Source organism: Nilaparvata lugens, chromosome 3 (genome assembly GCF_014356525.2).
Source record: "Nilaparvata lugens isolate BPH chromosome 3, ASM1435652v1, whole genome shotgun sequence".
Classification (NCBI taxonomy): Eukaryota; Metazoa; Arthropoda; class Insecta; order Hemiptera; family Delphacidae; genus Nilaparvata; species Nilaparvata lugens.
This window is the reverse complement of record NC_052506.1, coordinates 35457403-35601581: the sequence shown is the minus strand read 5'-3', so window position 1 is coordinate 35601581 and position 144179 is coordinate 35457403. Positions and strand designations below refer to the sequence as shown.

General features: G+C 35.1%; 4 protein-coding genes across 6 annotated transcripts; 1 reads left to right on the top strand and 3 right to left on the bottom strand.

The window, feature by feature from the left end:
- Nucleotides 1–49568: 49568 nt before the first annotated feature.
- On the bottom strand, nucleotides 49569–90619 carry LOC111054780 (run domain Beclin-1-interacting and cysteine-rich domain-containing protein). Of its 3 annotated transcripts, XM_039423638.1 has the most exons (14): nucleotides 90473–90619; nucleotides 85047–85229; nucleotides 77982–78139; nucleotides 76451–76634; nucleotides 74721–75878; nucleotides 73740–73905; nucleotides 73085–73225; nucleotides 72063–72259; nucleotides 70684–70826; nucleotides 69544–69726; nucleotides 64326–64508; nucleotides 61735–61888; nucleotides 57256–57487; nucleotides 49569–50963 (listed from the first exon to the last, which is right to left on the bottom strand). In XM_039423638.1, the coding sequence occupies exons 2-13, from the start codon at nucleotides 85209–85211 to the stop codon at nucleotides 57275–57277; spliced, it is 3045 nt and encodes a 1014-aa protein (XP_039279572.1). In that variant the 5' UTR covers nucleotides 85212–85229; nucleotides 90473–90619; the 3' UTR covers nucleotides 49569–50963; nucleotides 57256–57274. The 3 variants fall into 3 exon arrangements, with proteins under 3 accessions (XP_039279572.1, XP_039279571.1, XP_039279573.1); XM_039423637.1 differs by lacking the exon at nucleotides 49569–50963 and having other exon boundaries at nucleotides 54576–57487; XM_039423639.1 differs by lacking the exons at nucleotides 49569–50963; nucleotides 76451–76634 and having other exon boundaries at nucleotides 54576–57487; nucleotides 90473–90609.
- Nucleotides 90620–96277: 5658 nt separating this feature from the next.
- Nucleotides 96278–129847, top strand: LOC120350411. Its single transcript, XM_039423634.1, has 2 exons — nucleotides 96278–96391; nucleotides 128257–129847. Exon 2 carries the CDS (start codon nucleotides 128504–128506, stop codon nucleotides 129467–129469), a length of 966 nt encoding a protein of 321 aa, XP_039279568.1. The 5' UTR covers nucleotides 96278–96391; nucleotides 128257–128503; the 3' UTR covers nucleotides 129470–129847.
- LOC111054777 (zinc finger protein 771-like) lies at nucleotides 113811–117590 on the bottom strand. The gene is made up of 2 exons (XM_039423635.1): nucleotides 117434–117590; nucleotides 113811–115675 (listed from the first exon to the last, which is right to left on the bottom strand). The coding sequence occupies exon 2, from the start codon at nucleotides 114639–114641 to the stop codon at nucleotides 114027–114029; it is 615 nt and encodes a 204-aa protein (XP_039279569.1). The 5' UTR covers nucleotides 114642–115675; nucleotides 117434–117590; the 3' UTR covers nucleotides 113811–114026.
- On the bottom strand, nucleotides 126506–127818 carry LOC120350216 (P-selectin glycoprotein ligand 1-like). Its single transcript, XM_039422777.1, has 3 exons — nucleotides 127632–127818; nucleotides 127195–127423; nucleotides 126506–127143 (listed from the first exon to the last, which is right to left on the bottom strand). The coding sequence occupies exons 1-3, from the start codon at nucleotides 127731–127733 to the stop codon at nucleotides 126506–126508; spliced, it is 969 nt and encodes a 322-aa protein (XP_039278711.1). The 5' UTR covers nucleotides 127734–127818.
- Nucleotides 129848–144179: the final 14332 nt, after the last annotated feature.

The following is a 144179-nucleotide window of genomic DNA, read 5'->3' as shown; positions in this document are numbered from 1 at the left end:
CAAATCATGTAAAAGTATTCAAGATATTTCAAGCACAAAACAGGCATCAAGGTCTATTTTATTATATTCCGAGGTTTATTTATTATATTCCTAATAAATCACATTTCAAATTCTTTGAATAGTCCAAATCAGTTAGCCTAATAGAAATGTAATCTTCCTCACCCAGACTTTTTTGTAAACAAAACAAGGCTTGTTTACAAAACAAGTAGGCTACCTACCAAAATATTTAGGCCATTTTAGTAATTTAGCATATTCTTTTATTAACAGTACTGCTACTGGTATACAAAGGATAGAACTAGAATAAAAATCTCTAATAATCAGACATTAAATGTATAAAAATAAATTTTTACTAACTTGTGTTAGTAAACTTACCTAGGCTACCAGGCCTAGGTAAGAACTAACCTGGGCCTTATTACAATCAATTTATTTGAACAAAACCTGCAAAAATTAAATATGAGTGGTTGCAAAGTTTCAAACTATCATAAATGAATAACAAGTGAGCAATTAAAATTAGTCTCAAGTATTATTAAACGTATTGCTAAATGTATTTGTTTTGTAGTTACATGTGATACGAAATGTTGACACTTGACAGTTCTATTTGATCTCTACAATTTAAAGCTGAACAAAACTTTGTCATTGCTGGTAATCTAACCAGCTATGTTTCCATCGTTTCTATGTAACCAGAATTTATGGAAATTTCAAATAATTCAATATTTATCATTGATTAATTCACCATCCACAAACAAATCACCACTTATAGGCTTTTAATAATCTTCCAGGTTGACCCCTCAATGGCCGATTTCCACATGTTCAATTCCAAGTAAGACACTAGCGCTGCATGTGAGTCTATGCATCTTTAAGGTCTTTGGACAGCACTATCCAGTAGCTCTGGTCAGTGCTGTCCTCTTTTGGCGTAAGTTGTAAGCTTATTTCCAAGATGGCTGCAAGTGAAGATGACTGGCTACATGCACATGTATTTGTATGTAGAGAACTATCCAGTAGCTCTGGTCAGTGCTGTCCTCTTTTGGCGTAAGTTGTAAGCTTATTTCCAAGATGGCTGCAAGTGAAGATGACTGGCTACATGCACCTTCAACTTCAAAATCGTCTAATGATTCTAACAGGTGAGATAAAGTTTTTATTTCTGATTGAATTATGAATTTAAATACCTATTTTTTGCTCCATGTAAATAGAATTGATTTATGTTCAGAATATTGAGTGTGGTTAGTCATCAAAAATCAAGTGTCACCTATAGGTTACACTGGGAACTGTTGTGCACTTCGTATGATTCATGTCAATGTTTGCAACCAACAGTTCTATTATTGCTAGTATGAAGTAATGTACTGGTAATAACATATTATTTGAATGAAAGATGATCATATCTCCTCATTGTTAATTTATTCTATTGTATATCATTTATTATAATGAATATCTGGGTTTATTTTTAGGTCATTTCCAATTGAAATGTTGGCTACAAATTGTTATATTTTTCTTATAAGTATTGTTTTCATTTTCATTTTGCAGATATGAACTCCATGAAATTATAGAGCTGTTGGGAGAAGATGCATTGTTTCAAGACGTTGTTCTCATTCCACATGATGATGGGGAAATAATAGAAGAAGATAGCGGTGATGAAGCAGAAGCTGATATGAATCGCCTACCTCCTCGAGTGTTGCATTCAGTTGTTGAAGTGAATATAGATAAGCCTAATGCAGATGATGATGAACTAGATGCAATTGAAGAAGTTGAAAATGTAGAACTCTTTTCAACTAAGAAAGGGAAAGGTTTGATAAGAAAATCACAAAATTAGGTAAGAAAATCACAAAGTGTAGTGCACAGAAACAGCAACTTGAAGAAGAGACGTTTTTGGAAGAAGAAACCCCTATCAACAATATTCACTTCACAACTCTAAGAGAGAGGTTGAAATGAAGATGAAAGACATTTACACAGCCACCAATGGAGCCATTTGAGATTCCAGTGAAGGATGGTCCAGTTCTTAGAAGTCCTGTTGAGTATTTCAAAAATTATTTCACAAATGAACTTTAAGGTCTTTGTGGAGGAGGACGACGAAGTGGCAATGAAGGCGCTGGAATTGTGTGAACTCTCCATTCAACATCTCAAGAAACAGGAAGATGTCAAAGTAAGAAGGTCAATGTCCAAGAAATAATTGAACTTCTCTTTGAAATGTGCCAGTCTCTGCCGGAATTGCTGTTTCGCTCGTCCAGGTATTTGACTTCTTCACGATACAACCTAATAATGCAGAGAGACCGAATTGCAACTTGTGCACTAGTGGTATTTAAAGACGAAATACGTCGCTGATCAATTGTTAAGTTTCTAGAACATTACCAGACTTGCCAGCCTTTTTTCCACACCCTAGATTTAGACCAATATCAAAGCATGTATATGTCCATTGAGGAGAGTGTAAAAGTGTTAATGCAACTATTGTTCTTTCAGTTTAATTATGTGGTAGCAGATGTAATAGTGTTTTTAAGATCCCTATACAGTGTACTTGAACGCCAGTCAGGTAAGTGGAACAGTTTATTTATCTGGGGCGAATCTAATGCAGGCAAGAACTTCTTCGTAGACAGTGTGAGTGCATTTCTATTAAATGTCGGAATGATAAACAATCCTTGTAAAATGGAACGCTTCCCGTTCATGGATTGTGTAGACCGTAGAGTCGTAGTATGGAACAAGGCCCGTATGGATCCATCCTACTATGACGATATAAAGCAAATACTTGCTGGTGATTGTTTGAAGGTTAATGTTAAACATCAAGCACCAGTAGATGTTACGCGTGTACCAGTAATAGTAATGTCGAACAGTGAGATTCTTGCCAGCACAGATGAGTTCAACAATAGACTGTTCCGCTACCACCGCTGGAAACGGTGTGACCTGTTGAAAGACTATACAAACAAAAGGCCAAGCCCATTGGCCGCTGGACTAATAGTATATTGGGCTGAACATTCATTTATTGAAAAGAAAGTGGAAGGCCCCCACATAGATGAGTGGCTTAAAATTGTAAATGATTTTGTGTTTGAGAATGTGTCGAATTTGTCATAGGTTAGTCAAATAAAAACAACATGGTAATGGGTTAACACGCCTTATTTATTTGAAATGTCCTTGCAATGTACTCTACAAACCTTTGATTGTAACTTCTATTGTCTGTGACAGTGTTAGTCCAGCGATGCGCGGTTGTTGTCTGATAACATTTTCACATACACTGGAGATATATTGTCTTGTATCAGAGCGTTCAGGAAATCACTGTCACTGTTAGGCACTGTAGTGGCCTCACTACATAGCGGTGACCTCCTGCACACTGTCCTGCTTCTGAGTTGTGGACCACGAATTTAGCGGCATGACTCCAACGTGCAGAGAGGGCGGCATCAGTCCTCCAGCTGGTTCAGCGAAACCTCTGGTGACAGACCCGGCCTGTTCAATGTAGCTGTAGTAAGTTGGCGAGATGAATTTCTGGGTGAGTGTTTTAGTTTCACTTATTGATAAGATTGCATCCTCGCCGCAGGTGAGTTTCATGTCAAACGTGCCAGGCACTTTACATCCTAGATTTATTCTGCTCTCGACCGACCGGTAAGGTGTAATAGGTGGTGAAGGATTGAGCACGGAAACCTGCGGGCGATACTCCCAAATAACAGGTGGATTATTCATACTGTTTTCCAAGTGATACAGTGAAACACTCTTCATAAGTTCAGGACATGTAGGTCCGTGCAGATTATTGTCGTAATTTTGACAATAGTAGCCCTTGAAAGGATGCTTGTTGCTGAAAGCGCACGATATATCTGTAAATGCTAGTACACTCCCCTCTTGTTGCACTGGCGTACCATACCACGCTTTGTATCGTCCATGTCGTAGTGTATAGCACTGCCCACAATCATTGGTTTATCAGTTTGAATACAATACTGCATGTTGAGACCGTTGTAGCGATTGTTCAGGCCGTGCGCTGACATACCCATAATCATGAGATTACTGTTAACAGTGTTTATGCCGGCCGAATTGGTCACAAACGGCGTATGATATCCAAGCGGTGTAACAATTGTTGAACACCGTTTTACAGTACAGTCAGGTGTCAAGCGTGAGAACTCATTGCTAGTCATATACCACGGTAGACACTCAACAGGCACGTGTGCAAATGGTGTAGTAATAATGTTCTGAAACTTATTGTAGCCTTTAATTTCACCTTTAATAGTATTGAATTGAAACCCGCATGACAATAGAATACGTGAATGAGTAAATATTAATTTACCCTTGTTGAAGTGTGAAATGGGCGCCATCACTGTGCCTAAATCCCCGAATGCGCCAGCACCGCTTCCAGGTGTACTGCTCGATTTCTGATCCTCATTGTTCGAAGTTAGAAGAGCAGCCTTCTTAGATTGGCTACCACCCGCAGGCTCATCTGCTGGACGTTTGCCGTCCATTTTTGGATATTTAATTCCGGCGAAAGTTTCAAATAGATACTTAGCACTGAGTCCACTAGCACCAATAATAGAATGATAATTAAAAGGAAACACACTATCTTTAAGAAACGCGACAATTGCTCGTCTATCGGCTGCACGTATATCAGCATCCGATGTTGCTTTCTCGTAGTCCTTGTCGCGTTCAAGGGCGATTCGATCATCTGAATCTACTGGTTCACCGTTGTCAATTGGATTACCCAGACCTAAATACTTGTGACCCGGAAAATTCATGTGTGACTAGCTTGCCTCGAGGCGTGCAGCCACCTTAAATACCACAATTGACGTCACACTCAGCAACTAACTGCTCTGCTTACTTGCCCGATGCCGAAGGCATCAGCCGCATACCTACCAGGCAAAAGTGCGCTCGCAGGATGGCTGCGTAGCTGCCTGGGCAACGGGATCGCAGCGGAGTTACGTAGCTGACGTATAAACAAACATAATCTAAAAATATAAAAATAATAAAAATCGGACCATAAATGGCAAAGATATGATAGATTAAAGTTTACGCGCCGCATACACTCAACAAGCTCTCATGCCGAGCCATGCGGCTCGCCTGCCTTTAGCTACGGAAAAGACTTTTCCGTCAGCTACGTAACTCCGCTGCGATCCCGTTGCCCAGGCAGCTACGCAGCCGTCCCGCGAGCGCACTTTCGCCTGGTAGGTATGCGGCTGATGCCTTCGGCATCGGGCAAGTAAGCAGAGCAATTAGTTGCTGAGTGTGACGTCAATCGTGGCCTTGCCACGGGCAAGCCGAGTGAAATCGTAAGTGGTTTGTTTACCGCTGCGCATTAATTAGCAATCTATAAGTGGCTGTCATTGTTATTGTCTCAAGTGGAATTTCAAGTAGCTTCGGGCGCGACCTAATTGCAATATTTCAGCAGCTATGTATGCTGCCCGCATTCATTTATCAATTCAGTTTCATTCAAATTGTTTAATTGTGAACATTAGTGTTTGCTATAACCAGTATTACTATGAGTGATATTAAGCAGTTGTGTTTTACTCAGATGCCCTATGAAGACAACGAGAGATGTTAGTTAAAGATCTTCAGTGCGACGAACAGTTTGCCGATACCGATTCAAAACCTAAAGATTTTATTGAAAACGCACAACAGTTGAGTTCGGATAGTAATAGCAGCAGTGATTCGGAAACCAACTTTGAACCAGTTCAATGTACTTCGAAGAAGATGATGACGACAACCACTACTTCCAAGTCACCGGCCAGTGGCCGTCAGACTGTGAAGAAGCGTGCTCCAGCGTCGAAGAAGAAGCCAGCAACGAGCAACAAGAGGAAAGCGACGGAAGAGGTGATAGTCCCTTTCAATCTACATCTCAGACCCCAAAAAAGATGAAGCAAGTGAATATAGCGACAGCGATTCAATCTCAAGTAAGTCGACAGGAGCTCTATCCAGCAATCTATTCGTGGCTGACAATATTGAAAATGTTAATCGAACCGTTCCTAGTTCCTCATGTAGACTGTCTGGTTCTCCAGTTGAACACATTGGAACAGAAAATAGCGGAGAAGACAGCCAGTGCTCGGGAAATGAAGTATGAACCAATCATACATCATCTTCGTCAATTAGTTCAGAATATCAAAACTTATGTAGACCGCACATCCCTTGGGCTAGTATCATTGACTGATTGGTGTGAGCAGAATTGTGCCCCCGTCTGGTCCACGATACAATTCAGTATGCTACAAGCAATAACCATGCGTCGTTTCTTAGAGAGCTTGATAACCGACAGCGGGTCAATGGAATATATAGCAGATCTCAGGGTGGCAATAGGTTCATGTGTGTTGCCCGCCATCCAGACACCGACAGCAGTGGACGCGAAAAAACGAGCGGGCACTTCCATGTCTACCATGACTGCACGTGGACCAGCCGTCAGTGCCGCTGCAGCGCCCACACCTTCTACAAGTGGTCTAACGCGTTTCGCCCCCCTTGTAGAACCCAGGGACTCGCCGTCGACGACTGGCTGTATGTCTTCAACTATCTTTGTTCGAGCGGGCGAACAATTGAATTCATACAAATTGGCGTCCGGCTGTGGAAGCATCCTGATAGACTTGAGAGTCTACCAGTGCTACGAGATAGCCGATCTTCCCCCCATGGACTGGTGGACCCGCAGCTTGTTCCGGGGGAAGATTTAGCTGTAGTAAGTCAGAGAGATGAATTTCTGGGTGAGTGTTTTAGTTTCACTTATTGATGAGATTGCATCCTCGCCGCAGGTGAGTTTCGTGTCAAACGTGCCAGGCACTTTACATCCTAGATTTATTCTGCTCTCGACCGACCGGTAAGGTGTAATAGGTGGTGAAGGATTGAGCACGGAAACCTGCGGGCGATACTCCCACATAACAGGTGGATTATTCATACTGTTTTCCAAGTGATACAGTGAAACACTCTTCATAAGTTCAGGACATGTAGGTCCGTGCAGATTATTGTCGTAATTTTGACAATAGTAGCCCTTGAAAGGATGCTCATTGCCGAAAGTGCACGATATATCTGTAAATGCTAGTACACTCCCCTCTTGTTGCACTGGCGTGCCATACCACGCTTTGTAGTCGTCCATGTCGTAGTGTATAGCACTGCCCACAATCATTGGTTTATCAGTTTGAATACAATACTGCATGTTGAGACCGTTGTAGCGATTGTTCAGGCCGTGCGCTGACATACCCATAATCATGAGATTACTGTTAACAGTGTTTATGCCGGCCGAATTGGTCACAAATGGTGTACGATATCCAAGCGGTGTAACAATTGTTGAACACCGTTTTACAGTACAGTCAGGTGGCAAGCGTGAGAACTCATTGCTAGTCATATACCACGGTAGACACTCAACAGGCACGTGTGCAAATGGTGTAGTAATAATGTTCTGAAACTTATTGTAGCCTTTAATTTCACCTTTAATAGTATTGAATTGAAACCCGCACGACGATAGAATACGTGAATGAGTAAATATTAATTTACCCTTGTTGAAGTGTGAAATGGGCGCCATCACTGTGCCTAAATCCCCGAATGCGCCAGCACCGCTTCCAGGTGTACCGCTCGATTTCTGATCCTCATTGTTGCTACATTATTTGGTCTCCATATTGAAATAGGAACTTTTCCGAGAATACACTTATTTTGGGATGGACTATTAGGAATCAAGTTATTTCTTGACACCATGTCTAGAGATAGATTCTATCAAATGAGAACCAACTTACATATTGTGAATGTGTTGGACATTCCTACCAACTGTGGAGATATAATTCGTAAAATTTGACCTGTTTAGGATTCCTTGAGAAAACGCTGTCTTGAATTAGATTTAAATGAACTCCTCTGTGTAGATGTACAAATAATTCTACTCTGCAGTGAATTAAATATAAAACAATATACTTAGGGCAAACCAATTCCATGAACATTGTTATTCCATTGTGCAATTCTCAAACGGACTTGCCATTGTTAATTGAGTCAATTTGCAATAAATTATGTTTACGAAATACGGTGGAACGACTGATCAGATATCATTGCAAGGTTGCCAACTTCATGTCCTGGAGGTTTCATATGGATCACAATTTAGCCGTTTTTGAAAATTAGTGAATTAGAACATTTTGTCTCCTTACTTATTGAATGACCCTCATATAACTGTACCCAGAGGTGAGAAAAATATTAAATGTAGGCCTATTAAATGTCCATTCAAACTTTGGCCAAAATAAGAACATAAGTGTTTCATGAGTTTTTTTAGATTCTTCATCCTCAGATTAAGACAATCACTCAGAAGTTCATACTCAAAGGTCATACCCATATGGACACTGACAGTGTGCCTGCATTAATTGGAAGAAAGAGAAAGAAGCTCAATGATCTTGCCATTTTAACACCATGAGACTGGCAACAGTTAGGCAAACTTCAAGTAATTACACAGTCCATAACATGGAACTAGTTGATTTCAAGAGCTTCAATTCACTATTTAATAAGAGGCAATCATGTAAACCCCCTTTTGTGAATAGAAATAAGGCCATCAACAAAGGGCCAGTGCTATTATCAACCTGTGTCCAGCTACCAAGACAAAATTGGAAAACTGTTCTTGAAAAACTATTTCAATGGTGAAAACCAAGAGATAAACCTAGTGAGATTCCAAGACAAGGAATATTGTTCCCAGAAACATTGAATCAAATCTCAACAAGTTCTATACCAATTTCAGAAAATAATACAATGACCTTATTGCATTGTTGCCTTTTGCCACCATCTGTCATGACTTCTACAGAAATTTGACTTATGTGAATCAAACCACTGAATATCCACTAGAAGATGATGATAGCATAGATACAGTAAAGCCCCACACACACATCGATTTTTGTTAATATGATATTTTGCGGTCCTTAAGAATTTTATTAGATTAAACAGATGCTATTTGTCAAGTTCTGTTAATCTAATGGAATTCATAAGGACGGCAAAATATCATACAAGCAAAAATTGATGTATGTGTGTGCAGAGCTTAAGAAGATCATTCATACCAATACTGAGGCAAACTATTGACAAGATTTTGAGAGGCACAAAACACTATGTTCACCACATAAATTCCAAAATTCAATGAAAAAAGAATTGAATCGATTTTTGGATTCATGATTAGATATATTGATGGAGAATATTATATACACCATTGTAGTATAATGTTGTTCCCAACTTTTCACTCAATTTCCACTAATTGCTGTTTGAAGTTGAAAAAAGTTGTAAACTGCTCTCCTGAAAAATTAGGAAATTGGACATAGTGTCTCCCCAAGGATAGATTTGATGTAACCCTCCCTCAAACCTACTCATCCTTAAATATAAACAGTACTTGAAGCAGTTGTAATATGATTAAAGGAAATAACCATTATAGTATTGTGATATTACAATTTTCGCCATATAAAAATCAAATCTTCGATTTGATATTTCAAAATCCATAAAAGTCAATAATCAATATCAATGCCTCTATAAACGAGAAGTGTGCAGATCATTGATATTGAGAATAAGATTGATAAGAGCAAAGTCCGCTATGATGCCACTGCGCTAGTGTCGCTACCATACCAGAAATTTTGGGCAAGAAGTCGGGTATATGTATTCGCTGTGTAGAAAAAGAGCCATTTTCAAATGATAATATTTTTTTATTAAAGCAATAAAAAATATTCAAAGTATGGTAGTTTCATGCAGTGCTTATGGATGTACGAATCGGCATGCGCCATATAAAAATATTTATTTTCATATAAGTACCTAATATTTCTTTTCATGCAACTCTGTATCTAAACGACATTTGTTTAATAAATTAGTATTGTTCAGAAACCAATAAGTATTGTATAATTTTATTCGTTATAAGAAAAATAATGTGCTGTTAAGTATCACTTAGCCTTTTTTTGTTTGAATTTAATAAAATAGATTAAAAATAACTAGTAGTTCTGTGAACAGTAGACCTCCTCATGCAGTATTCTCATCCACAAGTACCTGATTGAATTTATAGACCTTATGGAAATACAGCAACAGACTGGCTTCTCCACACATCTGTGTAATCACTTGTCAGCTGATTTATGATGAATAATTCTATAGTCTGATATTTACTTTCCTTGCCCTATTACCATAGGTAAGGAAAGTATTGCTTTCCGAAAAGAATTAAGGTACCCCAATTTACAAATTTCTATACGTTTCAAGGTCCCCTGAAACTTTCCAAGAAAGTGGTTTTTGGGTATTGGTCTGTATGTATGTGTGTGTGTGTGTGTGTGTGTGTGTGTGTGTGTGTGTGTGTGTATGAGTGTATGTGCGTCTGTGTACACGATATCTCATCTCCCAATTAACGGAATGACTTGAAATTTGGAACTTAAGGTCCTTACACTATAAGGATCAAACAATTATTAACTATAAGGAACGAACAATTTTGATCGAATGCAATACAAGATGGCGGCTAAAATGGCAAAAATGTTGTCAAAAACAGGGTTTTTCGCGATTTTCTCAAAAACGGCTCCAACGATTTTGATCAAATTTATACCTAAAATAGTCATTGATAAGCTCTATCAACTGCCACAAGTCCCATATCTGTAAAAATTCCAGGAGCTCCGCCCAATCTATGCAAAGATCGGTTTTAGATTCCCGATTATCAGGCTTCAGATACAATTTAAAGAAAAAAATTCGGAAAAGATTGAGCATGAAGAACTGTACAATTAATGTTCAGTAACATTTTCACCTAAAATCAAAAATAAGCTTGAAATTCGAGAAAATGTGATTATTCAATTGCAAACTGTTAGCAACTGTTGATTCTATTAAATCATTCACTATGAAGAGATAGCAGATCTCGTGTGTATCCAGCGTTATTGTCCTGTCACCAGCTGGCTCAGATCTTTAAATAGTAGACTTGAGATGCGCGGGAACACTAGCGTCAGGTGATCAATTTTCATATAATTTTTTATTAGAATTCATATTTCTATGCATGACCAAGCGGGCAGATCAGAAACAAAATCTGGTAAGAGCCTGCACACAGAAGCTGCCACTAGCTTTTTAGGAATGTGGGATTGTTCGATACTTGAATACATAGATGGCATTTCCAATAAATTCTGTGTTCCTGCAACAGCAAATTGAGCTAGTGGAAATTCTACTGTTGTCCCCATGTAAGCACGCTACACACTGTGATGAATCTTTCAAATAGATCTCATGAGAAGAGAGAAAATTGTGATTACCTTTTAAAATGAAAGAATTTGCTAAAGGAATAGTTAGCGACCGAGCGATAAAGCTTACTTATCAGTAACTGTATATTAGATAAGAGTACCGTTCTGTACTGAACATTTTCTAGAAAATTATTCAATAAAATTATAATTATTCTGCAAATAAAGCACAAATTATTTACGAATTGCTCATTGAATTTGAGGTTACACTTTGTTTACTATCGATCAGATGTTTTAAAGCAGCCTGAACACAGCTGACTGATTCAAAGTATTGTCAAATGTCATGCCGGTTTTCATGCAAGGTATAATATCATTCCTAAAAATTATAAAACTATCAATAAAGGACCAAGAATTTCGAATAAAAAATAAAATGTATGTATTATCGATGAAATTATTTATTATTTAAGAAATTATATTATATGTCAGGTCTTATTGTAACTAACTAGGTCATAGCATGAACAGTATATTATTGATAAAACGGCAGAAATTAATTATAACAGTCTCAAACATAATAAAAATTGTATAAGAATATTAATTTATAATGATTAATTCAACTGAACCACATGGTAATTAAATCTCTTTGGCAAGCCTAAGCCAATCATAGTGCATAGAAATAGCACCAAAAAGGTGATCGTTTGAAAGCAACACATGTTAATCTACTATCAGACAACAACCCTGCCTTATCATATACGCTAGCACATGTACATTGTATGAGAGGAACTATGTCTATGAGATTAAGCAGTTTTAAGAATTACATAAATTGAGTTATTATTGTAATTAAAGGAATTATATTCTACTGCCTGCCACTGACGTCACGTCTACGTCACAATCGTTCTACCAATGGCAAAATTTCATGCAAATTATTACATCGAGATTCTCAGAAGAAAGGTCTAGCCAAGAAGCTGAGAGAAAAGACAGCACTTCCCTTTTGAAATCCTCACCGTTCAGATCTCTTTATAGTTACAAAGACCTATTCGTAAAAAAATTCTTGTTCGATTTTATATGTTTTATTTGTGAGCCAATATTTTAGGCCAATCTATTTGTTATTTGTAAATTTATATTCATCAATCGATAAACTAAAAGTTTAAAGTAAATTATCCCTTAATTAATTTGGTGAAGGAGATATTTTAATTAAAATTCCCCACGTGCTGAAAACCGAAGCCTGGATTGCTGCTGATCAAACGATTTTTGATCTAAAGAAGAAAACCACGACCGCCAAGGAAATTCACGTGAGTTATAAGTTAAAAGGGGCCCCAATCTACGCTTCGAAAATATTTCAGTGCAGAAAGATATAAAATTTTCTTCGTTAAATTATTGGCCACGCCGACAAGCGCTTTTAGTTATTAAGAGCCTAGAATTTATTCCTATAGAATTTATAAGAACTTGTGGTTGATTAACTATCCTCCGCTGCCAGAACCACGACCCCGAGCAAACTTTTTAAAAATATTTTTTATAATTCATTTTTCACTATTTTTTCAAAACTGTTAAACTTTATCAATTGTAAAATTCTGTTGAATCACGCATGATATCATGCAAGTACAAGAAAATTGCTAATCATTTTTGTTAATGTTAAACCACTTTCAATCTGTAAATTATATTCTGAATCTGCACTGTGAGATCATATATTTTATTATAATATATTCCAGTTTTGTTAATTCGTTTTCTGAGTTCGATTATTTCTTAAGCCTGTCAATTATTGTGTCTGATACGTTCTATATCATCAAGAACCGATCGAGTACAATCATTGAAATAATTGAATTAAGCTGGATATTGGAACAGGTCTAAGTGGATGTAGCGAGTGGGGTCAGATCGAGATATTTATTCTTTGTCCTTACCTGCTCATATATCAGCTTTTATCTGTTACCAACCTCGACTTAGGAGCGAACACATCAATTGTACAGCAGATGCAGCCAGAGATCATATAAATTCCTACAATAGAGCTTAAAACCCGACAAGACTCTGTTCTCGAAGTATATTCTGAATGATATTTGGTCCAAATACCGTATTTTAATCCTTCAGAACTTATTAGAGACGCAGTCCCGTAAATTATCTACATCGGTATTTTTGCTCGACCTGTATGATTTTGAATGCTCATTCTTCACAGGTAATAATTTTAAGATATCCGTATTCAGTGTTTAGCGTCCGCTACACTACTTATAAAAAGTTCATCATTATACAATCTGTCATTAGAAGAATCAAGGGTGAGCGAGCGTTTGGGCCTCCCGCGATTCCGACAATTGTATTGAATCTTGTAGTGAGTCAATCAGTCTGGTGTACACTCAGCGTCCACACACGCAATTGCAAAATTTATAGCCCCTACACCATTGATTCAGTACAAGATTCACCCTACATATGTGAAGCCGTAAAAAAAACGCTTTACATGATTTGGCGCCTAACGTGGGGCATTTAAATACAGCATTACAGGATTATACATATGTGAGGCAAGTAAAATCACGCTTTACATGATTTGGCGCCCAACAGTGATAGGCATTGAAGAGGTGGATAATCGACTACGAAGATTATTTAGTTGCTCAGTATACTATAGCGCTGACAACGGGAAAATTTTTTGAAAAATTCATGGTTGTGAATTTCTTCGAATTTAATATTAACTGTTCACTGTTGTATAAAATAACAAGTCGTACCATACCCAATTTTTGAACAGAAAAGAAATTTATCGATTGATGAATTTTTAGAGAAAAAATCGAACTCAGAATTTCATTATTGTGTTATTCGAAAATTGGTCATATCATAAGTTATAGGTATAAGAAATACCATAAGAAAAGTCATATTATTTTATGAACATGAGGTCTATATTAAAACAATTTATAAAATTTTACGGAAAAGAGGATTGAAGTTATCTACATTTTAAAAAATTTTTTAAAGCATAAAGAGGGAAGTAAAATTAAATCACGGATATATTGCGGAATAATTCAAACAGAACACTGCTGCTTTTATATAAAATTTTGCAAAGAATACTAGCCCTATATATAGAATTGCGGCAAGAAATTATAAGAGTAAAATATTTATAATAATAATAATAAATTATAAGAGGCATACCTGTATTACCGCATAAGTGTCCATTGTGTATCCTGTATGTTCTTGTCATTTTTATGTTAACGATATTGCTAACTTGACTCATTTTATCACTGAACACATTGCTAAACCACTTTTTCTGTATTTCACTCACTACGAAGCTATAACAATTTCTATTGGATTTCTTACCAATTATTTTGTATATCACATCAACACTTTCACGTTTTTTATTCACTACACCTTTTCGTCGCATTATTTTCTCACAAACCATGGCAGGAAACGACCAGGTCAATCCAAGTCTGTCGGACACCGAGGACATCTCACCCGATTGTTCGCCGCCATCCGCATCTGCCACCACATCCGCCGATTTCCATCCCAATGTACTGGATGATTTATCTTCGACGCAGGTGGAGGAGAGCTGCATTCTAGTGGAGGATCCGTTGGTCGCCCAAGAGCCGGAGGACGAAACATCGGGAGAGCCTACGGACGACGACGCCCCAGAAACAGGAACTCCCATTTCTCGCACCGTTGCTCGGATGAAGAACCAGCAGATGACCGTTAGATATACGCCCACTCCCGCAATAGATATGGACGCCATCCTGGAAGCAATAAAACAAGGTTCTCCAATAACAAACGAAGCAATAAAAGAATTAAAGGAAGACAACAAACAATTAAAGGAAGACAACAAACAAATAAAAGAAGCATCGAAGAAAACAAATGAAGCAATAAACAATCTAAATGAAAAAAGTGAACAAATAAAGGAAGACAACAAACAAATGAAGGAAGCAATAAACAATCTAAATAAGGAAATCCAAGAAGTAAAGAAGGTAAATGAACAGGGTTTGGAGAAGTTGAGTCAGCGGATGGACAGGGCATTCCATGATACAGATAATACCATCAAAGATTTAACCGAGCGTCTGGATAAATCCATTATAGAAACCAATAATCGATTGGATCAGATATCACAAGATATGCATACGAAGGTAATCAACGTCGAGGTCACCTTAAAAGAACACATACGTGTAGAGATGGATACTCTGAAAGAGAAAGTAGTTGATCAAGCCAAACAGCACTGCATCAAAGCAGGAGAGCGGATAACACAAAGCGTGCAGGCCAAAATCAATGAACATATCTCTGCGTGTCAAAGTGAACATGAGGACATTATACGGCGAGCCGAAGGGCAATTGAAGAGCCATGTTAGCACCCTGAGTGAAAAGCAAACTACTATCAGCTCTCAGGTGGACAGCTTGACTATACAATACAGCGACCTGCATAGACGATGTGACACTGCCGCCGAGCAAAGGAAGAGTGTTGATGCCGAGGTCCGGAAAAGATTTGAGCAGACGGATACCCGAATCACTCAGATGGAAACCCGCATAAGTCACTCTCGGGCCAACCTAGAACTGTCATCGCCCTCAGAGTCGTACAACACCACCACAATTTTTCAAAACCTAGGACATTTTGATGACACCTCAGCGTCTATGCCCCCAAAACCCTTCGTCGAACAACTGAGATCAGTTCAAGAACTTACCCCCACACCCTGGCCCATATGGAAATTCAAATTATTCACTCTGTTGTCCGGAGAACCCTTACTTTTCCTTCACGGACGCGCCGCCGAATTTAATAGCTTATCCGAATTCATAGATGCCTTCCTGGAACAATATTGGGGACAAGATCGACAGCGAGTTATACTATCTGACATCGTATCTTGCAAATATTCACCTCGAAATGGCCAGACATGCACCGCCTTCGTATCAAACATCAGATACCAAAATTCGCAACTGGACACACCTTTCGCCGAGTTAGCACTTACTCAGATCATTATCCGGAAGCTGCCTTACCCAGTACAGATGGCACTAGCGACTAGTCATGTTAAAACCATCAAAGAACTGGAAAATCATCTCCATGAAATCCAAGCAGTGCATCGCGAAGATTACAACTTCACTGTGCGACAAGAGCATCCGCATCAAGATCACCAACCCCAACAAAATACTCCTTCTTTTTCTAATGTCCGTCGTCCCTTTAATTCTGCCAATAACCGGGACCGCAACACAAATTTTCAACAGCGACTAAATAAAGAAAACCAACCAGAAAGTAGGAGGAATTTCCAGAACCACAACCAGCAGTCTGATACAAACCGGAGAAACGCGTACTACCATGACGGACGAGACCGTATAAACCAACACCGTAACCCATACTCCAACAACGCCGCACATAGCAGGAACAACAACTATAACCAGATGGGAAATGCAAGCGCAAATCAGCATCAAACGACGCCCAACGAAAACCAGGGAAGAAAATCGGATATGGCCGAGAAAACACAAGGGTCCTCAACGCCGCAGAAAATATGACTATATGGAAATCACCTGCCACAGTCGCCCATCACCTGTCTACACATGGAGAGAAATGATAATCCATTAGCAGAAGAACAACCGCCAATTGAAAATACTGATCCATTACCCCCGCCAGTCGAAATAGTCCAAGGCAAGCAACCGAAACTCAGAGGAATCTACCGTCGTTGCCGCTCTATACGGTTTAAGCCTACCCAACCTGCAAAAACGAATAAAATGGAAAATCTAGACAACCTTACTGATCCAGATACAGGAAAAGAATCTACATGTCTTACCGCGCTATATAATAACATCAGAGAAACCTTGCTAGAAGAAGAAAACTCCAGCATTCAAGAAATACACGAACATTTTCAAACCTATATCACTATACAAATAGCCAGCCTACAATTCAAAGCTCTCATAGATACTGGATCACAAGTCAGCCTAATCCAGAATGACTCTTATTCCCGCCTGAAAAACATAACAGAAATAGCCACATTACCATTAACCTCAACCTACCTATCAGGTGTCACACCAGGACGTCGCCTCCGAATATCTAAACAATGCCTCCTGGAGATCCAAGTCGAAGGAAAGTGCTTCCCATACTCCTTCCTGGTATTACCTGCAAACGGACCACACATTATTATTGGTGCTGATTTCTTAGCCCATTATAACTCAAACATAAATTTCAAAAATCTCGAACTGCAATTAATCGACAATAGCAACCGGACTAGTATCAATACTCAGATAGTATTAAAGGCCAATGCGGGAGATGTAAGAGTAGTGAGATATCACATGGTTGAAGACTACATTCCTGAAAAAGAATACAAGGTGCAATACAGAGAAAGCGAAGAGAGTGAGATGATGAGTCATGATTCAGTAGATGACTACAGCTTGGAAAATGAAACACCAGATGATACCGACATTCTGATGGAAAAGTTACTGAAGGAAATTGATAACAATTCTGAATGGGGGCTCGCAATCAAACAATCCATGAAAGAAATGTTCATGAAAAACCGTGCAGTATTTTCAGAACAGCCGGGATTGGCAAATCATTTTCAGTGCAAATTGGAGGTCAAACCACATGAGTTGTATTATAGAAAATCTTATCCCATCCCTTTTGTGCACCGTCAAGCAGCAGCTGCCGAAATAGATAGGATGGAAAGACTAGGCATTATCGAACCATCCACATCGCATTATAGCTTGCCTATTACCTGCGTTTCGAAGAAGGACGGCTCCACCCGACTCTGTCTCGACGCCCGCCAGCTGAACATGATTCTCGACGATGACCGTGAAGCTCCCGCCCAGATCGATCAGGTGTTGCAGACGTTCCATGGCAAGACCATATACTCCACCGTCGACCTCAGCGCCGGATATTGGCAGGTACAAGTGGCAGAAGAATCTCGAGATTACCTGTCCTTCCTCTTCAACGGCCGAAATCTCAGGTTCACCTGACTTGCCTTTGGGATCAGAAACGCAATGGCTATATTTATACGCTGCCTAAGACAATCAATTGGTGAAGACATTTCAGATTTTTGCGCTCTTTACGTTGATGATGCAATTATTTCATCACAGAGTGTGGCAGAGCATATTCAACACCTTGATGTAGTATTCGGTAGACTAATAAAATGTGGTATGAAATTAAAGTTATCAAAATGTGAATTTTTTGCCAAGAAAGTTAAATACCTCGGGCACATCATAACTGATAAGGTATCATGCAGGACATTGACAAATTAGCAGCTATAAAAAACTTTCCATCTCCATCAAGTCGTAAACAGCTTCAACGTTTTATTGGTTTCCTACAATTCTATCGTCGCTTAACAAACAGATGTCTCATTATATGGCACAACTGAGTCATGTTTTATCATCCTCTAAACCATGGACATGGGGGCTCAAGGAAGATGAAATTTTCAACCAGTTGAAGGAGGCTTTTTTGAAAGCTGTTATATTGAATCATCCAAATCTAAACCAACCTTTTCATATAAATGTTGACGCATCGGATTACGCCTTAGGTGCGGAAATTTTTCAATATGATGAGAAAGGAGAAAAAGGAGTCATAGCATTTTTTAGCAAAACTATGAATGCAGCCCAGAAGAAGTACACAGTCACGGAAAAAGAACTACTAAGCATTGTCGAAGTATGCAAGAAATATAGAACGTTGTTGTTAGGCCAAAAGATTTTTGTTAACACAGACCATAAGGCCCTGACTTTCTTCAAAACAGCCAAGTTAACCAACAATCGACTGTCTAGATGGTTTCTGTTGTTACAAGAATTCGATTTAGAACTCACTCACCTGCCAGGTAAATGAAATCAAACTGCTGATTTCTTGTCCAGAGAAGGAAGTGACACCTATGCCAATGAGACGACATTCCAATGCTATGTAGCCGAAGATCAACCAGTGCTGTTACCCTTCAATATATCGCCACTCCTGCACACCGAACTCCTCACATCTGAAAAATTTAAAAGTGCACAATCAATGGACAACAAAATCACAGATCTCATTCGCCAATTATCCAACCCTCCAGTAGAAGAGCACCAGTATCTACAACGCTACACTGTTTTCAACGACCATTTGTTTTATAAGGCTAATAAAAACTCCGATTTTTGGCATCTAGTCATACCACACACCCTGGAAAAGGATGTAATTTTGGAAACACATGAACGAATTGGTCACTTTGGTATAAAGAAAACAATACATGCCCTGAAAACATGTTGTTACTTCAAAGGGTTGAATAAAAAGGTTACACAGTTAATAAGAGCCTGCGACGTCTGTCAAAAAACAAAGCATAACCGTTTTCACATAGCAGGAGAAATGATACCTATCTTGCCTTCACAACCACTTGAATTAATATCAGCTGACATCTATGGGCCACTACCTCAGTCTATGCACCAAAAACGCTTCATTTTTGTTTTAACATGCTTGTTCTCAAAGTATACAATGTTCTTCCCTATAGGTAAAATCACTGGTGAAAAACTAGCCAGATGCATCACCGAAAGATGGACCAATGAAGTTGGTAAACCACAGTGCATATTGTCAGACAACGCAACCTATTTTTGCAGTGCCAAATGGAAACAAGTCTTAGAACAAGCCGGTATTAAAACATCAAGAGTCTCGGCATACACTCCCAGCGCAAACCCAGTGGAAAGAAGAATGAAAGAAATTTCAAGATTTATGAGGGCATATAGCAGTCACCGTCATCAACAATGGGTCAAATATGTACCGTTCCTAGAACACTGCATTAATAACTGTGTAAGTGATAGTACCAGGTACACTCCCCATGAAATTATATTTGGCACTAGAAACGAATCGTTCATTCAGAGCCTAATCAAGTTTCCAAATCCTGATAAACCTAACCCAAACTTATACCAACTGGTTCGAAATAGGTTAGACAAATCCGCACAACAAAGGAAAAAATATCATGATAAGGCTACAAAGAAATTCAAGTATGAAGTCGGAGATGAAGTACTGGTAAAAGCACATAAATCTTCAGATGCCCTAGGCAAGTTAACCAAAAAATTCTTCCATCTTTACACAGGACCGCATCGAGTGACCGATGTTTCACAACACAACACCGTCAAGATTCAAGATTCCGAGAACGCCAATAATCACTGGTGGGAAAACGTAATTAATGTAAAACCCTACCGAAGAGCCTAATCAATAAACAACTTCAACTCATCTAATAAACAACAATTCATTTCAAAAGAAGAAATTGAAATCAACTTTAAGTCAAGAAATTAAAACTGAAAACAACTTTAAGAATTTACCAACCTGATCAAGCCATCCACCTCGTGTCATAGTCATCACAGAAACAATTGCCTAGTTATATCCGCCCAACTGAAAAACAGAAACAAAAATTGTATTATAAACAGAAAATATTTGTAAATTAGAAATAAGATGAAGTTAGTAGTGAATAGGAAAAAAGAAAATAAACAAAGTTTATTTGAAAAAATGTGTAAATCTAACCTCGAAATACAGAATCGATAGAAAAATCTATTCAGAACCAAAGCCTGTTCGATAATTTTCTTCGTCACACCAACCAATGTGTGCGAAATCATAGAGTCAATGTAAAGGAATCAAAGCAATATCGTTATTAATTATTGTAACCTATTATTTAATGTGGAATTATAAGTAAAAAACGCAACCAAAAATATATATTTATGTTAAATTGCACGAAATGTGCATGTTCTATGTCATATAAATGTATCTCTAAAAAACTCAAAAGAAAATGAAATTCTTACCTTCAAATGTGAAATTTATTATCGTTGCATCAAAAGATCATGAATTGTAATTCAAATTGATAAATATAATCTTGAAAGCATAATATTTGTAACCAGCATTGATAAAAATCAAAAATCACTTCCAGTGTAACCCTGTTCGTACACAAAGTACTAAGCGTAAAAAAGGAATTGCTCGAGTCAAACGGTAGTCAATTGTCAAGTCACCGAAGTTAAATCACACTCTCACCCAATTTATGTAAAAGCCAAAACAAAGAGTCGAAACCTGTAATAACCATGAAAAATGATGAAAATCTATATTTGTTGCAAATACTGTTTGAATTCTAAGAGGATAATATGTGAAATCTTGTATATTTGTTATAGTTATGGGTCTGCTCATAAGCCACCCGTGAATGGAAGTTGTGGAGTTGTTTTAATGAAGGATCCAAAGAGACCTCATTAATTATTGTATTTCGATTGTATCCAATGGAAGGAACAATCAATTATTTATTTTCTCGTAGCCAAAAGTGCACGATATATCGTTTTTTAGTGTTAAGTGTGGAGTTTTAGTAGAAGTAAGGAGATGAAATGGTGTATTCATCACAATATCGGATTTTTCAAATAGTCATTGTTTCGACTCGTCTCCCAATTACCTATTTAAAATATCCTGGGGGCTTTTGTGTGATGAATCTTTCAAATAGATCTCATGAGAAGAGAGAAAATTGTGATTACCTTTTAAAATGAAAGAATTTGCTAAAGGAATAGTTAGCGACCGAGCGATAAAGCTTACTTATCAGTAACTGTATATTAGATAAGAGTACCGTTCTGTACTGAACATTTTCTAGAAAATTATTCAATAAAATTATAATTATTCTGCAAATAAAGCACAAATTATTTACGAATTGCTCATTGAATTTGAGGTTACACTTTGTTTACTATCGATCAGATGTTTTAAAGCAGCCTGAACACAGTTGACTGATTCAAAGTATTGTCAATGTCATGCCGGTTTTCATGCAAGGTATAATATCATTCCTAAAAATTATAAAACTATCAATAAAGGACCAAGAATTTCGAATAACAAATAAAATGTATGTATTATCGATGAAATTATTTATTATTAAGAAATTATATTATATGTCAGGTCTTATTGTAACTAACTAGGTCATAGCATGAACAGTATATATTGATAAAATGGCAGAAATTAATTATAACAGTCTCAACATAATAAAAATTGTATAAGAATATTAATTTATTAATGATTAATTCAACTGAACCACATGGTAATTAAATCTCTTTGACAAGCCTAAGCCAATCATAGTGCATAGAAATAGCACCAAAAAGGTGATCGTTTGAAAGCAACACATGTTAATCTACTATCAGACAACAACCCTGCCTTATCATATACGCTAGCACATGTACATTGTATGAGAGGAACTATGTCTATGAGATTAAGCAGTTTTAAGAATTACATAAATTGAGTTATTATTGTAATTAAAGGAATTATATTCTACTGCCTGCCACTGACGTCACATCTACGTCACAATCGTTCTACCAATGGCAAAATTTCATGCAAATTATTACATCGAGATTCTCAGAAGAAAGGTCTAGCCAAGAAGCTGAGAGAAAAGACAGCACTTCCCTTTTGAAATCCTCACCGTTCAGATCTCTTTATAGTTACAAGACCTATTCGTAAAAATTCTGTTCGATTTTATATGTTTTATTTGTGAGCCAATATTTTAGGCCAATCTATTTGTTATTTGTAAATTTATATTCATCAATCGATAAACTAAAAGTTTAAAGTAAATTATCCCTTAATTAATTTGGTGAAGGAGATATTTTAATTAACCCTGGAATGGTAAGCATTCGTAAATATTACTACCTGCTACAATTAGAGTGCTACAACTTTTTGTCTGTCAAGTTGGCAAATGTGCCCAGCCAGCTAATCGTTCTATTGCACAGCCTTGGGTCAGTGACATTTCGCCAGTCGTGTAGTGTGTTTTGTTTGTGAGATATTATATACCAGTAGTGATATTTACGAATGCTTATGGATAGTGTTACTTTTTGTGAACTTTCTGATAATTGATTTCATCACTTTTTACGTTCGTGTTGTGATTTTTTGTGGATTAACTATTGAATTTAGATTATATTTTATTATAGTTTTATGGTGTAAATAGTTTGCAAATACTATGGCTCTCAGTTCCTCTGAGATTGACAGGCTGCTGGACATTCCAACAATCGACAGTGACAGCTCTGTAGATCACGGTTCAAGTGACAGTGAAGTGGATGGGATTTTATCTAATTCTGGCTCTGACAGCTTTGAACCATCTTCTCAATCATCATCAGATGATGATTATGAAGAGAAAGTACCTAAACCCAGAAAGATCAAACGAGTTGGGAAAAAGCGTAGTATCAGTGAGCTATTGAAATCAATGAACAGTAAAGGAAAAACCTCTCATGACTTGCCTTCACCATCTCAAGACTCTTCTTCATCTCATCAAAATCTCAATATTCCACCACAAGACCCAGACACTGTTATTCTATTGAACTCAAACTTGCTCTCACCAGCACAATCTCAACCCTCTTCTTCATATCCAAATCTGAATATTCTACCACACGACATGGAAATTGATACTGTGCTGAACCCAGATGTACCTCTCTCAGCTCAAGCCTCTTCTTCATCTTCTCATCTGAATCTTGAAGCTCCACCTCAAAACCTGGAAACTGACATTCTACAACTGAGTCCTCAGAGCTCTCAGTCTAGGACAACCAGAGTGATCAAAGGGAAAAATGGCTACTGCTGGACAAAAGAACCCAGAGCTTCAGTATCAAGAACCCGTGCTAAAAACATTGTTTATGTGGCCCCCAAGGTGAAAGGGACTGCTAATAATGCCATAACACCTTCACAATCATTTCTGTCTTTTATCACTGACGAAAATATTGCAGAAATAACAAAGTTCACAAATGAAGAAATTTGTCGAAAGAAAGCAAAGTATAGAGAAATAACAGCATCAGTTGAAATAACAGATACCTTAGAATTGAAGGCCTTTATAGGAGTGCTCTTGTTTTCAGCTGTACACAAAGATAACCATCTCAGTATGAAAGACATGTTTGATAGTGTGTCTAGTGGGAATATGTACAAAGCTGCTTTCAGTGAAAAACGATTTTCTTTTCTTCTTGATTGTTTACGATTTGATGATAAGGAGACTCGGGAAGACAGGAGAAAAACAGATAAATTTGCTCCAATAAGAGATTTCTGGGACTCACTTATAAAGAAATGTATTGAAAATTATGAGCCTGGCCCCTACCTTACAATAGATGAGCAGCTTTTAGCCTTTCGAGGTAGGTGCCCATTTAAAATGTATATTCCGAATAAACCGAGCAAATATGGGATAAAAATTGTAATGATCTGTGATGTTGGAACCAAATATATGTTGAATGCAGAGCCATACTTGGGTAAAGGGAGTACAGGAAGAGGCCAGCCTGCCAGTCATCATTATGTGAAAAGCCTCTCAGCACCGTTTCATGGCACAAATCGCAATCTCACGATGGACAACTGGTTCTCATCTATTCCCCTCACTATTGAACTGAGTAAAGCTCCAATTAATCTGACAGTAATAGGTACTATCAGGAAAAATAAAGGAGAACTACCAATGTGCATGATCTCTCCAAAAAACAGGGAGCTTGGAGATGTTCGGTATCTATTTGATGGCACAATTACACTTGTTTCCCAAAAAGTGAAGTCCAATAAAACAGTATGTCTAATTTCGAGTATGCATGATAGAGGAGGAACCTCTGCATCTGGGAAACCAACAATCATTGAACACTACAATCAGACTAAAGGTGGCGTTGATGCATTTGATCAGATGTGTAGTGGGGTTAGCTGCTCTAGGAAAACAAAACGTTGGGCAATCTGTAAATTATATTCTGAATCTGCACTGTGAGATCATATATTTTATTATAATATATTCCAGTTTTGTTAATTCGTTTTCTGAGTTCGATTATTTCTTAAGCCTGTCAATTATTGTGTCTGATACGTTCTATATCATCAAGAACCGATCGAGTACGATCATTGAAATAATTGAATTAAGCTGGATATTGGAACAGGTCTAAGTGGATGTAGCGAGTGGGGTCAGATCGAGATATTTATTCTTTGTCCTTACCTGCTCATATATCAGCTTTTATCTGTTACCAACCTCGACTTAGGAGCGAACACATCAATTGTACAGCAGATGCAGCCAGAGATCATATAAATTCCTACAATAGAGCTTAAAACCCGACAAGACTCTGTTCTCGAAGTATATTCTGAACGATATTTGGTCCAAATACCGTATTTTAATCCTTCAGAACTTATTAGAGATGCAGTCCCGTAAATTATCTACATCGGGATTTCTGCTCGACCTGTATGATTTTGTATGCTCATTCTTCACAGGTAATAATTTTAAGATATCCGTATTCAGTGTTTAGCGTCCGCTACACTACTTATAAAAAGTTCATCATTATACAATCTGTCATTAGAAGAATCAAGGGTGAGCGAGCGTTTAGGCCTCCCGCGATTCCGACAATTGTATTGAATCTTGTAGTGAGTCAATCAGTCTGGTGTACACTCAGCGTCCACACACGCAATTGCAAAATTTATAGTCTCTACACCATTGATTCAGCACAAGATTCACTCTACATGTGTGAGGCCTTTAAAATACGCACCACAACACAAAGACATTAGTGGGCTCCAAATTTAAAGCTAATAATAATTATATGGAGTAGAAAAGGCTAGTCCCTCCCTAGCCTTTGGTAAGCCAATACCAAACTACAAGGCAGCAGTCAATTTTCTTTCTTTAGCGTTTGAATATCCACTGATCTCCGTCTGTGACTCTGCGTTGTGTCCACTGACCACCCGATCGTGTGTTGATGGGAAGGATATTATTTCCTCTTCTTAAAGAATTGACAATTATTTGTTGAAACACCGCCGATTTATGAAGTTACATTACAATTTTATATTATTGTTATTTTAATTGCATTCAATCTTTATTCTGTTTGATTAATTTTAATTATCTGTAGTTTGTATAATTTGTTGAATAATTAGCATTAACGTCATTTAATGTAAATTAGTGTATAAGCCAGTAAATATTGTAACATACATAAATAAAGGAATCTAATCTAATCTGTAAGGCAGCAGTTTGCTGGTTTTGGTCCACCCCGGGTATTTGATTTCCTTAGTACCCCCTATATCTAGAGGGCATTCCCCGATCCGCCACCTGGGGAGGCCCCCAATAGGAGACCAGCAACTCCCACTCATCTACAGTGCAGTACTCTGTACTCTCTAATATGCAATGTGTAAAATGGTAGACTGTTGCTTGAGAGCTCCGTTATGGAGCAGCTAAAAACACCATTATACGATCTATGGGGATTTCAAGATTTGAAAATTCTCACCAGCAGAATGTTATCTGACTAATTGATAAATTATTAATTGTCAAGTACAGTACTTTACCAGGGTATCTGAAATAGATACCTTAAAACAGAAGATGTGTTTCAACAAGATTCTACTGTGAAGGATTCAAGTTGATTTTTGTCTCTTTGTTGCAGGTTAAAGTTGAGAAACAGGAAAGTGCTTTTGATGACAGTTGGATTGGAGCTGCACGTAGTGATACAGCTACTCAGCAGGCATGTATTGTTAAACAATCCACCTTGAAATTTACTGACTACAGCTATATGACAAAGTTGAATCCCATTTTCTTTCAACTTTTCTACTGTTGATAGTATATAATGAAATTAGTTGAAAGATTATTTCAGTCTCATTATTCTTCATAATTATGCAATATTTTTACTTTCCTTGCCCTACTACCATAGGTAAGGAAAAGTATTGCTTTCCAACAAAAATTAAGGTACCCAAATTTCAAGTTTTCTATACGTTTCAAGGCCCCCTGAGTCCAAAAACATGATTTTTGGGTGTTGGTCTGTGTGTGTGTATGTGTGTATGTCTGTGAACACGATAACTCCATTCCTAATCAACCGATTGACTTAAAATTTTAAACTTAAGGTCATTATACCATGAGAACCTGACAATAAGAAATTCAATTCAAGATGGCGGAAAAAATGGCGGATAATTACTGAAAAAAACTTGTTTTTCACGATTTTCTTGAAAACGGTTCTAACGATTTTCTTCAAATTTATATCATGGGTAGCTATTTATAATCCCTATTAACTGACATGAGTCTCATTTCTGGGAAAATTGCAGGAGCTCCGTAATATTCTTGAGAAAAATGGCGGATAGTTACTAAAAAACCACATTTTTCACGATTTTCTCAAAAATGACTTGACCGATTTATTCCAAATCCATACCCTGTATAGTTATTTATCAGCTCTATCAACTGGCATGAGTCTATTCCCTGGGAAACTGATGGGGATCACCCCATCCTTGAGAAATGGACTTTGTAAACTGACATGAGTCTTTTGTCCTTCTCGTGCATGAGGTAGGTAGGTAGAGCAGTTTATAAAAAGAACACATAGTCGAGATATTTCATCTGTAGAACAGCTGTTTTGACGACTTTTAAAAAAATCATCGAATTTCACAATTTACTCAAAGGAAAAAGTACTCTGAAATAGTATATTTCGCACCTAGGGCCGAAAATTAGACTTTTCCGGCTCGAAATCGGTTTTCAAGATTGAGAGCCGGGAAAACATTTTTGCCCGTGGTGCGAACGCTATTTTTCGCCACACTGAAGAATAAACAATATATATATATATATATATATATATATATATATATATATATATATATATATATATATAATATATATATATATATTATATATATATATATATATATATATATATATATAATATATATATATATATTATATATATATATATATATATATATGTGAGAATAATTGTTTACTAAGCACTTCCGAAAGCAAAAGTGGAAGGTCATAGCTCTAGCAAATCTGAGATAATCTGAATATCAGGAAATTGTCCAAGTATTTTTAGTTTTTATTCTGATTCGTCTAAATAACCTAAACGATTATGTTCATTTATTTGGGAGGTTGAGTTTATACTTTTTTATTCTTTCAAATGACAATAAGATGATATTATTATAAATGTTTTAATTATTGAATAATGAACACAAATAATGGAAAGTTTTTTGATCAGCTGTTTTTTGATCACCTTTCTTAGTTCCATGTTAGCGGCTGGAAAGGGAAACCTGCTCTGACGTCAGACAAGAGTCGTCTGCAAACAATGTCTTTCAGATCTACGTAGTGCCTGGAAAACAGCTGCTTTCTGTGCAGTGTGGCGAAAACAATATTATGTATACACATATACAGTAGTCTGATCATAGTTTCAAATATGTTGCCGCCAATCGTCATTATGTTATTCCCCTAAATTATTCTCGTTTAAGAATGAGACTTACAGTTCAATGAGCAAAGAAAGTTGTGTGAGTGTACCACACCAGATTTTTACTCTAATATTGGCGTATGAAAGAGGCTCCTTTTTCCTTTTATATTATCCTTGAAATGCAAAATCTCTAAAAATCTTATATACGTCGACGCGCAATTAAAAAAGGAACGTACCTGTCAAATTTCATGAAAATCTATTACCGCGTTTTGCCGTAAATGCGCAACATATAAACATTCAAACATTTAAACATTAAGAGAAATGCCAAACCGTCGACTTGAATCTTAGACCTCACTTCGCTCGGTCAAAAATGTTATAACAACTAGTTTCAGTGTTACACACCATCCTCAGGTTTTAAAAATAAAATTCATTCCATTTTCATCTTTTAATAAAAAAATATTGGTAAAACTAGAACCCCCTGGGTTTTAAGAACTCGCTCATGAACTGTTGTATTGATCTCTGAGATCTTTTACAAGTATGATATTACAGTAGTAGGCTCAATGGGGATCCGATTCCAGTTGAAAAAAAACTACTTTCTGTTGCTTCAAAACTTTTGTCTGTCATATGGATCCAACTTCATTTTTTTTTCAAATGGGAAGGTGGTCATGTAATGCATGATTTCGATACAGATTGTCAAAGGGAAAATAATGGTGAAACTAGAACTTTTCTAGTTCATATATATATATACAGTACTTATTTATTTTCTTATATTTAATACATTTTTGTTGTAAAATGAATGAGAAACAGTTTCAAGGAATATTGTGGTTAGGTTGATTCATTATCATTATTTGTCAAGTAATAAAATATAAGTTTCGGTAATATTATAATAAATAATTTATTTCCATAGATCCACTATAGGTATCCATATTCCATTCCATTGATTTGTCTTATATTGTAATATTTTGTGAACTATGAAAATATTGTATGCTAAATTTGTATTATAAAAAATATTATTTGCTAAAATTGTCTATAAATTCTTCATCATTGCTATTGTTTTATTTTTACCGTTCTTATAATATGTAATTATTTATTATCTTATATTAAATATAGAAGTATAGAGTATAGTTAGGTACCTATAATTAAGTTGCAAAACGAATGAGAAACAGTTTCACGAAATATTGTGATAACGGTTAATTTATTATTATTATTTGCCATCTAATAAAATATAAGGTAATATTAGCGATCTATATAATAAATATTTTATTTTACATATCCTAAATACATTGTAATAGGAAAATATTGTAAAAATGAGATTCATTTGCTAATAGAATGGATCAAAATCTGTAGTGAGGTAGGTTCACTAAATTAGATGTTTGGTCGAGTTAAAAATATTGTTCAATGAACAAAAAATCATTGTATCATATGGTAATGGAAATGACAAAAAGTTGAAAAAAATTATATTGAAATCCATCAAGTATGTCGAAAGATATAATGCAATGAAGGTCGATGTTTTCCAATATAAGCCTGTCTGGGCGTCTGACTTCTTGCCCGATATTCAATGGCGACGAAAAATGAAGGAGGCATCATGCTTCCAAACGCTTGAAGGTATAGCGTATATATGTATTTTTCTGAATTAAAAAATAATTATGGTCAAGATAAAGGTTGAATGAAATTCGAAACAGATTAAAAATGAAGTTTTATTGAAAATAATAAATGTAAATTGTAAACTTATAATTTTGCATTTGTGGTTGGCAATGATGACGTGTCTAGGTGTGGCTTTGGAATTTTTAGGTACTTCTCTCAAGAAATGATGGATGACTTGGCTTATCAGTATATTTTGCCCTCTTGAATTTTTTCTATATAATTGAAGTTTAAGATGATTGACATCTGAACGTTCTTATAAAATTTATTGATGTTCTAAATCATCTGTGAAGTGTAGATTTTGTTAAATATTTTACTTTGATATTGAAAGCCATAAGTCTATGTTAAGACCTGTATATGACAGATAAGCACAATATTAGTTTGTAAGTTTTATATCTATCAGTCTAGAGTTGAAATCAACGTTTCTAATTTTGAGAAAGCTTTTGAATTAATATTAGATGATTATACCCAACATATTTTTCTTACCTAAATTTATGTTCAATCTGTGTATGATTGAGGCATTCAAACAGCCTTATTATACTGAGATTACATTATTGGTATACACAACTTGGGTAACTTACAGGAGATATGATTTTGATATCATGAAGGAGGTGGAGGAGAAGGTGCCAATGATGTCAGCTGGATGATTCAGTGGTACCTATAATAATAATAATCGTATGGCTTTTATTGGTGGGGAGTTCCTGACGGAAGTTCCACCTCGCCTGAATATATCATTTGAGCCGTCAATGGGCCTTACGATTGTCATACTTCAGCCGGGAACGACACTTAAACGTGCCCATCCATGTAAGTGGTACCTATATAGACAATAGAATAGACAAAGACAATGTTGAAATACTGTATATTTTGGGGGATAATTGTGCAGAGCAGAACCAAAATGATACATTGGTGCATATACAGTGATGAGGTTGTGTGAAAAAAGATATTCAAAGAAATTAATTTGATTTTTCCAAGTAAGAGAGCATCCATTTATGCCTAATGATAGGGATTTTGGAATCAAAAGGTTAAAACTGAGGAAAATAGTAAGATATTACCCTGTCGAAGAAGTAGTAGATCTAATACTACTACACCCATCACAGAAGACAGAAATATTCTGTGTGGTTCTGATCATGAAAGATGATTTTATTGATTACAATAACTTGTGGCCCAAACACTTTTAAAAGAATACTTTAGTGATGACTCTTTTGAAAAGGTTCAAAAATGTGAAAAAATACTATTGGCACATCAAAATATCATGAATTTAGTTTCAACTGAACCAAACACTATTCAGTGTAAGACAAAAATCAATGGTCTGCATGCTACCCAGTTGGATCTACAACTTCCCAAGAAACCTGCCTTCAATGGAGAACCAACTATCAATTTTTTGAAAATGGAAGACATTAAGTGAAGCTTAACTTACATTCCAGATGATGAGATGGAATTATGGAAAACATTTTGAAATATCCAACCTGAAAAGGGAATGATACTGAAGAAGTCCCACCCAAACCAATTTATTTATTCAATGATAAACAAAATAATAAAATATAATAATGAATATATTTATCCACTTTCAAATAAATATGTAAAAAACGTGTTTCATCAAGAAACTAATACTTCCATTTTGACTTATGACTACTGCAAAAAGGTAAAATTTCCAATTGGGAAAAGATTTTTTTTAAATCTTTTGTTGAAGAAATTTAGTTTAGTAATTTCATAATACAAAGAAGTGATAGAAAGTGAGGTTAATGTTGAGATTTTGACTGATTTTCAGGATTTCTTCAAGTTTTTAGACTTCTGCTAGAATAGCTGTGCAATCTTCAAGCTTCATTTCAAAGTATCTGTATGAAGGCCTATTGGAAGGTGATTTAATCCTATACTATTAAACGAGCAACTTCTGTTTAGATGTTTATATGTTTGAATTTCACCGGATCTCGAAAACGGCTCTAACGATTCTCACGAAATTCAGAACATAGTAGGTTTATAATATAAAGATTCGATTGCACTAGGACTCATCCCTGGGAAAACTCGCTGGAGGACATTAAAAGGATAATTATTATTCATCCTTGGAAAACAGCTGATAATAATTATTTCATCGTCTGTTGGTGATGGAAGTGAGTGAGCGAGTTAATGTGTGTGGGACTGTGTCAAAATTATGACTCAGCTGTTGAACTTTTGTAATCATTCAATCAGGTACTTAGTGCCGGTTGCAAAAAAGCCGGATTATTTTCAATCCTGATTAATTCCAGTAGATCCATCTTTTTGAAATGGTCTTCTCTGATTTGGTTCACGTGAAGTTAATCAGGATTAAAATTTAACCAGCTTTTGTGCAACTGGGCCTTTGTGAGGGAAATTTTTGCATTCCTCTGGTAATTAATCTAAATTTACTGTCATTAGATAGAACATTTCTGTATGAATGTTATTATAATTTCTTCTTTCGTGAAATTTCTTTTATCCTTTTGTACTCCAGAGCGAAGCTCAGTCCCCGATATTTACTGACTATTTCACATATAATTGAAGTTCAATGGAATGTTACTTAGTTCTGTAACCTATAATTTGATGTATCTTGTCACATGGGATAGCGTTGAGCATGTTCAAGACTCCCCCATGGAAAATTGTATTCTCCTTGGGTTGGAAATGCAGACAAAGCCCAGCTGTTGTTTAACAAAAAAAAATCCTTCCACTGATTCTTGTCCTACTTTTTTCCTGACTTTCTGTGATGTAAAAACGTGAATCGATCATAATTATTTTAAATGTTTTATGTTTCTCAATGTGAAATTATTGTCGGATCTGAAAAATTAGAAAAATAGGCGGTATAAAAAGTAAAATCCGAGAGTTGAAGTAAATTTGCTTAAACAACGTATATCTTGATTGTTACTTGTAGTAGCCTAGCTCAACATATAAGTGAAAAAAGTAGTTTCATACTGAAACAAAATTTATCAAAAGGCACGTAAGTAAAAGATCTAGTGGCCACTAGTTTTCAAGATAGGCAGTTGAATTTATTTAAAAAGAAGTCGTTCCTTGAGGCTTCACTAAACCAATTTGTTGTGCCAACTTGTTTGCCGACACACAATATTTCTATTGAATATTTGTCTTGATCACGTTTGAGCAATTACTAAGTCACATATCCGATACAAGTGATCTGGTTTCTGGTTTCTGCAATGCTCTCATCGGCCTGATTCATCACATAGCAACAAAATCGAATCCACAGCCGCTTAGATTACGTTCAGCTTGATGTAAAACTTCAATCATTTCTATGTATTATAATTTTCATCAAATAATCATATTTTTACAAGTTATTGGTATTCTGAGAGGCAATTTTCACAAAGAAATAATAGATTTGATGTAATACATATTGTATGAAACATGTTTTGTGGTGGTTACCCTGACTAACCACCACCCAACATAGCACCGGTTCAGTCACATAACCTAAAAACTGAAAACGCGCGCGTCTTCCTTGTTTACATTGTTTCACGAGTAAATATCTTGATTTAATTCAATAATTGAGTGATTTTTATATTTTTCATGTGTGATGTGCATTATAATGGATCGAATAAACTTATCAGAAGAAGATATTGATGCTATTCTCTACGAAATTCCGTCGGATTGTGAAAGCATCACAGACAGTGAGTATGAAAGTGACTCCAATGAAGAAACTGTCAATGTTCCTGTGGATAATATCGATATTATGGATATCCCCATTGTATTTTTGGATAATAGTGATGAACCATCAGCATCTAGACAAAGTGATACTCAACCATCAAGTGAAAGTGAACCACCAACATCAAGTCATGAACATCAAGTGTTTGTTCCCAATTCACCTGCCCCTAATGATGACAGTGCAAACCAGCCAGCTGAGATAGACAATTTACCTACTATTATTGGACCATGTCCTGTGCCTTACTGGCAGAAAAGAAACTCTAGATTAATTGACAATGCAGAAGAATTTGAAGAGGATAGTGGTGTTGCTGATAGAATAAAAAACATGTTGGATCCCACTCCATTGAAACTCTTTTCACAGCTCTTTACTCATGAACTAATGGAGCTGATTGTTTTCCAAACAAATCTATATGCAACTCAAGCTGGGAAGAATTTTATTCCTACAACAATTGATGAAATCAGAGTTTTCCTAGGTATAAATTTGTACATGGGAATGAAAAGGTTACCAAGCTACAGGGATTATTGGTCCACAAGTCCTGATCTACATGATGAATTCGTGTCCAAACTCATGACAGTGAAGCGATTTAGTTTTTTATCGAGTCATCTTCATCTAAATGACAACATTCTAATGCCAAGGAGGGAAATGCCAGGATTTGATAAACTCTACAAATTGAGACCGATGCTGAGTATTCTTTCTAAGACTTTTGAAGACTGCTATAGACCTCATCAAAAACTAGTGATAGATGAATGCATGGTAAAATTCAAGGGACGGAGCTCATTGAAGCAGTATATGAGAGACAAACCAGTGAAAAGAGGCTATAAAATTTGGATGCTTTGTGATGAATCATCATACAATTTAAAATTTCAAATATATACAGGGAAGGTAGAAGGCTCTAATCGGGAATTCAATTTGGGAGAAAGGATTGTGACTGACTTATGTAGAGGTCTTGAAGGTAAAAATCATATAGCTATAATGGACTACTATTTCACATCTTATTCTTGTTTCTACCACCTCAAGGAAAAGAAAATCATGGCTTGTGGTACTGTAAATTCAAGCAGGAAAAATCTTCCCAAATTTGTTGAAGATAAAACTTTGAAACGATGAGAATTTGATTATTCTGTTTCCAATCATGGACTGTCAGCATACAAATGGAAAGATAATAAATGTGTTTACTTTTTATCAAATTTCCACAATCCAGGAGAGACAGTAGAAGTGCAGAGGGAAGAGAAAGATGGTACCAGGAAAAGTATCCCTTGCCCAAAAATAGTACCAGACTACAATTCCAACATGAACTATGTTGATAACTTTGATCGCCTGAAAGGAGACTACAAAATTAACCGAAGAAGTAGGAAGTGGTGGCCAAGAAAATATCTCCAACCCAGAAGAAAAGGAAAATATCTGATGTGAAGGGACACAAACCCCATGTTGCAGACTGCATAAGATTGGAGGGGAGCAAGCACAAGCCTGTAAAATCAACATCAAGAAGATGTGCAGTGTGCAGCACTAAAGCAGTTGTTGTTCGTAGCGTCTGGTCCTGTTCTATTTGTGGAGTGGCACTCTGTCTACGCGGAGAGAAGACATGCTTCAATGACTTCCACAAATAATTGAAAATTCAAATATAGACATACATAGTTTTATTGTACATAGTTTTTCCAATAGTTAGTGAATAAGTATTTTTTATGAACTAAGTGAACTGTGTCTGTTCTATTTGAAGAGTGGTACTCTGTCTACGTGGAGAAAAGACTGGCTTCAATCACTTCACAAATAATGGAAAATTCGAATATAGACACTCCATTGTACATAATTTTTCAAATGGTTAGTGAATGAGTATTTTTTATGAACTAAATGAACTGTGTCAATAGAAGAGAGAGGCGTTTATCCTGTGGTGAGTAAGATTTAATTCAATGCATGACTATCCTAGTAATTTTGTAACATTTTGCCGACCCAGCTCTAGTGGGCGGTGGTTAGTGCTGGTAGCCACCTTTATTTTCTCTATATTTCACCCAAAATTGAAAAAAAAAAAATTTTTCTCAATTTTCCTAGCTTCTGTATGTCAAAATCTACAAAATGACATGAAAATTGTTGACTTTGGATACCAAAATTTTTCTGCCCCTCTAAGAGTTTCTATAAGCGTTTCAAGTCAGTAATTTTATTTTGTAAGGCTGAGTTCTAGGCTCACCTATGGTAGCCTAAAATATCTACCCAAGCCGACTGTTCGGGCACATACCGTCAAGGAGGCCCTGAGGTGAGTCAATAATAGAGAATTTCCTTTCTATTAATTAGAACCACCCTTGAAGATATATGTATATATGTAAAGGGATCATGCAAGGAGTATGGGGACTGGAATTTTCAGGTGACATAGTCATGGAGTTATGTGAGGACCTACCATATGGTAAAAAATTCAAAGATGATAGCTGGGTTTCTTCTCTACAGCTTTGAAAGAGAAACAAATATTTTCTCTGGGGACTAAAAGAAAATACAAAATAGGGAGTCCCCTACAAAGTGAGGCCAGCCAAAAAAGCAGAGGTAGTATGGACTGGCGTGTGGATACCAAAAATCATGTATCTTCAGTCTGATATGAGAGAGAGAGATAAATTTTATATCAACATGAATGTAGATGTGGAACCATTGACAACAATCAAACGGTGGGATTCATCTCAAAAGGAATATGTAGTTAACCTGAACTATCCTGAGTCAAGAAGTTAAAGAAATTCTATCCCAAAGTAAAAAATTCACCTCAACTTTTGCCATCTCCCACATCTAATTTCCCTTAAAAACCAATGCTACGGGAAAATATCTAGAGTTATTCCTTATTCTGCAGACTTCATTTAGTATGATAAATCTACTACAAATTGCAATTTCCTGCCAGCAGACGAATACAACAGCTTGCTTCAACAAATTCACCTCATTCACCAAATTCGTACCATGTGAAGAATATGTTGCCTCTCAGCCCCCCCCATGTCGCCTCTCTACCATGTCACTCTTCAAATTTCTCTTGCTCTGCTAAAGTTCCTGGAGAAAGAGAAGAAGCCTAGGAGATTACAGCATAATAAGAGATGTTCAACTGGAAACAGAGTGGAGAGGAGAAAGAGGACTGAAACACAGCAGAGTCACAAGATGTTGCTGTGTTAAAAAGTGACTGTGATGACTATGATTGGAATGAAACATCCCAGTGTGATTTAGTTGTTGTTGAGAAGATGCACAATTCATGAAATCAGTATGACAGTAATTAATTTAAAATAGCATCTTCAATTGGCAGGGAGCATGATGATTCTCATGAGACAAGGATATCAAAAGCTCCAAACATGGTTTTTCAAGAAACGAGACTGATTTTGTCTGATGTCAGAGGAGGAGGTGGTTGGTAATTATTTCATACTAACTCAGGTTATTGATGTGTCAGTGTTGTACAATCTGGGAGATCCTTTCAAGATAATTCAAATATGTTTTTTTTTTTCAAATAAGCAAATATGAATAGCACAATGCACTTTGTTTCAAGGACTACATTCACAGTAGAAAGTATTGATGATGTAATTATGTCAGGAGATGTTCAATCCTTAAAATCAAGAGATGGCCACTATGCATTTTTTACGGAATGATAGACAGCATGATAATCAATTCATATATCATTATATGTGCATCAAGAGGTTGCCAAAAAGACGAAACCTATGACTCGAAGAGCATTTGCAAAGGATATCTGCACTGCCTTGCACTGACATCAACACACATCTTGAATGTCAAAAGCTCCCAAGCTTGTCAAGGAATCTCAAGCATTAGATTGAAGATATTGCTGAACCATCTGTCTCCTCCGCTCAAGATATTCAACAAGTAGAATCAACAAGGAAAATCTGTTCAATTTGCCAGAGTAAGAAGAGGAGGATGACTCAATACCAATGCAAATGCCATTTCTGTGCCAAACACATATTTTCTACAATAAGATGGAAATGTTCTTCCACTGTCAAGATGTAATTACTTCTATAAAATCCCCTTAATGGGGGAAAATTGAGCAGAAATTGGTATTTAAAATTTAAATTCTCAATTCTCCAAACAGAAAAATAGGCTGCAAAATAATTAAAACATTTGAAATAAAAATAATATAATATCTGAAATTTTCCTAATAAATTAGTAGTTATGACAGTATGAGTCGTTTTCATTTGTGTAATTTTTTTCAGTATTTTATATTGTATTAAGTGTTTATTAGAAGTGGATATTGTTATTATGTTTAGAGCATATGGGAAATCTGTGTATAGAGTGTGAAAATTCAACAATTGATAAATTTGAATAAAATCAATATAAAACATGTGAGTGAAAATATTTGTGTATAAAATATTATCAATTTTCAACTTATGTAGTTTTTCTTCAACTTATTCCTAGGTAGTCTGAGAGACTATGTGTTATCATTAACGACTGGCTCAGGGACGTTACCATTCTAGGATTAATGGATTGAAGGCTCAATGAACATGCTTTTCTGCTTAATAGACTGAGTGATTTTATTTTTGTAGATTAAGGAAAGAATACCATTGAAGAAATTGTCAAAATCATTGAGACTAGCAGAAGGAGGAGAAGATGTATTCGAGCCTCCAAAACCAGTATCACCCATACCTGTGCCACAAAATGCTGATCAACATGTCCTCACCCATCTGCCAGGCCGTCAGCTCACAGAGTAGGGGTAGAAGACATTTTTGGTGTCCAGGATGCAATTGAGACATTCATCGAGAATATTCCCATCTGTTAGAGCACTTCAATAAATCAGAAAGGCATGGGAGGGAATGTGAACATAACTAATTCTGGATTTTAGTGGCAAACTTGCAAAATGGTACTAAGTTGGAAATGTTTTTCACGATTTTCAGAGTGAAATAATATATAATAGTGCTATACATGATATCGTATTCTATTGTCTACATGTTTCTAAATCATTTTTACTGCATTCCACTATGAATTCTACAACGTTTGAAGACAGACAAGTCAGGACTGAAGAAAATTCTATAAGCAATAATGCGAGTGAATAATTATATCCAATTTCTTTAGACTACATATTCTGAATCAGAATGAAAAATACACAATATGTAGGACTATGCAATGGAATATTGAAAAAAAAACATTTTTAAGTGAGTTTAGTGGAAAAAGTCCTCCCCTAATGTATTTTTATCTTTTTTTACAGAAAAATTTCTATGGAAAATGCTTGTTGATGATAGAAATGAATATGTTGATGGAAATACTTGGCGGAATTTTCTCAAATGATTGCTACAAAACCCAATTGTGCTTATGGAGTGTGACAATGATTATAAAAACGTATGTACCATAGACTGATACACCTGTGGAGCCCACAACTGCAGCACCTATGGAGCCTGCAACAGAAGCACATGTAAAGCTTGCCCCAGCACATTTGCCCACGCCAGATCTAGGAAGGTTGCAAGGGCAAGGCCAAGGCTATGGACGATCCATTTGTTTGATGTGGCACCCAACTCATACAGCTATTCCATGCAGGCGCAAATGCTTGTGTCTGCAATGTGATATTGATGAGAGAGCATTACTTGTGGCTCCAATGAGTTGCCCACAGTGTCAATCATTGATGGCTCAGATAATAAGAATTGTTTATTTCCATTCCACAATTATTTCAAGTTGGTAACTTGTTTCACAAATTTATCACTAGTAATTCATTCAAGCTAGTGAAGTGGCTGATTTTCATTTGATCGTTGAACCATTTGTTCATTGCAAATGGCTTCTAACATGGAAATTGGAAGAGTAAAACATTATCTTCAAATACTGTTTATTCTACATGATCAATCACCAATAGGATACTGACACTGATTGATTTCGATGATTCCACTTTTATCTGTGTACATTTTCAGTTTAATGCTAGATAAGTAGCACTTCATTCAAATTGAATTGTTCTGGGTCTTGTCCATTAATTATCTGGGCAGAACCTCTTGTGGGAGTTCACAAGGTTGAATTCAATGATAGGCAGCTAATGTATTTTATCCAGACAGATAATGTAAGCCATGTTTGATCCGAACCATCAACTTCATTATATATGGTAATAAAATGACCAAAATGATCTAACAGTTCAAATTAATATGAATCTCATTCATATCAACTGTTACATCATTTTTTGTATTGTCATTGCAAATGGCTTCTAACATGGAAATTAAAAGAGACCAGAATCAAATTTTGTTATCAATGTGACAAAACTTTTAAAATGTTGTGCATTTTAAATACTGTCGGTGCTACAAGTCTTTCCATGATTAATATGGTGGCAATAAGTAGAAGGTATCTTCGGAGTTTGAGCAATGAGTTTCCAAGATTGATGTTCATGGAATATTGCTTCACTTATAACGGTTGCGTTCAATGGTGACCGGTGAGACTGGTCAGTGAACGTGGCTCTGAACGAACCACTGTTTGGTCGTTGAACGATGCATAGACTCACATGCAGCACTACTGTGCTTTGAATTGAAATCGGCCAATGAGGGGACAACCTGGAAGATTATTACATACCAAAGAAAATTGTATAGAGATTTGCCAGTTACAAATCAATAATTTATAATTTCTACATTTCTACAATAGCTACATCTATTGTGATCTTATATATTATATTTATAATGTCACAAAGTGAATTTAAATTTTAGTGAATCGTCATTCAGCATATAATTTAGCGAATTTTCTTTATTTTAGTAGAGGAATAGGGTCGACAGTTGGATTCATTTTGTTGAACTTGGAGTCGAGTGTGTACATCATCATCATAATCGCCGACAACCCCTGTAAATTATCAGCAGCAGATTCATCCGAACCAGAAATTTCCAGATCTTGTTTACTAGTTTGAGCGTTCTGTTATCTAACATTACAGCAGCAGCCAAATCATCAGAGCGATAGGCGGCTACCGAGTTGAGACGGAATCGTTCTTCATTAAATTTCTGGAATAGAAAGATTGTTAACCGGCCTACTTTATTATAGTAATTAGCAGTATGGTCATCATAGATACACCCTTAGCATCAAGATCATCTGAATCATGCCCTGTCACATGATCGGTGGCGTGATCGTCTCCTGAGACTCCTATTGGTCGGTAATCTCTTTTCCCCCGGCCTCCTAATTTTCCGCAACCCTGTACTGCTTTGAGGAAACCCGGGATAGAGTCAGTTGTTTGGTAGCCGAGCGTGTGAACGGGTCGCAATCTCCTCTCCTTACGGCGTTCCCGGTACTAGTTTATTACTAGGAAATTATTCTGTTTTGTTTGTTAGAATAGAATATTGTAGGGCGAGTTCCGGACAACTCGAAGTTAGATCTTCCTTGGGGATTTTCTTTCTTTATAGTTATTTCTCCCAACTCGATCACTGGGGGTGAACGAGTTATCCTTGGTTTAGAAATCTGGAGGGATCTTAAGTTTGTGCTACAAACAGTTAAGTGGGAAATTTAACTAGCCTCTTTTTGGTTAGATAACGGTAGGTTCCGCATCGTTCGCAGATTGTAGCAGGTTATTTCAGAGTTCTTAATTTATAAGTCTCTACTCTGTCGCTTCACGACGGTTTTAAATATAATACGGGAATTGAGAATCGTTTCATAATTCTCCGTATTTGGATCTGCGGCGGTTCAGGTAGGGGAAGGGTGGGCAAAGTGGCCATGGCGGGGAAAGTGACCACTGGCTCTTTTTGTACTGAAAAGTGCTGCAAACTAGCGGGAAACGTGAAGACTATTCCACTGGCTCACCATCATAGTTGTCGTGAAGGCAGAAGCTGTTCGGATCACTTGTGAAAAAGTTATTGCATATTTTCTTGTTTTTCAACGACTTGATGTGAGGTGAGTGTGTTCAATTCACTATTATAACAATAAATCTATTTCCAACACAGTACACTAATAGTAACATCATAAAATAGGGTATTTCAGGCTACAAAATGATGTGTCTACTCAACACGTAGCTCCATTTGTTTAGACAGTGGAGTGACATTTATGAAATGGCGGCAAAGAGGGCAAAGTAGCCATATCCATCGCCACTATGCCCAATCATGGCCATTTTACCCAACTAAATTGCAAATTCCATTGACCACAGAGTAATAACTTTTTTCCTGTGACAAGAGGGATATAACTGCTGGTATATATATGTATTTTCATTTTAAAAAAAACTTTTTATTGCTAGTATAAACAGATTCATCAAATATGATGCTTGGCATTAGATAGCTAGATAAATAGATAGCCTATCTATCCATCTAGCGATGTAGCGATGCAACAAGCCATTGATGCTGTCAAGAACAATGGAATGCCTTATCAAACAGCAGCTAAAACTTACAATGTGCCCAAGAATACACTAAAACGTCGTGTCCTGAACAAAAATTGAGATGACACTGAGAATAAAAAAGTATTAGGACATTTTCGCGCTATTTTCAACAAAGAAACATCACTTATATGCTCCTCACAGAGTGTTCAACGTTGATGAAACTGGACTTTTGACAGTCCAGTCTAAGACCTCAAAGGTTTTTGCTCTCAAAGGACGAATGCAAGTTGGTGCTCTTACATCTGCTGAGAGAGGTGTTCTCTCGACATTTGTAATCTGCATGTCAGCTGGGGGAGTATCCATTCCTCCTTTCATCATATTTCCGAGGCAGCGCATGAAAATAGAACTTCAAGATGGTGCTACCGCCTGGTTCCACCAGGAACAGCTTTTGTTTGCCACCCTTCAGGGTGAATGCAAACTGAGATTTTCACTCAATGGTTTGATCACTTCCTGAAATTTGCAAAGCCATCTAAAGATGACCCTATCTTGCTCATACTTGATGAACATTCAACCCACACAAAAAATCTAGATTTCATTGAAAAAGCTAGAGAAAACCACACAACAGTCGTTTGCATCCCCCCCCCCACTGCAGCCATAAGCTGCAGCCACTCAACGTTTCTTTCATGGAACCATTCAATACATATCATGTCCAAGCCATTGAAAGATTCCTACATAATAACCCTGGTAGAGTAGTGACACAGTATCAGGTGTCTAAACTTCTTGGAGAGGCGTTTCCTCTTGCAGCTACTCCAACTATTGCAGTCAAAGGATTTGGAAAATGTGGTATAGTCCCAATAAACAGAAATAAATTCACAGATTTGGATTTTGCTGCAGCAACGAGTTAATTCTCCTTGCTTAGTTTTCATATTGTAGAGCGACCCCTGTATTTATATTTGCTTAGCAGTTTCGGACCAGCTATAATTCCTACTAGGAAAGTCCCAATCATAATCCTAGAGAACTCAGGTGCAGCTTGAGTTCGTACCTGTCAAAGTTAACAGACAGCAACGACATTTCTATTTCTTTCTCTCAACTTTTCCTATTCTAAAATCCTTCCAGCTCTCAGGTACAGCTTGAGGGCTGTCACTGATTAGCCCTTAATAACCGTCGCACAGTTGCTAAACTGTCGCGGAAATCCTGTTTAGCAGTTTTCAGAATTGCTGAAGATCCTTTTGCAGCTACATGCTCGCGATTCAGAAATCCCATACATAAAACCCTATCCTCTAAACCAGGGGTCTCCAACCTTTTTTATCCTAGGGCCACATTGTTAATATTCTTGGTAGGCTTAGAGGGTCAATAACAAGAATGTACGTGGAATTTGACTTGTGGGGACACACACGACGGGGGATTTGGGGGGTGTAAAATTATTATATTTCCATTAAAATAATATGAGGAGTTTTAATTAAGTAGGTTTAATTGAAACACAGGAAGAAACAAATCAATTCATTTCATTTTAGTACAAAGTCCAATTTATTGAGTGTAAAAAGGTCATAAGAAAACTCGACAATGCATAAATTTAGCAATTTAAACAAAATAATAATAACTTCTTTTAATAGTGATACGACAACTTGATAATACGCGCCTAGGAAGGCTATTTTGGTCTAGTCTTAGTTACATTCAGGGGGACACGTTCGCGCGTGCATGTACACAGGGACATGTACAGTCCTGCAGACTAATATCTCGCAATGGTTGATCGCTGATTGTTAACAGCTAATTTTACACTTATTAAGAAATGAAGAGGCTAGAAAGAGAAGAGTACTGAACTCACAGTTGTCAAAAATGTATATAAATGTATATTTTTCAAGATCTTTTGCAATAACTCTCGGTGGGCCGGACAAAATCTATCCGCAGGCCGGATGTGGCCCGCGGGCCGTAGGTTGGAGAGCCCTGCTCTAAACCTTAATTTCCCCATAGTTGAAATTTATACCCCATATCTAGCTAGCAGGTCCAGCTTGCTGAGAACTAATTCGCAATTCTCAGATTGCGAATTATTGAACAAGCTCCCATTAGTCATAGGGAAGAATAATTCCATTAATAAATCTCCATCTCCCAGACCCAATAAAATATTCTCTATACCTAAAACTCTATACTCTGTATACTGTACCCTATACTGCAAACACTTTACTATTAATATTAATCCAATACCGGGTGCGCAGATCCAGTCTGCACACTGACAGCACGCAGTTACAAATTGCGAAAACCCTAACAAAATCCCATACGGTTCCATATTGAACTCTGCCCTAAATTCTTCCTTCTATAACCCTTATCCCGGGCTTGCAGGTACAGCTTGCCGTCAAATCGCAGTTGGTTCAGATTGCATACTACTTAACAAATTCTAAAGTATTGAATACCACTAACAACTCCACGGTCACCGCCATACCTTTACCCCATAGCCCTCACTCTCAATCCTTTAGTAAAACCTCTTTCTGGGCTCGCAGATCCAGTCTGCCCGCCGTCAGCTCGCAGTTGGTTCAGATTGTGTACTGCCTTTATAAATATAATTATTTGTAGGGATCTGATATCCGGATCCATCTCCTTGGTTAGGGTTACCTCAATCTTCCTTAACACCCAACCTGAATTCCAAGAGCCGAGGGCCGAATCAGCCAGCAACGGCACGAGCACACACTCTCATCAGATGAGACAGAAACAAAGAGAGAAGACAAAAGACAGAGAGAAGATGAGACAGAAACAGAGGGTAAAGAATGAGGAAAAGGGGGAGAAGTGTAGGTTTGGTATCTCCACCAGTCAGTACGAACACTGACCCCAACCCATACCCAGCTGTAGCTAGCCCGCTTCATAGCAATACTTCGCAAATATTAGATAACCTAGGGGGTGGAATAGGCGTATCTAATAATAATAATAATAGTATCTATAATTTGTATATATTTTCTCAGGGCAGAAGCTTACAATACCGAAGCGGACATCGCCCATGTTTTGGAAGACCTGGAAAATGAAGAAAATTAAGAAAATGTTTGTGATGATTCAGATGATCCCGACTACAACCCTGAACTAGTAGAAAAGAATTTCCATAACAGTGACATGGAAACCGACATCAACTCTGGAGATGAAAACAGTGAAGAAGATGAGACTGCAGTTGCAGGTATGAGATTTTTTATTGGTAGTGATGGAGAAACGATTTGGGCCAACAAAACTGTTGCAGTTCCTTCAAGAGCAAGGGCTGCTAATATTATAAAAACACTTCCTGGCCCTAAAAGGCAGGCTCAACAATGTAAAACTCACCTTGGATGTTTTTCGCAGATATTTACTTCTGAAACTATATAAAATATTGTACATTTCACAAATATTTATATAGAAAAAAGAAAACTGAGCGAGAAACACTTGCTGCAGAAAGAGGGGACAATATTCGCGTAAGGGACTACAAACCAACTACAAAGGCCGAAATTTTAGCAGTATTTCGTGCATTATTTTTTACGGGAGTAAATCTCGAAAAATGGAACTGGTTTGATAATATTGAGAGCAAACTTTAGTGAAAATAGATTTCGATTTCTACTGCGAAGTATGAGATTTGATGATATTACATCTAGAGCAAGGCGTAGTGCAATTGATAAACTGGCCCCTGTCCGTGAGCTTGTGGACTCTTTCAACACAAATAGTCAAAGCTCTTTTAGTTTGGGAGAGTACACAACAGTGGATGAAATGTTGGTCGCATTTAGAGGGCGGTGTGGCTTAATCCAGTTAATGGCCCAAAAACCAGCTAAATATGGGCTGAAAGTTTATGCATTGTGTGACTCCCGTTTATTCTATATATAATTTGGAGATTTACAGTGGTAAGCAACATGCAGGTCCTTTCGAGCAGTCAAACAAACCATATGATTTGGTAAAATGTATAGAGAAATCTAATTGGAATCTTACCATTGACAATTATTTTACAAGCCCTGGCAGAATCATTACATCGTGTGGGAATAACATGCTTGGGAACTGTTGAAACTCAACCTGCATCATTCAACGTCTTTAAATTTGCTGCTTCAAAGCTACCAACTTCATCCATCAGCACTGTTTTAGCTGAATTGTTTGATTTTTTCATTTTCTTGTGTTTTTATTTTCGGCTATGTTTTGAATTTATCTCATCTTCTTCAAATGCATTCTCTGAACACTATTCAGTTGGTTGTCTAGCTAGCCTTGTTTTGCCTGTTCAACAATGATCATGTCTTCTTGGTTCAAACTCAGGCTTTGTTCCCAATTGCTTGGAAATATTTCAGTCAAAAAAAAACTCGACTACCTTGAGGAGATGAATTCAAGTCAATTTGAACAATGGTTTGTAAAAATCATGAACAATATAGCCGCTGGGAGCTCTATTGTTATAGACAAAGCACCCTACCATAGCGTGCAGCAGCTTAATAAAGCTCCAACACAGTCATCAACAAAGAATGTTATTTGTGAGTGGCTGCATTAAAATAATATTCAGTTCGAAAGTAACTTGCAAAAAGGTGTACTTTTACACTTGGTGCAGAAGAACAGTTCCTCATTCAAAAAATATGAGATAGATGAAATGGCCAAAGAACGAGGCCATAAAGTGATTCGTCAACCACCCTACCATAGCCAATTCAACCCAATTCAATTAAATTGATTTGGGCTAATGTGAAAGGAAAGGTAGCAGCCCAAAACAAAACCTTCATTCTCAAAGAGGTGAGAAAACTGGCAAATGATGCATTCAATGAATAACCAATCAAGATTGGGTGAATGCAGTCAATCACATCAATCAAAAATCTCTCAAGAATACTGGAAAAAGAAATCGTCATAGAAGAATCGGTTGTCAAATTTCAAATACATGTCATTCAGTAAATAATATGTAAACATATAATCCTCATGTATAGCCCCAGTAAATAGCTTGTAATGCGGCCATTGAAAAAGAACACAGTTTTGTTGTATGTATCCAAAAAGACAAACAAGCTTGTTCAAGAGTGTTGTTTTGAAAAATGCTATCAGAAGTTTGAGAACTGTGAGCAAAGAAATATTTTTGACAATTTTCATGAGCTTAGTAGCAAGAAATTGCAGGATGCCTTTATATCTAAATGTATGGAAAAAATGGAGCAAAAAACCAAAACAGTGAATCCAAAATTGAAAAAAGAATCGTTTTGGAACTTCTCCATGGCTAAACAAGGGTTGGAGATAAAAGTGTGTCGCAAGATTCTGATGAATTTAATCAAAGTATCAGAAAAAAGAGTTCGCGTTATACAACAGAAGATTACTAGTGGAGAAACATTCAAAGAGAGAAGGGGAAAGGCACCAAACCCAAACAAACTTCCAGTTCCAGTGTGGGAGCAAGCAATGGAGCATTTAAAAACATACCTAACAGGCTCTCTCACTACTGCCAGAATAAAACTAATCGCCTGTACTTTGACAATCTGGACTTGAACGTTAAAGATATTTTTGAGGAATTTCATAAATTTCTCATGGAAAAAGTGGGAAAACCTCTTAAAATGAACTATAAACCTTACCACAAGTTTTTTAGGGAAACAAATTTTGGGTTCAGGGCTCCCAAAAGTAACACTTGTGAAAAGGGTCACTTGTATCTATCATCTGGGGGATTACAGAGTATGTAAAGAGTTTTTTATTAAAACACTTGATGTCTCTAACAAGCGTTTGCAAAATGTAGTTGAAAACATGAAGAAAAATAAATCAGGCATTGCATTCAAAGACAGTATAGGAGAGAAGGAACCTCCCAATAAAATCTCTAACGAGGAAATTGAAATCATAAAAGAGCATATTAATAATTTTTCCTCGCTATAAAAGTCATTACTCTAGAAAGACTCCAATTAGAAAGTACCTACCGCCGACTTTGACTTTGAAAGAAATTTATAAACTCTATGTTGACTATTGTAGGGAAGAAAAACAAGTACAGCCTGTGAAGGAAAGCTTTAAAGAAATATTTTCATCACTCAGTTCAATCTCAGCTTCAAGAAGCCTAGCACAGACACCTGCGAAAGAAGCGATAAATTGCAGATAAAAATAGACCATGGTGAAGCTGAAGGCTACAGCACTAGTAGAAAAATAACTTCACTTGCGTAAAGCAGATGCTATAAGATCAGCAAAAGACACATTTCTGAAATTGAATGCTGATAGTCAAGTGGCTATTGTCTTTGATTTACAAAAGACTATGCCAACTCAATTGTTAAATCCATTGAAGAGGCAGCAAGGAAAACAAACAGAGTGAACCAACAGGGCGCAGGATTGAATGAATTCTACAGAATCGACTAAAAGTGTTCAGAAGCTCATAAATACCGTAAAGAAGAGGTGGATCCCAAAACTAGAGACAGAAGAAGGAACAATATCGGATAGATGGGGAATAGGAGAACAGGTATCAGCATTCTATGAGGAGCTATATGAAGAAAGAAATGACGAAGGACAAGAGGAGGAAACAAACGTCACAGAGCATATAGCAGATCATCAAGTACCAGATATATTACAAGAAGAAATAAGACATGCTATTAAACGCTTGAAAAAGAACAAAGCTCCAGGAGATGACGGTATTACAAATGAAGTTATAATTTCCGCAATCGATGAGCTACTTCGACCATTGAAACAACTCTTCAATAAAATTATGGTGGAGAGGACAGTGCCTACAGATTGGAGGAGAAGTAAAATTATAATTCTGTTCAAAAAAGGTTCTCGTACAGATATAAGAAACTACAGGCCTATTACATTGACATCAACCATCTACAAAATATTCGCATCAGTAATAAAAACCGAGTAATAAGCAAGATCTACGAAAATCACCCCACAGAACAGGCTGGATTTAGACCTGGATACTCGACAGCTGACCAATTACAAGCCGCCAATCAACTCATCGAAAAAAGCATAGAGTATAAGATTCCCTTATACCTTGGATTTGTGGACTTTCATAAAGCATTTGATTGTATCAACCACGGTCAAATGTGGAAGGCATTGAGAGAATCGGGCATAGAGACTGGCTATATTGAGATATTGAGAAGTTTGTACACAAATTATGAGGTCTATATCGAGCTTGAGCGGAAAGGAAGGATCATCAAGGAGAAAGAGGTTTAAAACAGGGGTGCCCACTCTCACCAATTATTTTTAATTGCTGTTTGGAATATGTTTTTAGAAGACTGAGTTGGGAAAACAGAGGAATGCGTGAATGGATATCAGCTGTCAAACCTAAGATTCGCAGATGACGTTATGTTGATTGGAAAAAATGCTGAAGAGATGAGAGAAATGTTAAACGAACTCATAGATGCAAGTGAACGAATGGGTTTGAATCTGAATGCAAATAAGACAAGAGTTATGACCAACTCTAGCAAGAAGAGGATTGAGGTCACTGCTGGGTCGATAGGCTATGTGGATGAATATGAGTACCTGTGTCAACTTCTATCTTTTGAGAATCGAACAGGAAAGGAGATAAAGCAAAGAATTAACAAGGGATGGAAGAAGTATTGGATCCTAAGGAAAATATTCAAAGGAGACTTCTCGAATGAATTAAAAGCGAAAGCCCTCAGAAAATGTGTCTATCCATCACTGTTGTGTGGGCTCAAACTTGGACACTGACAGCTGAACTTGACAAAAGATTAGAGACAACTCAGACAAAAATGTCAAGAAGTGAATCGATTCATGCAAAAAGGGCTTCAGTCATCAAAAATACCAAATTGAGTTAAGGATGGAATTATGGTTTTAGATGGTGGCTTCATAGTTCTATGCAAGAAGGAATTCAGTCTGACTGCTCTAATGTTGTCAAATCAGCAGCCAACTTCTAACATTCAATGCAGAAAGGGCTTCAGTCAGTGACTGAAGCCCTTTTTGCACAGTAATAAAATTTCTGCTGAGCAGCTGATTGAATAATAGACAGCTGCTATTCTGTTCTACTTCGATTATATTATTATTCACGTTTTGTTTTGAGGTTATACTCTTTGTAATCTTTTTGATTATTGTGGTCTGGTCCAAAAACAAAGTTTTTTAAAATCAAACTTTTCATATTTTTTATAGATAATTGTTATTTTTTAGCCATTATGAGTAGTAGCGAGGAAGACAATGATGAATCCAACGTTGTTGTTGGAAGGAAGAGGAAAAGGCAAGATTCAGAGTGGAAGAGAAACGTGAAGAAAACAGCAAGAACCAAAGGTCGCTTTAAAAAAGTCACCATGTACTTTCCTCAAAGGGGGCATTCTTTTCTACCTTGTGATAGGGATTTTGCCACCATTAAACGCCATATAAAAAAGTTTGACAGAATTTATACCGTTGGTGAAATTCGAGATCTAATAGAAAATAGCAGCACCAAGCCTGGTGACAACCAAAAGTTTATTGTGAAGGAAGTTGAAAGTGAGGATATTTTGTATTTTAAAGCTTTGTGGCCAACCTACTATAAAAAAGTTGCATCTCCCAGGAAACACTAAAAAAATCCGTGCCAATAAAATACATTTTGAAATAAGCAGCTATAAACAATTGAGTTACAATGAAGATAAATGTGGTACAATATATGCCATGAAAACAATTGACAGTATGGTTAGTCACTCTTTCAAAATGTGCAAGGATGCAAACCTGAAGCCAACTTTGCCACCAGCCGCAGCTTATCAAGACGGTAAAGTTCCAATCAAGAGGGCCAAACTCAATGATGTCAGGGATCTTTTACCGTACATTCCCCATGAACACATGAAGTTTTATCAAACAATCATGGACTGGCCCACAGTGGAGCAACTAGATCCAAGAGTTCAAGATGATTGAGAGGATTTTAGATTAATTTTTTTTTAACAATTTAATTTCACTGTTTTTCACATTAAAACTCTATAAGCAGCCTTAACTGTATTTTTTTTTTGTTTTTTTTTTTTGTCAAAAATCCTTTTCTGTTCATAGTACTGCTTTTCAGTGGCCAAAAAGAGTCAAATTGCAATATTTAGTCACTTAAGTGTGTAAAAAGAGTGTTGAAGTAGTATTAAAAAAAATTTTACATGCATAAAGGGCTTCATGCAAAAAGGGCTTCAGTCAACTAAGAAAAAACTTTTTTATCCCAAAATGAAAAAAAAAATCAAATTCTTCCAACAACATTTAATTGTGTGATTTCTTTCCTACAGAATAAAAAAATTGATTGATTTTATTCCTGTGTGTTTTCAAGTGAGACAGTTTTTTTTTTGTTTTTCTCAAAACTAAGTTTAGTAAGCTTTAGTATACTCGGGCTTAGAGAGTTAAAAACACGTAAATTTTGAAAATGATCAATGTGAAGTATCTGCAACGGGAAGCTCATCTAATCAAGTGGAGATGGGCCGGTCACGTGGCAAGGATGGAAGCTGACAGATGGGCGAAGACATTCACGGAATGGATACCACGGGACAGGACCAGATGAAGGGGACGACCAGCACTCCGGTGGAGGGATGAACTTTCACAACGAGTTGGAGATTTGTGGCTGACCGAAGCTAGAGACAGGAGAAGATGGGCAAAAATTATTGACACTCTGAATTGAAAAGTGAAAAATTTTATAATTTAAATTAATGTGAAATTGTATTTGTTGCCAACCACATATATACCTCATAAGAGAGGCTTTTGTTCTTTCAAGAATGTAAATAAAGCTATTATTATTATTATGCCAACTCCAAGTGTATCCACTTCCAAAGCCTATTACCTGAGGCAGCTGTGGACCTATAACCTGGCTATCCACAACTTAAATACCGGAACAGCACATTTCTTTACTCTTTATGTCAACTCTTAATGTGGCATGAGGACCAGGCATCTCGTGGTTGTCAGGAAATATCATCCTGTTTACTCAAATTCATCAAAAGCCTACCTTCTTCTGTCAAACACATTACAGCATTCAGTGATAACTGTGGTGGCCAGAATAAGAGCCACTACACAGTAACATTTTGGCTGTATATTGTCAGCAACACGAATATTGAAACGGTAGATCACCGCTTTTTTGTAAGTGGCCATTCCTTTAATGAATGCGACCAAGATTTCGGTTTGATAGAGACAAAAATGAAAGAGACAAAAAGGGATCTCTATGTACCTCAACATTGGATGGAGCTTGCTAGGAAATTCATTACAATCCAAATGAAAAATGAAGATTTTGTGGACATTGATATTCTCAAACCATTCTTCAGGAAAACTGTGAGCGGAATACAAGGTATGCAAGGATGGACATTCACCCTATTTTATAAGAAGACAGCTGGGAGTGAAATTGAAGAGTTTAGTGAGATTGCTATGAAGTCAGCTCGCGCTGGGAGAAAATCAACCACCCTGCCAAATCTCCTACCTGTGTCAAGTGATAGAAGACCTCGCATCAAGCATGCTAAGTATACAAATCTACAACAGCTACTGCAGTACGTGCCTCCAAATCACCACGAATTCTTCAAGAATCTTCGTCATGATGGTGAACCATCACATCAGTTGGGCATCAGAGGAGGAGAAGACGAAGAAGTGAATGAAACTGATGATTTAGATCGCAACTATGACACAGATACTTGATTCAATTGACTATAACTGTAATATATTATTCCTTCATCATCATTTATGCGTCTATTTAATCCTTTTGTACCTCTTATATACTACTATAATGAAATAAACAGTACTTTTATCTATGTACTTTTTCATTATTCCTGTTTCTATAAAATTTCTTAGAGGTGAAGGGGTACAAGTTCTGCAAGGTAACATTGAAATGGATATAAAAGCAATATAATTGTATATTATTATAATTTTTTGCATAAAATAAATTATAAAACTCTAAAGATTTCAGCTGAAGAAAAAGAACCAGTCTAAAATAATCATTGCAATTACATTCAAGGGTCAACTTTGAATGAAGTTTACTCAAAACAAACATTTTGTCGCTTGTACCCCTTTACCTCTAGGTGCCTCATAAGCCAATAATACACAAAAATCTGACAATAGAATTATTCTTCATAAATCAGCTGTCGAGTGGATTACTAATTTCATGCGATTGATAAGTCAAAGTAGCATAGTATTTTCTCCCGACCTTTCTCTGCTTTCAAGCACTGAGCACTAAGTTAAAATTTTTCAAAAATGAGCCAAATTTGAAAAATCAATTTTGATGTCTCTTAGTTTTTGATTAACAATATCTTCCGATTGTTAGCATTAAAATGTTTAATTGAAAATCCATCTTGGAGTAATTTTGTGCTCTACAATCTAAGGCCAGGTAGAGCACTCTATCTCTTATAGATTTCCAGGTACACGTGACAACAATGCTCCTTGTATTTAGTAAAACACTGATGTTTCAGCTTCAACCATCATAACCAACTACCATTGTCATCACATTGAGATTTCGCACAATGATATAAGTTCATAAGATAAAGTTCTATGAGAATCACATGTTGGATGCACTTAATTTAGTGGAGAGGCGCGCGCGCATAAGGACACCTCAAGAATCAATATTTCAAACGCCCATAACTTTTGATACAATCATCTGATCTCATCATACTTTTAAAAGGACGCTGCCTGTTTCTGCATAGAGTGCCAGCGTACTCTTATAAGGACGTCTCTTCATTTTTTTCTTCTCCCATGTATCGATCAATCAGATTGATTTTGTACTACAACATCGAGAAAGATCTGTTCTATAACAGAAACATCAATCTGATATGTCGTTTCTAAAGTCGATATATCAATACTCAAATGTTGAGTACCGAATGTTGCAAATGTTGAGTGTGTTTTTGTGGTTATGTTAGTGCGTGTTGTTATTTTTCATAAGACTTGGTTTTCACTTTTACTTACTTAGTTTTATTTACTTTTTATCAGTTTTATTTCTTCAAATGTTCATCTTTTTTGTTTTAATATGAACAGAAAAAGAGAAACGTTGCCAGTTAGTGGAGGGACAGTACGACAACTTCTTGAAGATGACTATGTCAGTGATGGTTTTGTCCGAGATTGAAAATATCGAAAGTGAAGATGAGAGCAGTGATATTTTTCGTGATGATACAGATAACGACCCATATTATCTTCCTGATGATCAACCCTGCCCTTCTCATTCCATATTAGGTAAACGTGAACTAGCACCAACACATGGCAATTTTACTCAACCCCCTGCATTGACATCCTCCTTCACCGCCAAATAGATCTAGACCTGGAGGAAGACCTGGGAAAATACCTAGAGACACATCTAATCAATCAAGTTCCGAAAATGATGCAGAGGATGGTTCTGGGTGGGTAGATGTCGATGAAGACAATGATCAGGGGTTCAAAAGACATTTGATTTTGAAAAAGTTCCTGGAATCAAACATACACCACCCCAAGAAACTCTCCTATCATTACATACTGACAATTATTTCTCACACAAGCATTATCAGAAACTTTTGTAGAGTACGAGTATACAAACCAGTATGCCAGAAATTTCCTTTCAAACAATCAAGACTCTCTAAAACCCAATAGCCATGCAAAAGTTTGGAAGCCTGTCAGTTTATTGGAGATTCAGGCTTTTATTGCTGTCCTGATAAATATGGGACTGGAAAACAGCCAACAATATAATAGTTATTGGTGGACAAAGCTCTTTCCAGCACATCCCATATTTCTCGAAAATGTTTACCAGAAACAGATTCCAGGCAATTCTTCAATTTTTACATTTGGTTGACACCACTAATCTCACTAAAGCTGGCGAACCAAATTACAACCCTTGTGCTAGATTTGAACCCCTAGTGAACCATGTAAACCGTTTATTCAAACATTATTTCACTTGATAAAAATATTTCAATTGATGGAAGTATCTCAACCCGCTAACTATGTATGACCTATATTGTGAAGGACACCGTGACCTAGTCTCAAGAAGAGGGTATTCCAAAGTATTCCAGGAAATGAACATTTCATTCAAACATCTAAGAGTTGACACGTCACACATTTCAGATTTTAGAGATAAAAAAAATTAGCTGGTGATGAAGAATTCCTCCATTATTGAGGAAATGAATGCGCATCACAACGAAGCAGACACGGCTTATAATGCAAAATTTCATGATAAAGAATTAGCAAAAATTTATGTTGTTTCACATGTGACATGCAGCAATGCTTGCCAACGCCTTTCTTAAACACTTCTGTTTCTTTTTATAAAAGGCAACTATGGACTTCCAATCTAACAATGCATGAGCTTGGATCAGGTGATGTTACATGCTTCATGTGGCATGAGGCTGAAGGTGTTGAGGTGGGAGACAAATTGCCACTTGTATTTACAAAGTTATCGCAATGTACATAACTACGATACACGAGAGAAAAATAACTCAAGAATCAAAAAGTGCAACTATACTTCCTCTCAGAAGAACTAGAAGTGTATGTCAATCAGGCTTTTTAATTTTCTTCCCAAGAATGTGAAAACAATGGAATTCCACTGTTTTGAAAAGTATTTGAAAATTTTTTTGATGAAGAGGTGCCTATATAATGTACATGAATTCGTTTATATCAATTTTAATGACTGATTTCATGTTTTATAATCATGATCTGAATATTGTAGGTTACTGTTGTAAATTGTATAGACGTTGTATGTTGTGAAACTTTGTGTTTTTGACAATTAATGATTTGATTTGATTATTGAGTCTTCCTCCAAAACTAACTAGAGTGACTCTATATTCGAACACTTTCGGGGGACAAAATAAATTTCTGAGCACCCTTGTCTCACAGACAACGAGGTTCGATATTGGATTGAAAATAACTTGAATGCAACGAAAAAACTGCCAACTGATAACACAGTTTTCAATGAAAATGACATAGAACTCCCAACTGACCAGCACAATACTTGAAAAACAGATTGTTATGCTGGCCAGTGACTGGCCGCCAGTCAACGAAAGCTCGTGGTCATAAGGAATTGTTTCTTTGAAATTTTTTGGAGGCATTACCTAAGCTTCCCTCGCATTATTGCCGAAAATCGTCAAACAAATTGTATTTACAAACAGATATAAGATTCATGGCCCACTTCTATGAAATATACAGTTCTCTTTGTGCAAACTCAAATAAGGTTCCTCTTGGAAGAAAATAGTTTAAACGAACTGTTGATAGTTTGAATATAAAAGTTTTCATACCATGAAAAGGCAGGTGCGATTTATGTTATGCTTATTAAAAGAAGAAGTTGGGAAAAGATTTTTATGAAGAACATATTATTGGCGAAGTCGTCAAGCTCAAGGTGAAAAAATAAAGGATAAACAGGATGCTCTAGATGTAAACGGTCATATTTCCCTTGATTTGGAAGGCCTCGGCAGCATCAAGGAGAGCAGGGAAGCGATCCTCGGGCAGATTGACTTCACCCTTGTACATGAAGTCTACAAGGGTCTGTACCTCCCAAAACCTCGAATTTTCCATGGAAACTATGGGCTGTTGGCAGGGGGTTTGTTTCAAAAGCTCCCTAAAATAGTTTGAGCGGCTACAGAGTATCACCTTTCTTTTTCCTATAATAAGAGGAAATGCTTAATACTAATGTGTTAAGAGCAATTGCTTAGCAGTAACAACTACTTATCAATAAATTTAATATAACGATTGTTTTTTAGAGGTATAGAACAACTTTATCAAAGTGCAATAGAACAACAATGGATTATTCGAATGACATAATTTTTTTTTTTAACTAAAGATAATCATGAATCATTATATTTTGAGTATGATTTGTGACATATGACCACCTCGATGTAGTACAACCAAGGCGTCCAATTTCCTATTACTTTTTCCAACATTTGAGTCCTTGTATCGGCAATAACCTTTGTGGCTTATCCGCATAAACCAATGACTCAAAAAGCATAGCCCCACAGAAAGTGGTCTAGCGGTGTTAAATCACAAGATCTTGGAGGCCAATCCACAGAGACTGGAATAATAACATGCTATTAAGGGGAAGTATTTCTGTTCAAACAATACTGTATCTCGGAAATGAAAGATGAAGCAGGAGTTTTATGTAATTACACACCCTTTTGGTATACGGTACCACTTGACCTTTGCTAATGGTTACAATGGCTAATGAGTTCGAGACTTGTACAAATGTTGAGTGAACAAGAATTTCAACAAAATTGGCATTACTCATTTACTCAAAGGGTTACTCATTTATAAACAATTCTTAAGAAGCAAGCTTTGATAAGAGTAAGCTTTGGTTATCTAGTAATCAATAACATGAAACAATCAAAACTATTCTAGATGTTCAACAACCAAACCTTACTTGTTTTATATCGTTCCTAGCAATCATTGCTAGCCTACAGCCCTCAAGTTTACATTGAGTTGATTTTATTTTTTCGATATTCTAGATTATCAATAGCTGATACACAACATTTTTTATATAATTGATTATCACAGTTAGTAAACATAATTAGTAGGCCTATGCCTATAAAGGTTATTTAGATAGAGGTCCAATAAATGATAACATTTTATCATTATTCTCAAATTGAGATGATGAGATTCTATAAGGGTAACATAATTCCATATCCCTATACATATACAGTTTACAATTCAACTATTTTGGCCCGCACATATTTCTAATAAATTATGTATTAACCTATTACTCTAAACTCACTAGTTTATTATTATAAAAATAAAATTCAATAATGAACTGAGTTATTGAGTTCATTCGAGCTAACAATAGTTCTTCAAAGTGAGATAGTATTTTATAATGTCTACTAATAGAATAGAGATTTTTCAAGTGCAGTTTCAGTTACAAAATAAATGTCTGAATAGTGCGTGATTTGTCTGATTGAAAACATCGCTTTGCAATGCCATTAATAACAACTTACTACCTATTAATGACTGACCTACCTATATCACGATTAATGAGTTACTTGGTGTGTTGCTGTTGCTGTCGCTGCACGCTGCTCGCTGCACGCTGCAGGATCCTCAAACAACGCGGACAGTCCAGTTTCGGCGAATAGCAGTTGCTGTGGAAACAGCTGCCACATTTCATGCACCTCACAACTCTCTCCAGCTCCCACGGATAAATAACTTCTTGAGATCTGCATACCTCGCAAACGAAGCCTCGAACTTGGCATAACTGTGAAACAAAACGAGAACCGCTTTGATACCTATAATATTCCAATCAGTATACTATTCCACATATGTTACGTTACACACACTTTGACACAATATAACCGGTGTATCACAATGGACGACACCCAAAGTTTAAGAAAAATGACTTGAAGTATTAATTTAGGATAGATAAAACTGAGACTTTTGGAGTTTGACAAGCTAACTCTTGATGAAGCTATTGAAAAAGCACGTGCCTTGGAATCTGCCAGAAATCAATCAGCTTCTTACTCTTCTGAAATAACTCTTAATGCCACTTCAAATAATTCTTCAGAAAATTCATGTAAAGAAACAAATTTGTCAGCTGTAAAAACTGGAAGCTCAAGTTTTCAAAAATGTTATTTTTGTGGTCGTCAGCGACATAAAACACGTCAGCAGTGCCCTGCACTAAATGACTCATGCAAAAATGCCAGAAAATAGGTCATTGGAAAAATGTCTGCAAATCTACTAAAACTTCTTCATCTTCGGCGCTTATTGCAGCCTCTACTGTTCTTGAAAATGCTACAGTACAAGCTCAGGTAAACAACATTCCTACTTCTGCTTTGATAGATACAGGAAGCTCTGAAACATTTATTTCACACTGTTTTGCTAAAAAATGTGGACTTGAAATGTACCCTACAACTGGTGCAGTGTCCATGGCTTCAACATCACTAAGAAAGAACATTTCCTTTTATTGTGTAGCTCATTTAGAATTTTCAGGTCAACATTACCCCAAAACAAAATTCAGTGTATTGCCTGATTTGTGTGCTAATGTTATTGTAGGACATGACTTACTTAATCAACACTCTGAACTTAGAGTTTCATTTGGAGGAACTAAACCCCCATTGACTATCAATTATCTGGCTCCAGCAAAGATAGAACCTCCACCACTTTTTGAGTTTTTAACTAAAGACATTAAACTATAATTACTAAATCCCGAAAGCATTCTCTTGAAGACACTAGTTTCATGGAGAAAGAAATTGAGAAACTGCTAGCTGATGGAATTATTGAAGAAAGCAGGTCTCCCTGGAGAGCTCAAGCATTTGTAGTGAAGAACGAAAATCACAAAAAGCGAATGGTAATAGACTATTCTCAAACTATTAACCGATACACACATCTTGACGCATATCCCCTCCCTAGTCTTGAAGATATGTTTCTAAGGTCTCAAAAAACTCTGTATTCACCACTATTGACTTGAAAAGCGCTTACCACCAGGTACCCCTACGAGAAAAAGATCGACCTTTCACTGCATTTGAGGCATGTGGCCGTTTGTATCAATTTCGAAGGCTTGCTTTTGGTCTGACAGATGGTGTACCCACTTTTCAGCGAGTCATTGATAATGTTATTAATAATGAAAAACTTGAAAAAACGTATGCATACCTGGATGATGTGACAATATGTGGTAAGAATCAGAAGGAACATGATTTGAATCTCAAAAAATTCTTAGATGCAGTACAAAAATATAATTTTACAATCAATACTGAAAAAAGCAAATATTCACTTACTTCAATAAGCTTGCTTGGCTATAAAATTGAAAATGGGACAATTTCTCCTGACCCTGAACGTCTGAAACCATTGCTCAATCTTCCACCCCCAGATAATAGAAAGGCTCTTGAGCGAACAATTGGAATGTTTGCACACTATTCCAAATGGATATCCAATTATTCAGATAAAGCTAAACGGCTTCTTACAGCAAAGACCTTTCCTTTGACTTCTGAAGCTATAGCTGACTTCAATCAACTCAAAACTGAGATTTCTAAGGCAGTAGTTAGTACAATTGACGACTTTGAACCTTTTGTGGTTGAAACAGATGCATCTGATTTTTCAATTTCAGCTGTCCTATCACAGTGTGGACGTCCAGTAGCATTCTTTTCTCAGAAGCTGAATGATAGTGAGCGTAAACATTCATCCATTGAAAAAGAGGCTTTTGCTATTGTGTGTGCTCTTAAAAAGTGGAGACATTTCTTACTTGGAAGATTCTTCAAAATTATCACTGACCAGCGCTCTGTATCATTCATGTTTGATATGACTCATCAAAATAAAATAAAAAATGAAAAAATACAACGATGGCGATTGGAGATGTCATGCTACAATTACGAAATAATTTACAGACCAGGAAAGGACAACCAAGTAGCAGATGCACTTTCCAGAGTGTGTAATGCAACTCAAACCGATAAATTACACTCCCTACACTGTGACTTGTGTCACCCTGGAGTGACCAGAATGATTCATTGGGTAAGAACTCATAATTTACCCTATTCAGTTGAGGATGTCAGAAAAATGACTTCTTCATGTCAAACATGTAATGCCATAAAACCTCAATTTTTCAAGAAATTGAAATCTACTCTCATAAAGGCGACACATCCATTTGAAAGATTAAGCATGGACTTCAAGGGTCCTCTTCCATCAAAAACTAAAAACAAATATTTGTTGACAATAATTGATGAGTACTCTAGGTTTCCGTTTGCATACCCTTGTCCGAATATGAATTCATCAACTGTAATTCAGTGCCTTGTGAACTTGTTTACCACATTTGGTTTACCTTCTTATGTACATACTGACAATGGAACCTCTTTCAAATCCAGAGAGCTGCAGGAATTCCTTCATAATCGAGGAGTAGCCACTTCCATGTCATCACCTTATAACGCACCAGGAAATGGCCAAATCGAACGAGAAAATGGTACAATTTGGCGCACAGTGTCTCTTACATTGAAGCATAGAAATTTGGATGTATCTGATTGGGAATCTGTGCTCCCAGATTCTCTACATTCTATTCGATCCCTATTGTGCACGGCTACTAATGAGACGCCACATGATAGGATGTTCCGACACTATAGACAATCATCTAATGGTATAGCACTTCCAACCTGGCTTGCCCCTTCAAACAAAGTCCTAATGAAAGTACCTATACGAAGAAGTAAATTCGATCCATTGGTCGAGGAGGTGGATATTCTTCAAATCAACCCACAATATGCCAAGGTACGGCTTAGTGATGGAAGAGAGACAACTGTATCATTGAAAAACCTTGCCCCTCGAGGAGAAGAGAGCATTCAAGAAGATAACGATAAAAATCAAGATGATACAAATGCAGGATCAAGCCTTAGTGATCACGCAGAGCCTGAGAACAATCAAGAAAATTATCATGAAAATCAAGATGAAACAAATACAGGATTCCCCCTCAGTGATGAAGAAGAGCCTCCTGATGGCACCCTGCGAAGATCTCATAGAGAGCGCAAAATGCCTTCTTATTTGAAAGACTATTCATTGAATTCCTAAAGACGGGAAGAATGTGATGATATTGAATCATCATATGACTAGTGTTTTTCTTCTTATGTTTCTGTTATCAGATGTTGAACTATTTATTCTAATTTTGAATCTGTTATGAATTCATTACTGATCAATAAAGCCTAGAATGCAGAGGTTTTTCATCACAGATACCTATAATATTCCAATCAGTATACTATTCCACATATGTTACGCACACACTTTGACACAATATAACCGGTGTATCACAATGGACGACACCCAAAGTTTAAGAAAAATGACTATTAAAAATGAAGTATTAATTTAGGATAGATAAAACTGATTTTTAGTCCTAGTACTAGTAACAGTTATATACAATAAAAGAATTAAGCTTCTTCACTTCAACATATGCAGCCCAGAGAGCCTTTGCGATCGTTTTGAAATCAAGTCAAATATATCTGGTGTCGTCTTCATTATTCTATCACCCGAATATTCAAAATTTTCATTAAATTCATTAGCATATTAAATTGACTGATTAAGTATTAACGCGAAAGATCGCTAATATTGATATCACTGTACAATTGGAAGATGAAAATGTATTTTTTAGTAGTTCAAATCTAATGTTCATACTCGACTTGGTAGTAAATTGACTAGAAACTAGAAAAACTATGATATTAAAATATGCACTGATACTGCTGAAATTCATGTTGACACTTCACTAAACTTCACTTAATTTACTTAGTATCTAACATTACTGTAATGAGCGATGTTAGATGTGACACTGGAGTCTGTAACTGGCAAAGGATGATCAGTTACGGAAAGTGCCTTTAAACAACGCAACGTGAAGTGCAATCAAGTGTTTTCACTACTACCTTCCTGTAAATATATAAAACTGATCCTTCAGGAAGAACGCAGGAGTCAGGTAGGATGGGCACATTTATGAGGCAAAACCCCCAAAAAAGTTGAGAACAATGTTGATTATTGAAGACTCACCTGGCAACTTTTAACATGAGCAGTAGCATTGCTGACGAGTTCTTTCAGTCTTTCTCCCAGTTCACCTGATTTGGATGAAATGAGATCCTGCAGAGAATAGACATCAGGCTCCATCAAAATGTAGGGAGGTTCACTTTCCAGTGATTTCGCCAAACTGTACAAATCAAAACATTGAATACTAAGAGAAAGAACATCTTGAGAGTAATTGGCATTTTAACGGAAGAGAATGAATTAAAATAATTATTTAAAGAATTAAAATAATTCTTTGGTTATTGAAGGCGATGAAATTTAAAGATCGAACAAGTTAAGACTTGGCTAAAATATCAACTTTGCTAAATTGTGTGAAACTGATACTTTCACGAATTTCGAATTTAACTACAGATTTGTATGTTTATCATTCCCGATATCACAGTAGTGATTAAAACGTTTTCGGGTTAAAAAGTTGGGATAAAATTCTTTTAAAAAAATCAAAATTTGCAAAGATTATTTTTCAATATAATTTCTCTAAGAAGAGGGGGTCTAAGTTCCTCATCTCAGTTCATCAAGTGCCTATTTTGATCATTTCGTGACAAACTGAAACAAGTGGGAAGTTGAGCTGTTCATTTCATCGAATCTCACGCCATCACGACATAACCTGAAATGTTAAGTTTAAGTGTATCATAATCATAACATGATCTCATAAACAATGTTCGAAATCTCAATGTAAGGACAGTAAAGGTCGTGATGATGGTTAAAGCTGAAAATGAGGTATTTTTCGAAATACATGGAGCATTGTTATCAGGTGTACCTTGAAACAATATCTATCTATATGAGATAGAGCGCTCTACCTGGTCTCAAGATGTAGAAGCACAAAATTACACCCAGAGGGATTTTAAATTATACTTTTCAATCGTGACAGTCGGAAAATATTGTGAATTAGAAACGAAAATTAATAAAAATATATTTTTCCTTAGAAATTTTACTAATTTTTGAAAACTCTTAGCTCGGAACTCATTGAAGATAGAGAGCTCCGAATGCTTTTATCATTTTATTCGACATTTTATAATCTAAAAAAAGAGGGAGTGAATTTTTCTATCCTATGACTGGATTTGGCGGAAATAGCTGAGAACTGGAAAACCAAAGGGGAGAATCTATAAGACAGTCGGACGGCCCGCGTTGACATATGGTGCGGAGAACTGGGCAGTTGAAAAAACCCATGAATTTAGACTGGAGGTCACTGAAATGGAGATGCTGAGGTGGAGTTGCGGCCTAACTAGAAGGGAGAGAATACGAAATGAAATAATAAGAAACAGAATGAAGGTTACAGAAATATCAAAGAAAATACAAGAAAAAACTGCAATGGTACGGACATGTGGAAAGAAGGGAAGACGATTATGTGGGGAAAAAAGATTGACCACTTAGATGTCGAAGGAACTAGGAAGAGTGGAAGATCTAGGAATAAATGGAAAAATTGTATCGTCCAAGTCTATATTTCATGTCTATATTGACTTGACTATAAGTTATTGTGTATATTATATCGAAATTACAGAGGATGTGTGTCTTCTATATTGGACTCTATATATTTTTCATCCGACTCATAGTTTTCTTGTATTAATGAATATTGAATATGTTAGTCGATGTCCAGTCATTTCATCCAGATAAAATAACATTTTCTACACCTTGGAAAATGTTTTGTTTCAGAGATAATAGGAGTTTCTCACAATTTAGCAACGTTGATACTTCGTCGGGTGGATGACCAAGTGTCAACTTGTTCAATTCATACTATAATTCAATAATGTTGTATCACAATACCTTCTACCAAGACTACATTTGATTGACATTATACATGATGAAAAAATATTACTCCAGTCAAAGTTTATTAGTGAACAAAAAATGGCATTATTGGATTTAATCTGAGCAATAATATTATTGAATAATCACAAGTAGTTTTTATGAACTTTTCTTGATAATTGACCAAATTGATTAATCAACAATACTTTCAAATAGCAAATAATGATAAACAAGGATGAACAGAGACGGACGAATCAATCTTCATCTTTAAGACTTATCAATACCGTAAGACGAAAAGATATTATTTTTCTTAATTTTTTACATGCAAAGCCTGGGCCGCAATGTATTACCTAGTCATTACAATAACTAGTATTAATACCCGTATTTAAAACGATTTCAAGTTTGAACTAAGTCAAGTGAGAAGATCAGTAGTCAACTTGAACTGAAATCTTTATCAAAAGTCGTACTCACTGAAGTAAACTTTAAACCTTATTTGGATTAATTTATTTTGTATTATGCCTCATATGAGAAGCTTTTGTTTTATCTAGAATGCCAATGTACCTTATCTATGTATTTATTCATTCATTCATTCATCTATTCATTTATTGGATAATGCATGGATAACCAATGAGATTATCATTTGCAGTAACGTGAATGTTCAAGTAAAATCTCAAGTAAGCACTTTTGAATACGGTTATTTTTTGTCAAGTCGTCTTCATCAAACCAGTTCTCAGCTGGAACTTACTTGATCAAGGTCAAACTTGATATCGTTTTGAATATGAGCCTCAATTTGTTTTGTTTAAATAGTGCTGCACACTTACTCGTGAGCGAATCGACAAGTTAGAAGGAAATCTTTCAAATAGAACAGCTGGAGTCGTAAAGTACGTATTTTTTCCAAACAACGTACACGTCTATAAAGATTCGGACTATGATCCTCTATGTTGAATAAGGGGTCACTGAACATCTGATCCAAGAGTCGATAGGAGAAACTTGATACAGGGTATCTGTAATCATAATTGAATAATAATTGAGTTAATAAAAATAATTCATATACTATATTATTCTATACAACAATACTACAACTTTAGGTCAAACTTCTCATCTCAAGCTAATTTATACAACCCCACTCTGATTAGGCCGGCCACTAACAAAACTGCAAGCATGTCAAGCACGCTTCTTCATGCGAATTTGTATAAGCCAAATTACGCTTGTACAAGCAAACCAAACCTGGAAGAGCACACTAAGGGCCGGTTTCCGAGCTCGAGATCTATAAGTTCTATAAGATCTATAAGGACTTACAGAATCTAGGACTAAAATAAGCGCTCGGCTCTAAATCGACTTTCTGAGTCACGGGTTTATCTTCTAAAATCCGGGGTCTGTTCAGTTCTCAACTTATTCGAGTCCAGGACTTGAAGAAATAATCATTTGGAAAATTCTCAATATTTTACTGTTGAATTGTTGGCATTATAGCAGAACAGAGAACAGATGATTGAAGCAGAAAGTAACAGAACGAAAGGAAAATAAAAGGATCTGGTTAAAGGTACGTTTTCGTTTATGCGAACTTATCCTATGTCAACCGCGACCGGGTCGGGCTCAATTTCAAGATGGCTGAAAATCAGCGGTCGACTGCGGATGAAAAGTTTTCGTTTGCACGGCTGGGTTGCAATGTCACCAACCTGAGCCAAGGCTACGATAAAATTATTCTTCTCTCTCAACAGTTTTATCTGCCGTGACTTTTCCCAAATTTTATTTTTCTTGATTATATTTCTATATTCTTGATGCTTGTGGTCAAATAAAATCCTGTATTCTCTAATATTTTCAATCAATTTTCCATCATCAACTTCACTAAAACTTCCAGTCATTTTTAAATTAATCCCGGTCTTTTAAGTAGTGATACAGCAGAGAATAAAGACAGGTACATGGAATCAAATAGAGAACCGAATAAGAAGGAAAATGAATGTTTGTAAATAGTTTAATTGATAAAGCAGAATAAGATCGTTCAACGAATAATGCAAGAGACTTTTATAGAAAAATAAGGTTTTTTAAGAAGAGATTCACACCAAATCCGTATGGGGTCAAGGAAAAAGAGGGAGTTGTATTAACTGAGAACCAGAAAGTGCTTGAAATATGAAGAGAATATTTCTATGAACTGCTGAACGTGAAAGATTTGGACATTGCTCTAGACGGAAATAATGAAGAGACCTACTATAATGTACAACCCGACGTAGACGTACCATCCAGAGAAGAGGTTGAAGCGGCAGTCACAGCTCTAAAAAACAATGAAGCTCCTGGGAGGATGAAATTTCAGCAGAGTTACTGAAGAAGGGAGGAGATGTAATAATAGATAAGCTGTGGGAGTTAATAAGGATAATATGGGAAAAATAAAAGATGCCAAATGACTGGCAGGAGGCAATAGTTGTACACATACACGAAAAAGGAGAGAAAGAGGAATGCGGCAACTTTAGAGGAATTTCTCTCCTCAGCATTCCCTATAAAATCTTATCTAAAATAGTCCTCAATTGTATTAAGAAATACTCAAGTGAAATAATCGGAGAACATCAAGCAGGCTTCATGAAAGGCAGGTCTACAAAAAATCAAATATTTATTCTGAAAGAAATTGTATCCAAGTACTGGGAATTCAACAGAGTTTTTTGTTCTATTTATCGACTTTCAAAAAGCTTATGATAGTATAAACAGAGAGAAACTGTGGATAAAGATGGAGAAGTTTGGAATTCCGAAAAAAAACTAGTAAACCTGGCCAGGTCAAGCATAGCAGATGCTACAGGTTCGGTACGAGTGAATGGGCAAGTCTTTGAGTCTTTCAGGATAAATTCAGGAGTAAGACAGGGTGATGGGCTCTCGCAAATTCTCTTCAATATAGTCATCGAGGAAGCACTCCAAAAAATTGCAAATAGGGATGAAGGCGTGAAAATTGGATCTGGAATCAACACACTAGCGTTTTCTGATGATGTGGTAATTTTCGCAGAAAAAATAGATGACCTAAGTCAATTAGCAAAAGTGTTCATGGAGGAAACAGGGAAAATTGGACTGAAAGTAAATGATACAAAAACGAAATATGTACATTTCACAAGAAATCGAGATAACAGAGACCAAGGTTCTCTTCAAGTGAATGGTCAGTACTTGAGAAAGTAAACAAAAGTATTTAGGCGTTGTCATTTCTGAATAAAACACAGAAGTAACAGAAATACAGAATAGGCTAAACCTTGCAAACAGATGTTTCTATGCATGCAACAAACTCATGTCCTCAAAATTGTTATCACAAACTACGAAAATTAAAATCTATAAAACAATTATCAGTCCAATATTGCTCTACGGTGTTGAGACATGAAGGTTAGATAGAAGGAAGGAAAAGAAATCGATTTTATTTGAGAACAATATCCTTAGAAAAATCTATTGACCTATAAATGAGGGAGGAGAGTGGGGGAAGAGACACAACAGAGAACTTCGGGACCTTTATAGGGAGCCAGATGTAGTATGCGAGTTCAAGTGTAGAAGGATCAGATGGGCTGCGCATGTTTTGAGAAGAAAAGATGACAGCAATCTCAATCAAGAGTTCAAAAGAAATCCAGAAAGATGACTACCGAGAAGAGAACCACGACGGAAATGGTGAAGTTAAGTGAAGGCCGATATGGAGGGAATTGGAGCAACCGAGGAGGACGCGGTGAATCGAGAGAGGTGGAGGAGCTTTGTTGGTGTGGCTAAATATCTACTTAGATATGTATGGCCATGGTAGTGAGTAAGTATGCTCTCCAAACTATTTTGTAACAAGAAATTTTGTGAAAATACGTTTCGATTTCTTTGTAGGTCTATTCAAAGCAAAACCTAACCTTTTGAAACATGAATGAATAAAAATTTAATTTTCCGTTATGCTATTATTGCTATAAATGGTTGATCCTAACCAGTGATTTTGGAATAAACATTTTAGTAGGCTATTGAGTTAGAAAACGTATTTTTTGAAAAAAAAAACTTGAATAATAATTTATTATTATTGTATTATATTTTTATTATTAATATGCTGAATATGACATTGATTAATAACATTCATATTGGGAGAAAAAATTCCAAGACAATCGTTGTATTATTTTTCTTGAAAGATTTTAGGTTGTCACAGTGTAAATAAGGTTAGTTTTGTACGCATAATTCTGATAGAACTTTATTCCAAAATAGACTTGCAAACTATAAATTATGAATTTATATGTATTATTCCAAATAATTTAGTTATTACAAGACTATTTGGCTATTCATCTACTCCAAAACAATAACTAAGATATATTTGCTCAGTATAAGTCCAGAACATAATTTTTGAAACTACCTCAGTCGACGATATAAAATCAGGCTGTTTCAAGTTCTGGACTTGACGATTTTTGATAAATCCTTGACTCGGAAAGAGGCGAGAATCTAATTCAAGTCCTGGACTTATAAGCCCTTCACTCAGAAAGCGAAATTATAAACTCCAGAGTCTAACGTGATCTCTAAACTCCAGGGTCTATTCAAGTACTCGACTACGTTAACGTTCTAACTCGGAAAGCCAATTTTCTGACTCCTGAGTTTAAAGCCAGTTAAAGTCTAGAACTTAGCTAAATCCCGAGCTCGGAAACCGGCCCTAAGAATACGATGTTTACATAAGTCGAAACGACTTGAAACGTTTCTAACAAGAAGTAAACCACCAATAACAACAAATGAACCACTGGGAAATAATGATAAAATAGTAATTCAACCTCAAATAAACCAGCGAATAAAAAATAAACAACAAAGAATCGTAGCCGCCACAAAATCCTAATCTCAAATTGAAACAACTGTTGTTCTCCTATCTTTCTCCACTGACATTATAACGTGGACCTCACTAGAGTGGCCGGCGTTAGGAACATTAATGAAATTGAATTAGTTTCTCTTATTTTGAATAAATACAAACAATGAAAACAAGTTTTTTGTTTTTAAAATTATACTAGCAACAATTTTTTACGAATTTTGCCAGTTTAAATTTGTTATGGATACATTATTACATATTACAGAAGAATTACTGACATAAAATTCAATTACAATAATAGTTATTTGCAGCCAATATTAAACCAGTCTACTCATAGAAGCATAATCAACGCTTACAAATAAAAAAATTTAGGACCAAAAAATTGATGTATAGACTAGAAAAACAAATTAGTAGTAACTGTGAACAGGTACTGGTCCAAACTACATGTTATTGGTACCAAAGCATAGGAAACCAGCCATATATGGGTAGGTATATCTTTTTTAAATCTATGTAAATTGGATGGAAAATTCAAATTAAATGAATAATAATAGTTGTGCGTGGCTCAAACATAGCTGTTTTGAGTTTATTGCTGTTTGAAGTATTGAATAAGGTGGAAAAGAATGTAAACCCAGCAAGCGGTGCTTGACGGTTTAGTAGCTACTGTACTTGAATATGAGTAGACTGAAAGTAGACTAAAGTCATTGTTATTTTCTAATAAATAAAGTATGGTTTCTAGGCATAACCTGTAACAGAAATTGATCAATGATTGCCAGGACAACTAAATATTGGTTATAACTATTTAATGTCCCGTTCCTTAAGATAAGAGTTTAGGAAGAGCTGTAGTCTCCTGATCATCCCCCTCCCATTACACACTTACAAGTCTAGCAATTAGGTAGGCCTAATCTACCGCGAAAAAACAAAACAAAGGTTAGAAAATAACTGAAAAAAATAGTCTATACTCTCCAGTCTTGCAGAAAATGTAGTAGTAATCAAATAAATAAGCAGTTGCAATGAAAAATGGGTATTACAATTTCATAATGTTTCCAATTATTAACGGAAAGATTCTATAATATAACAGTGCTTGATACCAGAAGCAAGAGGACTAGAAAAAACCTAGAAGTAGAAAGTTACATCTGAAACACAGTTGATGATAGTGATTGCAATAAGACAACGGCCCAAGTCACTGTAGTGACTCTACATTGTAGCTAGACATGATGCTTCTGTCACATTGTGCTAATAAGTAAGGTAAGTTGCACTTGTGATGATCTTACTTGGCAAAGTCCCATTTGGAAAGCACTCGACCAGGGATTATGGCCTGCTGATTCATGTGGCATCCAGTGCAAAAGAAGCGGCCGAGGTATTCACAATAGCGGTATTTGTGCGCATAATCAGGCACCACCTTCATTCCACAGCCGGCGCATCTGTAATTTTGCTTTGTCATCAAAACCCTCCTCCTAAAACACCAACATTGAAAGCAAACTATTATTAAAATAAATAAAAATTATAAATATTCATTTCACATCAACCAAAACTAACTACTGTATTGTAATAACCATTTTTCATTCATGTCGTGCATAGAGGGCATTTGGGAACATCTGCTGATGGCAATTCTTATAATTAGCAGAGTAAGGGTGCAGTCTTCTCGACCAAATATTTCCACAGATATAAACATCTGGTTGGCTGGCGTTTCATTCAGGTACCGGTGTGATCATGCAAATTATTTTAGGTGCTTGAACACAATTATGTAAGGACATTAAATTTCACATGATAATGTCTACAACTACGGTAGCCATACGTGAAGAAAGCCATTACAATTACACTTACAATCAAATGTTATTTTATAATAATTATTTCATTAGTAAATGTTATTTTATGATTCCAGTAATTTTAATACATTGCAATTATTTATACTGTTACTGTAGTCAGAGGACAACTCGAAAATGCACCAAACTATTGAGAAATAATAAGGTAACAACTTTTTCTGAAATCAAAATGACTGCCGGTAGCCGCTAAGAGTGTGGAGAAGTATGGCTTCCTTCTAATCTTATTATGGGAGCTTTTCTCAGAACTTTCCATCAGAAAGACAGAATTCACTCAGAAAGGTTCCATGAATGGGATGAGAATTATTCAATTCAATGCTCAGAAGGAAAACGTTTATCCTAAAGTTGGAGTTCCTTAGCGATGACTGGTTAGAGCCGCCGCCGCGGCTAGAGCACATAACCTATAAATTCTGTTTCCCATTCAAGAATTAATATGAAAACTACAATATATTATACAGTAGTCAACTATATAATGATGTATTAGGCCTATTATAATTTTTATAACAATTGTATAGGCTATGTCAATTATATAACATGTAGAATATAATTATTCTAAAGACAAAATATTTTTGTGAATTCAGAGCTACTTACACGGGCGAAGGATGGAGGGTGAAGATGACCTGAGGCCGGGGGGGCGCCCAGTCTGTGGTGCCCCTTAGCAGCGTGGCCTGTCGCATGTCCTGGTCCTCCGCCTCGTCTGGACTCACTGGCCAGCTTCTCGGCAGCGGCAGCAGCTGCCAACAACACACTCACATCATAAGACAACAAAACTTTGGTCGAGCTATTCATGCATTTATTTATGTAACAACACTGATGTAAACATTGGTAGATACAATACTAAGGCAATCCTTGTGCTATATCTTGGCTTTTGGCAGAACGTCTTCAATTCAAGTGCTGGATAAACTATTGAATACGGACTAAACATTGAACAGAGCAATTATTGCTCTGTGCTTTGCGTCCAGACTAGCTTGATATTACTCTAATTCTATTCAACCTGTGTTAATAACATCCGAGATTTTGGAGTTATCATGGACCCAAGACTTGATTTCAAGAACCACATTAACTATACCCTAGGTAGTGCTAATAAATTACTGGGTTTTATATTTCGCAATACCAAACCATTCACTAATTGTGATGTTAGTTTAAGAATATTCAATGCACTAGTTCGCAATAAACTTGAATATGCTGCAGTAGTTTGGGGGCCTTATAATGTTACAGACATTCATGAAATTGAAAAAATTCAAAATAGAATTCTGAGACATTTATACATAAAAAAATTTAATTGCTTTTGTCCCTTTAATTTCCCAACTAGTGAGTTAAGATCGATATTTAAAGTGCACTCTCTAGAATTACGCAGATCTGTAAATGCTCTATTGCTATTATTCAACATTTTAAATCATAAAGTTCATATTCCATCATTCATAAATTTATTGAATTTCAATGTACCTTATGCTAGGCCTAGAAAAATATATTGTTCAACATTCCTTTTGTGAGAACTACTCATCACTACAATTCGTTTCTTATTAAAAGTCTAAGATTATAAAATTATAATACTTTGAATAAACATATAGATCCGTTTTCGAACTCATTTAATGTCTTTAAGAAAAATTGTGAAATTAATTTATCTTGTAGCTCGTTTGAGTCATGAAATGTTATGAGCTCTGGCTGAAACTCTTTTTGTTTTCTTTATTTTTTATTATTATTATTATTATTATTATTTCAATTTTTGATTTACTTTTTATCTTATTCTCTTCTATAATTTTTCCATAATATTTTTCATCTTCTAAGTTTTCTTTATTATGTAGTATGGCTATCTATTAATTGTGTAAAAAAGGCTCTTCATGATATTGTCTGTGAGCCTTTATATGTATATGTATATCAATAAATAAATAAATAAACCTTATTGTTCTGTTCTGTATCATTTCAAATGATGTATGTTTGTATATTATTGATTTATGGATGGTGCAAACCTGTTGTGGGGCGTCCTTTTCAGACACCAGCCATTCGATATCGGATGCTCTGGGCAACTGCTTGTCACTGAACTGGCTGAGCAGCGACAGAGCCACCGCTTCCGCCGACACCACATTCTCGGCCCCAGCCCCAGCCCCACCTGAACAACGCGATATCTCCGCCTCTGAGTAGAGCGACGCCATTGACATTGACAGACCTACAACAAAATAGTAGGCTAATGGAATTAATAATTAAATGAAAAAAAACGAATCAATACATTGATATTTGAATCAATTAACAAAACACACAACGCACAGCACTGCCAGTTCTATAAACAACATGATTCCAACCTCAATCTGAGGATTTGTCAATAATAATTACAAACATTCAGTAGTTTCAAATAATAATAACAGAAAATAATCAACAAGTTATTTAATAAAATGAACATCAAATTGTTTTTCCAAGCCGTATTTTTTATAAGCCATTTTTATAAGTCGTACACTGGATTTTGAAATAATGAAATTTATTCCTTTTTTACAAAAGCATGGAAAATTACAATTTAAAAAACAGGAACTAAGCTGATCACACTAACCAGTATTCGTAGTCAACTTTCAAAAAAAAAATGAATAAATAAAAGTGAACAAAAATATACACCCAGTACAATTAATTTATCTTGAATATTTTAACAATAAAATATACGCTATCACTATTATTTTATATGAATGCATTATATACGATTACAACAATACGACTACATAATTATACTACAATTTTACGACCGAATATTAAAGTACAGTACTACTTTTTATCTACTCAAACAGAACTATAAATAGTCCTATCTAAAAACTTGCATAGCATCTCAATGAGCTTTTGCGACTTAAGTTTGATTAGCCATGGCAAATAAAAAGCCTGGTTACGTTATCATCTCTATCTTCCATTGGAGATTCAAATTCCTTTTGAAACATTTCAAATCACATTTTAATTATCATTTTTGGCCCGGTCAAGTTACCCATTCAATTTGGTAACAATGACGCAAACCTACCTGATTTGGATAGATCGTCAAGATTGCTGGAAGTGACCTGGTCCAGCTCTAAATCATCGACGTCATCCGTCGATAGAGAATCCGAACTATCGCCAAGTGAAGAAGACAACGGACTAGCGCTCTGATCAGTTGTTGTGGTAGCTGAAAATGTTTTGCATGAGTGAACAATACGATTCAATCACACAAATCTTTCTTTAGCACATGAAACGATACATTGTGTCATATTAATATGTGGGGAAGCTTATAAAAATAATCAGAAGAAATTTTACAATAGAGAAAATATGAAAATAAAAAAAAACCTTCAACATACAAAACATTGATCCTAAAATTGTCAGAGATTAAAAATGGAAAAGATAAAGTTTAAATATTGAATTTCATTGAAACATTTCTCAGAAAATGACATTTGATTAAATCCTCCATGCAAGACTGAACCGTGAATTGGACGATGTGAGCTTTATAACTAAAATTGAAACTAATTCAAATGACTAATTGATACGAAGTAGGATTAAAGTAGCACGACTTGCTGAGCAAAAATATTGTTTGTCTAGTGTGTGTGAAGCTTAAACTATAAAATGAAAAACGTTTTCCAAAACAATTTATAGTGACACAGCAATTGATCGAAGTATATAGATTTAATCAGATTAAATGAACTCACTATCAGTTTTTCCGTCACTGAGCAATGTGATTCCAATAAGTGTGCGCCTCCGTTCTTCCTGCTTTTGTCGTCTTCTTAGGCGAATTCGCTGCTTCAAACTGTTTATCTCCTCGTCACTTTCATAAGCATTCTCTTCTACCAGACCAAGTAGCTGATTACACTTCACCTACAAATCAAACCTTAAATGAATTAAACTGTACAATATATATTCTACACCTAGATCATAATACAGATTATCAAACATATACTAATATTAACTTAATGTATGCTTGTGAAGTAAAATTATGATTAATTTTACTTCACAAACTCATGGGCGAAAGAAAGGTTAAAACACAAGAAACATAGTTCAACAGGAAAGCAATAGAAGATTCAAAAGTTTTTGTACAGAAAAAAAATAGATAGAAGATTTCGGATCATCAGTAAACTGTTATAAGAGCCATAGTGTCTCACTCTCAAATAATAATGGTGGATTAATTAGCATAGAATAAATTGGGAAAATCGATCGCACTAGCCCCTTCCAATTACGAACAATACTTCAAGATATAACAATTTCTGCTTTATGAAGTTGTAATTCATGTTATTTCATCATTATTAAATATCAGAATAAACTAATATAAATAATTTACTTTCACAAGAATGCAAGATACATTCAATTTGAATCATGGAACATGAATTAAAATTCATTCATTGAATTCATGGTACAAGGAACTTAATTTGAATGAGAACAAAAAAATATATAGGCATAAATGCCTTTTGCTTATTTGATTTTTTTTATTGCTTGAAAAAGTCCAAAAGTGTTGTTTGAAGTATAAACCAACAGAATCAAATGAGTCATCACTATTAATGTAATCTATTGAATCATTATAGAACATCAAAACCTGAACGGCACAAATATGGAACACTGTCAATGAATTTCTAGAACTAATGAATGGTACAATATTTTAGTTCGTCAATTTAGCAAATAAAGTAATGAAATTTTACCTGCTCTATGGCTGAGATGATCGCTTCAGAGATGCTGAAGTGAGCATTCTCGCGGTCGAGTTCAGCATTGGCTCTGGTGAACTGAGAGGAGGAGAGGAAGCTGGCGAGGCTCTGGCCTTGCGTGGGTCGCGGGAAGAACTTGGTGGACATGGGCTGGATGCTGCTGCCGCCATCTTCTATGAAGCTCTTCTTGCGTGCCACATTCCAGTGCTGCTTTTCGAGTGCGAGTGCAGGCAGCGATCGCACCAGCGGCGAGGAGCTCACTCGCTTCAGTCTGCCGCCGCCGCTGCTCTTGGCTTTCGCCTCCGCCATCACCTCATCCGTCTCCTCCCAGATGCTGTGAGGCACACTCAACAATTTCGGGCTTTCTTTCCTTCTCCTACGCGCTGATGGAATAAGTCGTGCGTTCTTACTCTCACTCGCCATAAAAGACTCATTGCAAGTTAAACTGGAACTACTGCAACTAGTTGAGTTGACTAGAGGTGTATCGCTAATTGAGTTATCACTTTTGATCAGCAACGATTCACTTTTCGGTACATCGTGCATTACTATACAATCAGTCATCAAAGATTTAGTTTTGCTCGACTTGGACTTCAATTTCAAACCAGTTCTCGAACTTTCATTGGTTAGTGGTTCATTTTTCTGCAATTCCTTGTAGTCAATTCTAAGGACACTTATACTTTTCAACAAGTTGGTGGGGGAAACATACGGAGATTTCTTCTCTAATCTACTATAAGCGCTGATGGCTGGAGATGAAGGCTCGGTTTTTGATTCAGGGACGTTCAAATATTTGTGCTTTTCCGATGAGTCTTGATTGCTATTGGTAGGACGGAGAGTATCAGAGAGGCAAGGAGAACTGTGCCATGGCTTAAGGCGCATGAGATTCGATATGGACTTATTTTCAGAGGAGCTTGGACTTGGACTGAGTTTCTCGGTAGTTTGTGCGGTGTGACTAAAGTTGGGAGAGTTGCTGATAGCATCACGACTCAATGACGATTCAACTGTATCGATTTTCGGATTAGGAAGCGTGGGACTGATGCTCATAAGTTCAGTGCCTTCCTTTTTCAAGCTACTTGTTCCATCGACAGTCATTTTGATTCCTTCGGGGAAAGAGGCACATCGGCGATGAGACTTAACTACATTCCATTTGAGCAAGTACTGAAACAAAGGAAAGAATAAAAGTTTCATCCACATACAGGCGTAATATATGTTCATTAAAAATTTAGTTTTTAGATAATTTCTATAAAATCGAAAATTATTATTTGCATCAGATCAGATTACAAAGCTAAGAAAGCACTTTAATAGTTTGAGTTACTATTTACAATAGCAATTATGATAAATAATTTTTGAATCAAATCAAAACCACGGCTATGATCTAATTATTAATCACCAGCAAACCTCGGTTTTTAATGAAATAAATATCAACGTTGGTGCCAAAGGATCTTCAAGTCCTAACTCCATCCAATAAAAAATATTGCGATTTCAATTTTTCTAATTAGCTACATCGAAATGTCAACCAATCCTTGGAACGTAAAGTCTAGAAAATCTTATAGAATTTCTAATAAATCTAGTGCAATAAAATAAGGGTCATCTCTATTCATTTTTGCCTTCATTGAGATGGTTGGCTATTGTCAACGCTCCAAGTAAACTACTCAACTAGAAATGTAAAATGAGGATAACAAGAGACACAAAATATGTGAGAAGAAGAAAAGAATATTCAGTTCAATTACCAGACTTGGATCAATGTCACTGAGAAACGATAGTTGGTTTTGTTCGACTGCCTGGAGGCAAATCAAAGTGGCTTCACTATACTTCTCCTGGCACAGAAAAGCGGTAGGCTTAAAGCAAGAGAGAAGATGTTCTCTGTCAGTCAGCAGCCAAGAGAGCTTCTGCGACAGCGTATGTGACTCAAGGCTGCAATCATACAATAATTATTGGCCGCATCGATTGATTGCTTCAATGTCACGTTATTGGGTTATCATCTTCACTCTACTATTCAATCAACAATGTTTTCATTCACAACAGTATATAAAGAAAATTGAGTTCATTTAGAACATCTATAAACAATATGCAATTCAATTGACTGATGAATCACGTAAAATAATATTCAGTAAATACCGAACTCGAATTATTTTTAAAATATTCTAGGTGTATGTTTCAGTTTCGCGAATCTCTTTTTGAATTTTTTATACTAAGAGGCTTAAAATGAAGCACTTTTCATTACTCAAAACCACAACTCATGTTATTCATGATGTATAAATTAATTAGCTAGAATATTAACTAGAAATTAACTAGAATATTCTTCTAATTGGAAAATAGTTCAGTATTTGTTACAATCTCAAGCAAATTATTTCAAACTGATGGGATAGTGAAAATGAAAATTTTGTTATTATCATTCATACATTATTTGTAGGATTGCGTGATTCTTTATTGATTCATACAATAAGTATATCACAAAAAATGATAGGGAGAGAAAAAAAATGTAACCTTGTGATATTCCTCTCCCAAATTTAAAAAAAAGGTTACACATAGTCCGAAGTCTTGTTCGGATTCGAAAATTCTATTTTTCATATTTAATTGGTATATTTATTGAATGGCGCAAACATTTACACAGACTTGTTGAAACACCCAATTGCCTGAATTGGTTATTTTTTCCAGAAGCTTGGGAGTTCTTTCACATTTGAAATCGGTGTTTATGAATTAGAAGAAGAATATCTATAGCTATAAGATTTTTTCAGATGAATTTCTTAAAAGTACACCTAATAAAATATGAATGATGTCAGTTATAGATGAAATTGACAGATATTTGGTATTCCAATACCGATTTATGCACGATTCAAACCATTCTAGGCAATAATCATTATTATAATCGAAGCTGATGATCGTTAACCAACAGCCATCTGGAAATATCGTATATTATATCCATCACCAAGCCATGAACCCTGTCCTTTTGAAAAAAATAGGCGAGAAAGGAAGAAGTATCAAACGATAGAAGAGAGTCGGTAAACTGCAGAATGGATTTTTTGTCGATTTGTATTGCCACAAAATAAAACAAGATAACAAAGATTTCGGAAACCGAAAAAGTTAGTATACAAGAAAGTATACAGCGAATGACAGTATTGCCATCACAATTCAAAGTAACACTGTTACACAGTATTATTAAAAATCATCATGTACACTGATTTTCAAACAATTATGTGTGAAAAATTGTACAAATAATATAATTATGTCTACACTACAGACATTTATGTAAGAACTCACCTTTTAAAAAGCCACAACTTGGCCTTGTTTGGTCTGGCTCCAGGCGGCGAATGAGGGTGAGGTCCGTTCTCGACGTTGCCAATGAAAGTGGGCGATGCGGCTAGTGAAGGCTGCAGCCAACTCAAACCTTGTATAAATATCCAACAGTCAGGTTCGCCCTGAAAACAACAAACATTTCCAATTTGGACAATTTCATTTTTTAGGAAATGAAGCAGAAATTGATATTGTCAGAGTACATATTAATTATTTTATTTTTAGGAATAATTTATAACACTGCTGTCACTGAAACTGAAATGAATGTATAAGTACCCAATCCACCAAAATGTTTTGCTAAAAATTAATTTGTTAGTGTCACTATATTTCTGTACTAAAAGCTCAAAATAAAGCTCTTAACAGTGAATTCAATTGAAAATGAAATATCAGATTTAATTTTTCAATGCATTGCAACGTTCAAATAATCGTTTCGAATGCAATAAGAAATGTTTCAATTTTCCTAAAGTAGGCTAAATACAAGAAAATCCAAAGGAAAAATTCAATTTCCCACTCTGAAAATACCTATTGAGCTACCAGATAAACAAGATGACCATTGATGAACAAGCTGATTTTTGCTAGATGTATTTTGAATGCAGTGGAAGTCACAAGATTGTTTGATTGCACTAATTGATTGTTTGATTGACTTTGATTGATTGTTTGACTTTATTGATTGTTTGATTGTTTGAGCATCATTACAATAATTAATCTTTTTATTATTTTTTTGAGCTATCCAATAATCCTCTGTACGTAATAATAATATTAAATAGGATTCTGAATGCAGCAAAATGAGTGTTTCCTTTCTTTCTAACAAACTATAATATGCAACTCTGGTTTGCGCACAGGCATTTTTTGCCCATGCAGACCATTTTCTAAAGATTTACTTGGCTTACTGTATTCATGAGGTTGATTTTATTCTTTGTTGTTGTTTTATATTGATAATGAGTACATAAGATTATTACTTTGTATGTAAAGTGCATTTTTTTGAAATAAATATCTTTTGTCTGTCTGTCTGTCTGTCTGAGCTATTTAAAGAAAAATTGAGAATACTTATTGATGAATGTAATGACAGACTGTATTGTATTCTATATACGGAGCAATGATATTATGAGAATGACAAAATGACAATTCAATACTTCGAATACTTCTTCACAAAAAAACTGTGCTTTCAACTGCTAGGAAAAAAGAATGATCCGCATAATGAATATGAATTTCATTTTATGAGACAGGGGCTTCAGACAATAATTATTACAACACTGTTTACCAGATAGCATGGTTAGAGGCGGAAGAGATATACTCCTCAAACAGTATTTTATTGAGCAAACAATCTACAAATTCCAATGACTCAAAATTTTGCCGTCCGAGAACAATATTCTATCGGTTATCGTTCATTGAACTAGACTGTATACTTTATTTGCCAAACACATCTCTCAATTGCATAGAAGAAAATGTTTGTGTAATTATTTTTTCAGTATTACAATATACTCCAATTTTTATCAATAACTAGCTGGCCTGGCGAACTTCGTACCGCCAAAAAGACAATGTATCTCATTTCATACTTGACTTTATTTGGTGAATTATGAAATTTATCTGACAGTCAATATTTTCATTTACATATCAATACGGACTTCTTATGTGTTTAGTCATGCAGCATTTATTAATCCAAAAACATAGCCTATTCTTCTCAATCAATTGGTAGTAATATCTATCAGTAAAGTGTTGAATTAAAAAAATAGATAGGTTAGATCAGTGTTTCAAAGATAAATTTAATGCGTTGATATTTTTTTGATTGTCAATAGATGGTCCAGGAAATATGCGAAATACGATGAATCACACAGGATTCCATATTCTTTCCATCTTCCATTTTAGGACGAATATCAGCTAAGCTCAATTAAAAAAAATGTGAATTATTCTGTCATTCTTTAGCAATTAATGAATGCAATATGAACAACTCACTTCCATGAGGTGAATCATTTTTCCAACATTTTCCAGTTTCTCAATGATAGGGGACTGATAATCTTTCTTCTATATCTATAAAAGGCTAAGCCCCGACAGACTGAAATCACACCACAGCTCAAACTACTGAGCCTAAAAACTTGAAATTTTGCACAATTGTTTATGGTAACCTCAAAACATCCACTAAGAAAGGATTATCAGAAATTTGCCCCCCTGAGGGAGCTGGGGCCCCCCAAAAATGTTGTACTTTTTAACCACTCATTGCACAGCAAGGTCATGAGGAACTTTTTTGTTCGGCTACGAAAAAAAATCTATGCAGAAAAATTCCGATCAGAAGCACAGGGGGGTTAAGGAGACGGCATTTTTCGAAAATTTTGATGTAAAATCACACTACAGCTCAAACTAATTGGCCTACAGACTTGAGACTTTGCACAAATATTCTTCAAACATGCTAGACGCGCACTAAGAACGGATTTTGAGATATTTTGCCTCTAAGGGTTTCAAAGGATGAAAAAGGATCATATCAAGTAAGATTATGAACATGTTAAGGTGAACGCCATAATGGAACTGAGATAATTGACACATGACATTCTAAAGGTGCGTACAGATATACGCGCCGCGAACATGAGCAATTCACTTTTAATCAGCTGATGCCAAGCTTTTTATATCTGTATCTTACAGTTTCTGTGAAAATACAGATATAGTCAGATTTTTATCAGCTGATGCCAAGCTTTTTATATCTTTATCTCACCGTTTCTGTAAAAATACAGATGTAGTCAGCTGATTGATAGTGAATTGCTCATGTTCGCGGCGCGAATATCTGTACTTTAGACTAATTATAGAATAGACACGGCCCACTGTATATTCATACTGAAAGTCGATGAAGCCATCATCTACTGCCATATCACCATATCATGACGTCAGCATCGATAGAAAACAATGTAAACAAACTCTGCAGAAAAGTTTTCTATCCGATGCTGACGTCACGATATGGTGATATGGCAGTAGATGTTGGCTTCAGAGGCTAGACTTCCCAGCGTGTCTATTCTATAATTGGTCTAAGATCTGTACGCACCTTTACATTATGTTGTAATCATTGGAAAGCTTAAAATAATCTTATCAATCAGCTGATCAAATTAATTTTGCGTTTATCGAGAGCGCGAGCTTGCCACGTGTTTGTTCCATTATTGTATGCTTAACCAGTTCGGTTTGCGCCTTCTATCAGCTGTATATGGAGTCTCATACATTCCGATTATAACAGAGCACAGAGATTTTCTTTGCTTAGGAGTTTGTTGATAATTCTTTTTTCGAATTAAAATTTTATTGCCTTGAAAAATAACATTGAAAATTTTCTTAATAGACAACAAGATTACAAAAACAAAATGTAAAATATATACCTACATTTATTTGTAGCACGGCCAGAAAAAGACAAACTTGAGTACTAGCCGTGAGTTCATTCAATATAACTTATATATATTTTTTGTCAATAGTTTGTGAATAAAAAATACGAGTTGAGAGGTGTGAGGAATTCCTTATATTTGATCCAAAAGGTTATTCATATTGTAGTAGTCGGGGCCACTGCAATCAAAAGTTTTTTTTTCTGTAGCTAACAATTTTCATACGTATTGATTGTCCATAATGTATCCAGTGTCCATAATGGAAGTGATTAAAGTACTCAAAATTAATGGCTTACTGGTCCCTCATAGAATTTATAGTATTCCTGGTGAATGAGCCTGTCTTTCTTCGGCGTTGACTATTAATAATGAAGCTTTATTTACAACTAAATTACCCGGCGAGCTTCGTACCGCCAACAAGATAATGTATCTCATGTCATACTTGACTTGATTTGGTGAATCATGGAATTTATCTGACAATCAATATTTTCATTTACATCTCGAATTACGGACTTCCTATATGCTCAGTCATGCAGCATTCATTATTCCGGAAACATATACTTCTCAATCAATTGTTAGTAATATCTATTAATAAAGTGTTGAATTAAAAAAATAGGTTAAATCAGTGTTTCAACGATTAATTCAATGTTTTCATAGTTGTTGATTGTCAATAGATGTCCAGGAAATATGCGATGTACGATGAATCACACAGAATTATTATATCCATAATATGGAAAGAATCCATATTCTTTCCATCTTCCATTTTATGATGAATAAAAGCTAAGCTAAATTCAAAAAAAGTAAATTATTCCGTCATTCTTCAGTAATTAATAAATGCAATATGAACAACTTTCTTTCATGAGGTGGATCATGAACAACTCTCTTTCGCTGGTGAATAAATTTTCGAAATTTTCCAGTTTCTCAATGATAGGAGAGTGATAATTTATAAAGCTGCGTTTACACCGGAATTAATAACACGAGTTATTAACAAAAATGTATTAACTTGACTGAATCGTCAAAAATTTCTCTTGACAAAAATTAATAACTCATGTTTCTAACAGAAAATTCCTTGTTATTAATAAGATTTTGTTATCAATATAATTGACTTCCATTTGATTTTATAACGAGACTATTCATACGATATAACAGCCGGAATAAAAAGCAAAAAATTGTCTTCAAATTTGAATTGAAACATGAGTGTGATCATTAAAATAATGATCTTCATCTGATCTTATGTAAATAAATTATAATGCGTTTACACCACAGTTTAAAACAAAAGTTTTCAACATAAGTTAGTAACATTTTCTTTTGGCTGCTAGTATTGTTATCAACAAAAGTTAATAACTTTGTCACGTGTTTTGTCTGCAGTTGTAGTTATTAGGGAACAGCTGTAGTTGTAGGGTAGTGATGCTGGGCGAGGGGGTTGCGGGGAAGATAGTAGCCTGTTATTAACAAAACAGTTAAAAATTACCGACTCTCGATGGATAACATGAATATTGTTAATAACAAGGAATTTTCTGTTGAAAACACGAGTTATCAACTTTTTCCAAGTGAATTTTTTGTCGATTCAGTCAAGTTGACAACTTTTTTATTAATAACTCATGTTATCAACTCCGGTGTAAACGCAACTCAACATGATGTTATTAACTTTTGTAATTAACATCAGTTGATAACAAAAATGTTAAAAACTTGTGTTATTAACTCCGGTGTAAACGCAGCTTTAATCTGTCAAGTAGTTTCTCAGTCTATAGGGAACAAACAAACACACAAACAGACATTCATCTATAAATATAAAAATCTGGTGTGGCGCAGTCACACAACTTTCCTTGCCGTTATGAAATTTTATCACCTGACGCTAGTGTTCTCGCGTATCTCAAATCTACTATTCAAAGATTATGAGACAGCTGGTGATAGAACAATAACGCTGGAGACACACGAGGTCTGCTATCTTTTCGTAATGAATGATTTAATAGAACCAACAGTTGCCAACAGTTTGCAATTTAATAATCACATTTTCTCGATTTTCATGCTCAATCTTTTCCACTTGATTTTTTTGTTTAAATTGAATATGAAGGCTGCTAATTGAGAATCTAAAATCAAACTTTGCCTAGATGGGGCGGAGCTCCTGAAATTTTTACAGATATGGGACTTGTTGCAGTTGATAGAGCTTATCAATGACTATTTCAGGTATGAATTTGATCAAAATCGTTGGAGCCGTTTTCGAGAAAATCGCGAAAAACCCTGTTTTTGACAACATTTTCGTCATTTTAGCCGCCATCTTGGATTGAATTTGATTGAAATTGTTCGTGTCGGATCCTTATAGTGTAAGGACCATACGTTCCAAATTTCAAGTCATTCCGTTAACTGGGAGATATAGATATCGTGTACTTTAATTCAACACTGTACTGATAGAAAATACTTCCAATAGATTGAGAAGAAAGTGTTTTCGGAATAAAAATTCTGCATGACTAAGCACATAGGAAGTCCGTATTGAGATATAAATGAGAATATTGATTGTCAGGTAAATTTCATGATTCACTGTATCATGTGCCAATTATAGGTGTCTTCTTCAATGGATAAGCTGTTAGTTACTTTAATGATATCTATTATTGGACAAACACCTCAATACTCTGAAATTTCAAAACAGAAATTTCAGTTCGGCGTTCAGTGAATTAAGCCGAACTAATTCAGTTGGTTAAACAACCATTCAACACTTTTGATTAATTTAGCAATTGATCACAAAGAATTAGTAGTGCCCTTTTTAATTGTATTTTCAACATAATAATTATTAATGAGAATATTAACAAATATTCATTTATTATCAATTAATGATGATAATAATTTTTGATACTTGATAGTTACTTGATCGGTACTAGTAATCATTTGTAACAATTAATCTTTCAAGTAGCCCTATCGAAATAGGTACTCAAGTGTAGAAATTATATACTCAAATTACATGTGTATTGTATGAAGAAATTATTTAAAGAGTGTAATCTCAAGTTGATCAATAGTTACATAAAGTCTGAACTTACAATTTGGCTCCCTTGAACTCATTTAAATCAATACTGTTGGAAATAATAACAGAGAGCTACTGTACTGAATGCCGAATGTATGGGTAAGCATGACTCACAACACAACAATACATCACACAGAGCACACATGTTTCATGAGAATGAGCACATTTCCCAATTGCCTACTTCTATTTCAACAATGTAGGTTATTCAAACGCAACTGAACACAACATATAAATCGTTAAGAATTTGTTTAAACGAATATAAGAAGGAGTTCAAAGTTAGCGTAGTCACGTGTGATTAACGAAGCTGGCTTATGATTCCATAAACATTAGATATGGTAAATTGATTATCATGCATATCAATTTCAATTAGAGTATCCATTGTTCAAATATATTGAGAACGTAACTATTAGTGAGCATAATTTTTACAGAAAGATTGTATTGTTGTATATGTTGCGTTTTCCAGCGATTTCCTGCGTTTTCTCAGCTTTAAAAACTATTTGACGGAAAATGTTCAAATAAGGGTAAGGGATTTGAAATAACGCCAAACATACATCTGCGTTTTACTAGCGTTTTTCTACATTTTCCTTTACCAACCCATTGATCAACAACAATTTACCCATACTTCAAGTACGTCTTGGTTAACGACTCATCAACCATGTCTTTACTTACCTCTTGATTGAAAACTCTGCATCCATGTTTGAAGATCTTTTCGAAAATGCTATGAAGCCTGTTGAGACCGCCGTAGACATGCCACACATTAGTGGGCTGCGTGATCAGCAGACCTTCAACGGTGATTTTCAACTGGTGCAACAAGTACTGACTAGTTTCTTCCATGTTTCAGCGAGTGTGTCACTGCAAAAATTAACATTTAATGATGAGTTGAATAGGCTACTACATTTCATAAGTTAAAATTGGATGTTGCATGTATAGAAGCGTTCAACTGACATAATTTATCCAACATTTGATCCAGTAACAAAAATAGAAAATGTATTGATCCCTTACTTATAAGTGAATGAGTAGCCTAATCTATAGGAGCCAATATAATTCATGATATCAATTATTTAATACATTTAAGTAATTAATTCCTTCGATCCTCGAAATTATGTAACCCATGCTCTTTTTCCAATGTACTGTCAATGGTTTTCGAGAATATTGTTTGACTAATGTGGTGACTTGTAAAGCGTAGCTACCATACACTTTTCATCAAACTTAAAATTGTTGGACAATAATGAGACCAAAGTAGACTAATGTAGTGGTTAGTTGGTTCCCAGTCGTTTCTGATTCATCGCCACCTCATAAGACATGTCAAACTTGAATCTCAGCCCTTCATTTCCCCATATCTGTTGTATGAATTGGAATTAGAGCCGTTTTTGTCTTTAGCCTATACTTTTCTAGAAGTATAGGCTTAATTCTAAATAAAATGATTGGATGAATAAATAAATATCTATAAATATTCCCATTTCTTATCAAAAATTTTCTCATGTAAATTCATAGATTTTGAATCACACTTTTAGAACATGTATTCAATTGAGATTAATCTGATATAAATGAAGAACGAATTGAAATAAAATCATTTCGAAGAATTCTATGTCTGGATCTGGACGCAAACTCGGCCACAGCTCAAACGGAATGGGAACATTGGTACAAAACGTTTATGAATCTCATTTCAACAATACATCGACGGATGCAGAAAAACTCAAAATACTAGTCAATTTTATATCTCCAGCAGTATTCGAATGAATAAGTCACTGTGGTACGTATACCGATGCTCTTAGTTCATTACAAAAATTGTATACTAGGCCAGTTGATGAAATATTTGCACGTCATGAACTTCAAACTAAAAACAACAACCAGGCCAATCTATTGATCAATTTATTGAAGAACTAATGCTTTTAGGCAAAAAATATAAATTCAAGGCAGTAACAGCAGAAAAGAATCATGATGATTATGTGAGAGACGCTTTTATAAGTGGTTTGCTGTCTCCAGATATTCGACGTCTCTTGGAATCAAAATCTTTAGATTTCCATGCAATAGTAGACCACGCTAGAACTTTAGAATCAGCATACCGTGACTCACTTAGTTTCAGCTCGTCCTCGTTGCTACTCAACGCCGCACAGCCTGTAGTCAAATCCTCAGTTGAATCTCTAACTTAGGCTGAGCCTGTAATTGCACAAGCTACTCTATCAAGAAAAGAATTCAAAGTATATGATTACTGTGGCTTCAACTCACACTTCAGAAATGAATAGGGGAAATGAGCAGGGGGCTCGCAATATATTTTGTAGGAAATGTGGAATATATATATGTCTTATTGCTTGAAGTTGAAGGTGCATATATATTTTGTCGATCATGATCTAAATTTCTAATTACAAAGAAATGTCTAGGTTTTCTACCCACGCCTTAGCGTGGTCCAATGTGGAATAAAAGGGCATTATGCAATAATGTGCAGATCAAATCAGACCCACAAGAATGATAAACTAGTATCAGCAGCAGAAATCTGTAATTCGTCACCTCCAGGACTCAGTAAAGCTACTGTACCGGCTTTGTTGAATGATTTTAGAGTAGCTGCGCTAATTGACACTGGCAGTTCCAGTAGTTTTGTTAATAAACAACTTGCAAAAGATCTGAAATTAGAAATTCACCCGTCTAATGAACAAATTTGTATGGCTACTACCTCTCTCCGATCATCAGTTGTTGGGCAATGCTCAGTTAATCTCTCAATTCTTGGCCACAAGCACAAAAATGTAATTCTCCTTGTTCTCAAAGATCTCTGCTGTGATGTATTACTCGGTCATGATCTATTGTCTAATAATTCAGGTCTGTATATGTCTTTTCATGGAACAAAGACCCACTAAAAGTATGTGGTCTTGCCACTGCTCAAGTCAAACCTGATCCGCTGTTTCAGCACATTATTCCAAACACCAAACCCATTGCTGTAAAATCAAGACGTTACAATTAAACTGACATGGAATTCATTACTCAAAAGGTGGATAAACTTATAAAAAAAGGTATCATAGAGCCAAGTGACTCCCCATGGAGAGCTCAAGTGCTTGTAACTTCCAATGACAATCATAAAAAGCGTATAGTGATAGATTATACTCCCAGACGATTAACAGATTTACTCCACTGGACGAATACCCTCTACCGAATATAGAAGAAGTAGTTGAAAAGGTTGTTAGATATTCTGCATTTAGTACTATTGATCTTCGAAGTGCTTATCACCAGATACCAGTCTGGAATTGTGACAAATTATATACGGCTTTTGAAGCAGCTGACCGTTTCTATCAGAAACGGAGTGACAAACGGGGACAAACGGGGTTGCTGCCTTCCAACGAGTGATTGATGATATCATTCAAAAAGAGAATCTCTCAAGTACGTTTGCCTATCTCGATGACTTTACTATTTGTGGAACTACAACAGAAGAGCATGATAGAAACTTGAAAAACTTTATGAATGCTGTCACAAGTACAAATTGACAATAAATATGGAAAAAAACTCTTTTGCAATATCAGAAACTAATCTCCTTGGCTATATTATCAAGGACAAGACTATCCGCCCAGATCCTAACAGACTAGAATCACTGAAATCCTTCCCCCGCCGACGAATGCAGCTTCAATGAAAAGAGTACTTGGTATGTTCTCTCACTATTCAAAATTTATTCACAATTTCTCAGACAAGATACAGCCTCTAATTCAAACTACATTCCCACTGAATCAAACTAACATTTTATTGTTTGAAGCTATGAAACAATCTATACTCGATGCAATGGTAGTTTCCATTGATCCAGAAGCTCCCTTTGTCGTAGAAACTGATGCATCAAATGTTGCAATTGCTGCTACTCTATCACAATTGGGCGAACCTGTTGCTTTCTTCTCCCGAACCCTATCAGCAACAGAACGGCATCATCCAGCTATAGAGAAAGAAGCTTGTGCCATAGTTGAAGCCGTTCGTAAATGGCGCCACTTTCTTCTAATGCGACACTTCCAACTTATCACAGACCAAAGATCAGTCGCTTTCATATTTTCCAAACATCACCAGAGTAAAATTAAAAATGAAAAAAATCTGTCGCTGGCGCTTGAAACTCTCCTGTTTCACATATGACATCAGCTATCGCACAGGAAAAGAGAATGTAACAGCAGATGCTTTATCCCGAATGTGCGCTAACGTAACAAATAGAATACAAAACCTCCAGAGATACCATTAAACACTCTGTCATCCAGGTACAGCCCGATTTTATCACTGGATAAAAAGTAAAAATCTACCATTCTCCCTTGATAAAGTACGACAGGCCATCAATGCAGAGTGTGTGCTGAAATAAAACCAAAATTTTACAGCCACAAAGGAACTCTTATCAAAGCTACATCACCATTTGAGCACCTCAACTTAGACTTCAAGGGCCCGATACCTTCAAAAACCAGAAATAATTACATTCTGACAGTGATTGATGAATACTCTAGATACCCTCTAGCTATACCTTGACCTGATTTGTCTTCCACAACTGTTATTAAGGCCTTGGAAAGTATATTTTTTATGTTTGAAACACCAGCTTATATTCATTCAGACCAAGGACCATCTTCCATGTCTCAGGGACTCAAGAGCTACTTAACATTGAATGGGATTGCTTTCAGCAGAATAACACCCTATAATCCAAGAGGGAATGGGCAGGCTGAAAGACACAACGGGATGATATGGAAAACAGTTCAATTGACTCTAAAATCTAGAAAACTTCCAATCACACACTGGGAGGACTGCCTATAAGAAGCACTCCATGCGATCAGGTCCCTACTATGTACATCCACCAATGAAACTCCACACGAAAGAATATTCCGGTTTCCTAGACGAACAGGAAATGGCGGATCAACTTCATCTTGGCTCATCTCACTGGGACCCGTATTACTCAGAAAGCACGTGAGAACATCGAAATATAACCCGCTTTTTGAAGAGGTTACACTACTTCAAGGAAATGGTGAATACGCTCACGTACAATATCCAGATGGAAGAGAAAAGACAGTGTCTACGAGGGATCTAGCTCCGACTGTGCCCATAGCCAGCTCGGAAGAAGAAGTAGAAGAACCACCATCATTTCCAGATCCTTTCAGAGTTCAAGAGCAAGAGTGGGAATTAAAACCAGATGAGTATTCTGGAATTGTATCTCCAGACACCCAAGGAACGGAGGATCCGCATTCAGTTCAAGAGCCTGACGTTAGTGAAGCTAACGCAAATCGAAGAAGCACAAGGACAAAAAGGCTTCCAATTTATTTAAAGGACTATGAACATTCATTCTCCTAGGTGGAGTGAATGTGATGATATTGATCATATGATCTATAATCATATGATCTAGTTACTAAGCAAATCAATTGTATGTTTTATTTTGGTTGTCGTTAATGTTTGATAAAGCCTTGTTAATACATCAAAAAGGTTTCTCTTTCGTTCTAATTTAGTTCAGTAAGTTTACATATTACAAAGTTATCATAGCCTATCATAAGATACATTATTAGGGTGTTGAAAGCTGTCAACCACTTCAAGTTGGAAGTATTTTTATTTAATGAATTTTTAATAAATAACTTAAATAGCCTTTACAAAGGTTGATAAATACCTATCACGTGATTTCAGATCGGCATTTGTGTGCATACTTAGAATACTGTATTAACCGATGATAATAATAGATTACCTAAGTAAATCCATTGCATGATTTTATAGTTAACTTAATTTTTCTAACTTAATCGTAGTCATAGTCCAAGGCTAACGGAAATAGGTTGACTTTACTTTTTTTAAATATCTAACCTAAGCCCAAAACTAAAACTTACACTTTCTTGAAACTCTTCCAATCAAAATACCGTCAAATTTAAAAATTGTTCATCGTAGTAAAAATAAGTTGATATTGATAATAATATACAACTACTAAGAGAACATTGAAAAACATTATTTCAAGCTTATCATAATTCTAATAATACGCAATTTCTTACAGGTATCGTAGTAATTTTAAATAACTTGTACCTACAAAAACCATTGTGCATTCTTCATGTAAGTTAAGAAAATTCTAGTTTACAATACAGCTATTTCTACCCTGTAGACAACAAGAGAATCTCATTAATTACCTCATTTTATGTAGATTTAACCCATTTCAAAATTGCTGTATATCAGAGGTACCTAGTAATTATTCATAAAAATTGAAAATTTCAAGACGACGCAAACAGCGTGACATGATCTTAATATTATGACGCCATGTTGACACAGAATAGAAACTAGAATGGAAACTAGCAATCAAACGCCTATCCAACCAATGCTCTTTACATGGCACAAATACCATAGTGAGGTCCACGTTATAATGGCAGGTAAGAAAGAAAGGAGAAAAACTTTGCCAAGTCTCTCCATTTTGCCACTGAGTGTACACAGCTGTTACTCAATTCATCCCATTAAATTTGATCTAATAATAATTATAGTTTCCTTGAAAAAGTAATCAATTTCATGTCGAATCAATCAAGAATATATATTTTTTATAATTTGATTAAAAAATTTTGCTTCTATAACTGAGATCAGATTTTTTTTATACAAACCTGAAATGACGGCTATTCTATAAAGCTGTGATACACCAATCTGAATCTCAAAACAACAGAAATTAAGTTATTTGCTAGGTATTCTATTCCAATTTCTTTTAAAAATGAGAGAAAAATAGAAATCCTATCAAAAATGAGTAATTTCAATATAAATAATTCTGAAAAAACCTTTCAATATTATTTATACCGGTACGAGTAGGTCTAACCTATACGTATAGGCTAACTGAAGCATGGATGAATTCTAGGATGGTTAGTTATCCACTTTTAAAATGTCATTTCAGGTAGGTATTTTAATTTGTGTTTCTCATACGGTAATGTCTAAAGATTATATAATCGATTCAAAAATACATTTAAAATCAATTATACGACTTTTGTACTAAAGTATTTTGATAGAATCACAGAATACAATAATTAATTATAGAAGTTTTCTCTGATAGAATGAAGAAAAAAACTGGCGGCTGAGAATTCTTTGTCTACTTTTGAACAGTCACTGTCAAAAGTAAAAATAAAATATTCTGGAAAACAGACATCGCAAAGCTAGAGAGAGATAGTGCTACCTGTTTTGTTGTATGATAGAAAAGAACAGTATTGTCAATCCCACACTGCCATTATAACGTGGACCTCACTATAGTCACGTCATGTCAAAGACCTTAAAGAGATATCTTTAGATATCCTAACCTTAAAGAGATACTCTTAAGGTGCGTACAGACTGTCGCTCTGCTCTGCAACTGAACGTCACTCCAGCAGAGCGATTGATGATCGACCGGTGAGCAAGAGTGGTTCGACCGGGGAACGCGAGAAGATCCAACATCTTCCGTAACGTTCATGATGGGTGCGTGGGCGGTCCAACTGTGGTTCGATGGTGGTACGAAGGCGGTACAAGGGAGGAGCGTGCTTGGTGCTGGTTGAAAGCACAAATATGTGTACGCAGCTTTAGGCCCAATTTCACCAAAGTTTCTGAAACCGCCGGTTTCGAAACTGTGGTTCCTGGCTGAACAGAAGTTTTGAATGCTGATGGATTTCACCAGCACAAACTGACCAAAGATTCCGAAACCGTCGTTTTGGGGTATCGTGAAGGCAGTGAACCCGCTTGACGTCATTTTCATAACCTAAAAACCTCGTTGTGCTCTCGTAGTAGCTTCTCTTTGTCTCAGAAACAGAGTAACGGCCAGCAACAGTCACAGTTATAAGATAGGTTAGGATTTTGCTTTGAAATTATTGCAATATGCTAGAAAGGGCTAGGGTCCAGGTAGAATTATGCTTTTTGATATTTCAAAGGTGGAAAGATAGGTTAGGATTTTGCTTTGAAATTGCAATATGCTAGAAGGGGCTAGGGTGCAGTTAGAGTTATGTTTTTTGATGTTTCAAATGTAAAAGGATAGGTTAGGGGATTAGGATTTTGCTTTGAACCACATGTTTGTGAACATGTTCATGAAATAAACCACATGTTTATGTTTTGTTCTAAAGATGACGAATAAATCTAAAGTATTAAATGTGAAAGGGTTAGAGGTTAGGTTTTATTCAGGTTATATTTAATAATGTTTTATTAGGATAGGTTAGGTTTTTGCTTTAAAATTGCAATATGCTAGAAAGGGCTAGGGTCCAGGTAGAATTATGCTTTTTGATATTTCAAAGGTGGAAAGATAGGTTAGGATTTTGCTTTGAACCACATGTTTGTGAACATGTTCATGAAATAAACCACATGTTTATGTTTTGTTCTAAAGATGACGAATAAATCTAAAGTATTAAATGTGAAAGGGTTAGAGGTTAGGTTTTATTCAGGTTATATTTAATAATGTTCCATAAGGTTAGGTTAGGTTTTTGCTTTAAAATTGCAATATGCTAGAAAGGGCTAGGGTCCAGGTAGAATTATGCTTTTTGATATTTCAAAGGTGGAAAGATAGGTTAGGATTTTGCTTTGAAATTGCAATATGCTAGAAAGGGCTAGGGTCCAGGTAGAATTATGCTTTTTGATATTTCAAAGGTGGAAAGATAGGTTAGGATTTTGCTTTGAACCACATGTTTGTGAACATGTTCATGAAATAAACCACATGTTTATGTTTTGTTCTAAAGATGACGAATAAATCTAAAGTATTAAATGTGAAAGGGTTAGAGGTTAGGTTTTATTCAGGTTATATTTAATAATGTTCCATAAGGTTAGGTTAGGTTTTTGCTTTAAAATTGCAATATGCTAGAAGGGGCTAGGGTCTAGGTAGAGTTATGTTTTTTGATGTTTCAAAAGTAAAAGGATAGGTTAGGGGATTAGGATTTTGCTTTGAACCACATGTTTGTGAACATGTTCATGAAATAAACCACATGTTTATGTTTTGTTCTAAAGATGACGAATAAATCTAAAGTATTAAATGTGAAAGGGTTAGAGGTTAGGTTTTATTCAGGTTATATTTAATAATGTGTTATTAGGATAGGTTGGGGTTTTGCTTTGAAATTATTGCAATATGCTAGAAGGGGCTAGGGTCTAGGTAGAGTTATGTTTTTTGATGTTTCAAAAGTAAAAGGATAGGTTAGGGGATTAGGATTTTGCTTTGAAATTGCAATATGCTAGAAGGGGCTAGGGTGCAGTTAGAGTTATGTTTTTTGATGTTTCAAATGTAAAAGGATAGGTTAGGGGATTAGGATTTTGCTTTGAAATTGCAATATGCTAGAAGGGGCTAGGGTCTAGGTAGAGTTATGTTTTTTGATGTTTCAAATGTAAAAGGATAGGTTAGGGGATTAGGATTTTGCTTTGAAATTGCAATATGCTAGAAAGGGCTAGGGTCCAGGTAGAATTATGCTTTTTGATATTTCAAAGGTGGAAAGATAGGTTAGGATTTTGCTTTGAAATTGCAATATGCTAGAAAGGGCTAGGGTCCAGGTAGAATTATGCTTTTTGATATTTCAAAGGTGGAAAGATAGGTTAGGATTTTGCTTTGAAATCTAAATAATCAAATGTGAAGGGGTTAGGGGTTAGTGGTTAGGATTTTTGGATTATATTTAATAATGTTCCATAAGGTTAGGTTAGGTTTTTGCTTTAAAATTGCAATATGCTAGAAAGGGCTAGGGTCCAGGTAGAATTATGCTTTTTGATATTTCAAAGGTGGAAAGATAGGTTAGGATTTTGCTTTGAAATTGCAATATGCTAGAAGGGGCTAGGGTGCAGTTAGAGTTATGTTTTTTGATGTTTCAAATGTAAAAGGATAGGTTAGGGGATTAGGATTTTGCTTTGAAATTGCAATATGCTAGAAAGGGCTAGGGTCCAGGTAGAATTATGCTTTTTGATATTTCAAAGGTGGAAAGATAGGTTAGGATTTTGCTTTGAACCACATGTTTGTGAACATGTTCATGAAATAAACCACATGTTTATGTTTTGTTCTAAAGATGACGAATAAATCTAAAGTATTAAATGTGAAAGGGTTAGAGGTTAGGTTTTATTCAGGTTATATTTAATAATGTGTTATTAGGATAGGTTGGGGTTTTGCTTTGAAATTATTGCAATATGCTAGAAAGGGCTAGGGTCCAGGTAGAATTATGCTTTTTGATATTTCAAAGGTGGAAAGATAGGTTAGGATTTTGCTTTGAAATTGCAATATGCTAGAAGGGGCTAGGGTGCAGTTAGAGTTATGTTTTTTGATGTTTCAAATGTAAAAGGATAGGTTAGGGGATTAGGATTTTGCTTTGAAATTGCAATATGCTAGAAAGGGCTAGGGTCCAGGTAGAATTATGCTTTTTGATATTTCAAAGGTGGAAAGATAGGTTAGGATTTTGCTTTGAACCACATGTTTGTGAACATGTTCATGAAATAAACCACATGTTTATGTTTTGTTCTAAAGATGACGAATAAATCTAAAGTATTAAATGTGAAAGGGTTAGAGGTTAGGTTTTATTCAGGTTATATTTAATAATGTGTTATTAGGATAGGTTGGGGTTTTGCTTTGAAATTATTGCAATATGCTAGAAAGGGCTAGGGTCCAGGTAGAATTATGCTTTTTGATATTTCAAAGGTGGAAAGATAGGTTAGGATTTTGCTTTGAAATTGCAATATGCTAGAAGGGGCTAGGGTGCAGTTAGAGTTATGTTTTTTGATGTTTCAAAAGTAAAAGGATAGGTTAGGGGATTAGGATTTTGCTTTGAAATTGCAATATGCTAGAAAGGGCTAGGGTCCAGGTAGAATTATGCTTTTTGATATTTCAAAGGTGGAAAGATAGGTTAGGATTTTGCTTTGAACCACATGTTTGTGAACATGTTCATGAAATAAACCACATGTTTATGTTTTGTTCTAAAGATGACGAATAAATCTAAAGTATTAAATGTGAAAGGGTTAGAGGTTAGGTTTTATTCAGGTTATATTTAATAATGTTTTATTAGGATAGGTTAGGTTTTGCTTTAAAATTGCAATATGCTAGAAGGGGCTAGGGTCTAGGTAGAGTTATGTTTTTTGATGTTTCAAAAGTAAAAGGATAGGTTAGGGGATTAGGATTTTGCTTTGAACCACATGTTTGTGAACATGTTCATGAAATAAACCACATGTTTATGTTTTGTTCTAAAGATGACGAATAAATCTAAAGTATTAAATGTGAAAGGGTTAGAGGTTAGGTTTTATTCAGGTTATATTTAATAATGTGTTATTAGGATAGGTTGGGGTTTTGCTTTGAAATTATTGCAATATGCTAGAAGGGGCTAGGGTGCAGTTAGAGTTATGTTTTTTGATGTTTCAAATGTAAAAGGATAGGTTAGGGGATTAGGATTTTGCTTTGAAATCTAAATAATCAAATGTGAAGGGGTTAGGGGTTAGTGGTTAGGATTTTTGGATTATATTTAATAATGTTCCATAAGGTTAGGTTAGGTTTTTGCTTTAAAATTGCAATATGCTAGAAAGGGCTAGGGTCCAGGTAGAATTATGCTTTTTGATATTTCAAAGGTGGAAAGATAGGTTAGGATTTTGCTTTGAAATTGCAATATGCTGGAAAGGATTAGAGGTTTTTCAAATAGTTATGTTTATTGATGTGATGTTTTAAATGTAAAAGGGGAGGTTGAGGGTTCGGTTTTTGTTTTAAAATATGCTGACTTAGTTATAGTGTTTTTTTAACATCAGTTGAATAACAACTGTTATATTTTAATAATTATATTTTTTAAAAGTACTCTTTCTTTTATCAAATAAAATGATTATATATTGAATTTAATGATAAATCATCATTGTATAACAATATCTTCATCAAATAGAATGACGATTGGCTCCAGTTACAGTGCTCGGTAACCATCATCACAAAGAACGTTACATTCAAAGATCTGACTGAATGGAACGTGAAAAACCCGTTGCTAACGCATGCGCGATACCGTGCTGTCTGAGACAGAGAGTGGTTTGTGTGCTCTCGTAGTTTGTTGTTCTAACATGTTAAGAATACGAATAAGAATCTTCATTATTAAAGACATTGTTAACAATGCATTTACAAACGTCAATAATAGGTAGGTACTAGATAATACATAATAGTACTAGTCTGGAAATATTTGGTCCAGTCAATCACATAAAATTCTTGTATGCTATATAAAATTTAGGCTTTCAGTAGTTTTCAATTTTCTTCTAAAGAATGCAAGATGCAATGATTTGATTCCTAGTAGTAAAGAATAATTCCTAGAAGTATTGTTAAGTTTGACAGATGTATACACAAGATTTTTTTGCGAAGTAGTGATCCTGAGCTGTTAAACTCTGATATTATTCCTATTTCTGGTTTCACAGATATTGTGTATCCCATCCATGAAAGTCACTATTCAAATTAAAAAATATTAAGATTACTACTATGTACTATAGTGTGGTCCATGTTATAATGGCAGTGGATGAAGATAGAAGAATAGCGATGCTGATTTTCTGCATTAATTATATTTCTACACAGTCAAAAACATAATTGTCATCGTTGTGGACCTAGAAAAGGATAGTACCACCGGCTTTGTCGAATGATAGACAAGGATAGCAAAACCAAAGTTGATCAAATACTGTCATTATAACGTGGACCTCACTATAGTTCAAAAATGAAGGCAGTCATTCTATTCTATTTTACATGACTAACAATGAATAAGACATCGAAAGAATAGACTATTCATATTCCTAAATTTGTAAGGGAAGAGTCCTCATATCAATATTACAAATCAATCCTGTACTTCGACATTTTAAATAGATTGGAGGAATTAATCAAGAATTTTGACGGTATTAGTTGGATCAATCCAATATATTTTTCCATTTTTATTTGTTACTTTGAACATCATGATAAAAAGCACTCCTTTCAATTAGGAAGCTATGCAAATTTGCATATTTATTACCAAAACACAGAAAACTTTGTATTTGAGAGAAATAAACATGCATTAATACATTAATGTTTACAATAATTTATTGACTTTAACCTTCTCAGCAAGTAGAGACCCTTTGCTAGTCGTCTACTAATGAACTCTGCATGTGGCTGCCAATTAAGTTTTGAATGAAGAACAATACCTAAAAATTCTAAAGGTTCAGTCCCTACTTCATTACAGTAATTAAATTTCTATTGTAAGTGGACATAATATCAGAGTTCTGGTCTTGCATTATGGCCTTGAATACTTTGGATATCACAGGTACAATAATTAATGGTCAGAAGTTTTTTATCGCCTTTTGTATGTACAAGTAATACCTTAATGTTTTTCAATACACTTGGAAAAATGCCCTTGCAAACCAAACAGTCATACATATACGTATAAGTTGCCTTTTTCTTGTTTCTATAGTTCTTCCAGTGTTGTAAATTAGCTAAAGGTATTATTTGTAATCGAAAATTTATTCGTTTTTATCTGTTAATTAGTTTTAATTGGGTCATTTATTATATAATAGGTAGTTTAATAAGAAACTCATGAAGAAAACGTTGAGTAAATATTTATATATATATGAGCAGTTCTGATTGATCTAATAGAAAAACATTTCAATATTATTGAATATAAGAAGACTTATTACATTAAATAAATTATTGAAACAGTTGGATTGGTTAAAAATAGGAAGCGAATTCAACAATTTTAATAAACACTACTGCCTAATGAATTAACTAACAAATTGATGACTAAATCGAAACAATATCAAAATAATCAACTGACTATTGAACAACATTTGAAATGACAATACATGAGTGTGTGACCTAACATTCAGCTCTTTAGGACTGCAGTAGGCTACACGAAAACGCGAAAGTAGTGCAATATAAAACAGTTTATGTTTATAGGTTATAATCGCCCGTTCTCGAAGACTGACTGACCAAACTTGGCCGGTAAGTTTGAACTGGAGTTTTCGGAGTCACGTGACCCTAAATGAGTGTGGTGAAATTCGATTCTGTCGTTTACGGCCAAACAGCAGATTTCATTTCGTTAAACTGTTGGTTTGGTGTTTGGTGAAATCGGGCCTTAAAGAGTCATCTTTAAGGTCTTTGTGTCATGTGACTGCGCCATCTTGTTACAGATTACAATCCCGGTCTTTTGATTGGCTTGCGGAAGGGAATGAGATCAATTGATCCGGATCAGTAAAATGATCCGCACTTCCCATCAATACTATTACAATGCAGAACTTTCAAAAAAGATGGCGGATTTTTGTGCCAGGGTACTATAGTAAGGTCCACGTTATAATGGTAGTGGAGAAAGATAGAAGGCAACGTTGCCAAACCTCTGTCTTGTCAATGCCTTCTATAGACGGTAGCTAATACAAGTTTATTGATGTAATATTAACATTAACGTTCATTATCGTTTAAAATAATCAATTATATTTTATCAAGCAAGAAATTATAAATTTACATAAATGTATGACTGAATTTGAAAAATCTTGAATAAACATATTTTTAATGAGAATTCAGGTTATGATGACATTTCAAATGTAAACAAACACAAATCGGACAATTTTTTTTCACTGCTTGAAATCTACCAATTTCACTCAGATGGTGCCACCATCACTCGCCTCTCCAATTTGCATTTACTATAGTTGATGGAGTATATTTTGCCAGTCTGATGCCTGTAATCAAAATTGCGAGGAGCTTAGTTGTTGAGGAGAGAGGTTGGTGGCGACCCTATCAATCCACCAGCTAAACATGAGCAGCAGAGTCATCAGTAGTCAGAAGCAGCAGCAATAGCGGGACCGCGGAATCAGTAATATCTGGAATTCAAAATGTCCATGTTAATGTCCTATACTTGAAAAATGTTGCTGAGTGAAACTCAGCATTATATTTGTCAGCCTCCGGAATTGGAAATATCTGGAGCTCGAAATATGTTGCTAGGCGGAATTGGGAATATCTAAAACTTATTATTTGTTTAAATTATTTGTTTGTCAGATCCCGGAATTGGAAATATCTGGAACTCAAAATACGTGCGCCAGAGTGGGAATAAACCACAAAGTAGGAGAACATTACTCTTACTTCTTCTCTGTGGAATAAATGTAATTTTATGATGGAGAAATGGTTCAAGGTTCACTTATTTTCTAGGATAATATAGCTGACTTAATCTATCGCTCATTATATATTTTTGGACAGAAATTCAACTTGAAACAGTAAAAACTTGATCCATCTTTTGAGACTTGCTTTTCAATATCAAAATTTGAGAATAGAATACTTTTGGGCCAAGTCTGTTGTTCTTTCCCAATCATATTAATATGATTTGTATTAACTATTGGTGCTAATGGTGCCAGTTGATGACCAGTACTCAGTATGTTATAGTGAGGTCCATGTTTTAGTGGCAGTGTTGACTAGCAATGGTATTGCTATCCTTGTCTATAATTCAACAAAGCAAATGGCACTATCTCTTTCTCGCTTTTCTTTGTTGCCAGATTGTTTTTTAATGATGTAGAATTGATTATTAATTAACAAACATCTTAACAGTGAAAATTCATAATAAATTGATTGAAAAATATAATTTCTTGCTCAATAAAATATAATTGATGAACTATGCCTGGTTTTGGAAAGCCAATTTTCTGACTCTAGCTGTTTAAAGTCTACAGTGAGGTCCACATTATAATGGCAGTGTTTGATTAGCAATGGTATTGCTATCCTTGTCTATTACTGTGCTACCAATTTTGTCCAATAAGGTTTGATAGTTTTTTCACCTATCAGCGCACCCAAGGCAAGTCATTGGTTATAATTATACGAACATCTTGAGAAATCATGAATGGATTTAATGCCTATGAATAAGAAGTCCAGTCTAGAGCAAATCAAATTATAATTTTAAAATTATTCGAAAAAATTCAGTTTACGTCAGAACAAATGAACACACACAGGCCCGATTTTACCAAACACCAAACCAACAGTTTAACAAAATAAAAACTGCTGTTTGGCCATAACCGACAGAATCGAATTTCACCACACATGTTTAGGGTCACGTGACTTCGAAAACTCCAGTTCAAACTGACCGGCCAAGTTTGGTTGGTCAGCCTTCGAAAATGGGCGATTATAACTTAAAAAATGTTTTAGATTGCACTACCTACTGTCGCGTTTCTGTGTACTGCAATCATAGAGAACTGAATGTTAAGGTCACACACTAATGTATTGTCATTTTAAATGTTGTTAAATACTCAGTTGATTATTTTGATATTTTTTCGAATTAGTTATAAGTTAGTTAGCTAATTCATTAGGCAGTAAGTAGTTTATTAAAATATTGTTGAATTCGCTTCCTATTTTCAACCACTCCAACTCTTTTAACTTATTTGAATAATATGTCTTCTTACATTCAATAATATTAAAAAAAATTCTATTAGATCAATCAGAACTGTTCACATATATGCAGAGGCTCCCTCTAGTCCCTCTAAACGTTTTTCCACTTAACATTTTCTCCATGAGTTTCTTATTAAGCTACCTATTATATATACCCAATTAAAACTAATTAACAGAAAAAAACGAATAATTTTATAACTAATAATTTTTATAACGAATAATACCTATAACTAATTTACAACACTGGAGAAACTATGTGAAGTTTTGAGTTACCTACCTTTTTAATGACTGTTTGGTTTGCAAGGGCATTTTTCCAAGTGTATTGAAAAACATTAAGGTAATACTTGTACATAAAAATGTGTTAAAAAAACTTGAAGAATTTCAGACCATTTTCAATTGTACCTGTGCTATCCAAAGTATTCAAGGCCATAATGCTAGACCAGATATCGAATCATTTTGAAAGCTTTGGTATTTTTACAGAAAAACAATTTGGCTTCAGGCTATGTAGAAATACTAGTAATGCAGTTACAAGTCTAGTAAATATAGTTGTTGATTATTTGGATAAGGATATTTCTGTTAGCTTCAGGCTTCAGCTCATATGACATGTCTAAAGCTTTCAATACTGTTAAGCATAACATAGGCTACTTGGTAACAACCTTTGGTATTATGGCTGCAATTCTGAATCAATCAATCTAGTTATGTAATATTTAAAGGACCGCAACCAGTTTGTTTACAAAGATGGTCAGTTCTCTATAAGGGCAGAAAGGTTAGGTATAGGGTCTCTTAAGGCTCCATACTTGGAACAATACTCTTTAATAGCCTATATTTAATGACATAATTTTGTAATATAGAAGGTACCATACTCATAAAGTAGGAATTCTTTTTGCTGATGATTTGAATCTCAAAGTTAGTTGTAAATCCAAAAATTTACAAAATTACAAAATTTTCTAGTTGATCTCTACTCCTTAATGGTTTGTGTGCTAGTAATAATCTCTCATTGAACCTAGAAAAAAAATCTGATATGTTCACTTATAATAGAAATTTAATTAATGAAGTAGGTACTGAACCTTTAGAATTTTTAGGTACTTCTTGATTCAAAACTTGATTGGCAACCACATGCAGAGTTCATTAGTAGAAGACTAGCAAAGGATATCTACTTGCTGAGAAGGTTAAAGTCAATTGTAGACATTAATGTATTATTGAATGTGTATTTCTCTCAAATACAAAGTTTTTTGTGCTATGGTAATAAATACACAAATTTGCATGCAAATGAGTGTTTTTTATCATGATGCTCAAAGTAACAAATAAAAATGGAAAAATATATTGGATTGATCCAACTAATACCGTCAAAATTCTTGATTAATATTCCTCAATCTATTAAAAATCTCAAAGTACACGAATTCTTTGTAATATTGATATGGATGAGGACTCTTTTCTTACAAATTTGGGAATATGAATAGGCCTGGCCTAGTCTATTCTTTGTACTGTAATCTGGGGTGAAATGGATCAGGTGGGGTGAAGTGGATCACATGTTGTGTTCCACCATTTCTGTCATCTGCTATGTCATAGATAGCTTGATATGTAAAAACAAAAAAATGTTCATTATTCATAGTGATATAGCCTATTTGAATTCTAAAAAAAAATCGTGAAAAAATATATTCAAAAAATATATATTTGAAGACATTAATATTATCAGAAAACAAAAGAGGTAAAAACAAACAGCTGGTTATGCCAATCGGTAAGATTTTCAATCTCTTTGTAACCTGCAATCGACTCTCTGAATAGATCTCGATAGTTTCCCCCTATTGATACATCGATACTTGATTATCAAAATGAATAGTGTCGATCTAAAGCTAAAAGCGTCACCCGCCGGGGTGTAGTGGATCAGTTTCCCAATATCGATTATTGCTCATGTCAAGTCGATATTGTATTCTAGAATTCGTCAACATCAACATAACCTATTAGAGTCAGTATCAGTTCAGTAAATGTGTTTTCACCACACTTGGATGTAATGAGCTGGTTCACGTGCGTCATATGGAGGCCAAAAGTGATTGTTTTCCTACCAGGCCGTTAAAACTTTATGGCCCTAGGGCTGTAAAATGACCTTGAATAACAGCTGATCGTGTCCGATCTCACAAAAATCATAGAGAGATAATCTCATAACGACTGTAATAATCTATATAATTATGTATCGTGAATCGCAGTATTATGTCTATAATATATTTTATAAATTACTGTTTCATAATTTGATATTTATTATTGTGTTTTTGATATCAAACAATAGAATACGATAATATCTCCATAGCCTCAACAATATAATGTTTGCTGCATTATCCATTGTCAGAAAGGTACATATTGCAAGTATTTAAAAGTGAAGAATCGAATTTGAAATCAAAGTACAATAATTGTATCAATATTTAAAAGTGAGGTAGAGTAATAATTGTTTCTTTTTTATTATCGAATTCCACTTCTTAATGCAATACAATCAACAATAATAATAAGAAAATACAGCAGAGATCTGAAGTTTAAGGTAAGCCTACTGGTGAAACTCAGCCTTGACTGGAAAATTCCTAGTAATTTTTCTGTAATTCATTATTAAAACTTTTAGATAATTTTTCTTCAATATTAAACCATATAGAGAAAACATTAGGCCCACTCAAGATTGAATCTTTGAATGTTTTCTCTATGATTTAACTATTTTCAGAGCAATATTTTGTTGTGAAAATGCTGGCAAACTGGCTTCAAATTTGCCGCTATACACTAGATTATAGTAGCCTACATACGTTACCTGACTTAATTCAGAGTGAAAATTTTATTGTGGGACAGATAATAATATTAATTTTAATAATATAAGTCATGAGCCAAAGTCTGTTGTACGGTACACTTTTTAGGAATGAAGTAAACTTTTTTAGAAGTCTAGTTCACAGTACCTACAGTATTACGTGTATGCTAAGTGTTATCAGTCAGGTCCCTTTGCTCAACAATATGCAATGGCTGAGAGCATAAAGGCATAATACATCAGAACTCAAAGCTCAGTGAATAACAAACATGATCTAGGTTCGAATCTCAGTCAATGACATATTTTTTGTTGATGAATTTCGACTTTTATTAGCTATTTTTTTATATTAGTTACCGTAATTTAAATTTCAATCAATTTTTTAGATATATTTTGAGACAAGACTGTGAAATATGCAATTATATTAATTTTTTCATCACATTATTTCAAAATAGTAATGAAAATTCTATTCATCCATCTATCCATGAGATATTGCACCGGGCACAAAGCACGAGCTATAAAAATTCAAACAATTATTCGAAAAAATATTAATAGTATAAAAATATGGCCACTATTGTAAATTATTAATTAGTAATATTGAAATTAATTGACAGTAAAAGTTGTCATAACCAAGATTCAAACTATCAAAATAGGCTGTTTGAATTTTATTTATTTTTCAATTTCTTTTATATTGGGAAGTTTTTTTTGGTGTGGCGAAAAATAGCGTTCGCAACATGGGCAAAAATGTTTTTCCGGCTCTCAAACGCTTCAAGTTCTCAACTTCGTCTCGAACTTGAAAACCGCGATCTCGAGCCGGAAAACGTACATTTTCGACCCTAGGTGCGAAATATACTATTGTATGTGAGTTGGAATTGTTTACAGTTTTCATGAAGTGACTTAAAATGCCACGAAAATACGTAAAAAAAATTGGACTTGAAGGCAAACAAAATAAATTATAAGTTGAATGACTGTGATTTTAAAAAAAAATCCAAAAAGACGCAATGTTTTATTTCTATTTGTATGTTTTATTGATATGTTAAATTAATTTTCTGCTATTTTAGCTAGTTCAATTCTTATTTATCCATGCAGTAAATATTTATAATTAAATACATTGTTAACAATGCATTTATAAACGTCAATAATAGGCACTAGATAATACATAGTAGTATTAGCCTACAAATAGTTTTTATGTAGTCAATCACATAAAATTCTTGTATGCTATAAAAACTTCCAGCACAGTTTTCAATTTTCTTCTGAAGAATGCAAGAGGCAATGATTTGATATTCCTAGTAGTAAAGAATTGTAATGTTTGACAGATGTATACACACGATTTTTTCGAAGTAGTGAGCCTGAGCTGTTGAACTCTGATATTATTTCTATTTCTGGGTTCACATCCATGAGTCATGTTATGTTTGAAGGGACGGATTCAAGGATCCAAAGGTTCAAGAAACCCCACACGTCAACTGGAGCTTACTGTGTGTCCCATCCATGAAAGACACTATTTAAATAAATAAAATATTCAGATTACTACTATGTACTAGGTCAAAAATAAAGGGAGTCATTCTATTCTATTTTACAGAACTAACTCTGAATAAAGCCGCGTTTACACCAAAGTTATTAACAAAGTGTTAATATCTTAATCATTATTAACAAACACATATGATCATCACGTGTATGATAAGTTATGTTCAATATAATAGAATCTATAAGGAATAAGTTATTAACATTTTGTTAATAACTTTGGTGTAAACGCGGCTTAAGACATAGGTACAAAAAATAGACTAGGCCTATTCATATTCCCGAATTTGTAAGAAAAGAGTCCTCATCCATATCAATATTACAAAGAATTCGTGTACTTTGAGATTTTTAATAGATTGAGGAATATTAATCAAGAATTTTGACGGTATTAGTTGGATCAATCCAATATATTTTTCCATTTTTATTTGTTACTTTGAGCATCATGATAAAAAACACTCATTTGCATGCAAATTTGTGTATTTATTACCATAGCACAAAAAACTTTGTATTTGAGAGAAATACACATTCAATAATACATTAATGTCTACAATTGACTTTAACCTTCTCAGCAAGTAGATATCCTTTGCTAGTCTTCTACTAATGAACTCTGCATATGGTTGCCAATTAAGTTTTGAATCAAGAAGTACCTAAAAATTCTAAAGGTTCAGTCCCTACTTCATTAATTAAATTTCTATTATAAGTGAACATAATATCAGATTTTTTTTCTAGGTTCAATGAGAGATTATTACTAGCACACAAACCATTAAGGAGTAGAGATCAACTAGAAAATTTTGTAAATTTGTTATTTTGTAATTTTGTAAATTTTTGGATTTACAACTAACTTTGAGATTCAAATCATCAGCAAAAAGAATTCCTACTTTATGAGTATGGTACCTTCTATATTACAAAATTATGTCATTAAATATAGGCTAATAAAGAGTATTGTTCTAAGAATGGAGCCTTAAGAGACCCTATACCTAACCTTTCTGCCCTTATAGAGAACTGACCATCTTTGTAAACAAACTGGTTGCGGTCCTTTAAATATTACATAACCAGATTGATTGATTCAGAATTGCAGCCATAATACCAAAGGTTGTTACCAAGTAGCCTATGTTATGCTTAACAGTATTGAAAGCTATAGACATGTCATATGAGCTGAAGCCTGAAGCTAACAGAAATATCCTTATCCAAATAATCAACAACTATATTTACTAGACTTGTAACTGCATTACTAGTATTTCTACATAGCCTGAAGCCAAATTGTTTTTCTGTAAAAATACCAAAGCTTTCTAAATGATTTGATATCTGGTCTAGCATTATGGCCTTGAATACTTTGGATAGCACAGGTACAATTGAAAATGGTCTGAAATTCTTCAAGTTTTTTTAACGCATTTTTATGTACAAGTATTACCTTAATGCTTTTCAATACACTTGGAAAAATGCCCTTGCAAACCAAACAGTCATTAAAAAGGTAGGTAACTCAAAACTTCACATAGTTTCTCCAGTGTTGTAAATTAGTTATAGGTATTATTCGTTATAAAAATTATTAGTTATAAAAATTATTCGTTTTTTCTGTTAATTAGTTTTAATTGGGTATATATAATAGGTAGCTTAATAAGAAACTCATGGAGAAAATGTTAAGTGGAAAAACGTTTAGAGGGACTAGAGGGAGCCTCTGCATATATATGTGAACAGTTCTGATTGATCTAATAGATTTTTTTTTAATATTATTGAATGTAAGAATACATATTATTCAAATAAGTTAAAAGAGTTGGAGTGGTTGAAAATAGGAAGCGAATTCAACAATATTTTAATAAACTACTTACTGCCTAATGAAAATTAGCTAACTAAGGCCCGATTTCACCAAACACCAAACCAACAGTTTAACAAAATGAAATCTGCTGTTTGGCCGTAAACGACAGAATCGAATTTCACCACACTCGTTTAGGGTCACGTGACTCCGAAAACTCCAGTTCAAACTTACCGGCCAAGTTTGGTCGGTTAGCCTTCGAAAACGGGCGATTATAACCTATAAACAGTTTTATATCGCACTACTTTCGCGTTTTCGTGTAGCCTACTGTAATAGTAAAGAGCTGAATGTTAGGTCACACACACTCATGTATTGACATTTCAAATGTTGTTCAATAGTCAGTTGATTATTTTGATATTGTTGGATTTAGTTATAAGTTTGTTAGTTAATTCATTAGGCAGTAGTTTATTAAAATTGTTGAAATCGCTTCCTATTTTTAACCAATCCAACAGTTTCAATAATTTATTTAAAGTAATAAGTCTTCTTACATTCAATAATATTAAAATGTTTTTCTATTAGATCAATCAGAACTGTTCATATATATATATGCAGAGGCTCCCCAATCGTTTTCCCACTCAACGTTTTCTCCATGAGTTTCTTATTAAACTACCTAATATATATAAATGACCCAATTAAAACTAATTAACAGATAAAAACGAATAAATTTTCGATTACAAATAATACCTATAGCTAATTTACAACACCGGAAAACTATAGAAACAAGAAAAAGGCAACTTATACGTATATGTATGACTGTTTGGTTTGCAAGGGCATTTTTCCAAGTGTATTGAAAAACATTAAGGTATTACTTGTACATAAAAAAGGCGATAAAAAAACTTCTGACCATCAATTATTGTACCTGTGATATCCAAAGTATTCAAGGCCATAATGCAAGACCAGATATCAAGTCATTTTGAAAGCTTTGGTATGTTTACTGAAAAACAATTTGGCTTCAGGCCATGTAATGAAGTTACAAGACTAGTAAATAGTGTTGTTGATTATTTGGATAAGGATCTTTCTGTTAGCTTTAGGTCATATGCTGGTATGTCTTACGATACGGTACTGGCATAACATACTTGGTAGCAAACTTTCTTATTATGGCTGCAATTCTGAATGAATCGATCTCGTTATGTCATATTTAAAAGACCGCAACCAGATTGTTTACAGAGATTGTCAGTTCTCTAAGGGCAGGAAGGATCGGTATAGGGTCACTCAACGCTCCATACTTGGAACTTGGAACAATACTCATTAATAGCCTATATTTTAATGACATAATTTGTAACATAGAAGGTACTCATAAAGCAGGATTACATTTTGCTGATGATTTTAATCTCAAAGTTAGTTGTAAATCCAAAAGAGGAGTACAAAATTTTCTAGATGATAGCTCTGTACTCCTTAATGATTCATGTGAATAATGAAATCTCTCATTGAACCTAGAAAAAACTCTAATATTATGTCCACTTACAATAGATATTCAATCACCTATTCAGAAATAGGAATAATATCAGAGCTCAAAAGCTCAGGATCACTACTTTGCAAAAAAATCTTGTGTATACATCTGTCTTTAAGTATACATCACTTGTGTATACTTGACAATTCTTTACTACTAGGAATCAAATCATTGTCTCTTGCATTCTTCAGAAGAAAATTGAAAACTACTGAAAGCCTAAATTTTATATAGCATACAAGAATTTTATGTGATTGACTAGACCAAATATTTGCAGACTAGTACTATTATGTATTATCTAGTACCTATTATTGACGTTTGTAAATGCATTGTTAACAATGTCTTTAATAATGAAGATTCTTATTCGTATTGAATGTTAGAACAACAATCTACGAGAGCACAACGAGGTTTTTAGGTTATAAAAATGACGTCAAGTGGGTTCACTGCCTTCACAATACAGTAGCCTCTCTCTTATCCGGACTCATCGGGACTGAGGCCAGTCCGGATAACGTTTTTTCCGGTTAAACCGACGTTCCCTAAAAGTCGTTAAATTGGTACGCATATTTTGTAGTTTATAAGCCAATAATGACTTTTACGTAAAAATAATAAAACTAGACTAGCTTTATTATGATATCTGTGAACACAAAACACAAGAAAATAGTCTTTCCCACGAGAAAAGTTGTAACAGCAGTTTCCATTTCCTGCCAATCCAGACCGGTTGAACCGATGTGCTGATAATTATTTTCCGGTTAAAGAGATGTCACTTCCGTGGAGTGTAGTCCGGTTAAACCGATGTCCGGTTAAAAGGTGTCCGGTTAAGAGAGAGGCTACTGTACCCCAAAACGACGGTTTCGGAATCTTTGGTCAGTTTGTGCTGGTGAAATCCGTCAGCATTCAAAACTTCTGTTCAGCCAGGAACCACAGTTTCGAAACCGGCGGTTTCAGAAACTTTGGTGAAATTGGGCCTAACATAACTAATTCGAAAAAATATCAAAATAATCAACTGAGTATTTAACAACATTTAAAATGACAATACATTAGTGTGTGACCTTAACATTCAGCTCTCTACGATTGCAGTACACAGAAACGCGACAGTAGGTAGTGCAATCTAAAACATTTTTTAAGTTATAATCGCCCGTTTTCGAAGGCTGACCAACCAAACTTGGCCGGTCAGTTTGAACTGGAGTTTTCGAAGTCACGTGACCCTAAACGTGTGTGGTGAAATTCGATTCTGTCGGTTACGGCCAAACAGCAGTTTTTATTTTGTTAAACTGTTGGTTTGGTGTTTGGTGAAATCGGGCCTTAGAGTACTTATCTTTCATTTACAGGTTTTAAGGCAGGCTTATGGCTTTCAAAATTAAATAAAATATTCAACACAAATTGAAAAGAAATTTGAAATATACACTTCAAATATGATCTATAACATCAATAAATTTTATAAAAACATTCAAATGTCAAACAAAATATCTTAAATTTCAATTATTTAGAAAATTTCAAGAGGAAAATGTAAATCAACAAGCCAAGCCTTCAACCATCTTGAGAAAAACCTGAACATTCCAAGTGACGCCTTAAGCCTTGTACACACGTCCGTACAGATTCGCGCGAACAATCGTATGTACACATGCCTCGGCACTCACTGTACGACCTTGTGGACGCGTTCCACGTATGCCTCGGCATTCAAAAAGCTATCTGATTTGCAGACGACATGAAGACAGGTAGATGTAAATTTTCCACATCATGACAACAATGGCGTCATTCCATCATTCAAGATAGTTATTACAAAATGCAGCTGTATCATTTATTTCAATGACTTGTAAAATAAAATCGAAAATAAAACTTAACAAACGATGTTGGTGGGTTGAACGATTGTAGGTTGAAGTAAGGAAATAAATTGCTACATGACATAAGATATGAGATTGTCAATTCAAACTTTATTTAGGATGTCAAAACATCATTTTGTTAATATATATACTGAATCTAATTCAACTAGTTATCCAAACAAATGATAGGCTACCATCATGAGGGAAGCAATAACTTTACAAGAACGATTGGCCCTAACTTTGAGATTCTTGGCATTAGGCGATTCATTTGTTGGTTTCCAATATCTATTCTGAATCTCAAAAAAGAAAATTTCTACAACAATTCCAGAAGTTTTGATGACCTAATCAAAGCACTTAACACTGTCTTACAAAATTGACAGTTCTCTTTAATGAAATTAGCCATAAATTGAATCAAATACTAAATTGCTGCCCATTTAAAACTAACTCTGCTCATACACATGACAAAACAAGATTCTCCAAAAGATTAGCTTCAAGATTTATCTATAAGGAATACTAGTTCAAAGTTTGAATAAATCTCTCTATGGATAGCCTAGCTATCTAAAACATATAATATCATATTGAAGATTACAATTCAAATTACCATTCTGATTGATAACATAAAACAAACACAAGATGATTTGATAGCCACAGTAAGATAATATGTGAGCTATACTTTTTTGTAGGAACCCTGTAGAGAAGCTATAGTTGCCCAAGCGAAAATGAGTCTCTCAAGGCCACTGCAATGTTGCCACTGTTGTCCACAACTCACTCGACCAGTCTATATTCATTGACTATATTTCTACACCCTGAAGATCACTCTTTCCTTCTCATATCTTCCCTCTTCTTCTTTTCCGTCACTACCTGTCACAAATTCTTTTGAGCACATCAGGTTCAAAAGTTCTATTGTGTCATTCTTTGAAGTTAGAACAATAACATCCCCCGTTACCTCCACCCCTCCACCGCTATCTTCTTCAACATCATGAAATGGAGGAAAGAATATTTTTATGTATAATGTATAACTCTTTCTTGAGTCATGACATCAAGAAATCCAATTTTATAATCATGATTAGATTTTTCTTTATAAATGCAACTATTTTAAAACTGAGCTATTATTTCATAAAGGTTACTTGAAGACTTTTATAGTAATCAATTAGAAGTGGAGTGATGTAATTTTATCTATTTTATTCAATATTCTTTTAGTGTCCACTTCACTCTGCATTTTCCAATTTGCATGAATTCTCATTTGATCAATTCTCATTCAAACCCCAGTACAGCTGTTGAAAGTTACATGTATTATATATAATATAGAATCATTATGTACAATACATAACAATACATTTGTAAAACTGTGAACAATATTGTCCTCGTCATAGTCAACAATCCAGAGAAGACAAACAGTACTTCACTCTCACACCCTCTCTCTCACACACATTCACTTTTTCTCTCACTAACCAACCTTAGTACAAAGTGGCAACAGTGTTGGTGGAGACGGGTGGTGGTGTCAGGAGAAAACTTTGACCTTGAGAGACCCATTTTTGCTTGGGAAACTATAGTTTCACTTGCATTATGCAGTTCTAAATTTGTTAATCATGATACAAATTATATACTCCATGTATGTTTCTATTTAAATATTTGACAATCCACATATCCTACAAAATTACAAAAATCCTACAATTTACAATTAGTTATTGGATCACAATTTGATTTGTCATTCATTAACCCAATTTATTGGAAATACCTAATTACCTTTATCAAATGATATTTTTTTATTGAAGCAATAAAAAATATTCAAAGTATGGTAGTTTCATGCAGTGCTCATGGATGTACAAATCGGCATGTGCTAGATAAAAATATTTCTTTTCATATACATAATATTTCTTTTCATGCAACTCTGTATCTAAATGACATTATTTGTTTAATAAATTAGTATTGTTCAGAAACCAATAAGTCTTGAATAATTTTATTAGTTATAAGGGAAATAATGTGCTCTTAAGTGTCACTTAGCCTTTTTTTGTTGAAATTTAATAAAATAGATTAAAAATAACTAGTAGTTCTGTGCACCTCCTCATGCAGTATTCTCATCCACAAGTACCTGATTGAAACTATAGACCTTATGGAAATACAGCAATAGACTGGCTTCTCCACACATCTATGTAATCACTTGTCAGCTGATTTATAATGAATAATTCTATAGTCTGATATTTACTCTAATATTGGCGTATGAAAGAGGCTCCTTTTTCCTTTTATATTATCCTTGAAATGCAAAATTTCTAAAAAACTTGTATATACGTCGACACACAATTAAAAAAGGAACATACCTGTCAAATTTCATGAAAATCTATTACCGCATTTCGCCGTAAATGTGCAACATATAAACATTAAGAGAAATGCCAAACCGGTGACTTGAATCTTAGACCTCACTTCGCTCGGTCAATTAATTGAATTCTTGAAACTCACCTATAGTGATGATATTCATGTCAATGAAAGGATAAGACAGCATAGTTGCCACTTCCATGGTGGTAGGATAACTGATAGATTGTCCTTTCATAGTAAATACCTGTGATCCAAACCATGCTCTACATAATATCTGATGTAACAATGATTGCTGTTGATAATGATAATTAAATTTATTATAGTATGTAAAAAATATATTGAGATTTTACCCTACATCAGAACAAATTACAGGGTTGCCAAGTCATGTAAAATTAAAAATTTTTCAAATTTATAAATTAACCTCAGAATTGGATAGAGATTATCATCCTAGTAGTAATGAGAAATTTTTAGGGTTGAAGGATTTAAAGGAAATTTAATTATTTTATGAAATTTAGAATATGTTTTCTCTTTGAAATATCACTTTCCTCAAAATTATGTTATGTTGTAATAAGAAAATATTTTATATCAATGTAACAGGGAAAATGTGTTATTTCTATTGATGTCTGGATTCTACCCATAGTTATTTTTTAATCAATGATTATGATTGTCAATGTCAAGACTTTTTAAGCAAACTAACATAACATTTTTGAAATGCTAAAACATTTTTGTTTCAAAAGATGAAGTGGGTGGTGAAAGCGAGATTGAAAAATTTAGAAAGAACATATTTTGGCCTCTCATTTTAATTTTCTTCAATTTATGCAATTGAAAAGTCATTTGAGAACAAAAAAACTTGTGTGTCCAGGTGCAAAGAGCATGACAAATTTTGTAACATTGTAACACTATTAAAAAGTCTGGTAGAAATGTTTTTTCAAATAAAATGTAATGAAGCAAGGATTATTTATTTCAAAAGACATAACTGATGTTGCATTCATAGACATTAATGGATACACTTTTTCTATGTATTTTAACACGACATGCAGTCAATTATTAAGTAAATGTCAGTAAGTAAAAGTTTTTAACATTTACTTAATAATTGACTGCATGTCGTGTTAAAATACATAGAAAAAGTGTGTTTATACAAAGCAGCTCGGAATGGATCAAGAAATCATCACCATTAATGGATAATTTTATAATAGGATACATAGGAGTGACAGAAACGAATTTTGAGTGTTTTATTTGAAAACTATTATACTTTATTGTACAAGTATTCAAAAAATATGAATACAAATTGTACTGACTAGAAAAACAAATCTGGGAATATTTATAGTAGTATGTACAGTGAGTCAGCTAAATTAAAAAAAAATATTCAGATAGAAAATTGATGAATCATGCAGATGATAAGAAGGGCAAGACATTAACATTTTAAAACTTTCTTGAAGTATTATGTCTGAGATTGATTTCTGATTGACAGAGTTTTTATGAAAATAATGATTGCTATAATTAAACATATATTTTCTATGTTAATGAATGGTTCAGAGTTTTGAGAGTTGAGCTGTTGTAAGAGTTATGGGGCCTCAGAAATCAGTTAAATATTTTGAGTATTTGAATGTTGTTTTGGATTGTAAGAGATTTTGTATGGAAAAATTGAATTTCAAAGTTTTTTGCAAATGTGTTTCCTTAAATGTTTTTTAGATTTGTTTTGTAGTCATAGAAATCACAGCTCTAGGATCTTTCTTTAGTGTGCGTCCTCAGATGTCTGTTGAGAGCTGATTTGTGTGTTGATTTGTAGTCACAGAAATTACATCTGAAGGGTCTCTCTCCAGTGTGAGTCCTTATATGTTGGGTGAGATTTGATTTTTGTATTGATTTATAATCACAGAGATCACAGCTGTAGGGTCTTTCATCAGTGTGAATCCTCCAATGTTGGGTGATAGCTGATTTGTTTGTTGCCTTGTAGTCACAAAAATCACAGGTATAGGGTTTTTCACCGGTGTGAATCCTTATATGTTTGGTGAGAGATGATTTCTCTGTTGCTTTGTAGTCACAAAAATCACAGCTGAAGGGTCTATCTCCAGTGTGAATCCTTAAATGTTGGGTGAGATTTGATTTTACTGTTGCTTTATAGTCACAGAAACCACAGCTGTAGGGTCTCTCTCCAGTGTGAATCCTTAAATGTTGGGTGAGATTTGATTTTTTTATTGTTTTGTAATCACAGAAATCACAGCTGAATGGTGTCTCTCCAGTGTGAGTTTTTATATGTTTGGTGAGATCAGATTTCTGATTAGCTTTGTAGTCACAGAAATCACAGCTGAATGGTCTCTCTCCAGTGTGAATCATTAGATGTTGGGTGATAGCTGATTTCTTTGTTGCCTTGTAGCCACAAAAATCACAGGTATAGGGTTTTTCACCAGTGTGAATCCTTATATGTTTGGTGAGATCAGATTTCTGATTAGCTTTGTAGGTATAGAAATCACAGCTGTAGGGTCTCTTTCCAGTGTGAATCCTTGAATGTTGGGTGAGATTTGATTTTTTTATTGTTTTGTAGTTACAGTACTTATGTTGTTTCCCAGCTGTGTGTATTCTACAATGAAGATTTAATTCTCTGATGTTGCTGAATTCTCCACCACACAAATGACATTCAGTTAAGTCACTATCACTTTCTGCATCAATCACATTCTTTCTTGCATTTTTTATTAATAAGTCCACCTCATTGAGGTCTTCATCAGAATCGTTGATCAAAGTGTTCTCAAGAGTTTCATCAACTGATCTATTGATGGAGCTTGAACCTCCTTGTCCAACAGAGTTTGATATACATACTCCTGGTGGTAAGCTTATACTTTCGCAATGTGTAAATAATGTATCAGAATCACTATGTCTTCAATATCCACTAATGTTTCAGAGTTTGTTTCATAAGATTCTTCTTCATTTTCAACTTTCAAGTGTTCAGGTATAAAGGGGTCACAGTTCAGTCTATCTGTTGAGAGAGAATAGATGCTTTCAATCTGTATGCCTGTATCATTTTCTTGCTGGATCTCCTCTCCTTTCACTATTCCTTCCTGTTGTTGGTGTTCTTCTTCTTCAATCAGGACCTCTGGCTTTAGCACTATAATTTCAAATCGATGTTTTGAATAATTGTGGTCTAAATATACAACCTGATTATCCATGTTATGCTGAATCTGGTGTTTTTCTTCAATGGTGTCTTCAGCTTCATCTGGTCCATAGATTGGCCAATCACAGATGTCCATGTCTGGTCCTTAATGTTGAGAATGTGTCATTGACCCTGAGTTGTCTTGTCCTTGACCATCCAAGTTGTTTGGCTGAATCTGGACTGGTCTGGATCGACTGTGGCATCTGTAGCTGTACTCTCCTCCCTGTAAGCAAGTCAGTGGCTCAGTTGTAGTATGTTATGTTGTGATTAAATAAGAAAATAATAAATTTGGTTCTTTCAGGAATTGTTCAGCTTGCAATATTCGATCCAATTTCAAATATGGTATTGAATAAATATTTCAGATTGTGAACATTCCCATGAAAACCCAAAGTGTAACACCTTATGCTCCATCATGTGGAATGAATTTCTACATTGGGCTAGGCGCACACCAGTTAGTCAAGAAAAGACGTGATCACACAGGTTTAGTCACATTAATTCACATAGTTGCTTATAAAGACATGTTTAATTGCAATAACTAATCATAAGTGTTGCCTCATAAGCAACAATGTGAAGTATTGTGACTAAATGTGTCTGATCATGTCTTTGTCTTGACTAATTGGTGAGTGCCTAGCCTTAGCGTTTTTTCTATCATGAGTCACATAAACAAATCCCACATTAAATGGAGTGGAGTATCCATAGTGATGAGGTCCATGTTATAATGACAGAGAATGATGATATGGGAACATTGTTGATGATTCTCTGCCTTCTTTAAATATTATTGTATAACTTACTATCAAACAAGCAGCTTCTGTTTATATGTTTAGATGTTTGTATTTCACCAGATCTCGAAAACTGCTCTAATGATTCTCATGAAATTCAGGACATAGTAGGTTTATAATATAAAGATTCGATTGCACTAGATCTCATCCCTGAGAAAACTTTCTGAAGGACATTGAAAGGATAATTATTATTCATCCTTGGAAAAACAGCTGATGGTCGTCTGTTGGTGATGGAAGTGAGTGAGCAAGTTCATGTGTGTGGGACTGTTTCAAAATTATGACTCAGCTGTTGAACTTTTGTGATCATTCAATCAGGTACTTAGTGCCGGTTGCAAAAAGCTGGGTTATTTTCAATCCTGATTAATTCCAGTAGATCCATCTTTTTGAAAAGGTCTTCTCTGATTTGATTCACATGAAGTTTATCAGGATTAAAATTTAACCTGCTTTTGTGCAACTGGGTCTTTGTGAGGAAAATTTTTGCATTCCTCTGGGAATTAATAACAATTTACTGTGATTGGATAGAACATTTCTGTATGAATGTTATTATAATTTCTTCTTTCGTAATAAATGTTCTATGCTTTTGTACTCCAGAGCAAAGCTCGGTCCCCAAAATTAATTGATTGTAACAGGAACTTAGGTCTTGAACAGTGCATTTTTCAGGTTATGTAGTAGCCTATTTTCCTTATAAAGGTTCGAACCCACTAGAACGTATCATACCATGACCGTGCCCGTACCGACACATGCAAAAAAATATTCTTTGCATCATTTGATATGTAATACACCCATTAGACCGTTCCGTCACCGGCCAAGCACGGAGCGTGCCATGCACGTCCAGGTCAACATTTGTCGGCCAGTATATTTTGTCTGTGACGGAACGCTCCTTGCATGGCACGTGCCGCCTGCAAACCCCGTTGTAACCGCGCATGCACCGCGTTGGTAACCAGTTCACCGCTACATTCTCTTGCTAACTGACGCGTTCCCAACAACTTCTGACCGGGCATCATACGCGTATCATACGCGTACCATACGCGTAATGTACTGGCATAGAACGCTGTTGATCCGTTGTAGTGGGCATAGTTGTTATTTCACGTGCCTGGCATGGTCTGACACGGTCCGTGTCTGGTACGTTCTAGTGGGTTCGAACCTTAATACTAGCCTACATCCCTACACATTTTGAAAAAAATGTTCATTCAAGTACTTACTTCGAAATCCATTGTGCCTAATAAAATTGAATGAGTCATGATGATTAATCACTTCCACCTACTGTAATTAATTGAAATGACAAAATAATCGAAAATCATAGAGGGGATTTCAACAGCCCTTTCCCCTAAGGATGAAAGCCGCGTATTGACAGACGCACATATTGGTGCAAGGCAAGTATTGGCGAGGCATTGTGCGTCGCACACATGCTTCGGCATTGAAAAATATATCTTGAGGTGTGCACAGATATACGCGCCGCGAACATGAGCAATTTACTTTTAATCAGCTGACTATATCTGTATTCTTAAAGCCTTGTACACACGCCCGTACAGATTCGCGCGAACAATTGTATGTACATATGCCTCAACATTCACTGTACGTCCTTGTGGACGCGATCCACGTATGCCTCGGCATTCAAAAAGCTATCTGATTTGCAGACGACACGAAGACATGGTAGATGTAGATTTTCCACAACATGACAACAATGGTGTCATTCCATCATTGAAGATAGTTATCACAAATTGCAGCAGTATCATTTTATTTCAATGACTTATATAATAAAATCAAAAATAAAACTTGGCAAACGATGTTGGTGGGTTGAACGATTGTAGGTTGAAGTAAGGAAATAAATGGCTACATGACATAAGATTGACAGTTCAAACTTTATTAGGTTGTCAAAACATTATCTTGTTAATATACTGAATCTAATTCAACTAGTAATCTAAACAATAATGATATCATCATGAGGGAATCAATAACTCCACAAGAACGATTGGCTCTAACTTTGGATTCTTGACATTAGGCGATTCATTTATTGGTTTCCAATATCTATTCTGAATCTCAAAAAAAGAAAATTTCTACAATAATTCCAGAAGTTTTGATGACCTAATCAAAGCACTTAACACTGTCTCACTAAATTGACACTCTTCTTTAAGGAAATTAGCCATAAATTGAATCAAATACTAAATTGCTGCCCATTTTAAACTAACTCTGCTCATACACATGACAAAACAAGATTCTCCAAAAGATTAGCTTCAAGATTTACCTTTAAGGGAATACTAGTTCAAAGTTTGAATAAATCTCTCTATAGATAGCCTAGCTATCTAAAACGTATAATATCATATTGAAGATTACAATTTTAATTAACAACTCTGATTGATAATATGTAACAAACACAAGATGATTTGATAGCCACAGTAAAATAATATTTTTTGAGCTATACTTTCTTGTAGGAAAGTAGTGGAATAACACCGGTTTTAGCAACCAATAGGAGCTCAGGAAGGCAGAGCTTAAATTTTCTGTGCTCCATACGGAAGAACTTCCCCCCGCCATAGCTCTCCATTTTGTAAGAAACTGGTTGGCTCCACCTTGTTCTCCTTCTATTCTTTCATTCCCACTATACCAATAACAGCTATGTTTCAGAGGTGGAACTAAAATTTTCAATGGAATAGCTTCCCAGCCCCACCTGCCAGCCGCCATGTAGGCTAACTGGTTGGCTCCACCTTGTTCTCCTTCATTCCCACTATACCTGTTTCCTCTCTTCGGCATCTAAGACCCCGCCCGCCATGTGAAAAGATCTTTCAGCTTTTAGCTTTATTTTGTAAGCTCAAGAACTGGTTCCCTCTCTGAACGTACCTCAGCTCACTTCTCTACAATCGCAGCCATCAAAGCCTCTCCTTCTCTGCAAGCTCTGACAGCTACCTCCATCTTAGCCTTTCCTCTCCCCCCAGCCTGACTTACTATTTTTTGCATTTACGATATGCAAGATCAAATAATGCTTCCCATAATTGGTTACAATTAATTATTGTGGTTATGGAACATTCACAGCTGCATCCATAATGGAAATGGGCAGAACCACTATTTATTACATCTAATAAATCATAAATTTCGGAAAGAATTGAGAATCTTGAATTTGAATTCTTCAAAGCTGTATTATGCTCACTATTTTTGCTTTCCTCTAACTTAGGTTTTTTTTTAAACAAATAATCATCAACTCCTGTACAATATTGTGAATATTGAATACTGTTTGCTAAATCAACAAATTCTTCATAAGTTATCCCCATCAAAAGTCTTGACAACTTTTTAAATTTTGAATAGCTATTACATTGTGACATTTTATAGGTTATGTCTATCTTTTTCTCACACACACACTCAAAACTGAACTGATCACTAGAAGATCTTGTTTAAGACTGAAAAGCTTTTGTTTCCACCTGACTATTGAATGAAAACGAATACAAGTTTAAAAAATTATATTCATTAAACTTATATTCATTAGCATATGTGCAGTAAAAAGCCCAGGCGTTGAGGTTATAGTGCCTCATCTCCATCTATAACTAAAATATTGATATTGTATCTATATTATAATCAATATTTTCATATCAATAGAATATAGAAGTATCAATTTTCATTCAGCTATAGACAGACCTACTCACTTGTATGATCTTTCAGCATTGTTCAGACAACATCAATATCAGTGTATCACCAATAATTAATCCCTTTCTTTGTTGCTTCTATTCCTGCTAGTCTGCTCATAGTTAACTCAATACTGCAGAAATTAGATCTATCAATTTTTTTTATTTAGCTTTTTCCAAATGAATTAAAGATGGTTTATCCTCGCGATGTTCACATCTCATTATATATTTTTTACTGTTAAAACTGTCCAATGTGTTAATATTTATTGATGAGAGAAACTTTTCAGGTAGATAAACATCATAGAAAGAATAGGCGCCGCTTTTCTTGTCAACATTGTAGATTTTCAAAACAATTCGAAGTCCACACTGAGTTCGCACCAATCTCGCTTTTTCTATTTTATAACTATAGTCTGCTTTTAAGTCCTTAATTTGCACAATCGGAATTTCCTCACGTGCTGATTGATTGAATTTTTTCAAATCAAAATCTTGAAACTCTTGCATAGTCGAAAAACACGTCCTTACACACGTAATGTAGAATACAGAATGATTAAAATTTTTATACACTTAGAGTCTATACTAAATTTAGCTCTCTTCCCCCCACAGTTCAAGCACAGGAACATGTTTCTACATGTCGGCAAAAAAGTCGATGAACTCTAACTGGTTTCTGACAATGACGTCATATGCTGTTGTAATATTTCATTTTCCAATTGTATAAGTTTATTCACATTTAATTTGAAAGGTCTGTAATAGGTTAAATATTCACTAATATCGTTTAAATTTACTGTTGTTAGAAAAATTGATTTTATATTTTCAAGCAGACTTGTATCACGATTTTTTGCTCTAGCTTTCACAATTGATTGTTCACATACTTCATACCATTCCAAATAATCACATAATTTTTTCTCTAAGTCAGCATCAGCCGTTAACCACTGTTTTGGATCCATTCTTCCTTCACCTGCTTTTAACACATACTAAAATCAACTTTTACCTGCATCTCTTTTTATATGAGTGGAACTAAAACTGAAAAATTTATAGGGTTGGTAGTACTGTTTAGATTGCAAATACGCGCTTTATGCATGAATAATTGATATCCACAATAAACACATACAACTTCACTTCCATTATAAAAAAAGCCTTGTCTTGCATACCGTTTCTTTTTATCATTAGTATAAAACGGACAATTTTTCATTGATTTCATTCTTTCATTTTCACATTTAAAATCGATTTGATGTTGAAACGTTGATTCAGTTTTCACAAGCAGTTCTGTAAGATAGTGGTTTGCGCTATAGAGTGCACACCTGCCCTCGGTAATTGATCTGTGTATTTTACATACATCTTTACACCAGCTCACATTAAATTTATTATAGTCAGGTTTAATAAAATCGTCTGGTATTACTTCAACATTATTATGAAATTTCTTTAAGAAATCTGCCTTTTCTCTTCCTTTTGTGAAAACTTTCTGATAATTCTGCATACAAGCTTGAATAATCTCATCAGAATAAATTGTATCTCCCATTTCCCATTTTATCTTATGATGATAAAATTCTAGCCAACACACATCACGATAACTTTTCCAAGGTAAATCAGATTTAGGAAACGGTGGTTTAAAATGATATAGCACATAAGTTTGACGTGCATCTACAAGAGCAAATTCTTTGATATAAAACTTAGAATCAGAATAAGATTTATAGCCATGAAATTCAACTACACACCAAGATGAAGTACTGTCTGACTCACCTATGTTTTCACCGTTCTTCATATCAAATCCTGTTTTAGTAGATTTCAACACTTCGATGTTATCTTCCAGATTTTCACCGTTTTCTCTTTTCACTTGTGCACTTGCTAATTCTTCTTCTTCCCTATCTAAATTACACTGCACTCCACGAGAATGAAATTTTGGAGGCGATTTTGAATGACATGTTCCATGATCAATTATTCCATCCGAAGTATTGTAGTGAGACGAAAGTTTATCGTAGATATCTTCCTCAAAACCTTGATTGGTATAGTTATAGTTGTTTTCCTCGTCTTCATCTTCTTCCAATTTGAACAGCTTTCTAGAAGTCTTGTTTAAAGAGTTGCACATCTTTGTTGAACTCAACATTGAAGCACACATGACAACAGCTTACAGTCAACTGAAGCAGACAAAAGCTAACCCTACTATTTATATTGAAATTCTACGTATGTGCGCACTCTATCGACGAACTATTGAATCTCTCGTACAATTGACGTTAGCGGTTTGTACTCGACTAAATTATCGCTTACAAGAATGCAGAATGCTGAAGTAGAATCCGGTACTTCTTTATCAAACTCAATTTCTAATCTAATATCTGCTGATAATTTTAAATGTTCTGACTGGTGTGAACAGTCTATAACTATTATGGGAGTATCCTTCTTGTAAGTGTCATAACTGATTTCATTCCCATTTTCTAAATTTAGTGGTAAGTTATGATAGCTCCCTGCAAAGTCTATGAAAAATTTATACATTAACTCTCTCCTCCCTTGTAAAGAATCATATGGGTAATAATGATTATTAATGAAAACACGTAAATTATGAAAATCACAAAAATCAAATTTAGACATATCAGCTGAAGCTAATAACTTTCTATTTGTTTGAAACGCTAAAATAACATATTTTGGAATGTCTGAATGTGCCGCGGTTTTTATTGTCCAACTATGTACCTTTGTTCTTGGTAAAAGTGGATACTCATGTGTTTCCCACTTACGAAACGCAATCTTTAGGGGTCTGTCTGTATCTAATATTCTTAAAAATTTAAGTCTTACATGAGTTTCTAACTGAATATAGGGAATTTTCCATATCAACTTATTCAATGTTATATTTACAGATCCTGCATCTGCTGATTGAATAGAATTTAAATCTGAAGATGATCTTAAAAGTACAAGTTCTTGCTTCACGTTTAATATTACATGTTTAAAATCTTCAAAAAATGGAAGTAGTAATTTTAGAGGTATACAGAATGAGAATTTATTATTAGCTAATGTATAGCCAGTTCTATCGAATCCGGCCAGATGGTACATGTTTTTCTCAAATAAATTTTTCAATAACAATGATTTTATAGTTGAAGTAATTCCTACTAATCGAGATTTTGCCACTGGTATTCCAGCTAATTCATATCTAATTTCATCAAATAAATAACCGATCGCATTACTTATTAACGTGTAGGTAGCATTTTGTATGCTAGTCTCTCCTTTGTCATTTGTCACCGACTTTTTACACACAACTTCTCCTTCAATAATTATAAATGATCGACATGGAAGTGAATAAACGTCTTGGGAATTTATCGGTATTCTTATCTCATCACTATGTTCCAACTTTTGGTTTGCATAAGGCCCATGTGAATGATATTCAAAATTTGTAATATCATTGTAATAACGTATTTCACGTTCTATATCTAATATTTCGCTTACTGCCGCCGACATAATTATAGTTGACTCGAAATCCTAATTTTTCCAGAATTTTCGCGTTCTTTGATGTTAACGGCTCAGAGTGTGAACTCTTACTGATTGTTTTCATACTGTTGCTCAATCTATTTGATTTGTTTCTATGCTTCCATTTGTTACTAGTTTTTTTCAATTTATGTTGTTGCGGTTTTTTTCTCAAACCGCTTTTATGAAAACCATCATTGCTATTACTGTGTGAAGAAACTATTGATCTTGAGTTGAAAATTATATAGCCCATTTTTACTTTTTTTCTCGTATATGTATTCTTACTGTTATTCGATCTCCTCTAAAGTCTAATAAACTACCTTTCTGGTCTGTCACCTTGACAATAATGGTTTGAAACTTATTTGTGTTTAAGCTTACATATATTATCGGATTTGGGGTTTCATTTATTAAGTATCCTGGCGGTACCTTTGGAAGAAATTCATATATAGTATGAGTTTCTTTTCCATTAGCATATGTATTAGATGCTAAGTTACAGCTAACAATAATTGAGGTTACATTTGAAATAGAAACAGGGTTTGTGGAATAATGCCACACATATGGTTTTAAAATTGACTTATTAAATCCTAAAATAGGAGCAATAGAATCGACTTGTGTTAAATCAATCGGCTTGTTTGCATAAATTTCTGTTTGTAATGTATTATTATTACCTTTAATTTGTAATTCTTCTGACTGTTCTGATATATTTAATTTTCGTTTTATTGCTTCTATAATGTTATCAATTTCATATGATCCTGTATCAAGTTTTATTAGATTATCATCATACTTAAAGCTTGAATTTTCTCCTTTAATTATGTTTGGAATTGAATTAAATGTCCATAAGTTTATCAGTCCAATCTCATATGCTCTATCACCAGGAAGTTCTAATATTTCCGATAACGTCTCATGCAATTCACTTGTATTTGAGGAAAGTGTTATTACCACCATTTCGATCTTACTCCTAGCACTTAACGTTTATAACTGATTACACAAAAACAGTAAACATAGATGTCCGCAAATAATCGAATTATGTGGTTGTACCTGATCAATGTTATAATAAATATTTATATGTCTTTCCTTGTTCCAATAGCTTACCAGTTTTCTTGGTGGTTGAAGATTACCAATAGGATCGAAATAGAATACATTTTTATCTATCTTATGATATGCAACCCAATGCGTCCCGCTACCGCTAGTTTTGTCTAAATTTACAATAGCCATTTCACTGGGTAAGTTTTTGCTAGGAAGATTATCCAGCATATAAATACCGCGCAATGATATTTTCATAATTTTCGACAATTTCTTCAGATCGAAATTAGTCAATGGTCTATCCAAATTTATATTATTCATTTTTTATTTGATTTCGTAGTTTTCTTCCTCCCTTTTTTCCTCTTTTTTCTTGTCAATGGTAGAGATGTTTTTCTCATAGACTTACTTACTAGTCCAAATGCACCTGGCGGTATATGTGATATTGCTTTATTCAAATTCCTCCCACTACCCGCATATCTTGGGTATGGTCTCAAATAATATCCTCTCCCCTTAACATGATTCTTCAATTCTCTAATAGCATTATGACGAATTAAATCACTTATTGATTTAGCATTGCTACTAACAGTATGATTCCTAGCTTTGGTTCTCCTTGTCTTTCTGCTCCTTATACTGCTCCTCCCTCTATGCCCCGACCCACTAATTGCAGCTTTAGTTTTCATTGCAAGATTAACTAAATAACTAAGAGCTTTCTCACCAAGAGGTGTCTTAGGATCTTTAAATATTTTCCAAGCTTTATCAGCTAGAAGACGATCTGCTTTTCCTATTTCTTTGTTATCGTTTGTTCTACTATAGGTCACGTCGTGCCCTTGGCACGCTAAGTCAAGCTGATTTATAGGCTCAACCTTATTTTTTAACCTTTTTTCAAGGTCGGTTCCTGGGCCACAGTAATTGTAAAATTTTAATTGCCCAGTTCGGCTAATACCTGCCGGGAGGTGTAGCTCCAGAGGAAGAGCTCCAATCGACTTATTAATTATAGTAGAAGCAATGTCTTTAAGTTTTGAAAAAAGTCCACTTCCAACAATACCTCTTAAATCAAATTTTTTCGACTTTTTCAACTTTGATTGTGTTTTAGTATTTAAACTAGTATTTTTTCTACTATGTAAAACTTTAACCATCTTAACGCCAGCACAGTTTGCAGTATACTAATTGAATACAGCATTTGCATTCACCTATAAGGCTAGATAGAGGGACATAACTGTATTGTTTTATTAATAAGAAGTAAAATGTTATTACCAATAATATCAAACTGAGGGCTTATACAATTATTTATTACATTATAATTTTTGTAAAAAGTGCAGACATCCTTATATGGGTCTAGCAGAGTTGCATACCAATTTTCAAGCTGATACACAAATAATTTAGGTATTTTATTAATACCTATTGCATCTATAATGCATGATTTTAAATAGAACAATGTACTGTTTCTTGTTCGTTCTAAATCGCTCAAGTATTTTGAAAACAAATCTGACTCAATATTATCTCTGTCAATTATATCATTTGAATTATTCGATTGTAAAGTTATATTGAACTGATGAATATTCGTTAAATTAGTTGAATTGCATCTGCAACTTTTAGTATAATTTGCATATAAAAGCAGTAAAATTGCAATCCAATATAGCATAACAGTGATAATACAAAATGATTTCAATAAATTAATTGAGTTTATACAACTAATTTTCGAATCATCTAATCTGTCAAAGTTTTTTTCATTTTCATCAGCTTCTTCTTTGTTGAGTAACATCCTGCTCACTCTACAATTGCTCATCTCACACTGACTTGTGAAAAGTTCAACAACCTGACTTAAACATGTTCAAACATGTACTAGTCTAACCATAAAACAGTTACGTCACAGATAGCTATAAGTTTTTTCCTTTTTTATTGACTGCAGTAAGTATAAATACGAGTGTAAGCTAGAATAGCACTCAGTTTGCTGAAGAAGAGCAGAAAGTGTTTTAGCAAGAATTATCATCACAGTCATCATCCTCATTTTCAACATTTGTAGAACAAGGTGAGTAGAATGACAAATTTTCTATATTCAATAACATTTTATTCATTTATTATTTGAACAAAATAATTATTTATTAAAACTTGGAGAACGGTAAGAAGATCATTAACTTCTTCTTACCTAAACAATATGCAGACTGAAATTACATCATCGCTCTATCTGACGTAATTTCATGGTTGTCGAGCAGGCTTGTACTTCTTGTCCCCGCACGATTCTTGTGTAGAATCGATGCGCGCCCTCACCACACGATACTCAAAATTGTCTAATAGCTCCGACACTCGTGTAGTTTCATTCACAAAGTTAAAACGGTTAATATTAAACAATTTTGAGGAGCTTGTTGGTGGGGGCGCGCATGAGTTAGACGGTGCCGTCATGCTTGCCGATCCTCTGCCTTGTGTTGTCCTGCTGCCTTGAGCTGTTGTTGGTCTTGATGATGTAGCTTGAGCTGTTGTTGGTCTTGATGATGTAGCAGCTAGCAGCGGTACTGCCGAGGAGTCGCCCTCTGACTCAGAAGAAGAGAACAGCTTTACAGACATCTTCTTCTTCTTTTTCTCCACTTTCGTCCATTTGCACGAAGGTGATCGTTTGACCAACTCACGAGTCGGAGGAGTAGCTTCGATGAAATTGGTTTCATCGCTCTCCTCTATGATCTTCACATCGTCAGATGAAGCTTGCGAGGGGCCAGCTTCGGCGGCGCCTATGGGGGTGGTAGCAGCTTCGGCGGGGGTGGTAGCAGCTTCGGCGGCGCCTATGGGGGTGGTAGCAGCTTCGGCGGCGCCTATGGGGGTGGTAGCAGCTTCGGCGGCGCCTATGGGGGTGGTAGCAGCTTCAGCGGGGGTGGTAGCAGCTTCGGCGGCGCCTATGGGGGTGGTAGCTGCTAACGCTGCCAACAGCTCTGCTGATGGAGGCGGGGGAGCTTGCATTGGAGCCTGCTGCTGCTGCTGTCCAAGCCCAGGGTAGGCAGTAGTGTACCACGGTGGGGGTGGCCCCCACATAGAGTACGGGTTCCAGCTAGCTGCTGCCATCACGGCTGGCTGGCTGTATGTCGGTGCTGTAAGCCCCCCTCCACAGACGGCAGCATATGTTCTCTGCAAGAAAAATATAGTGTGAACAACAATTTACATAACATTTGATTCAAGTTGAAAATTAAACATTTAATAAGTGACTGTACAAGAGTGAACTGGTTTTATCTTCTACTATATTTAGTGTAAATAAATTTAGAGAACTTGTATTTCGATTTTGTATTGTATACGTTTTTGTGGAATAAATTTGAATTTGAAAAATAATAGAACTTACAGCTTGAGTGCTGATGCCTACAGCTTGAGCTGTTGTTGGTCTTGATGATGTAGCTTGAGCTGTAGTTAAGTCGGCGGCGGGAGCGTTGACAAAGGACGACATCTTCTTCTTCTTATAGATGAGTTGATTCGGAAGTGTTGTTAGCTGATTGATCAGACTGGATGATTCTGTTTGAATTTTTCACAGCTTATATACTGAAAAATTACAGTATTTTTCCTCACCTCCACACAGACTTAGCTGTGGTGGGATTCAACTTTCAAAACTTTCAACCTTCAAAAAGGTCATGTTCCCACAGAAAAAATCAAGGCCAGTACCAAACCGTATTTGGCTCCTATCCTGCTATCCCAAAGTATTACAAGAGTCTTGCCTATACGTCAGACAGAATAAAATAGATATGGCATTATCCTTGTTTTGAGAGAGGTCTGAGAGTACAGCTTTCGTTTCAATCTCGTTAAATCTGGCTGATGGTGGTGGAAATTGAACTGTGTTCAAGCTGAAAATTCACTCTGCAGTTCATTCCTTTCCAGATAGCCGAGGCGAAAACAGCAATAACACCATCAGTAGAATTTTTTGAATTTATTATTGAAGAGGTCGAAAGACGTATTATCAACAGTCATCCTTGCAGAAGCTGCATTATAGAGAGAAGAAAGCAGACATCACGAGTAGCGGCGCTGCACAGAAAACCGATAGTCTGCTGTCCAGTGAGAGAGAAGCTGCATTACATCAAGCTGCCACACGTGCAAAAATTTCAGCAGTCTACCGACCAGAGAGAAGCTGCATTTCAACAGACGAAGTCGGCAACCTGTGCGCGTGCGACAATCGTCTAGACAACGTTCAATCTTATTTTTAGCTAGCTATTTTGGTGAGTCATCATGACCAGTATCAATTATTCATTGGAAAAAACTAGTGCTTTAAATTCGCAGGTTATATGTAATAAGCTTAATTTTAATGATAGGTATGTAGATACTACCTTTTTGTTGAATCATTTAAAGAATACAATTTTTAAAATATTAAAACTAGGTTCAGTAAGGTTTTTCGGTAATATTCGTTGGTTTCTCGCTCTAAAAGTAGAATTAATAAAACTTATAGTAAATAACGAAGATAATGATCAACAACTAAAAACAGATGCTGTATTTCATAGCACATCTCAAAATATTGTTAACATCCATGCTAATGACGAAGATTTAGAGTCGCAATTTATACGTGCATGTGATAAAATTCATAATTCACTAGATAAATACGTATCTCACGGTTCAGGTTGGGTAGTTTCAAGAATTAAATCACTTGATATTAATTTTTTACGATTTCAACCGTTATACGGCTCAAATTCTAGCTATATAAAAACCCCAAAAGAGATAATAAATAAAAGAGCAGTTATTAATATTAAAAATCCTAATGATGGTAAATGTTTTTTATGGAGTATTTTAGCATATTTTAATTATGGAAAATGTAGAATGCAAGTTGAATATCTTAAAAATTATGAGAATAATTTAAATACTCGTGGAATTAAATTTCCAGTCGAATTTCGCTATATAAAAAAGTTTGAAGCATTAAACCAAAACATTTCAGTCAGTGTTATAGCATATTGTATTAAGACTAAACAATTTTTCCCCTATAGAATTTCAATATACAGAGAACGTGAGCATCAAATTAGCTTACTCTTGCTAATAAATAAGGAAAATGTAAAACAGGCACATTACTGTTTAATTAATACAACTAAAGGAAAAAACGGTTTATCACGATTGTTGGCCTCACTGGATAAATCCGAACATGCACATCTTGTATGTCCATTTTGTTTTCACCGATTCACTAAGAGACCTAATGGAAAAAAAATTTAGAGATACATATTAGAATTTGCTCAAAATTCGGTGAACAGCAGACTAGTTTACCGGAAAAGAACAGCCCAGACTCGATTATTAAGTTTACAAATTATACAGCTACATTAAAATTTAAATATGTTATAAATGCTGATTTCGAAAGTTTTATTGTCCCTGTTAATAATGCTGAACATACTGAGAGCGATGATGATGATGACTGTGATGATTTAGAGAATAGGTCTTACACACATAAAACCAGCAAACATACTGCTTGCAGCTATAGTTATATAGTATTGAATCAAGAAGGAGAAATTCATCTAGGCCCTGTATTGTGCAGAGCAAGCTATGTAGGTGAACCGATAATTGAAAAATTTATTGAAGAAATTGTTGAAATAGGGAATGAGCTGTATGCCAGCGGTACCTGATTTCTTTTTTAGTAGCAATCAATTTCAAGTGTTGTCGACCTTTAAACGTATAGCTTACAATGTAGTGATTTACTGTCAACTTGCATTCGCAAATATGAGAGTTAATCAGTCAGTATACAGCTGTGTTTAGACAGATGTGTATAGTTTTTAAAATGACCTCCACGGTACGTGAAAAATTAGCAGATGAATTACACAGTTTAGCAAGACAAAAATTTAAAAGGTGGTCATACACACTAAAGGGTATAAACGATTTAATTCAAGCCGATCTTGTTGATCTACAATCATTATCTAAATTTAACAGCGGTTATAAATATTTACTGACAGCAATAAACTGTTTCACCAAATATGCCTATGCAATAAAATTAAAGACGAAAACAGCGAGCGAGGTAGCGAATGCATTAAAACTTATATTAAATAAGAATCTGAAAATAAAACTATTTCAGACAGATCAGGGTAGTGAATTTTTTAATAATAAAGTGAGTAGCCTATTAGAAAAATATAATATAAAACATTATTTTGTATATTCAGAACTCAAGGCAAGTATAGTCGAACGTTTTAATCGTACTCTAAAATCGAGACTTTTCAAACATTTTACTGCTACATCAAGTAATCGTTGGATAGATTGTATAGATAGTATTGTTCGTCAATATAATAACACTTATCATACAACAATTAAAATGAAACCAGCTGAAGTAAAAAAGAAACATAAAAAACAAATTCTTGCCGAGTTAAATAGAAAGAAATTGCGCAATATAAAGACTAGAAAAATTAAACCGAAATTTAAAATAGACGATATTGTACATATAAGCAAATATAAGAACATTTTTGACAAATCATATAATTTCAATTGGACTCCAGAACTTTTAAGGATTATTTCTGTATTTCCTACAATACCTATCACTTATCAACTGGAAGATTTGAATAGTAAATTAATTTTAGGAAGATTTTATGAGTATGAATTGAAAAAGACTTGTCTAAACAAAAATGAAAGAGAAGTATATCTTGTTGAGAAAATTTTGAAGGAAAGCGGTAATAATCTTTTAGTTAAATGGCTAGGATTTAGTGCTCCTTCCTGGATAAATAAGAAAGATTTATTGACCGACTAAAAATAGTATTAGTTAGATATGCATATGCAAAAGATAAAAATTAGATTTATATTCTCAGACAATAAGAAAAAGCTTTATGAATACAAATTAGTAATGAAAACAGCTATACAGGAATTATTACGCTATTACGCTAATTTATCATTTGCAGAATATGTTTATTTTATCTGTGATTATAAAAATAGAATAGCAATTTACAATAAAACTTATAGACATTTGTCAATATGCTTTAAAAACTTTGAAAATGATTATGAAACTTGTTACTGCGAACATCTGACCGAAAAATTGAATTATATTGATAGTTGTGTTAGGGAAGTTGATGTTCGTCTTCCAAGTTACATGACTAATCAAATTATTATAACTTTATTAATATCATGTGGTGAGAAAGCAAATCTTTAAGATAAATCTCATATTTTCAGATATGACTACAGGAGATGAAGGCAAATTCACAAAGTTAACCATATTTTTTAACGAAAATAATATTTGATAATATTATTGATAGACATTGGACTCATTTAAGAAAATATTCAAATAGGTCTGTCCTTGTTGATGGAATGGCGCCAGTAGCAAGCTATAAATGTGAACTCACAGAACTTTTAGAGTCGCATATGAAACTTTTAAATGATTTATCACATTTGGAATTAACTACTTAGAGTATATAACATTTGTAAGAGACTATGAAAAATTAGGAGCTTGGTATAGTAAAGATTATAAACATCTATCAAGATGTTCCGGACGTAAGTTAGCAAAAGACATGGCAAAAAAGATAAAAAAGGCAAACATTATGATATCCCGATTCTTGGTCTTGTAATTGTGCAAAACTTACAAAATCGATACGTGCAATCAAAGAAGCTGTTAAGAAGAGTAATCCTTGTCTAACAGATGATGAATATTCCAACATATGTTGGGATTTATTGTCAGATTGTGGCGATGAATCCGGTTTAGAACAGGAATAGAAAATATTTTATACTTTGCATATACATAGATTAATAAAACAATTTTTCAATTTTTCAGATCAAATATGGATACTAATTGTTTAGTTGATAAGGATTATTTCTTTAGTAGAATTAATGAGAAGTATCGTTGTTGTTTTTATGATCTAATTGAATATATTGTTAGCACATTAAATAGATACGGACAAGAAGGTCTGACACAAAGCGAATTTTTGTTTTTTTTAGATGCTGGAAGATCATTTACTTATAATCCTATACATCTGAGTGTATGCTATATTTTAACAGAAAATATTAAAGAACGTCATACTAGAGCTCTGTTAAATGAAGTTCCTGAGCGTTGCTATTGTAACGCCATAGCTTACTTGCATATTCAATTAAAAAATTTTGTAGATGATAGAGCTAGGTCAGATATTGATAAAGATTCATTTTTGTATGAAACTTTGAGAATGTGCGCCTTGCAGGCGAATTTATATAAGTTTTAAAATGGACAAACTAATTAGAGAACGATTAGAATTATTATTAAGTTTTAATAAGAATAATTGTACTAGCATATGTAACAAATGTCTTCCATGTAAATTATTAATTAACGAGATTAAAATGAAAAAATCTTATCAATATCTACTAGAAATAGAGTTGATTGCGTACAATTGTTTGAATCTAGAAGACCTTATTTAATGGACATTGACTATATTTTGAATACTTTATTTACACATTTAGTACAAATAAAAGGTGCAGAGTGTTAGTTGTGCTTATTGTCTTACTTCATTGTGTTACCTATACATCTAGTTAGTTAGTTCTTGGAAATGAAAGAAAAAGCATCTATAATAATGAAAAGAAGAGACATAAAAGCTACTCTTCCAATTATCGACTTTAATGAGCTGATAATAAAATCAATGCCTGAACAAAAAAAGGTTATAAGTAAACATGGTATTTTATTCCCAGAAAATGTATGATGCGTGATTGCAGGAAAATCAGGCTGTGGAAAAACAAACATTGTAATGAATCTTGTTTTTGGAGGTCAGGGAATTGCCTTTTCAAATCTATATTTATTTAGCAAAAGTTTAAATCAGGATAAATATAAGTTTATGGATAAAGTATTTTCCAATTTGAAACATGTCAAGTTTTTCAAATCATCTGATGCAAATAAAATTCCACATCCATCAACTATTCCAAGAGATAGTCTGGTGATTTTCGATGATTTGCAAACCTCAAGTCCAACAATAATAAAAGCATACTTTTCAATGGGAAGACCAATTGGAGTAAGATGTATGTATTTATTCAAAGTTATTCTGCCACACCAAAACAATTGCTACGTGATAATGCAAATGTACTAATAATTTTCAAAATGGATCCATTAAATTTAAGGCTTATACATTGTGATTTTGTTGAAATTGACATGTCATATGACAAGTTCAGATATATGTGCAAAAACATTTGGAGTAAAAACGAGCATAACTTTGTATCAATATTTACAGATAGTAAGAAAAATGAGGGAAAATACCGAGAAAATCTCGATAAATTTATAACAGATATATAGTTTTATTAATTTCTTTAGAATAATAGTTTAGTTTATGCCGAACCTTCATAAGGGTGATACGATGAATGCTAGAAAGCAGTTGGCAGGTTTAAAAATAGCTAGGGAAACGAGAATTTCAGGTTTAAGAAAGAGGAGAAGACAAATTAGCAAGAAGAAGAGAAAAGCATCTGGAAAAAGGGTAAGTACAGATATTTTAGAAAATAAAATTCAAGAACTAAGAAGTTCAATATGGTAATTCAAAAATATAATAATTTAAAAGGTTTACAGTCAGAAAAGGCTAAGACTTTAAAAAGTCAATATGCACCAATTATTTCACCACTTGAAGATATCAAACAGTCAAACTTACAAATACAAAATCAAATACAAGATGAAAGACATAGAGATTATTATGATGATGCAGATATTATAAAACTCTCATCTGATGATTCTGATAGTATTTCGGAAGAAAATAAGCCTGATGATGGTGGAGAACAACTGAAGGATGAAACAATTGATGAACAAGATGTGGTGGAGGAGGGGGAGGAAGATATTGAAGAAGAAGAGGAGGAAAGCGGAGATGAATCAAATTTTGATAATAGCATGCAGAAATTATTAATGAAAGTATGTATGTTGGGAAAAGGTTTTCATCTATTGCTGATATGCTAAAAAAATATTTAGAGGATTTTCATAGATTAAATCGTAAATCTATAGCATTTGGTCTTCAATTTAACAAAAATACAAATTCGTTTTATTTGGGTAAGAAAATATCAGTAAGATGGGATTATGATCATATTATAATCGGAGAAACAATACAGTTGAGAATTAAATTAAGTAGAGGATTATTAGAATTACTTTTTAAATCAAAACCGAATGTAAGTATGATAACAATTACAGATTTCAGAAACTACAAAAAAATATTACTTGCAACAAATATTCATCTTGATAATCGTGGAAATCTCAAGAAAACTGATAGTATTAAATCAAAGTTGATTCAAAAATTATTTTTAGAACAAAGAAAGAGTAAAAGAGGTACACATGCTGCAATAGGTAAAGGACTTTCATTTGTAAAAAACGTAATGCCTGATCGTACTTATATTTATTGGGATAATGTTAATGAGCTAGTTTCAAGGTTAGAGGTATTAATTAACTCTACACATACAGGTCACGATTCTCATGAAGCAGAAATTTCCAGTATACTAGAAGAGCTTGAAGAGCAAGGATACATTCTTTAGTCTTAGAAAAAACTTGACTAGTTTTAGAATGAGCATTGACAAATTTGGAAGGATTAATAATCCGATAGCAAAAACAACCAAGGTTTTCACAAGCAATTTTAACATAAATATTATAGATAAGAAAATTGAAGCACTTAGATTAGAATTTCAAAATTCCATAAAAAGTTTGATTGATGAGCGGGATAACAAAGATTGTCTGTCCAAGAAAGAATTTTTCATTGAGAAAGCAAATTTACCAACATTAAGTGATTTGAACACAGCTGTATCAGTGGTTGATGCAACTTATGTTTCAAATGAACAATGGTTAAAAGAGAAGGAGGGATTATTAGCAAGTATTGATGATGAATTAAATAATAGGGATTTTCTCTCCAAGAAAGAATTTTTCATTGAGAAAGCCAATTTACCAACATTAAGCGATTTGAACACAGCTGTATCAGTGGTTGATGCAACTTATGTTTCAAATGAACAATGGTTAAAAGAGAAGGAGGGATTATTAGCAAGTATTGATGATGAATTAAATAATAGGGATTTTCTCTCCAAGAAAGAATTTTTCATTGAGAAAGCCAATTTACCAACATTAAGCGATTTGAACACAGCTGTATCAGTGATTGATGCAACTTATGTTTCAAATGAACAATGGTTGAAAGAGAAAGAGGGATTATTAGCGAGTATTAATAACGAATTAAATAACAAAGACTACCTAACAAAAAAACAGTTCTTCATTGACAAAGCAGGTTTAGCAACCTTAGGCAATATTAATACTGCCATACAGGTATTAAAAGGAAGTATTTCTGATTATTTGTTTGAAGATGAAATCTTTGAATCATATCTAAATGATACTTTAATTAGGTTTGCATATTATATTATAGGAAAATGTTTGCTAGTTTCAAGAACATTTAATTGGAAAGATTATCAAGATAGAGGCTTACATGAAGAGCATATTTTAGGTGAATTTTATCGACAGATAGGTCTTTCTCAACCGTCAAATAGTTATAATGACAAAGATTTTATTACAGAAGAACAAAGAAGGTTAATGAGCAGATATGATGGCTATAATAGACCGTAACATTAGAATGACAAGCTTAGAGTAATATTGTATGCATGATAAAGCCAAGCAGATCAGCAGAGCTGATAAAGTTAAATGCTGAAAGATCTTTTTGCATGGCGGGCGGGGTCTTAGATGCTGAAGAGAGGAAACAGGTATAGTGGGAATGAAGGAGAACAAGGTGGAGCCAACCAGTTTCTTACAAAATGGAGAGCTATGGTGGGGGGAAGTTCTTCCGTATGGAGCACAGAAAATTTAAGCTCTGCCTTCCTGAGCTCCTATTGGTTGCTAAAACCGGTGTTATTCCACTACTTAGAAACCCTTTAGAGAAGCTTTTTTCACTTAAATTATGCAGTTCTAAATTTGTTAATCATGATACAAATTATATATTCCATGCATGTTTCTATTTAGATATTTGACAATCCACATATCCTATAAAATTACAAAAATCCTACACGTACGTGTGTACACGTGTGTGCCTCGGGTGAGCATACGTGTATGGGCTTGCATTCGCACGTCTGGACACTGTTCGCTGAGGCATGTGGGCGAACCGGAACCCTGTCGGTATTTTGGCGTGCTCAAAGGCGCCTCGGGCGAGCATTGAATGTACGTGTGGACGCGATTTTGCCATATAGGTGAGGCAAAACGTAAACATTGAAGGCGTCATAACCTAATTCCAATGAATTAGGTTAATGAATGACAAATCAAATTGTGATCCAATAACTAATTGTAAATTGTAGGATTTTTGTAATTTTGTAGGATATGTGGATTGTCAAATATTTAAATAGAAACATGCATGGAGTATATAATTTGTATCATGATTAACAAATTTAGAACTGCATAATTCAAGTGAAAAAAGCTTCTCTAAAGGGTTCCTACAAGAAAGTATAGCTCAAATATTATTTTACTGTGGCTATCAAATCATCTTGTGTTTGTTTCATGTTATCAATCAGTGTTGTTAATTGAAATTGTAATCTTCAATATGATATTATACGTTTTAGATAGCTAGGCTATCTATAGAGAGATTTATTCAAACTTTGAACTAGTATTCCCTTGAAGGTAAATCTTGAAGCTAATCTTTTGGAGAATCTTGTTTTGTCATGTGTATGAGCAGAGTTAGTTTAAAATGGGAAGCAATTTAGTATTTGATTCAATTTATGGCTAATTTCCTTAAAGAAGACTGTCAATTTTGTGAGACAGTGTTAAGTGCTTTGATTAGGTCATCAAAACTTCTGGAATTATTGTAGAAATTTTCTTTTTTTGAGATTCAGAATAGATATTGGAAACCAACAAATGAATCGCTTAATGCCAAGAGTCTCAAAGTTAGAGCCAATCGTTCTTGGGGAGTTATTGCTTCCCTCATGATGATATCATTTTTTGTTTAGATAACTAGTTGAATTAGATTCAGTATATTAACGAGATAATGTTTTGACAACCTTTTAAAGTTTGAATTGTCAATCTTATGTCATGTAGCAATTTATTTCCTTACTTAAACCTACAATCGTTCATCCCACCAACATTGTTTGTCAAGTTTTATTTTTGATTTTATGATAAAAGTCATTGAAATAAAATGATACTGCTGCAATTTGTGATAACTATCTTCAATGATGGAATGACGCCATGTTGTGGAAAATCTACTTGGACCATGTCTTTGTGTCGTCTGCAAATCAGATAGCTTTTTGAATGCCGAGGCATACGTGGATCGCGTCCACTCAACTTGACATCTTGGTCAAGCCTCAACTTGAGTTGCTTAGTACCATGCATTTTTAATGAAAGTGAGGTTATGTATCATGAAAGTGATGTTTTATCATTTTAGATAAGACAAGAATAAGATAAGACAATATATTCATAATGATTATCATAAAATTTGTTACATGCAAATTAGTGAGCAGGCAGTGATTAGTGAGCAGGCAGCAAGACAGAATAATCATTGGTGGTGACTTCAATGTACACCTTGAAATTCCATCCAAGGAGAGAGATATCTTTGTCAACCTATTACGAAGTCACAATCTATTTGTTGGAAGTCTTTGTCCCACGAGGGGTGATGCTTGTCTGGACACTGTGATAACCAACTTGAACTCCTGGGAGTATACTACCAGAGTGGTTGATCCCTTCATATCTGATCATAGCGCTGTTGTTCTTCAAGCAAGTTTACATAAGACTGAACAAACTCAGGAACCGTGGAAGGGCAACTACATCAGCTACTCCATTGTGGTGAGAGAAGAAAGAATTCCCATTCTTTGCAGGAAGCTTGAGGGCATCAACTGGACGGAGGTTTTTGGACTCACAAAGCAAGAATACATGTTGGATATCCTGTTGGCTGGTTATGTTAATGTCTTCAACACAGTATTCCCAAAGACCATGAGAAAGGTTTCGAGAAACAACAGAAGAGGAACTCAAACTGCAAATAGGCCATGGTTTGACGAAACTCTAGCCCAGGTGAAGAACCTAGTGGTACTGCTTCATCATAAGTACAAGACAGCAGCGACACCTGAAGATAAAAACTACTGGTTGAACCAGTACCAAAAACAAAAAAAAAGAGTATAGGATTCAGGTTGGCATGGCAAAAAGAAACTACACGTCAGAGACTATAATGTCTGCTGATAATAACTGCAAAGCAGCCTGGGACATTATAAATACCCATCACCCAAAGAAACCTCAAATGGAATCACCTCTCAATCCAGATGACTTTAACAATTACTTTGTTAGTGTGGCAGAAAACATTCTGCAGGAGTTGCCTGACTGTGGCTCAAATCCCATGAATAATGTACGACAGGTGCAACAGCAGATGATGGACTGGAAGCTGGTGAGTGCAGACCATGTGACCAAAATTGTTTCAAACCTGAAAAACTCCAGGTCTCAGGATATCTATGGACTTTCAACCTTTGTGCTAAAGGCAACAGCAAAACAAATAGCTGAACCATTGGCTGCAGCCATTAACAGCTGTTTTGTGGGAGGAAGGTTTCCAGACTGTCTCAAGACAGCAAGAACAGTGCCAATTCACAAGAAGGGGGAGACCAGTGATCCAGCAAACTTCAGGCCAATCTCCATGGTGCCTATCTTCTCAAAGGTGATCGAGACAGAGATGAAAATGCAGATGACCAACTTTTTTGAGGGGAATGGGCTGCTGTCATCATTGCAACATGGATTTAGAAACAGACGATCCACAACTAGTGCTCTCCTGGCTTTGACAGAAAACATTCAGAGAAGTTTTGAGGATGGTGAATCCCTTGCCCTCACATTGTGTGACCTTAGCAAGGCCTTCGATTGCGTACCTCATGGGATATTGGTTGGAAAGCTGGAGAAATATGGTCTGGGTGGCAAGGTCCTTAAGACAGTGATATCCTATCTGGATAATAGAAAACAGGTGGTGCAGCTGAGAGGTGCTGGCTAGAGGCTGAGAGGCGTTAAGCATGGAGTACCACAGGGCTCGGTTTTGGGCCCTCTGTTGTTCATATTACTCATGAACGACTTCCCAAGCGGTCAGGGGGCAGCGCTTTTTGCGGACGACACCACCTTGATTGCCAGAGGTGTCACTGTGGAACAGGCAAAGGAGGAGTCTGCCAGACTCTTAGAAGTAGCTAAGTTGTGGTTTCTTGCCAACAAGCTCAAATTAAATGAGGATAAAACAAACATCTTGGTTTGCTCATTGAAAAGACAGCCAGTCGTATCGGATCCAGTAAAACTATTAGGACTCTGGTTGGATGAGCGATTGAGCTGGAATCATCATGTGAATCAAGTATGCAGGAAATTGTCCAGAGTGCTGTACCTCCTTCGTAAGCTGAGATGTGTGGTGGATTAGAGAAGTCTTGTCATGGCCTATCATTCGCTGTTTCACAGCCATATCATCTATGGATTGCTCCTGTGGGGTCATGCACCAGCTGTCCACGATGTGCTGCTACTGCAAAAGAAGGCTCTGAGAATAGTGACATTTTCAGCCTTCAGGGATCACTGCAGGCCACTATTTAGGGATCTTGGGATACTCACAGTGTACAGTCAATATGTATTGTGCTCGCTTATGTATATCAAGAAGAACCTGGTGCAGTTTCAAAAAAGGTGTGATATACACAGCCACAATACGCGACATGCCACTAGACTGGAGGTGCCCCGGAGCTGACTGGCGGGGAATTACAATAGCTTTCCTTCGCAGGCAATAAGATTTTTTAACAGCCTTCCTAGACCAATTCAGGAAACACCGAACTCTTGGTTCTATACCACTCTGAAAAGTAAACTCCTGGAAAAGCCACTCTACTCACTACAGGAGTTTTACAGTGAACCTCTTTTTGGGAGTCAAGCACCTCCACAGTGTGAATGACCATGTAGGTTATTTTTATTGAGAATTCCGACACTGCCTATCTGGAAACCCCAGTCATTGGCAACGACCTCAAGTATCAAGTATCAAGTGATGAATTAGATCTTATATTCTCAATAAAGTATGGTTAGAAAGTAGAGTAGCATGAAACTGAAGTAGTTACAATGAGAAAAAAAGGCATAAGGTCGAGAGACTGGAGTATCCTCGACTAGAGTCCTATGATTCAAGTCCACCCAGTCCATGCAACTCAGGTCGAGAAGAGACTCTCAACTATTGAGAGCATGTGTTTTCAAATAGTGGAGACTGGAATCGACTGGTCTGAGTGTCTCACCATTTGGAAACACATGATCTCGACTATAGTGTGGTCCACCTTATAATGGCAGTGGATGAAGATAGAAGAATAGCAATGCCGATTCTCTGCATTAATTAATTATATTTTCACACTGTCAAAAACATAATTGTCATCGTTGTGGACCTAGAAAAGGATAGTACCACCGCCTTTGTCAAATGATAGACAAGGAGAGCAAAACCAAAGTTGATCAAATACTGTCATTATAACGTGGACCTCACTATAGAGTCCAGTCTCTTCTCGACCTGCCTGAGTGGCGTAAATGTGAGTTAAAGCCTTGTACACATGTCCGTACAGATTCGCGCGAACAATCGTATGTACATATGCCTCAACATTCACTGTACGTCCTTGTGGACGCGATCCACGTATGCCTCGGCATTCAAAAAGCTATCTGATTTGCAGACGACACGAAGACATGGTAGATGTAGATTTTCCACATGACAACAATGGCGTCATTCCATCATTGAAGATAGTTATCACAAATTGCAGCAGTATCATTTTATTTCAATGACTTATATAATAAAATCAAAAATAAAACTTGACAAACGATGTTGGTGGGTTGAACGATTGTAGGTTGAAGTAAGGAAATAAATTGCTACATGACATAAGATTGACAGTTCAAACTTTATTAGGTTGTCAAAACATTATCTTGTTAATATACTGAATCTAATCCAACTAGTTATCTAAACAAGAATGATATCATCATGAGGGAATCAATAACTCCACAAGAACGATTGGCTCTAACTTTGAGATTCTTCACATTAGGCGATTCATTTGTTGGTTTCCAATATCTATTCTGAATCTCAAAAAAAGAAAATTTCTACAATAATTCCAGAAGTTTTGATGACCCAATCAAAGCACTTAACACTGTCTCACAAAATTGACAGTCTTCTTTAAGGAAATTAGCAATAAATTGAATCAAATACTGAATTGCTGCCCATTTAAAACTAACTCTGCTCAAACACATGACAAAACAAGATTCTCCAAAAGATTAGCTTCAAGATTTACCTTTAAGGGAATACTAGTTCAAAGTTTGAATAAATCTCTGTATAGATAGCCTAGCTATCTAAAACGTATAATATCATATTGAAGATTACAATTTCAATTAACAACTCTGATTGATAACATGAAACAAACACAAGATGATTTGATAGCCACAGTAAAATAATATTTGAGCTATACTTTCTTGTAGGAACCCTTTAGAGAAGCTTTTTTCACTTAAATTATGCAGTTCTAAATTTGTTAATCATGATACAAATTATATATTCCATGCATGTTTCTATTTAAATATTTGACAATCCACATATCCTACAAAATTACAAAAATCCTACAATTTACAATTAGTTATTGGATCACAATTTGATTTGTCATTCATTAACCTAATTCATTGGAATTAGGTTATGACGCCTTCAATGTTTACGTTTTGCCTCACCCGTATGGCAAAATCGCGTCCACACGTACATTCAATGCTCGCCCGAGGCGCCTTTGAGCACGCCAAAATACCGACAGGGTTCCGGTTCGCCCACATGCCTCAGCGAACAGTGTCCACGCGTGCGAATGCAAGCCCATACACGTATGCTCACCCGAGGCAAACGTACGTGTGTACAGCGTTTAAGCCTTCATGGTTTCCTTCAGCAGTTTCTCTTTGTCTCAGATACAGAGTAACGGCCAGCAACAGTCACAGCTATCACATAGTTATTCAAAAGTATTCTTTGAGTAACTATGGTAAGGTCCACGTTATAATGGCAGTGTGTGATTTGCAATGGTGTTGCTATCCTTGTGTATTATTCAACAAAGCAGGTGTCGCTATCTCTTACACGCATTGCAAGGTTGCCACATCGTTTATCAACAATGTAGAAATTGAATTTATTGACAAAATAGGGTTAAGGGTTAGGTTTTATTTAGGTTATATTTGATAATGTTTCATAAGGATAGGTTAGGTTTTTGCTTTGAAATTGCAATATGCTAGAAGGGGCTGTGGTCCAGGTAGAGTTATGTTTTTTGTTGTTTAAAAGGTGAAAGGATAGGTTAGGGGGTTAGGAGTTTGCTTTGAAATCCAAAGTATTGAATGTGAAAGGGATAGGAGTTGGGTTTTTTTAGGTTATATTTAATAATATTTCATGTGGCTAGGTTAGGTTTTTGCTTTAAAATTGCAATATGCTAGAAGGGGCTAGGGTCCAGGTAGAGTTATATTTTTTTTGTTTCAAAGGTGAAAGGATAGGTTAGGGGGTTAGGAGTTCGTTTTAAAATCCAAAATATTGAATGTGAAAGGGTTATGGGTTAGGTTTTTTCAAGTTATATTTAATAATGTTCCATGAGGCTAGGTTAGGTTTTTGCTTTAAAATTGCAATATGCTAGGGTACAGGTGGAATTATTGTTTTTGATATTTCAAAGGTGAAAAGATAGGTTAGGGGGCTGGGATTTTGGTTTGAAATTGCAATATGCTGGAAGGGATTACGAGTTTTCACTAAGATTTATTTTTATTAATGATTCAAATAGAAAAAGGGAGGTTGGGGGTTGAGTTTTTGCTTTGGTATGACAATATGCTGACTTAGTGTATTTTTTTTAACATTAGTTAAATAACAACTGTTATATTTTATTAATTATATGATTGAAAAGTACTCTTTCTTTTATTGAATGAAATGATGATAATATGTTGAATATTAAATCGAATTTCATGATAAATCATCATCAAAATGGAATGACGGCTCCAGTTACAGTGCTCGGTAACCATCATCACAAAGAACGTTAAATTCAAAGAACTGACTGAATTGAACGGGAAAAAACCGTTACTAACGCATGCGCGATACGGTGCTGTCTGAGACCGAGAGTGGTCTGTTTTCCTTCTTCCCTGGTGCTGGTTTTTAGTGCTGGCAAAAATTGCGACGACCCATAAGCTTCTATTGTAGTTACACATTGTCGTCGACCCAGTTTGTCTTTTTTCTCCAAAACAGCTAAATCCCATAAAGTTCTTACAAAGTAAGAACTCTATGGGAAGAACTCAAAGTAAGAACTCAGGATTTCTCTGTACAAATCCTTAGCCGGACCGGTCAAACTGGGCTGACGACAAAGTTGGTTGACGACAGCCTTGCCTGGTTTTCCATGCACAGCCAAACTTGCACTCTAAGGAATGCAGCCAATTTTGATGGCATGCCTCCTTGGCGCTGGTTGACAAAATTTGAGGAATGCAAGTTTGTCTTTGCATACACCGCCAACCTGGCACTCTACGGAAGGCATCCCAGTTTGACAGCGTGCAACTTTGGCATTGGCTGACAAAATCTGGGGCTTGCCTCACTCTAAGGGCTCCAAACTGGCTGAACTCACACTCATAGTGAGGTTCACGTTATAATGACAGTGGTTGTTCAACTTTGGAATTGCTATCCTTGTCTATCATTTGACAAAGCTGGTGGTACTATCCTTTTCTAGCTCCACAATGATGTCAATTATGTTTTTGACAGTTTAGAAATATAATTGATTAATGCAGAGAATCGGCATTTCTATTCTCCTATACTTATCCACTGCCATTATAACGTGGACCTCACTATAGCTGAACTCATGACTAGTCATGATGTGTTTTTTCAAATGGTGACACTCAAACGAGGCAATTCTAGTCTCCGCAAAGTCACTATTTGAAAACACATGCTCTCAACTAGAGTCAAGTCTCTTCTCGACCTGAGTCGCATAAGTGTGAGTTGAGTCAAAGGAATGTAGCCCAAGTTGATGGCGTGCAACTTTGGCATCGGCTGACAAAATCTGAGTAGTGCCAGTTTGTCATTTCATGCATCACCAACCTGGC

Coding starts and splice junctions, on each gene's coding strand:
- LOC111054777 (XM_039423635.1), bottom strand. CDS start 114,641: ATGATTCACACTGGAGAGAGACCATTCAGCTGTGATTTCTGTGACTAC.
- LOC120350411 (XM_039423634.1), top strand. CDS start 128,504: ATGACCAGTATCAATTATTCATTGGAAAAAACTAGTGCTTTAAATTCG.
- LOC120350216 (XM_039422777.1), bottom strand. CDS start 127,733: ATGTCGTCCTTTGTCAACGCTCCCGCCGCCGACTTAACTACAGCTCAA. Junction 127,424..127,631: donor TAGGCATCAGCACTCAAGCT/GTAAGTTCTATT, acceptor TTTTTCTTGCAG/AGAACATATGCTGCCGTCTG. Junction 127,144..127,194: donor AGCAGCTACCACCCCCATAG/GCGCCGCCGAAG, acceptor CCACCCCCATAG/GCGCCGCCGAAGCTGCTACC.
- LOC111054780 (XM_039423638.1), bottom strand. CDS start 85,211: ATGGAAGAAACTAGTCAGTACTTGTTGCACCAGTTGAAAATCACCGTT. Junction 78,140..85,046: donor GCAGAGTTTTCAATCAAGAG/GTAAGTAAAGAC, acceptor TGTTGTTTTCAG/GGCGAACCTGACTGTTGGAT. Junction 61,889..64,325: donor ACTTGTCGATTCGCTCACGA/GTAAGTGTGCAG, acceptor TGATTTGTACAG/TTTGGCGAAATCACTGGAAA.